Source organism: Musa acuminata, chromosome BXJ1-5 (assembly GCF_036884655.1).
Source record: "Musa acuminata AAA Group cultivar baxijiao chromosome BXJ1-5, Cavendish_Baxijiao_AAA, whole genome shotgun sequence".
NCBI lineage: Eukaryota > Viridiplantae > Streptophyta > Magnoliopsida > Zingiberales > Musaceae > Musa > Musa acuminata.
The window spans coordinates 20,118,340-20,262,518 of record NC_088331.1 but is presented as its reverse complement, the minus strand read 5'-3'; the positions used below and the strand labels follow the sequence as shown (position 1 = coordinate 20,262,518).

At 37.8% G+C, this 144,179-nt stretch overlaps 3 protein-coding genes across 6 annotated transcripts; 1 reads left to right on the top strand and 2 right to left on the bottom strand.

Annotated features, from left to right (window-relative positions):
• Positions 1-9,860: 9,860 nt before the first annotated feature.
• On the bottom strand, positions 9,861-11,229 carry LOC135675015 (nuclear transcription factor Y subunit B-4-like). Its single transcript, XM_065185279.1, has one exon. It carries the CDS (start codon positions 10,718-10,720, stop codon positions 10,235-10,237), a length of 486 nt encoding a protein of 161 aa, XP_065041351.1. The 5' UTR covers positions 10,721-11,229; the 3' UTR covers positions 9,861-10,234.
• A 16,960-nt stretch (positions 11,230-28,189) lies between these two features.
• Positions 28,190-59,496, top strand: LOC135674048 (uncharacterized). The gene is made up of 4 exons (XM_065183473.1): positions 28,190-28,322; positions 28,953-29,015; positions 29,123-30,013; positions 56,885-59,496. Exons 3-4 carry the CDS (start codon positions 29,123-29,125, stop codon positions 58,754-58,756), a joined length of 2,763 nt encoding a protein of 920 aa, XP_065039545.1. The 5' UTR covers positions 28,190-28,322; positions 28,953-29,015; the 3' UTR covers positions 58,757-59,496.
• Positions 59,497-60,700: 1,204 nt separating this feature from the next.
• LOC103985244 (metal tolerance protein 2) lies at positions 60,701-132,696 on the bottom strand. Of its 4 annotated transcripts, none has more exons than XM_065183471.1 (12): positions 132,153-132,688; positions 131,940-132,009; positions 96,539-96,636; positions 96,127-96,278; positions 90,083-90,198; positions 69,688-69,784; positions 67,171-67,255; positions 64,187-64,249; positions 63,338-63,452; positions 62,752-62,891; positions 61,369-61,460; positions 60,701-61,203 (listed from the first exon to the last, which is right to left on the bottom strand). In XM_065183471.1, the coding sequence occupies exons 1-12, from the start codon at positions 132,489-132,491 to the stop codon at positions 61,047-61,049; spliced, it is 1,524 nt and encodes a 507-aa protein (XP_065039543.1). In that variant the 5' UTR covers positions 132,492-132,688; the 3' UTR covers positions 60,701-61,046. The 4 variants fall into 4 exon arrangements, with proteins under 4 accessions (XP_065039543.1, XP_009401163.2, XP_065039544.1 ...); XM_009402888.3 differs by having other exon boundaries at positions 63,338-63,443; positions 132,153-132,678; XM_065183472.1 differs by lacking the exon at positions 61,369-61,460 and having other exon boundaries at positions 132,153-132,696.
• Between the last annotated feature and the right edge of the window lie 11,483 nt (positions 132,697-144,179).

Genomic DNA, 144,179 nt, shown 5'->3' with positions numbered 1-144,179 from the left:
CTTGAGAGGATGCATTGCGAGATCAAGTGGGGGAGCAACCCAAAGCAACACAAATGAAGGCACACTTGGAGTCGATATGGAGATCGGACTCAAGGGAGGGCTGACCCGTGGAATGGTGGGCGCGAAGGCCACCATCAACTCAAGGAGAGGAGCAACTTGGGTGCAACTTGGCGAAGCACCTAAGCCATATAAAGGGAGCCAACATAAAAGTTGAAACATGGAGCAGAGGCACAATGCTTTCCTTGGATAAAGGTCAAGGATATGAACTCTTATAGAGATAAGAGCAGGATCATGTTGTTCCATGGGTCCTTCATTCTGATGGAGCGAACTCATCTTGCATGGTGCCAAAGACGAAGGGAGCTTCTGGGCACATGCACCTTATCTCAGAAAAGTATTTGATGGAGGAACTAAGGCAACTTAATTTGCGGAGGCAAAGTTGGGTTTAGAAGGCCTTGGCATGGGGCAAGAGGATGCGGAGGCATGTACTCTTAAAGAATATGCCATAGTGTTGCCGTTCAAGTTGTTAGGTAGGAAACGGTGCACAGCGGAGATTGTGCTGGTAGGGGCAGAGGCCCAGGATCCAGACAATGGTGCACTAATTACAGCGAAGTCAGTGGACTTCGGGAGCTACTAGGCGACGGATTGTCCTAGAGCGGTGCTTCATCTAGGTGTGACCCAAGAGTGGGTGGATGAAGGTTGATTCCCAAATGAGCGAACAAAATCGAAGGTGGAAGAGACCCTGCGATGTATTGGCAGAGGCCACATATGGAGGGATCACAATTCGAGTTCATCCCACAAGGATCAGAATGCAATGGAGATGTCACCAGGAGGTGACATGGTGCAGCGGATCGTGGTGGAATAGTTCGTGGCAATGCGATACACACGACATAGTCCCGTGAGGGACTAGATCATACGGAAGTATGATCGGGAGCTACTGGAAGCTCCACTTCGGTGAACAACACGACAACAAGAAGGGCTATGGATTCAAGCAGTGAAGGCCATGGTACCGCAGAGGCGGGTCTTCCGTGCGTGCATCAAATTTTGCATCGGATGAAAGCCTTGGTCATCAGCATATGGGGGCTGTGTTCCACCAAGGGAAAAAGTTCGAATGCAAGTACTAGTGAGTCCCATGGGAGGGACTTGATCATGCAGAGGTATGATTGAAGCAATTGGAGAGTTGGACTACTCCAGAGCTCATATTCGCTTAAGGGAGCCCGGCAAGTCAGAGGATAAGGTCGAGTAAGCGAACGTTGCTCCTAAGGAAGCTAAGGAGAACAAAATCGATGCAAACCCTATAATGTGATGGCAGAGGCTATGCATGAGAGTTGTAATCTGTCTTTCCATCGATCAAAGGGAGCTGCTTGGAGAACATAGAGGTGTTGAAGTAGGGGGTCGAAAGGGGCGAGGAAGCGACGACAAGTTCAAAGGGACTTAGCTACCCAAAATCAAGCATAAGTTAGAATGGAGGTGGACTCGGAGGAGTGCCATAGAGACATATCTACTGATCGTGAAGAAAAGGGATGCAGATATAAGGCGACGGATAGTAGGGCCATGGGCTTGGTAGCGCCATGGTATTGCAGATGCGGGACTTCCGTGAAAATCATTGATCCTTTACTCTCATGGAGGGAGAGCGCTTGGTCGTAAAAGGGGCCAAGGAGGTGGAACATGTAGAGGCAAACTCCAAGTATCGAGACAAGACTGAAGGGCAGAGGCCAAGGAACTTCGTAAGACTGGTGTCAACGAGCTTCTCATCAAGATAGCCGAAAGTGAAGGACTTTGGGTCAGACAAAAGTGCATGACCAAGAAATGAAGCAGGCAGTACGCAGTGCTGTACCTTTGCTACTTAGTGGAGTAGGCGGCAGGGTTGATGGAGAAGACGGTACAATCCCAGAGGCGACCAAACCTATGAGAGAATCACTCCAAGTTGGGGTGAAAACTTCCTGCATTCCAGAAGTTTGATGGCATTGAGAAGGTGAATCACAGTAACTAACTCAACGCAAGGAGTGCAAACACTTCAATTGCTTCAAAAGTGTGAGCAAAGAGCAGGCGAAGGCTAGTAACCAGCTCGATACATGAAGTACAACCTCGAGGAGGCGGACGAAGTCAAGTAACCTTTTCCTTCTCAACCCTTAAGAGAATGGGTGAAACCGAGTACCCCAATTCTCTTATCTATCTAATAGAGGAGCTCTGCACAAGTTCAAAGACCCTTCGAAGATAATGAAAGACAATAGTTGTCAAATCCTCACCAACGGTGATCAGTGCTACTGAGAGTAAATTGTCCGCTTCATTTCCCAACGAAATACCAATCGAAAGCGGAAGTGATGCGAACCTACATGGATGTGACAACTAAGTGAAAGAAGAGTCAATGAGCAAATTTTATAGAGGAATGATCCAAAACTTCAGAAGTTTGCTAGACAATGCTCGTTAAAGCTCCAACAAGTATCCACCTAGTTCAAGCAGCATAAGGCATTTGAGAGACTAGCGCAGTAAGGATGGTCTTTTCCTTCATCTAGAGGATCCGCAGGAACTAATAGGGATCAACATAACTCAGCCAACCCCATACTAGAGTCAGAGTCATTGGCGAGTTGAAGCAGCATAGCGGATCAAAGGTTCGACTACTCAAAAACAGCAACGGAGAGCAGTTGGGAGCTAGGAGGCGCATTGCAGCTGAAACAGAAGATTGAAGACTCAGCAAAGGCAAGGAGTTGTAGTGTCGGCAAAGGCTTCGACGAGGACGTTGAAGAAATAAGTGGGGGAGAATGTCACGGACAAACTTCTAAATAAGATGTTTGATGTAATGCTTATGTATGTCCGTGTCTTTTGATATATTTATGCTTTGTACTGCATGTAGAGGGACGACCGAAGGCTTAATAGTCCCATTTTAGTTGAGTTGGTGGCCGCTTTAGGCTTGTAAATAAAAATTATGTCATGTGGACATGTGTGAGAGATTTTTGGTCTATAATGAACCATTTTACCCTTTGTTATGGAACTATTCAAAGCTTGTAAAGTCTGTTTGTAATTTGCATTGTCTATAAAGTGTTTTCGGAAATGTTTGCTTGTGGATCCCGAATGAGGCGTTTTCTCTAACACGTTCTCTCTTTTGTGGGTCCTAAGGGATATGGGAGGCTTCGGGGAGGTTGACCTTTGCGGACGGATATGCAAGGGTGCCGCACGACTTAGGCAAAACCAACTAAGTCAGTGACACCATGGTGGGCTTTATCAGCCCACAGCCCACACCCCCTCTTAACCTAACCCTAAATCAATATAAGGGGGAGTGTGGTGGCTGCGTTTTTTGGGCAGAAAAGGGCAACAACGTGGTGATCTTCGCAGTAGCAAAGAGGAGAAGAAAAAGATAGAAAAACAAGAGAAAGAAATGGAAGAAAACAAGGATAACACAAAGAGACTATTCTCAATCATCTTGCAGTATTCTCATCTCAAGTTAGATCAAATCTACAGTAGACTCTTGCTGTGATTACTTAGGGAGGTTTTAGATATCGTGGACAGTAACGTAATCCTTATATCCTAGTTATTCTCTTGTGATTGTTGCTAAGGTTTAGGGCAAGAGATTAAGATTTATATATTCATTATTCTCATAGTGGATTATCTCTAGTTTGCCCCGTGGTTTTTACCCTTCACATTGGAGGGGTTTTCCACGTATATTTTGGTGTTATATTTGATTGTGATTTCATTTAATTCCGTTGTATATCATGACCTACTAGTATTTGTTCATATACAAAGATTATTCCGCTTTATATTCTCATCACTAATATCATTCCTCCTACGAGTGTGATCGTGGAGATATTTGATTAAGCTTTTTTCAATAAACTATGCAGCTAAACAAAATCAAACAACACAATTGAAAATCAAAATAATAAAAAAATTATTTTTTTACATATATCGGGGTTGCTTATGACTCTAGTTATAGAGCTTAAAAGTGCAAACCTTGGAAAGGTACTATTCAAAGATGTATAGATGCACCATTATAACTAATTAAAATTGATAAACTTCAACGATAAGGAAGTAGTATACCTTTACAAAATGTAATATACAATACAACAGGAAAGAGGAAAGGGAAAATTAGATATCCCGCATAGGAAAGTCATAATAGACACCTTATATTTATCATATATATATATATATATATATATATATATATATATATATATATATATATATATATATACAAGAAAGGAAAAAATATTTCATCTAGATTCTACTTATAAAGACGCCTTCAGAAAATTTCATGTAAAGTATGGTTATAAATGACACCTTCAAAATAGTTCTCACACCAAAAATGTCATTAGCCTACATATGGTAAGACAAAAAGAAAAGAAAGAGTAATTCGGTTGAGTAACGATTTAAACCATTACTCCAAACGTGTAAAAGCTAAAGATAGATCGATAATATGATAAAATTAAGCATACATTTAATAATGATAATGCCAAGTACGAGTGTTAGTTATGAACGACGAAGTCGATCCAAACGAACCCACATCAAACATGCAGGGACGCTTCATGAGCTGACGTGAGGAAATTTAGTGGCAAGACAGTTTGACGTTGATTAGATTGCGATGCTTCGTGGCCCGACATGAGCAGCTCAGGTGGGGCGACTCATGTCCCATGTCGAGTAGTTGGCAACGTTCTACTTCAATGCATATAGTGATTTCATCGCCTACTGATGATAGCTATTGAAACTAAATATGAATGATCTAATTTGGTAAGGAGAAAGCCAAGGATTCTTTGGCCTCACCCCAACATCGGGTCCTGCTACATGAGAACTCGAGCACCTTTGATGGAATCCATGTCAGGCGAACGATCATAATCCTGATCAGGTCAAAAGCATGTGCAAGTCAGTGTCGGACTGTAGATCGAGTGGATTGCTGGGTCGATTGTCTTAATCTCCCGACGTGTGTCTTCTTTCCACCTGAGTCAGTCTGTCAAGTTCAGCATCATGCCAATAGTGCAGTAGTGCTCCTTTGGGGCTCGCGTCCTTCGGCAACAAGAGTACAGTACTGCTTTTGAAGGACTACAAATGAGCCAGGGTTGTTCAGGGTTCAGTTTATAATGGACTTCAATAACTCATAATCCATTTTTTTTCTTTATTTAATCTTAATTTATATTAGGAAAGTACGTGATGACTACGAAAATAGATATAAATAAGGTAGCAGGTGAGATCTTGACAGTAGCAACAACAAAAAGGAGGAGAAAAAGATAAAAATCTAGAGAGAAAGAAAAGAAATAAAACAAGGATAATATAGAGAGACTATTCTCATCATCTAGGTAGTATTCTCATCTCAGCTTAGATCAAACATATAATAAATTTTTACTGTGATTATTTAGGAAAGAATTTAGATATTGTGCACAGTGACGTAATCCTTGTATCTCAGTTATTCTCTTGTGATTGTTGCCAGGATTTTGGGCAAGAGATTGAGATTTATATATTCATTATTATTATTATAAATTATCTTTAGTTTGCCCCATGATTTTTATCCTCCATATTGGAGGAGTTTTTTATGTATATCTTAGTGTTCTATTTGATTGTGATTCCATTTAATTCTGCTGTGTGTTATGACCTACTACTATATATTCATATATAAAAATTTATTTCTATTTATATCCCATCACCAAATCCACTAAGCATCATGCCAAAAGTGCTGCTCCTATTTACACTATCCACTCCCATCATATAGCCAAAATATTTCATATGACAATCTTTAAGAGAGTTGATGAATTAGTACCGATGTAAATTTGATCATATTTGAAAGTTAATTGAAAGAAGATCAAACAAGCATAAGAGAATTGGACAATATCTTAAAGAATTGATAATAATGCTTAAATATTTTATATTGTAATCTAAAAAAAATAGATAGATGATCATAAAAAGTACAAGATCTTTCTTAAGAGGGCAGTGTATGCATTTCCTAAACTCAACCAAGAGATACACACTTAACCAAGAAATATATACTAACTAAATGGATACATGGCCGGCAAACCATAAGCTCAACCAAGAGAGAGAGATTATATATATATATATATATATATATATATATATATATATATATATATATATATATATATATATATATATATATATATACTAAATCAAACAGTTTAGTTATGAGCATCTCCTATGAAAACCATCTTGCTCATTTGTTTTTGTCCACGATGACATTTGAGAGCAGGTACGATCTCATTCACCTCTCTTCGGATATGCCAAAAAATACATGATATGTGGAACTAGTTGAGTCCATATACGAACATGATTGACCATAATTTCCTTGGTTGTCATGGGAGATTGAAAGAGGACGCATCATCTTTTCAAGCCACTGGAAGAATAAGTGGTGCACTCCGAACCTTTTTTTCTTCTTCTTCTTCTTCTTCTTCTTTTTGATGTTGGCTATGATGACGAATAGGATGCTGCTATCTCTTAGTGGTTTGAGACACTCTCAACTGATGAATCGTTGGTGGATCAAGAACTTACCACACATGAGACTAAAGTTGAGACTGCACATGTTTTTGGTTAGCATTTGATCTTGATTTCAAGCTTTTGAACATCTGTTGCATGATCTTTTAAAGATCGGGTTAGATTTTTGGGCTAGAGCTAGGTTTCAAAGTCCTCTTTTATTCAGAGGGCGGGCCTTACTCTAATTTGGGTGATTCAGATTAAGTCATGAAATTTTTTTTTTTTTTATATTTAGATATAAGATTGCATACTTAAGTTTGATGAGAGAAAAATATAAGATTTATAATATTATTTTTTGGAAGGTACGTACATAAATGACGGTGATATTATAATTTAGAATTTTGTTCTGAGTGGAAAAGAAAATTGGATCGTTTCAATCGAGTCACTAATGTGTTAGAAAAAGAAATGAGAAAGCAAAAACAAACTCTAAAAATACTTCGATAAAGTAAGTAATTTCTTGTTGGCTAAAATCATCTAAAAATAAGAAGAAGAAGAAGAAACAAAACTCTAGGGGCATAAAATTAAACTTAGCTCACATCAACGGAGAGATCATGGCATTAGTCATCCCAGTTGAGCTTATTACTGAATGGTAGACAATTGCTTTCTGACAGTGGAATTGGTGTCAGCTTCTTGTGGTGGGTGATCAAAAGAAGGGCGAGCATTAGAGATTTATAATAGCTTTTTAGTCGTGAGCTCCCCCAGTTAAAAGATGCCACCCACGGCCTCGGATACATCACCCACCATCTGCTGGCTGGCTGCAGTTCCTCATTCTTCACGTCTTCTCTCTCTCATATTATCTATCCTATGTGACGCACATCACGCACCATTCCTTCGTGAATTGCAAGGAAATGGTACCCACAAGCTTGTGTGTTGCTCAACAGAAGCTTCACTTTTTCTTGCACAAATTTACACCTATCGCTTAGTTCCTATTTTACTGGATAGCTTAATCAACACACCATCTTTTAAACCTCCAGAAGCTTTCACTAGACTTCACTAACTAATAATCTAATGAATAGGTAATTTAGTACTAACTCTCCACCAACTCAGTGGAAATTCTTTTTCTATGCAATCCCATTAACGTTCATAATTTTATTGTCGTTGATGAACTGATATCGCGCAAAGGTTATCTTTGTGTCAGAGAGGAGATATCAAGATTGAGAAGAGAGGAAGGAATGTGTGCAAACTCGGTATGGCAGACAAATAGATGAAACACCTATGACATGTTTGGAACCGTATTGCCTAGTATTTATTGATGCTTGAATCTTGATGTGATCCAATATGAGGAGGAGCATGTTAAATCAATGTCTTCAAAATCCATATGTACGTGGAAACCCTCCCTTCCAGTTTGAAGTCTTTTTGTTTGCTTGAAGAAAAAGAAAGTGTTGGACGTTTTTATGCTCCAAGAGATTTTTCAGTATCACTAAGCTTTTCTTTCGACCGTCTAATAATTCATGGTGGCTAACAATGGTGTGATAATTGAAGGAGACGACATTTTTCACTACCTGTAATATCTCAACTTCAAGATTAAGTAGCTTCTTCCGTGATGAGATTCTAGGATTCATCTTTGGTGTCAATCAAAAAGTTCTCAGTCGTTGATGGTTTCTTACACACAGCCATGCCAAAGGTTGCGGTAGCAAGGATTTGCAGATGCCCATGCGATTTATATTGTCACATGCATTTTGCTGCTCAATAATTATGACTTGCTGGTTCGTACGATTCACAGTGAAAAGTATTGTTCTTTTCTTCAGTCAATCGTAGTTGTTTTTTCTTCAGTCAACCATCGTTTATCCAATTGTTTGATGGTCCCTTATAAGTTTCTTGTTCTTTTTTGTATTTTATCTTTATAAAAATGAGAAACAAAATATCAATGTCTTTTTTTTTTTAAAGGAACAAATATTATTCTCCAAAAATTAATTAAAGTAAAAAATATATACAAAATGCAACAATGTATGAGTGTTTTCGACATCCAAAAGTGCTAATAGGTGTTTGGTGGAAGGAATCGAAATAAATCAGATAAATAAGATACAAATTGTATCATACTTATTCAAAAATCAGATGCATTAAGATATTTATACTTTCAAATTTTAAAAATTATTATTTCCCCTCCTCAAATTAATATAGCATGTATATCCCTCCAAATACTTGGCCATATGTTCCTTAAAATATTTATATTTTAATCCTTCATGCTAATTGCCATCAAGTAGGATTACCAATGAGATTTAAAAATATAAAAAAAATGAAGGATAAATAAATTTACTTATTTGTAGGAGCATACATATACGCGATATCATAATGAGTTTTAATGTTATTCTGCTAGTAATCAACCTGACGACAATAACATTTGTGTAAGATTTTAGATGATTGCATGGGAATATATGGTAAAATAATATTTAAGTTCATCGCAATGATGTTTTATAAATAACAACTCCAAATGGCATCCCATGCAATTTTTTCTTTATATTAACAATCTCGCATAATTTCTCATCATACTAACTATACCAACTAATTAGTTAACAGTTAAGATATTTTTCCCATGTTCATGTTCATCATCACCAACATATTCTAGAAAAAAGGCAGCCATTTTTTATCTTGACATATCGATATTGTGGAGTAAAAGCACAAGAACTCTCCAACAAGCACACTGAAAGGAATTTTGGAAATTAATGCAACACCTAGTTAATCTTCCATACCAACAGAAACTAAGTTGACATGAGCAAATTGCACCAATTCCAAAACGTTAACATGAGGTGATCCTAACAGGTACTTACTTGATGATATCTCATTGGCGTAAAATTGAGTTAGGTACTTGCTCGATCTATTTTGATATCTTATTGGTGTAAAAATGAAGACCAATGATTGCATAAAATGGCACCTCACATGCCTACTCAAGATTCATGCTCTCTCTCAAGAATCCTCAATATTCATACTTTTTTTTGTTGAATGAGGAAGTATTTTTGTAGATCTGTAGCAAGTATAATGAATCGATAGCATAAAACAATTCAAAAAGTATATATAGTATAGAACAGTTCAAAAAAAAAGTGAACAATTCCATCACTGTAATCCTCTCATTCATACAATCTAGTCCTTTGTCCTTTGCGACCTTTTCTTGGAGACAATGGACAGTAGACAGTCAACTCAACTTGCAAAAGCCAGTTACAGGTCTTATAATACTATAACGAGAGAAACAATTGTTTAAGCTTGGTGATGCATGCCTCAAGGACTTGAATTGACAACACCAATAAGCAATTTAAGCTCTTACGACACGAGTGGAGGAAGAAAAAGGAAAGGCAAGCTAACATGTAATTCTCACGAGTGATATTTTCCATCTCTAATATCCCTCCTCTCTCTCTCTCTCTCACTCTCTCTCTCTCTCTCTCTCTCTTATCTGAACATGTGTGTGTCCACTATTCGTTTTCTCTTCAAATTTTGGAAAGACAGAAGCACATGATATAGCATGAAAGGACATCTTACATATTGTCTCACCTACTGTTTGTACAAATAAGTTAAGACCCCCTACATTTAATTGCGATAGCTCAAGACTGCCTAACAAGTGATACTAGAATACGGGCAACTACTTGATGAAAGGCAGCGGCACTACAGCTCCCACCATATGATCAAAAGATACATAGGTGTCGAAGCTTGAACCGCAACCTTTGCTTGACAGAGAGAGTACAGAAGAAAGGGAGCAGCTTCAAGAACAAGAAAAAACTCGAGGCAGAAACATGAGATTTCTTACCCACTGACTCGACGCCATCATCATCCTCAGACCTAGCTAATACCTCCTCGATGTTGAAGGATTGTTCCTGTCCATGTCATCGAACAACGTCTGATCATCTCCGGTGCCGAAGTTGCTACTCCTGGTATTCTGACCATTGCTTGCAGATCGATCGCCTTCGACCTCACGATACTTGTGCAAGTACCGCCTCATCGGCTCCGCATAGTCGTCGAAGCCAAGCGTGCCGAGCGCCCAGCAGATGTCGTCCCCGTTCACCGTCTTGCGCTTCTCCTTGTGGCACCGGTCGGAGGCCTCGGCCGTGACGAAGCTGATGAACTCCGACACGCACTCCTGCATCGTCTCCTTGGCTTCCTTTGAGATCTTCGCGTTGGGGGGCAGCATCTGCTTCATGATCCTTCCCACGTTGGCAATTGGCAGCAACCTGTCTTGCTCCTTGATGCCGCCATCACCTGAGCCCGCTCCCGTGGACGTGCCGAGGGCCTGCCCTTGTGCTTCTTGGCTATTCCCCGAGCTATCGGCCATCAACTCCTTGGGAGCACAGACACGTTGCACCTGCGGCCTCGTATATAGATAAAAGAATATAGTCTGTATTTGTAAGCATGAAGAGAGTCCATAAGTTGGAGGTCTCTCAAAGAAGATTCATGTGTTGGCTTCTCCTGTAGACGGGCAGATCCATGTCTTCCGGGAAGATGACGCTTTGACGAGACTCGCACGTGTTGAAGCGGAGATTATAGACGGCAAGCATGCTTCCAAAGCGAATGGGCGAGGGATCATATGATGAAAAGCTTGTGCTCCACGGTGTCTGCATCGGTTTAGGTCGAAGAGGTCCCTCCCCCTTTTTATCTGGACTCCTTGTACTAGAGTGTTAGATCACGAGTGCCTATGCACGGATCCAGCCTTGTCAATGCAAACTCTACTCTTCGTTCGAGCCTCCAAATCACGAAGCTCAGACCTGCATGAGACCAGTTCTACCGTCGGTGCAAACCAATCTAGATATGTTTGGCACAAGTGATATATCATGATGATATCTGACTTTAGTTTTTTTCTTTCCTTTCCATCGTCTATATTTAATATCATGATATCTGTATAGTACATCCCGACTATTTATGATGGACGAAATGAATCTTTTCTCTAAATTAAAATTTAATTTTCTTTTGACACCATCAATCTTAATGAAATCACATCAATTCCTTAATTGATGGCATAAGTTCCCCAATATTAGGTCCACCTACATACATAAAGAAGATAGATAGGGGCTTCGATTTAACCTCATGCACACAAGCAAAACGAGACTTACATGCTCCCTCAGTGGTTCATCACAGCTATAAAGACCAATGACGACACTGTGTCCTACGCAAAAGACACCTGGATGGATATGGTCAGCGAAAGGAAGTAAAAAAAGTGACAGCCACTCGAGAGTAAGTGAAGTCATCCATATCCATTTCAAACTTAATAATTGCTCTTTAGGAATTCGAACAAAGGATCTCCAATCGATGGAGTGGTTGGTTAAACTCCCCCTGTCAAAAATATTGCTTCATGATACACACGCATCTTGTCCACTTTTCAGCTGTCCATTTTAAATGACTCCAAATCTCTCTTTCAACAAACACTTTACATTTATTATTATTATTTTCTTTTTTGTTGGCATTGGATCTTATGTTTAGTAGAGAATGACTGAGATAATGATAACCAAATTAAAAGGAAAGCTCAAGTCTGGAAACTTCTTCAGGCAGGTCTGTTAATGACAGTGCTTAAATATGTCAATTTATCAAAAATTAAAAATTTGAGGATTCCTAATCTCACCTAAAATCTTCTGTGGAGTTTTAGCTACAAAACTTTGACAGTTGGTGATAAGGGTTTACCAGTTCGAATCTTACCTTCCTCTCCTGCCATTTGTAAAATAATAATAATAATAATAATAATAATAATAATAATAATAATAATAATAATAATAATAATAATAAGATAGATGGATTAGTTATTTAAATTTGAATATCTTATCTTATAGATAAAGTTTAGTTTTTCAAAACTCTTCTGGTAAATTTTATTATAGTTTTTCTCATTCTTCTTTCTGGTTGTCCATTAACTCTTCTATATTAAAAGACCATCATCAAATGAAATTGAGGAGCACCATTTCCCAGTATAAATACTTAGCATTTTGTACAATTATCGATCATATTGAGCTCCAAATAAGTAAAAAATAAATCATCGATATTTGGGAAACTAAATCCAACTAGGTTTCTTAAAGTTGTTTTCTCAAGAAGAAGAAGAAGAAGAAGAAGAAGAAGAAGAAGAAGAAGAAGAAAAAAGAAGAATTTTGCCACTTCAGAAAATCGAGCTTTATACAATATATGCGAACCATTCTGTAAGTTAGCAAAAACATATTTATTTTTTTAGTGATAAATAATAAAAACATAATTTAACTTCAGGATCTTATGATAAACTATGATTAATAAATTTTTTTAACTATAGCAATTTATAACGGAGGAGGAACATTGAGAATTCATAGACAAAATAGTAATTGTGCAGTTTGATGAGAAAAGAGATCCTTAATTAGGAAGATAATGTGGTATTGAAATAAAAGTTATTTATGCTTAAGCATCGAAATAAATACAAGTCATCAATCAGCGAAAATGACTGACTTGCTGCGTTCTTCTTATGTGATGTAATTCTCTTTTAGCTATGAAAGTTATACTTCGCCAAAATGATGCTTGCCTTTTTTTTTTTTTTAATACCATGATGTATACTCTTGTATTTGGGGCTAATTATAGATTAGCTCTTGTATTTGGACTCTCTTAATATTATGAATCATGTACTTCAAAAATTTATATTGGGAGTCTCACGGTTATAAAAGTCAAATATTTCATCCCTTTTTTTCTAATATTATTGGTTTTATTGAGATGGATTGACATGAGGCCGATGAGCAAAAGATAATTTCAATAGTAATAGAGCGATGGTCGCCCCGTCAATGCTGCTATCACGATCGCTGTGGCGTCGAAGCCTCTATAAGTAAGTGTCTTGGGCACTCCTTTGTAGGCAGTCGCTATCCTTATGGCTAAGTGATGGAGCGTTGAAAGCAATAGGAATACTTGACCTCTTCAGGGAAATGAGGAGGCCCGGAGGATGCATCGGAGACCATGGACAGGTCATGCTCCTCCTCTTCTTTAAAGGAACCACCTTTGCCGTAGACAAGAGGCTGAGAGCACTCACCCAAGGATTGGTTTAAGTAGTTGGTCCAACCAGATGGCATTCGCTGCTGCAATCTGAGCTTATATGTTCCTCTTCTATTAGGAGAATACTCGTTCTCATTCTCATTCCCGTTGTCGACAGGCAAAGGATTGCCTGATGACAACAGAGTGCCTAAGGCCCTCGTCAACGACAGGCTCCGATACCACAGCGATAGTGATGCCGACAGGGTGATCGTCATCGTAGAAGCAACGACACATCACCGTTGAAATTACTTTTATATTATTTGATTTTAAGTCAGTCCTACACATGATATTATCATGTGTCGTGCTGTATCTTTCGTTAACGTGACTAATGACTAACATGTAAAGTAGAAAAAAAAAAAAAGAGAGAAAATTATTTTATTGTTATTATTATAAAAATTTTAATATAATTGTTTTAAGTATAGAGACACTGATTCAAGTATAAAAGATAATATATAATTAGCGTAGAATATGTGCGATCTTCATGTGCACCCTTGACTTAGCATCCACCTTTGGTAAAGAATTATAATGAATTTATAAGATTTCTGACTCATAATGAAAATGAATTAGTACTTTATACATATGCCATAAACCACTAACAAGAGAATATATGCCGGAAATGATGGGCCACAAAGTTAGTTTTAGCATATATGTATCATTCAACTTATTCTAATAATAACAGTTTGGGATTGATGGCTAAGTTCAACAAGCTGAGGTCTTGTTATTCTCCACTAAGAAGAGATGAGTCACTCTTAGAGAAAATGTTGGCACTCTATGGTGATTGTCGTGGCAGTCAAGCGAATTGGGACCAGAACTTGTGGATGCAGAAGAGACAACATCAATCGAAATGATTGTGGTGAGTTGCAACATGTAGGGTAGATGGGATGTGGTCCATCTGGCCAATAAAACAAATTAGGCAAAACTCCCAAAGGTCATGGAAAAGCCAACACAGAAGATAGACATCTGGACTTGCTCTCAGACTATGTTCTGGGGACCATGGTATGCCACTAAAGCTTTTCCCTCATGTCTCCTGGACTTCCATCAGTATACGTAAACTATAGCATGCAAGCTGGCCATCGACCAGCAACCTCTGCAAGCACCAGAAATAACTAGAAAACCTTGGTTAGGAACCTGTAGATCTCGAGATGCCTTCCAATCCCTCGTGCATTGATCTGCATCATGCATTCCCAAAGTTTGCTGATTAAAAACATTTTGAATTCGCTTCTTTGCTAAATCATCTAGTCCTTTAATTGCCTCAAACATTGATTTTATTATTATTATTTTAATAGAAGCTTAAGAAGATGTGATGATAATAATAATAATAATAATAATAATAATAATATTATTATTATTATTATTATTATTATTTAAAAATAAAGGATGATTGAAATATCTTGTACTTGGTGAGGTGTCGCAAGTGGATCACCACACAAGATATAATCTTCCTTGATTAATAGATTTGTAAAGGTAAAATTTTTATAATTAATATTTATAATATTCGAGTTATTGAATTAGAGTACAAATATATATATATATATATATATATATATATATATATATATATATATATATATATATATATATATATATATATGTTACCCTTAATGATTTATGATATTTATACTTCATAAATATGATAAATAACATGCTCATATTTTTAACTTTGAATATTATACATGCTTTCTAAAAATATCATTCTTATTATTTTATGAAATATTAAATGAGCATACATAAGCATTATTGTTTATATTAAGCATAGTATAACAAGCTAAAAGTATGTTAATGAACTTAGAATATGAGGTTAAGTTATGATAATAAACATGCATATAGTTACTAGAAGTTACAATTGAATTATAATCAATCTTAACTGAATCTAATGAATTTGAACATGATTAAAATAATAAAATTTAAGTTTTAAACCTCGTGTGTATATGGATGATAATAAGCTACTTAGGTATGGATAGAATAATAAAAAGTTAAATAGACATGTAAATCAAGGATAAGTATTATACTAAAATGTTGAGATACATAAGTGAGATTAAAGGATGAGTTTAGATTAAAATATTATTTTTATCAAACCAAATTAAACTCAATTAAGGTTACTGCAATATTAAAATTATATTAGTAAAAAAAAACTTAAAATGCAGCCTAATGGAATTGAGCTCTAGACCTTAAGACAACCTCTTAAGTACCTCTATCTTAATTCTGTCCTCATCCTTTTTATCCAATTGATAACCCATGATCCTTTCTCTCTTTTTCAGCTATTCTCTAAGTTTCTCTCAAAGAGATCATAAAATCCTAACTCTAAGGAAGATTGAAGAAAAAGCTAAACTCTTCCCTTGCTATATCTAAGGGCTTACTTTTATAGATTATAAGCTAATTTTTTCAACTACTTATAAGTAATCTAGAATTTAAATTTATCTATAAATTTTAGATATATTTTGGATGATTCTCTTAGGGTTTTAAAACCTTTAGTATAAATTTAATTTAAGATTAGTACGTAGAGTTATTATTGTCCTAATATGAGGTGCTTAGAATCTCCTATTTTCTGAAAAGAGGTTTGGTTTTACTGAATTAACTCTATTAAAAATATGATTAGGCTATAGCCTTTTGATATATTTTAAAAGATTTTATTAAGATTATGTAAGATTTAGAATTGAGTAAATATCACCTCTATACACTAAGGGATGAAGTTTATAAGTTCAAACAATCCCAAGTTTCAACAAAACATAATGGTATTAGTAATTGAATTAGGAGGATAGTTTAACCTTCAAATAATTCTATTTTAAGCTAAAATTTGATGTATATTTAGTTTATATGTCCCTAGTTTTTTATAAAATTTTATGATAATTCAAAATCATTTGGTCAACTAGAATAGTGAAGTAAGATTGTTTTGTAAAATTATATAATGGTTTAATTGATACTAGCTAGTTTATTTGATTATAGAGTAATTTTTTTATAAAATTTGATGGTGGAATCTAGATAAATTTTCAGGTTAAGTATAGTTTATCTTACCAAAACTTTTATTAAACTTTTTCTATGGATTATTATAATGAATTATTATAAATCGATAATTCAAAGGTATAATTCTTAATTAACATATCTCATGATCTGATGCTCCCAATTTGATAGGTGTATTACTCCCTAGCACACTTGATCATTAAAAAATATGGTCTTTCCTTAGCATCTTCATTTTTTAGTTCAATCATGTAAGTATAAGTTAATTTACTATAGAATAATAATCATATAAATAAATGTATATATCATATATTTTGAAAAGTATATTTCAAATAATATAATCATAGTTAAATATGAATATATATATTTTACAAGTATAAAAATCTATAAACTATGATGAAATTATATACTATACATACGTATATGATGACATATGGTGTGCTGAGTACAGATATATTATGATATCTGTACTCAGCACACCATGCCTGTACGGGTGTTTGATCGGAAGTCAACCGCAGATTCAATCCCATGCCTGTACGGGTGTCAGTTTCTAGTATCTATCGAGGAATTTGCGAAGCCGATCAACTGGACTTGGAATCTCGTTTTCTCTTTGTTTAAAGTGATTAGCCCTTCATCATCTTGTCCTATTCATCCAAACATGAAGAGGAGAGCCGTCCTTGCGGTGTTTTCAAAGCCCACAAATAGAAACATCTTCGCTTCAACAAATGCGGTCGCTACTGTGTGGATATATATATATATATATATATATATGTTGGTGCTGATGAGATCTCCGACGACATAACAAAACCTACTTATGAGACTGTCCTCCCTCGCCACAATGAAAAGCTTAATTAATAGGAATAGGAGATCAAAGCAAAAGCTTAATGAGATGCAGTCTCCTGTTGATGGCACAAACTCCATGTCACTGGTTAGTAATTGTTTTCTGCGGAAGGCTTCGGCAAACATGGAGATATTGGAATTATCTGATGCACCTCTTCAATATATAAATACCTCTTAGGCTTCTTCAAACTTGAAGAGGTACGAAGGGTGGTGGTGTGAGGACTTTGATCTGAAAAGATAAGAAAACTCCTTCCATTGTCTTACACTGCTCGCTGTGTAAACGCAACTAAAAAGTTGTGTTTTATATAGAATCATCTCCCTCCAAAGAGTTTTATATAAAACATATAAAATATGTTACATTTTATATGTTACATAACATATAAAATAAAGTAGTGATTAAAAAATAATATTTTTGTATCAAAAAAGAAAATAAAAAAAAGTAAAAGTAAGAATATCTAAGCGCTATGGTTAGGCTTATTCTGTTTTCTCGTGCGATCTTGAAACGAAGAACATTACTTCAAGATACGATCGAAGTTATTCTTATGTGCACACGACGGTGAATAGATTGACTAATCTAATTTTAATACTAAAAATTATGAAGCGACAAGAAAAAGAATTGCTGGTGTTTGGCTGGATAATTTAGGGGATATTTTTTTTTCCTTGTCTCAAAGAAGAAGAACTCAAATCTGTTATATAAATAAAAGGACCTAAAATGAAACTATTTTTGGGCCACTGATGGCCCAAATGACCCGCCAAGAGTTGACCATTTTGGACTATCAATAAACCAAAAGCAGTCAAATGATTAAAAGATGAGTCAAAATAATCAATAAAGAATTGAAATATGAGAAAGTAATTATTCAAAACTAAAATGGGTCAAAAAAGACAAGCCACAGGTTAAGAATTTAAACCCATGTTTACTATCGGAAATGAAACAGTTTTGGGTCATTACCGGCCCAAATGGTTAAACCATTAATGGCCCATCAGGATTTAAATCTTTCTAGTGGAATTAATATAAATATTTTTAGGTATAAATGATTAGTTGGATAAAAGCAACATTTTTACTGGTTTTATAAAAAATATAAATGCGTTGGAAAAAAATATTAGATAAAAATTAATGTGGTTTAGTAAAATAACTTTTTATAATTAATTTTATATTTCAATTTTTATTGATATTATAGAAAGAAGATTTCTATTGATAATCAATCCCCTCTTTGCTTCTTACAATCATATTTAATTTTTTTTTGTATTTTAAAGATACTCTTATATAAAGAAATATTTTTTTCTTCTTTTTCTTTCATTCTTCTTCTCTTTGAACCAAGAGCAATATATAACGTCCAAGCAATGGGATGAGAGATGGGGGAGAAGGATAAATGGAGTGAGTAGAGAGTGGAGGAGAAGGGGGAGATAAGGAGGGGGAGAGATTGATAGAGGCAATAGAGGTACGGGTGAGGATGACGGGAGTAGGGCGAGGGGGAGGAGGAGTAGGGGGAAGGTGAAGAGGGCGGCAAAGCACCGATGAGATTGCCAATTGCAATCTCCGAAATAATGAAAGAGGGAAAAAGTAGGGAGGAGATGGAGGAGGGGGAGAAGTAGGGGATTACCGAGGGTAAGGGGAGGGGGAGAAGAGCGAGAAAGGAATAATAATAATCATCATAATAATAATAAGATTGATAATTGAGGAATTATAAATAATAAAAGTATATATTTTTATTATGTTTAGAAGATTATTAATAATAAAATATTATTAATAGCAAGCTTCTTTAACCACTCACGCCATGGAGAATTTGTACTCTTGATGCAAAAAAATTATAACCTCATAATGGATGTATAACTTGAGATTCAAGAAGAATATAACTCCAAACCATAATGCACTTTATATTATATATATATATATATATATATATATATATATATATATATATATATATATATATATATATAAGATTAATTGGTCTTATTATCGTGATTTCATCATGATCTGATTCTCATTGCATACATCCATTGACATTAGAATATATATATATATATATATATATATATATATGTATATATATATATATATGTGTAAATATATATATATATATATACATATATATATATATATATATATATATATATATATACATATATATATATATACATATATATATATATATATATACATACATATATATATATATGTATATACATATATATATGTATACATATATATATGTATATATATACATATATATATATGTATATATATACATATATATATATATATATATATATACATATATATATATATATATACATATATATATATATATATATATACATATATATATATATATATATATATACATATATATATATATATATATATACATATATATATATATATATATATATATATATATTCTAATGTCAATGGATGTATGCAATGAGAATCAGATCATGATGAAATCACGATAATGAGACCAATTAATATACATATATATATATACATATACATATATATATATATACATATATATATATATATACATATATATATATATACATATATATATATATATATATATATATATATATATATATATATATACATATATATATTTACACACACATATATATATATATATATATATACATATATATATATATATTCTAATGTCAATGGATGTATGCAATGAGAATCAGATCATGATGAAATCACGATAATAAGACCAATTAATCTTTAAACACAGATCCTAAATAATCCCGGTTATGGGTTACTCGAGAGGGAAATCGAGATAACCGGATAGACTGGTGTGCTGTATATCCGTCCATATGATGGATGTAAGCTGCTCGTTTGGGGACACTAGGGATATAGTACAGGTGCTCATTGAAGAATGAGTTAACTGATTGATCCACTTACGAAATGTTAGATGATTGATGATACCTTATTTTCAGACAGCGATTCCGTAGTCCTAGTAGTGTATCTAGTCCTTAGACTTGAGATACCAAGAATGTCTTCTGTGAGTATTTCATTCTTTAATACTAGACTTATAAGTCTAAAGGTTCCAAATCTAATATAGTCGGTCATTGAGAGTGGTAGCCAGCCTTACGAGGACTATTGAGTATCGATAGAGGATCATCCACTTTTAGTGTCATGAGAGGAATATCTCATATGTTTTTTCTCAGGCAAATTGCTAGCTAAGGTCATTCGGATTGAGAAAGAAAGAATTCTTCAAGAGAATCCGATTAGATCGAGACTCGAGCAGAAACCGTATGAGTTTGACAGCACTATACCCGATATATAGTCTCTGGGATATTAGAAGGATGAGGGACTATATGTACACGACAATTGATGATAGACATATCTAATAGATTGGATTCCCCTGTATCGTCTGGGGACTGCAACGTAGTGGCCTAATACATCCATAGTCGATTAGTCGAGTGAATTATTATGAAGATAATAATTCACTGAGCCAGAAGGAGTTCTGATAGGTATGACTCACCACCAGCTTGATATTAGGCCTAGAGGGTCACACATATATGGTAGGTGTTACGATGAGTAGATGTTCGGATATGAGATATCCGATGGAGCTCCTATTTTATTGGATATCCAATAAGCCCCTAAATTATTGGATCCTATGGATGAGATCTAATAAGAGACAATAAGAGATTATTGGATAAAGATCCACTAATCTAAGAGGCTTGGGTAGTTGGATTGAGATCCAATACCCAATAGGGCTGGATCCATTAGGGTTATGTTGATAGGGGATCTCTATAAATAGGAGAGAACCAATGGTTCATAGGGTAGAGCCTCTCTTGGTTGCCACCTCCTATTCTCTTCTCCCCCTTATCCTCTTCAAATAGCAGGCATGAAGTTTTGAGGAGCATCGACGCAGCCCTGTTGTGTGGATCACCGCTAGAGAGGAGGATGCTTGACCTCCTTCACCCTCTCCTAGAGATCTATAGGGATTCAGGGATATACGATCTCCCTAGGTAACATAATCTTTCATATACGTAGTTTTGAGTTTCGTGATTTTTGCACATCAATCTTCGCATGACAATAAACACATATTTAGAAAATTAGGGATTTTGTTTTTAATGTTCTTTGGCTGCACATGAGATGTCGGCCCCTAGATTTCCCAACACTAATGACATTTGGCAAAGAGGTATGTAACTCAAACAAATCTTTTTTATCTTATGATGAATTACTCAATACATTTCATGACTTGTTTGATTAATTTAAATTAATTAGTAAAAATATAAATTATTAAAAAATGATCATACTTCTCTTTCTAATAAATTTAAAAATTTTAAAAATAAGTATGATAAATACTTGTTAACCCCTTGTATTATGTGTGAAGAATTAGATTCATTTAAGAAAGAAAATATAGCATTATAACAAACTTTAAAAAAATTTGAAATTGGAAACAAATTTTTAAACATGATACTTGCTAACAAAGGTTATATACATAGAAAAGTAGAAATTGATTTTGTGAGTAGCAACACTCAACAAAAACTAACTTTATTTATTAAAAGATCTACATTGCATGTTTCCCCTAAGGTTAAGTATAATTTTTGTAGTAGATATAGTCATTTTACTTATAAATGTTCATTTAAAAATTATAGCTCACATAAATTAGTTTGAGTTCCTTAAGGAATCATGAATGACTTAATGCCAAAAATTAAGATAGATAGATCTAACCAGGATCCAAAGTTAAATGGATACCTAGAACAAACCTATCTTTCTTGTAAATATGTCTATAATCGAAAGCTAGGAGCAAAATATAAAATTTTGATAATGGATGCTAAAGGCATATGACTGGAGATCCAAAACACTTCATAAAGCTCACTAGCCAAAGCAAAAATAATTAAGAAAAGATCATTTGAATTAAAATTATTGATAATAAATCTTTTGATTGAAGATGTCTTATAATTGATCTTGATGATTTTTATGATGAAGATTATTTTTCGGTTTTAAATGATGATATATGACTTTGGCATAGAAAACTAGGGCATGCTAATGTGAATCTATTTATATTTTTTTTTATGAATCTCTTGAACTATGAAAGTGGTTTTGATTATTTGACGAATTGAATTTGAATGAGTTTTATCCAAATCTTTCACTTGATACTTGAGATTTATTCTAAATGAATCAAGATCTTTTATTATTTGTTCGTGAATGATTCTTTCATTAAAAAGAAGATTTATCCTAATGAATCATATTCTTTCTTTTGATTCCTCGATATTTATAACTTGAGATTTATTCTATATGAATCAAGATTTTTTATTCACCTATGTTTCATTTTTCTATTTACCAAAGAAAATATTTATCCAAATGAATCATGATTTTTCTCTTGATTTCTTAAAATTATAACTTCAAATTTTTTATGAATCAAGATATCTTATTATGTGTTCTCGTATCATTCTTCCCTTTTACGAAAGAAGAGAGATTTGTCAAAATAAGTCTTGATCTTTCAATATTCATAATTTGAAATTTGTTTTATGACTCCTTTGTGTTTATGATATTTATACCCCATTATCAAATTGATTACTCTTGATATAAATTTATCTTTGATTTTAATATTTGTCATGATTCGAAAATTGATGTAAAGAGAAAAGAATTACAACATTATATTATTCCCTTCTTTTTGACAATGACAAAGGGGGAGAAAGAATTGCTTGCTTGCTACTTCAAGAAGAAGCAAAAATTGCTAAACTTGCACGTCTCAAAAGAGAAGCAATAATTGCTAACTTGCACATCTAAAAAGAGAAGCAAAAAGTATTATCTTGCCTATTTCAAGAAGCAAAAAGTGCTAGCTTGCCCATCTCAAGAAGTAAAAATTGCTATCTTGCACATCTCATAAATTTTACTAATTTTCATATCTAAAAAATTTTGCTAACTTTCATATTCTAAAGTGATGTAAAACTTACTAATATTAATAGCTTGCATGTCTCAAAAATTTGTTAGTTGCATTTTTTTTTCCTTTTTGTTAATGATAAAGGGGAAGAAGTAATAATATTTTAAAAATATTAAATGTTTTGGTATTACGCTTGATGATTTTATATTTAAAAATTATGCATGATGATTATGATGATGATGCAAGTAATATTTATGTTGATATAATATGTTGAATATGATTCATGATTAAAATCATTTCGACTTGAATTATAAGGTTATCATTTTTTTCAAGTTTATTTTATTTCAATATGACATATTGATAGGGAGAGTTTAGTTAAATTTCGTCATCAATTTGTTGTCATCATAAAAAAGGGAGAGATTGTTGAATCTCGACTTTTGATGATAAAATCAATTGATGAAATTATGATCTAATGTGCTTTAAGAAAAGTAATGTAGGACTAACTTCGATCATGAAAAGTGAAACAATTAAAGTAGTAGAATTAGACGTTAGGTCGAAATCAAAGATCGAACATTGGGCTAGAAGAATCAAACACTACGGGAGTCAATATGCCAATAGATTGGGCGACACACTGAAGATTCAGATGATGCGTCGGAAGTTTGTCGGGAGTTCGAATGAACCAATGATATGTTGGACAACTTAGATTCTTGTCTTGTAATTGTTTAGGACTTAATTGTTACAGTTAGGTCATAAATTGAGTTGGTTTTAAGTGTAAAACTACTAACTCAATTATGGACCCATTGGGCCTGATCTAGGGTTGAATTGGGTTCATTGGAAGGCTCATTTAGTGACCCAAGGTTAGGTTAAGTGGTGGCACCGTCAGACCAAGGGTGGAACCGCCTATGAGCCAGAAAAGTATGAAATATACTTCTTCGAAAGACTCGACGATGGTACTGTCGGTGTTAGGCGGTGGTACCACCCAGACATAGTCTCTTAGACTGTGTCAGGTGGCACCATTGGTGTCAAGCGGTAGTAACGTCAGTACACACGGTCTCCCATTGTCAAGCGATTTGGGCAATAGTACTGTCAATTGTCAAGGGTGCAGGCGATAGTACCATCCAGTATTGATGGTAGTATTGCTTAGTATTGCCGATAGTACCGCTAGTACCCCTAAAACCGGGTATGTGATACTTTTTGTCTCCATTTTTGAAGTAATTCGGGTCCTATAAATATCTCACTCTTTCTTGCTTGAGGTAGCAAGAAAAGGGAATGAAAATTTATGTTTTAGAGCATAAAAACTCTGTTAGAAAGTTGAGTCCCTCCTCCTTGAGCTTAGAGGTTATTCTAAGGGAGGTTGAGAAGATTTCCTTGTAAAAGAGGGCCGTAAAGGTTTTCTTGTGAACCTGACAAAAGGAGAAAGAGTTGTAAGAGGATAGTTGATCTTCGCCCGTTGAAAGAAGATTGATAGTGAAAACTGATGGTCTCGACGGAAGAGGAATTGAAAATGAACGTAGATCGAAATGATCGAATCACTATAAAATCAATTTACATTCCTATTTGTGCTTTTCATTCATATTGCTTATTGATTTACTTGGTCACTACTTCTACACATGTTGTAAGTTTTACACATGTTGTAAGTTAAACATCTTTGATTTGATCAAACTATATTTTATATGTTGTAAGTTACAAATGGCTTTCAAGGCACAAAAGGCTGCTTATCACCTGCAAGAGTTTGCATAACCATGTAGTGTTTTCAGAGGTCGAAAATGGTACATAACTCAAAACACACACATAGTTGAAAACGTACGAACTAAAAGATCAGCCACGGTCTCAATTTTCACTGGCTTCAACTTTCCTTCGTAATAGAGAATATTATTCAAATCAGTCAAACTTTTAGTGCTCAAATTGAAATTTGATACATAGAACCTAAGTGAGTGAGTGACTAATCGAAACTTGATAAATTATAGTCTAGTCGACCATGAAAATATGGTTAGTTAGTGAGAGACAGATTTGGTTCTATATAATTAATTATAACCCAATCAATTTATTTTTAAAAATGTTTTTCTAATTTAATCATCAGAGGGATGTTAAGTACGTCACTTTTTTATTTGATTGAATATTAGATGTGAAAAGAGCCCATCATCAAAGTAGTGAAATATTAAGGAGCAGTTTTCGGAATGGATTAAAAGGGCATGCATTCTCAATCGTGGCACATTATTTTAAAAAGAGTTAATGATAGGTACAACCACTTATATGTATGATCTTCTTGGCTTTTGACTCGAGGCTCATATGCTATACTATAAACAGAGAAAAGGAACAATGAACTCATTGTCACTGAAGTCTTGTAGTGCCCATGACAGGAAATGGGGGTGAGAAACTTGCCATTTCACCTATAGATAAGAACAATCAAATTGGTGAATTGAGGTGCATTTGGCTCATGAACATTTCTGTGTCAAGACACAGATGATGTTATATATATATATATATATATATATATATATATATATATATATATCCTTGTATCACAAAGTATATAAGATCATCTGAATCATTTAAGATCATCTGTGTCTTGGAAGGAAACAGAATACAATGATAAGTGATCATATAACTTAAGCTCTTGATCACACTTTATATATATAGTGTGATCAAGAGCTTAAGTTATATGGTTCAAGTCAATTTAGAGAGATCGTTGCCCTAAAATAAAAAGAGACTTATGTAAGATTGGAACTCATAAGTTATTCTGATATAAAAAGCTTAGACTACTAGAAAAGTGTTCATATCATAACAAACATAATGTATATTAATTTCTAATATTATAAAGGGTGAATAGCCGGAAACAATTCATTGGTTTTTATATGTTTTGTGGAAGTGTCTTATTTTCACTTTTTCCATAGAGCATCTTTTTAACTTTCTATTTTTCCTCTCAAAAAAGGTGAGGGGTCTTTTCTGCCTTTTTAACTTAACTTGATTTGATTCAATTTAGGCTTGGTTTTATATATTCTAAATCGGTTTGTATAAATTCGAATCATCTCAAAATATTTAATTAGAGAAGTTAAAAATTATTAAAAAGATAATTTTTAATAATATTTAAATTTTGATATAAAATTATTTAAAATGTTGAATAATTTAAAACATTTTTGTGTATGAAGATAAATTTTGATTTTTATATTTTCTAGAAAATATTCTAATACAATATTATAGTAAAGTATTTTTCTTTAATAAAACTAAAAAAATTCTTAATATTGATATATACATAAATATTATTTAAAATAAAATTTTGGAATGTATATTTTTTAGAATATTTCTTAAAGAATATATTTTCATAGTATTTTAATTTTTTAATCATTATATCTTTATAATTAGTTTGATTATATTTAAGGGTAAATTTGCCCCAAGTTTTTATTTTTTTTCCCATTCTCATTTTTAGTTTATTCTCATAAAACACTTTTTATTCTCATAAAACACTTTTTACCTCGTTTCCTCATCGATGCTCGTTGTCTTGGCCTTGTCGATCTTATTTACCTAATCGTCTTCGGCCTCCATTTTTATTCTTATTTGCTTCTTGTTGTACTATCTTTGAGGAAGGCATCCCTAACCTCTTTCACACTCTCTTTTTGTCTTCTAGATTCTAGACCCTTTGATCTAAAGAAGTATATCTTTACTTTTTTTTCGTCTCTTATCACTCTTAGATTGGGGACGCAACTCGAGATGTCGAGATGCCTCGTGTGAAGAGTATGAAAGAAAAGTCATTTATTGTTTCCTTTTGAAAACAAGCAAACAGGGCAAGAGGGATAAAAACGACGATGAGAGATAAAGGTGATAGACGTCGTAATAGAGGTCATGAATAATTTTATCTTTTTTTTAAAAAAAAAGTACTCTATCAGAATAAAAATAAAGAATATGATAAAAACTAAAAATTTAGATATTTTTAGAAAATTATCTAGATTAAATTCATTTGACGGAATCTTAATGCAATAAATCGGATCAAGCAAAAAGGGAGGGATAACGAAACTGGATCAGTTAAGAATGTGATGGTAACGAGGGGAACAATAAATGAAAATGACCCGTTCTTTACGGAAAAAGAAAAAGAAAAAGTAAAAACCGATAACCTTTTTCGTAATTTCCTCCTGTTACAAACACAAAATTGCATCACACTATTCAGAGGACGAAATATTTATTATCTGTTACATGGAGGACGATGTCACATTTTATAGCGAAATGATTCCCAATAAACTTTTAATCATCAAACGAGTCACTGCACCGATAACTCGGAGCATCTAATGATGAGCCAAGTTTTGGTCCTATCCCCCACCATAAACCCTTTTCTTTATCCTGTCGCAATCTCTCCGCTTACACGGATACAACACGAAACAAAAAGGATTATCCGTCAATGAACTACCACGTGACGCATCCGCTACTTATACTCGAGAATTTTCTTGGCTTCTAACCGCTTCGGGTGTCCATGTCTTTGCACCCGATCCTCCTGCGTACTCGATTGGCCGTTCCTCGCTCTCCCAACCGAAACACCACACAGCCGCCCGTCTCAACGTGCATGCTATTTATTTTATTACTACGCTTTACGGGAGTAGACGATATCATAATTCCAATTTCGAGCACGAATATTGATGCATGCACGTCGAGATATGAACCATTGGAGTGGAAATCTGTGGTCATGCTCTTTCGTCTCCAATAAGGTTTCAGCTGACCCAACTCCCAATCCACTTTGAAGACCAAAAAATGAAAATATTATTGCATCAAGATGAGTGCTTCTTAGGACGATGGGCGGTATATTGGTGATTCTTATAGGAAACTTTATGTGGATTAGAATGTTGTTAGATCACCCCGTTCCCTTTCTTGATTATTGTCATATGGGAGGAGCCATTTTTAACTGTATCCTTCTGCAGCAATGCCCTTTCCATCTCTGCTCTGTCATGAAACGAAGCGAAGAGGCTTCTCCGGGACCCAGCGTGGACCTAAGGTTGCCCCCAATCATTTTACAGGTACATGTCAGGTTTTGCTACAACTAGGTGGACAAAATTATTTTTTATTCTTGGAGATCCCTCCCTTTCGAACAGACCGAGAGAAGAAAAAAAAAATATATATAACACATATGTTTCCATAAACTTTATAGAAGGGAAGAGAACGACTCCCCTGTTATTTCTCACTATTCCTCACCTTCGCCTCCTCTCTCTCTCTCTCCCCCTTCTTTCTATCGATCGATTTGTTCGTCATATTGCGGAGGTCGTAGCAATCGATACCAACTCCGCGAAGCGGCCGGTACGCCCATTTCCTTCACGACTTTCTTCTCAATCTCGTACTCGATTTCTGTTTGTGCTTTCCTGTTTGTAAGCTTTCTTGAGCGCGCCCACTACTTTTTCCTCGACTGCGTGCTTGCCCTGGTTGTTATTGACGTGACGATGACCACAATTTGATACATCAGCATGGAAATCGTCGTCAACGACTGCTATCTCTTGGGAATGTGCATCGCGCAGTCCGGGGGTTGATGATTTTGTTCGTAGCTCTGTTGGGACCAGCATGGTTCGTTTGATTGTTACGGGATCTTATTGTTGATTGATAATTGGATGAGCTCGTCGTTGGGCCGAAATTTTTGTGTCTTGTCAGGAAGGGTTTCATGTGTTGGTGTGTTGTTTTCGCGACGCCAAGGGTCGTGGGGATGTGGTTCCTGTTGTCCGGTTAGAGTTGGTTATTCATACGTGATTGTCCACTCCCAAAAATTTTACTTTGATTGGTCTCTCGTGTTTTCCTGCTTACTTGTATAAGGTTTCAGATAATGAAGAATAAGAAAAATGACATTGTTTTAACTATTTACAAGGTCAAATAACTTTGTATTTAGCTCACATTTATGGGTTCTCATTCTTTCTACTTGGAACACATGTCTATCTCCAGGAAACTTTTGCACATAGATTATATTACTCTTGTACGCATCGGGAAGAGAGGTCTAAATCTAAGGTGATCTAAACAATTTTCCTGAGTTTATGTCAATATTTGGCCTCTTTTTCTTGTAATTTGTGACGGAATGATAGGTTTCTATTTTTTCCTATTCAATGTGTTGACAGATGGGTACTGCTGGAATGAACTATATCGAAGACCATGCTGCTGCTGAGGTGCTTTCTGATCAGTTACATTCACCAGATTCCCCTTGCAGAAATGGTATTTATGATGAACCACTGATACGTCCTCGCCTAGGAGATGAGCACCAAGTGCAGATTCCAGAACTAGCAACACAGTCATGCCTGATTAGTACCAGAAAAATGCTTACTGTTGACTATCATGTCGGAGTAGGATCAGCCATTCCAATTATGTGGATGCACCATGTAGGTGATGTTACCGAAGATGAACAGAAAGAATTTTCTTGTTCTGACATTAGTTCCATTAAGGGTGGGTCAGTGGCGCATACAAACACTGGAAAAAACCAAGCTGATCCTGGATATAAGACTATGAGTCAATTTCCAGCAGAAAGTTCAAGCGGCCATTCTACGTATCTTCTAAGTCTTGCTTGCACAGATGAATGCACTGACTTAGCAAATTGTTGCGGGTCTGATGGATCTACAACAACGAAAAGCATTCCCTTAGAGAATAAGATACATAGTGGTGCTCCTCTGCTGCAGCATAATGAAGCCAAAGGTTACAATCCATTGCCTGGCATGCCATCTTCCTCTTGGAGTGAGGATGAGTCACAAAGTTTTCTTCTTGGTCTTTATATTTTTGGAAAGAATCTTGTTCAAGTGAAAAATTTTGTTGGGTGTAAGAAGATGGGAGACATACTGTCTTACTATTATGGAAAGTTCTACAGATCTGATGCATATCGTAGATGGTCAGAGTGTAGAAAGGTAAGAAGCAGGAGGTGCATTCTTGGACACCGTATCTTTACTGGATGGAGACAACAGGAAATCTTGTCACGTGTACTATCTAAAATACCAAAAGAAGTCCAAGATTCTTTGTTGGAGGTATACTTTTACTGTTTCTATGTTCATTGCTGACAAATTGATTGTTACTTTTAGATTTTTAATGTGTCAAGGGTTTATAGTTGAGAAAGTGCATTAGCTAAACTGATGTCCATATGTAGCAGCAAAATATTATATATCCTCAGTTCTTATTCCTTTCTGCATTATCCAAGGAGGTTTTATAGTGTTAGATGCAAAGAAAGTTCTTGTTGGTATTTGTGTTTCTGGAGTATAAAGAAAATCCTTCCTGAAATTTGTGTGCTAGAGTATAAAGGAAGTTCTATAAATGGCTAAATTCTGTTAACATCAATGTCCTTGTGTAGTTTTGTGCTTATCTGGAAACTTCATGCCCATATCCACTGGGAGACTAGAGAATCAGAAAATGAAAAACACTGAAATTCTGGTACCTCTATTATAACAATTAGATTTTGGAAAGATTGGCTATTAGAATATAAGCTATCAAGGAGGTACTTGCTAAAATATATGAACACTACATTATGGATTTTACAACCAAATATGAACCAGTTGGGTTCATGAAAGCTAGTTAAGCTACTATTGGCATAGATTAATTTTCCTAATTCCATCTACTTCACTGATCCATATTTCTCAGTCATGATTTTGCTCTTGAGTGATGATTATTTTAAGCATGACTGATTGTGCAGAATCTTAACAAAAGGTACTAATATTAAAACAGGATAAAAACATATTAAATTATTAGTGAGACAACAGCTTATGCAAAACATAAGGAGAAATAGATAGTTACATAATAAACTCTGGCACATTAAGAATGTAGGCATAAAAGGAACTTTTTTAGTTCTGTTAAGAATTAGCACTTTTTCCAATCAAGTGGAAGCAAATTTTAACCATTGGATCCACATGTTGGTGCCTTGATAATGTTGATGGTGGTGAGTCAGGATTGGAAGCGATTGAGCTAAATTTGAGTTTTGAGATTGGATTGTTTCTTATTTTAGAATTGAGATTTCATTAGATTATGTTAGTTTGATTTTCAATTTTTGTTTAGGAGTCTATTCCTATTTTGATTGACTAACCTGGTAAATAAGTCTAAATTCTTAATTTCTTTTTGTAGAAGAAAGCTATAAACTATAACTTTTAAACCTAAGTTGTTTATTTCTGACAAAGCTGTGAACTGGCACTTGGAATAGCTAGAAAACGTTTCATTTCTATTCTTGCCAAACAGGCCTTTTCCCATAAAAGATGATCCTCTGTTGTTTCTAGCTTCTCTTTCCACCTCATATCCACAATTCCTTGATTTGAGAACTTTGTCCCACCCACCAACTCTCTCCAGTTATCTAATATTTTCCTCTTATCTCCACCATAAAAGTCAGAAAGCAAGCCAGAATCGAAGTGAAGTGAACTGATACAAGTTATTGAATAATTCTTGTTGGTGAAGTGAACTGATACAATTTAAGATTTATCAGGCTTGGGATATCAAGGTAGTTTTAGAAGTTTTTGCCTCTTTTGGTCATGAATCAGCACACAGACAGCTCGTAAGTATATATTGATCCCAGCGAAAATCAGCACATGGATCATCCAATTTCATGCGGTCCATGTGTGATACTACGCTTATCGCATGGTGAGCCTTGTGAACTAGAAGGGAAACTCACTTTCTTTTTTATAATATTGTTTTTAAACCCACTTGCTGTTTACATTGATAGCGGGCATATCATCATGTTGCATGTTGTATTGTCATGTACTTATATAATATTGCCTAAGCCAGGTGGCATCCTTGCCTTGTATAGGATCAACCTCCCCATAATCTTCTTATGGTCATGTAGGACCTACACCACTAAAAAAATAAGTTAGTGACAAGCGAATGTACTAGTGATTCACCATTGCTTTGTCAAAGCATGTCACACAAGCATAACTAGACCTAACACTTTATTAATAATAGAAAGTGTATGCCTTCACTCACTTAGAATGGACATGTGATAAAGGTTCCAAGCCTAGTCGGTTACGTGCAAGGTTCCCATGGACAAGTGCCCACACGACACCCTGCTGCAAGGCATGCTACTATCCAATTGTTGACACTGCCTTAGAGCCCCATCCAACCCCATGCCACATGGAAATTCCTGAAGCTCTCTACAAAGTTGAGATGGCTGAAGTTTCACTCACCATCTTTGTGCGTAAAAATACTAGCTTGGAGGCTTTTCGTTTTTGGGTAGTTTTACTCTTGCATGACAATTGCTAGTAAGCTTTGCTTATAAGCCAAAACAGCTACACAGTTTAATCAAAATGGGGTTGGAAAGGCTACTCTCATTAAAAGCTACCTATGCTAGGAGCGAAAAAGGGACTGGTAAGCATACTCCTATTACATGCTGCCTAAGCCAGGAACAAACCAAAAAGGTGGGCGATTGCACCAATAAGTTTTTGCACCTTGTGGACAATTTGTGACACTTTTGTACTTGTTTCTTTGACATCCTTATCGAAGTCTTTGGGAATTCTGTATCTTTTCATATGCTGCATCTTCAATCCTCTATCTGCTGCAACACACCCTCTGACTCCTAATTGGTCTCTCAACACTATTGTAAGTAGTCAAACTTTGATCCTTTAATGATGCTTTAACTTATCGATGACTCTGGTGGTGTGCGGTTGTTCATGTTGTGCTGAAATTTGTGGATCCTTTAGTGAAGGAAAATGGCCTTCATGATTGCGTGCTAGTCCCTTGTACGTCTTGCATGGATTGAACAAGGTGAATGCTTATTGGAGCTTTATTAGCATGGCTTCATGTTTTGGGGCCTTCTCTACAAAATTTGCTCAATGATTTCTCCTTCACTTATTCATCATGTCTAAGTAGGTGTGTATCACCTTCACTTTTTTGTCACTGTATTGCGAGATGAAGCAAACAAGTAGCTTTGGTAGAATTGATCACCAACTGATGAGCATTTGATGACCACTTTCTTTTAACTACAAACGGACTTTCATTTATTGTAGAGCTTCTTTGCGAATAACTAATAGACATGGGTTTCTTAACTTCGCCCTGTCTCATGGTTTGTGGAGATCAGAGTTGCATTACTTGACCCCGACCCTTGATGCGCAGTCCATGGCTTAAACTAGGTTAGTTGACTTTGCAAACTCTTTGCGTTGCACTCTTAGAGTGCAAGAAGTGTTGTTGTTGAAAGAGCAAAATTTTGTCCTCACTCAAAAGAGTTTCTGATTGATTTTGTCATTCCTTTGGGGTTGTCCTCACTCAAAAGAGTTCACTGCCTACTCCTTTAAGAAGATCAGGAAACGCCGTTGCATATTGCTTGTTCCCTGGTTGACCACCCTCACATTGATTGAATTCCATTACTTTTGACTATCTCGATTAAAACCCCTTCTACATATGCCTCATGAAGTCATTTGTTGTCCACATTCTATAGCATTGGCCCTAATTTTTGACCAGTGCACTCTCTCCCTTGAGAGCAAGGATAGGTGACTATCCATAAGTCTTGCCTTGGTAGTATCGTGGACCTACGTCAGGCTCACGACCCTCCTATGTATTGCTATGGATCCCATCACTTTGTTTTGCCATCGAGAGATAACACTTTTGTGTTCTCAAAGTAATTCCCTTCTAATTGATAGAATAGAACAACAAATTGTACTCCCACACATAGCCTTTGCCATCATGTTGTCGGGCACATATCAACTCTATGCTCCGCTATGTTATCACTTGCTCAACCTTTTCCTCTAATAGAGCTAGGGCTCCCATAAACAAATGTGAGCTCTAGAATAGTCCATTCAATAGCTTCAAACATACCTCTATATTATCAAGTCCCTCTTGGAACTTTTGGCATATACTTAGAAGATTTACCTCTATGGTACCCTACCCTCAATGTTCACGACCTTCATCCAATGCAAATTCTTTGCATGCATGGAAGACCCGGTGGTACCATGGACTCACTCTGAGTCATAGTCTTTCTTGCTGTCATGGTGCCCACCAATAGCTCCCAGAAGCCCCCAACCATCCCTTTGTTTAAGTAAATCCCTCACGGGATTTTTGGTATGCATTGCCTCCAAGTGACGTGTGGATTTTTGGTGTGAAGTTTAGGGGTTTTGTCACTTACACTTTTTGTTCGCTTCCTTAGCAATCAACACTCATTCATTAATCTATCGTTATAGCATCTTGACCGCCTACGATCGAAGTTCAACTTTGGGTTAGTCCATCATCCATCAGCTCTTGAAGCTCCTCTAAACTTTGATGGATCAGTGTGCACTTGTCTCGATCCTAGGCCTTTGGCCTAGCACAATCTTTGTTGTGCACCATTTCCATGTGGAAATCCCTTTATGATAACTCGAATGGAAGCACTATGGTGTATTTTTCACAAGTAAGTCAAGTCTTCATGCCTTTGTTCCTTTATCAATCACATTGTTGAGTTTAGGTGTATGTACTTGGAAGCTCCTTTCTACCATGGTACCATGCAAGTTGAATTATCCCTCATTAGAAAGAGGGAATAAAGGAATGACATGGTTTTGCTCTTGCCTTTACAAGGGTTTATGTTCTTGATCTTCAACCAAGGGAAGTGTCAAGTTGGTACTTCCGCCCCATGTTTTGCCTTTTAAGTAGACTCCTTTATGTTGCTCGGTTTCTTGACCAAGTCTAATGTAAGTTGTTTTACCTCTTGATTTGGATTTAAATAATGATGTCTTGAAATATACATCATTGCACGAGTTAGCTCGACATAGGAGTTTCCCAAAACTCTGAATCAAGAGAAGTCAAGGTAGTCACACTAGTTTCTTAGCTTTCCAATAAATCAGAAGTCTAATACTCTCTCCTTAATTTTGAGATGAATTTCGAGACATTTCTGACATGAATTATACACCATTGGAAATATAATTTGATTTGAAGTTTTTTAGATAAAGTTATGCTCAATTCTCTCTGCAAAGGTCATGATGATTGCTCTTCAAGATTGGAAGAAAGTTTTTCTTATCTTTTAGAGTTCCTAGATGGCTTTTGGTTATTTATAAGTCTTAAATTAGTTTTCATTTATTTTAAATTTTAAAAAAGGTGAAGAATTAATCACCCATACTTAGAGGGTTGTTCCAAGCCTATCACTATTTGTATATCTCATGTCTAAGCGTTGGAGACACATAGTGTTCTAAATACAAGTCTTGGGTCTTGAGAAGTGTTTTTCTCATATAGCTTTGTATGATTCCTTAGAGTGGTGAGTTTCTAAGCCTTGTATTCCTAGTTAGACTCCTTTTGGTTGGTGTTATCTTTGGTAGTGAGCACCCTTTAATATATTTCACTTATTTTCTCTTCATCCTGACATCAAATTGGTATTAGAGCAAAGGTTATGTTGTTGCCAATGTGCTCCCAATGTCGAAGAACATTATGCTTGTGAAAGAAATCATCAAGATATTAAAATCAATTAATTAGGAAGGCATATACAACTCCAACAATATTTCGATCAATATGTGATATAGCATTCCAAGCCATATTTCTTCCAAAGTTGAAGCAGAGTATGTTAATCCATTCCACCAAGTCAACCTTGATTTCATTTTCTTATGTCTGAGGAAATCATGATTTTGATCGTGACTTCAATCTTAAAGTTGATATTCCTGAGTTTGAATGATGAATAGAACTTGATTGGTTTCAATTGTTGAAAGAGTTTTTGATTTTAAAGATGTTCCTCACCCTACACAGCCATGCTTGTTGTCATAAAGTTGAAGAAACATGTCTCTTTATGTCGGAAAAATCTTAAAAAGAAAAAGAAGAGATTGTGGATGTAAAAGAAAGATTGAGAAAATAAAGAGAGAACTAAATAAGAAATATCTTCCTGACAACTACTAGCAAGACATTTGTCTTGAGCTTTATAACTTCAAACAAAAGGATCTTTCTGTGGAAGAGTACTCAGTAGAACTTGATCTTCTTATAATGAAATACGATCATAGTTTCAAGAGGAGCAAACTATAGCAAGATATCTTGATGGTCTAAGACCTGAGATTGGTAATGTTGTCCAAGTAAAACCTTATTGGAGTTATGATAATGTTTGTAAACTTACTTTCAAGGTCGAGAAACAACAAAAAGAAGCTCGAGGGAATGGTTTTCGATATATAGCCCATGTGCCTCGTTTGCTCGAGGAAATGTCTTAACTTCATAGTCTATCTCACATACAAATATCAAATCTACATCAAGCTCTTTGTTGAGCTCAATGTCCATACATGAGCTCATTACGTGCCTTTGTCTTTGATATTGGCATCGATAGTTATGCCACTTGACCTCGCATGTATCCACCAACGCATTAGTATGTGCTAGGATCATGTGATGACCCCTCTTATTCGATTTTGGTTCTCTTCAAGCTTGTGGAGCCTATGTTTGCCTTTGGCCTCTGCGATGATTTCACTCCAACCTACCCTTTAATGATCCTTGGCACAATCTTCATGCAAGGTCCTTGTGATGATTCTTTATCGCTACTTGCAAGGTTCGTCATCTCGTGCTGACAGGTACTGTTGGTCCAGGCCCACACTGGTACGCACAGGTCAATAACGACATACCATATGTTAGTACATCAATATTACTGGTTTTCGAGAAATTTGATAAAAATGGTCAGAAAGTACCTAAAAAATGGAAAAAACCCTATTTTAATCCCTTTTAATTATAATTTAATGCAATGTCAATTCAAATTGAATAATAATAAAGTGCAAATAGGGATGAAATAATGAATTTATTTTTTTAATGTTGAGGAGAGATTTTGTCATATGTTCCTCTGTTTTTTCTGTTGATTTTGAATCATCTACAAAGATACGATTTGAGATGTTAGATTACGTGTCAGAACTTTAAGATTTCAGCAACCTAAGTAATAAACGAAAGGAAATTGTATATGCATGTTTCCACCATCAAAATGAATGACAGGACTCTACAGTTGGTGGATTAGGATCCTTGATGTTATGAATTTGTATATCAATCTGGTGCATCTGTCAGGCCCAATCTTGAAATTCCTCTCATGACATAGTATACTTGTAAACTATATCCCATTGATGAATAAGCATGGTAATGGTCATTACATGATCATCATGAACGATAAGTGTCCGAGGGGCATCTCGAGACAAGTATAATTGTGGCATGTATGGGCGGGGGGATTGGAGTGCATTGGAACTTCTGCTGTCGCCATTGATCTACTGCTCTATATCATAAGAATGATCAGCCTCAAAAGCAAGAAAAAAAGATCAACTATCACCATACAATGGTCAAATTGATCATTGGAGCAAGAATGATCCAAGCCATTGATCCAACACGGTTGAAGTCTGACCATTACTGACTCATACAAGTCAGTAATGGTTGAGTTTTGATTGTTTTGTACTGATTGATACATCCTCCACCTAGTATATCGAATGAACTGGTACATATTGCTCGTATCATATTGTATCGAGCGATATAGCATTCCGAGTGGCCTAAACAATTGTGACCTTTCAAGCTGGTTGTGCTTTCAACTTTGGGTTCCTTGTTCTTTGGTTTGGAAGAATATGACAAGGTTTAAGAGTGCCTATATCTCAAGGGCTCCCCTTGTGATGTATGGTTGGTTGGGCATGAAGTATCCATGAAAACCGAAGAATTCCACTTGCAAACTTAATATGTTGAAGTAATTTTCCTCTTCATATCTTTCTTTTTGGAAGTATCAAAGATCACTTCACCAAGGATGCTCAGTCTTCTTCGTATGTTTCATGGAGTTCAAATTTTTTGGATCATTTCACCATTAGAGTTGCATTTGCTATGTCATGCACTCTCTGCTGATGCAGCCCTTTGCTGCACAACCAAGGCCTATCACAAGAGCTCAAAACATCCACACAACTGGGTTGCATCTAAATATTTGTTCCTTGTCAAAGAATAATGTCTTTTCCTCCATGGTGCATCGAGCTTCCCTCTCTCGATCACCTCAGGATGGCCACATGCATCCCTTAGCCTGCATACACTTTTGCACGAGTACGAAAATTCTTTGAGTTGTCAATTTCCTCACCTTTGCAAGTTCTTATTAGTTCTTTTGGTTGTTAAGCTACTATTCTTCGACTTGCTTGACCTCTTTCCTTGACAACTGCTCATTCTTGCATAATACTTGATCAAGTTTCAACTCATAGCTCAAATTCAGCCATCTCAAGATTTACACGCATACATGTACTTCATTGCTTGCATTTTGCATAGTGCTTCTCACACGAGAGGTTGGCTATTTCTCTTACACCAATCTAGATACTTGCTCCTCTAAGCAACTTTCTCCACTTCTGTCTCTACGTTTGTTTCCATAGGGGTTGCATGTGCGGATTGCCCTTTGTGCAGTCCCCACTATGCCCTCTATGCAGTTTTTCAAGTGTTTGTCATTTTATGGTTCTTGCTCTGATACTATTTGTCATTGATGCAGTTAGTTTTGTCTAAGTTGTATTGCACCCTTGTGATGTTTGCTTGCAAAGAGTTAGTTTCGTAGGATTTGCACCAAAAGAAAATTGGTTAGTGACAAGTGAATGTGGGGGAAAACTGTTGTCATTCGCTCTGCCAAAGCATAACTCATGATCGTAAAAAAGCGAATAAAACACTTCATTAGCAATAGAAAATTAAGGATCTTAGGAAAGTAGATTGGGAGATATAGACATTTATCTAATCCACTTGATGCCTTCCAACAAGTGGATCCACTAAAAACTGTCGAGGCATCAACCATCCAGTCTGTACAAGACCTATACTGGTTTGGCCAACGACCGCCTGGAATTTTTTGTAAATTGTCAAAATAGTAGGCCTAACAATAATTTCATCAACATCGCTCAATGATAGGAAGGGTTCCATGTAGCCAACCACAAATTACTTGGGAACTATGTTTTCTCGTTGTTATATCCTAGTGCTCCTTTGTGTTGCCTTGCTTCCAAAGATAAAGAGGGAGAAAGAATGCTTTTTTAATTTTGTAGTGATATCTTTGGAGCTGGTATATTAGTTTATTTGTGTTGTGATGATGGCAGTCACTGTTGTGTGAGGGAAAGTAATGATTGTTTTAATAGGAAACTATGGTGCCAGTGGTTCTAGTTCTCTACTACCTTAATTGATTTTGGAGCAATATAGGTGGGATAAAGTAGGGAGGGGGAACCTGCCATGATGGTGGTGGTCAAGGTAATGGGCGTTGGTGGAGGAAGGATGGAGTTGGAGGTTACTGGACCTTGCCATTCAGATTTTAAACAAGTCTTTCATTATACCCGTAGTAAAAAAAAGCTACGATGTCCTCTGATAGAGAGAGAGTACTTTACTGTGGATGGTGTTTATATGTTTTATGTTTTGTCTTGAGCACTATTGTCTAATACCTTCTATTCTAGATGGATTTATATACATTGCTTTTAGTCTTGCAATCCAATTATTTGTTGGTTTAGTGAACCTTTGATATTTTAGTCATGATGCTAGGATATATAGTTGGTTGACTTTGACTCTAGTGGAAAATATGCTGGAAAATTTCCATTCTAAATAAACCAATAATTGTTTGATATTTGCAGAACTAGCCTTTAGGCGGTGAAACATTCCACGAAAACTTGGAGATCAGGTTCCAATGGCTCACAAACAAATAGGCTTTCATAGGATGTCCATTAGGAAAAGAAGCACCAAACGAAAGAGTCAATCGTCAAAGGCGAAGCAACTTTGACGACGTTCGTACAATGAAATCGTTTTCGATGAAAACCGTTTCGGAAAGTTCTTCAATTTAAGAGTAAAAGGAAGCATAGTTGACATAAAGCAACGGAGGCAGTTTGCAGTTAAGGAGCAGAATGTAAATGCAAACCGAGATTTAGAGTGGTTCGGTCAATCTTGACCTATATCCACTTTTGGCTTCCTCCTCCGATGAGGTAATCGACGTCCACTAGAGGCCTTCCTTCAATAGGCGAAGGCCAACCATCCTTTTACAGCTTTACTCCTTTTGACGGGCTTAGAAGACAACCCCTATAGATTTCCACTCCTCTCTTGAATGATCAAAACTTAGAAGAAAAGAGGGAGAAGAACTTTTAGCCTTTTACAACACTTTTAAGCTCTCAAATTCTCAGAATAAATGCAAGCTTTCGGTGCCCTTTCATGTAGGAAAGGGTGGGGTTTATATAGGCCCAAATTAGTTTGAATTTGGAGTTCAAAAGTGTCCATTCTCGGATTTTCGGGGTCCTGGCGGTACCACCGCCAGAACTGGGCGGTACTACCGCCTGACACTGCTCGGAGACCGAGCTCAGGCGGTACCACCGCCTGACAGGGGCGGTACCATTGCCTGACTTCGCTCGGAGACCGAGCTTAGGTGGTACCACCGCTTGACAGGGGCGGTACCATCGCCTGAATTCGCTCATAGACTGAGCTTCTGGGCGGTGCCATCGCCGGCCAGGAAATCTGGGTCCGAATGGGCTGATCCATTCAGCCCAATTTGGGTCTGTCAACGGCCCAATTTGCCCCAGATTAAGTTAATGGGATCACCTCCCATTCCTAACTTAATCTTCATGCTGACTATGACATTTAAGACATTAATACTGCAACTCGTGTTCCGGTGCGTCAATCGCTTCTTCCGGCGAGCTTCCGGCGAACATTCGACGAACCCTCAGCGATGCTCCGACGGACTTCCGGCAAACTCCTGGACTTGCGACGATCCTCTTGGCGAGTTTCAACGAGCTTCTTTGGCAAGCTCTTTGACTTCTCGGATTTGTTCCCGTAGAACCTCCGACGACCGTCCGGACTTCCGTCGAACTCTCGAACTCCCAACGTGATCTTGGTCTTGACTCCGGCGCAACACCTGCTGCATGTCTTACTGCCATCGTAGTTAATCCTGCATATATAAAACAAACTTCGATCTAGACAATTAATACTAAGCATTAATCAAGTTCTCCGGCATGCCATTGGTCCCTCGACGTTTCGTCCGATTCTTCGGCGCATCGTCCTCTCTTGCGGCCTATTGTCCAATCGGCCAGTTGACTCCGCAACTCCGATATCCTTAGCGCAATACCCGCTCTTCTTGGCCCGATGCCCGAATCCACGGCCCGAAACCTTCTGTCGATACGTCGATTGATCCACCGGCCCGATGTCTAATCTTCTGACATGTTCCTCCGGCCCAACATGATTTTTCCTGCTTTAATTGTCTTATCCTGATCGAAGCATCTTGCGTCACTTAAAACGCAGATTAAAACATAAACATAATTATCAATTGGTTTCATAATCAAAATACGAGATTTAACAATCTCCCCCTTTTTGATGATGACAATCAATTAATGACGGAGTTAAACTTAACTCCCGGAGTTTAAACAAACTCCCCATATCAATATGCTATATTGATAGAAAGTTAGAAACTCTTGGATTTAAAAATCCAAGCAACATGTCATGATAAAATCATGACATATAATCAACATACTTCTTCCCCTTTGTCATCAACAAAAAAGAGAAGTACCGCAATCAAGTGTTTGTGATATAAGTTCAACTCATTGCATGAAAAACATAATATCCATTTTTACCATCATGCAAGTTTTCTATCATCAAAATACAAGTTAGCAAAAAAAGTTTTCAACATTTTAAAACACGCAAGCTAGCAATTTTGAGATGTTCAAGAAAGCAACTCTTGCTTCTTGAAATATAAGTTTTGCTAGATGTGCAAGTTAACTTTTTGCTTCTTGAGATAGGTAAGATAGCACTCCTTGGTGATGTTCAAGATAGCAAGTTCTACATCATGCAAGCTAGTGAATCTTACAATATTTTAGAACATGCATAATCACCAAAGCATCATAAATTTTAATGATGTGCAAAATTATAAATTTTGCATGTTTGCATTTGTGCGTCTTGAGATTTGCAAAATAGCACTTTCTTGGTGATGTTTAAGATAGCAATTTCTTCTCTTTTGAGAAGTGCAATTTTTGCTTTCTTCTTGAATTGTGCAAACTATCAAATTAGCTTTCTAGCATATTTTACTCCCCTTTTGTCATTGTCAAAAAGAAAGGAAGACCTTTTACGTTAATTTCTAAATTATGACAAAGGCAAATAGCATAGATGAAAATTCAAGTCATGAATGTCAAAACAATTATTTTATCATGAATATTTTATCATTGCATGCATCATTATCATAAGTTAAAGTATCGCATGCATAATTCCAAATCATCATGTATATAAAATCATCATTACATGCGTGATTCCAAATTATCATTTATTTCACATCATGATGGTATCAATTTTGTCAAATTACATCCTACCATGTATGATCGAAACTTCTTATTTGTATACATCAAAACAAATTAATGAATATTTCATGTATTCATATCATCACATAAGGAATATCAAGAAGAATTATTGGGTAATAAGATAAATATTTTATGAAAACAAGGAATTGCATAAAAATCATATCATGAAAAGATAAAATCATGTGAATACCAAAAGACATGATTCATTTTGACACATCTCCTCTTTTAAAAAAAATGAAAGGAATTCTTAGGAGATAATGATATAGATAAAATTCATTCAATCTTGTAGGAGAACAAGATATTAATTCAAGCATATAAAATTTCTCAATTCATTATGAATCATAAAAAAAATTGTGGTTCCGAAAAATCATGATTCATTTAGGAAAATTTTCTTTTTAGTATACGACAAGAAGAAATATAGCAATGATACCAATCATGATTCATTTGGATGGTAGATGGCAAAAAGAAACATCGAGGATAAAAGATCTCGATTTTTATAGAGTAAATCCAGTGATTTAAAAAGCGCTAGGCGCCAAGGTCCAAAAATGCCCGAGGCGCTAAGCGCTCACCCAACCGCTCGCCCGAGCGAAGTGAGGCGCTAAAATATAAAAATATATAATATAATTAATAAATATAATTATTTAAAATTTTAAATAAAAATATGCTATTAAATTAAGAAAATCTATTAACAGTATTGAAAATTAATCATTTCAAATAAACTTAATATTAACAGTATACTGTATACTGAGCCTGCTGACTGAGAAATGAGGAAGCAGCAGCGAGCGGCAGTGGCGAGCGGCGACAGTGGCAGCGGCGAGCAACGGCAACGGGAAAGGGAGAGACGAGCAGCGGGAGGTGCGAGCGGCGATAGCGACAGTGTTTGCGAGCAACGGCAGCAGGAGCAAGAGCCGCGAGCAGCGGGAGGTGCGAGCGGCGATAGAGGCAGCGGGAGCAGGAGCCGCGAGCAGCGGGAGGTGCGAGCGGCGATAGAGGTAGTGGGAGGCGCGAGTGGCGACAAAGGCAGCGTTTACGAGCAGCGACGAGCAGCGGGAGGCGCGAGCGACGACAGAGGCAGCGTTTGCGAGCAGCGACAGCGGCGAGATCGAGATCGGGATCGGGAGTGGCAGCGGCAGCGGGTTAGGGTTGGGTAAGGGTTATATCAGTTTAGTTGGTTCGATTGAACTAACTAACCAACCGAACTAGGACCGAACCAGACCTAAAATCTTGGTTCGATCGCCTTGGTTTACCTAGGCGCTCGCCCGAAGCGCCCAACGCCTGGGCTTGGGCGAGCGCCCAGGTGGCGCCTGTTTGAAGCGCGCCGCCTGGGAGATTAGCGAGGCGCTCGGGCCTCGCCTCGCCTCGACCGAGCGCCTAGGCGAGCACCCGAGCGCCTTTTTCAATCACTGAGTAAGTCTCAAGTTATAAACCTCGAAAAATCAAGATAAAGTATATTCAAATTCAAATCATAAAATCAAAATCATTTTCAAGAGATTCATAAAAAGATGATAAAATAGATTCATCAAAGTCAATAAGATAGAGAAAAAGAATTTTCAAGAAAAATGCTTTTCTCTATTTAGTTGTTTCATACAAGCATGCCTTTGTCCTTTTTGTGTAAAAAAAAATATATATCATCAATCGTTTAGGATCGAAAAATAAATTTCGTCATAAAAACCATCAAGATCAATAAACCACAAAAATCATTATGTATAACTTTAAAATCTTATGCATAAAATCGTCAAATCATGGTATCAAAATTTCAATATTTTCATTACAACTTTATGCATCATAAGTATACAATCGTCATCACACTTACACTATTTTATATAAGCTTGCCTATTTTATTTATGTCAAATCAATACATGCATCAATTTTTTAAACCGAAAAAGCCACTTTTATTATCGTGAAAATTGATAATCCATAAATCACAAAAATCATTATGCATCATTTCGAAAGAAAACTCATTAAGCATGATAATTATGCATTACTTCAAATCAAATATGATTTTATTTATTTTCAAAATATTCATCATGATAGGACATACAAGGCAAAGAAATCATTAAACATAAAGCATATTCATCAATTATAGTTTCATTGAGCATAAGGTATTTTCAACCAAAATCATTTTGTTATTTGTTGTAGTCATGCATTTTTCTTTTTAGGTGAATCTATCTTTTCATGCTTAGTTTTCCATACAAAAGCCATGCATCATCATTAAGCATGATATTAAACTTCTTAATATTTTCATTAAAACATCAAGCATGGTTTCAATCAAAATCGGCAATCATCAAGATACACATTTTTTCTTCTTAAGAAAAACATACATATGATCATTAGATTTAAATCTAACATTTTATTTCATTAACATAAAACATGTAATTTTCATTATTATTTTTAAAATTATGAGCATGATCATATTCTTGCATTTTTAATTTTTTTAAACATGCAATTTTCAAGAAAATTAATTATTCAAAAAAGGAAAATGCATTATGGAAAACATCAAGTAATTTCAAAATAAATTAAGGGGGTTTAGATTACCTCATTGTTGATTGTCGTTAAGGCGTAGTTTGCCACCTCACCTTTCTTGATTTTCTCCTCGTCTTCGGAGGAGCTTGATTCATCCCAATTTTTGTTCTTCTTCTTGCGTTCAAAACAAGTAGTTTCGTTTTTTTTGTTATTTAATTTTTGTTTCATTAACTTTTTAAATTTCTTAGTGAGTAGTTCTTGTTCACCATCACTTGAGCTTATGCTCGAGTGGTCTTCAAATGTTCTATGTCCCAAATCCTTCATGTTCTTTGGAAGGTGGTTTTGTTTATCATGTTCATAAAGTGCATTGTGCACCATTTTATATGTCATCAATGTACCGATAAGTTCTTTAAGTGGAAAAATATTTAAATCTTTTGTTTCTTGTAAAGCTGTTACTTTTGAATCCCACTTCTTAGAAAGAGAACGCAAAATCTTGTTCACGAGTTCAAAGTTCGAAAAATTTTTACGAAGTGCTTTTAGACTATTGACGACATCCGTAAAACGGGTGTACATGTCTCAAATAGTTTTTCTTTGTTCCATATAAAACATCTCAAAATCGTGCATCAAAAGATTTACTTTAGAATTTTTTACACTACTTGTGCCTTCGTGTGTGATTTCAAGAGTGCGCCAAATATCGAAAGCCGTTTCGCACAAAGAAACCTAATTAAATTCGTTTTTGTCTAAGGCACAAAATAAGACATTCATAACCTTTGCATTTAAAGAAAACGTCTTCTTCTCCAAATCATTTCAATGGTTCATTGGAAGAGAAGACATTTCAAGTCCGTTTTCAACTATGTGCCATAAATTCAAATCCAAAGAAAGTAAGAAAATTCTCATTCGAGTTTTTCATTAAGTATAGTCCGTCCCATTGAAAAAGGAAGGACGAATGAGAGAGTAACCCTCTTGAAAGCCGAAATGAGCCATTTCTCTTGGGTGTTAAACCAACTGAGAAATAACAAGGCTCTGATACCAATTGTTGGGATCAAAAGCACTAAGAGGGGGGGGGGAGGGGGTGAATTAGTATAGCGGAAAACTTTCGTCGATTAAAACGATGTTCGTATGATGAAATCGTTTTCGATTAAAACCGTTTCGGAAAGTTCTTCAACTTAAGAGTAAACGGAAGTATAGTTGATGTAAAGCAACAGAGACAGTTTGCAGTTAAGATAAGGAGCAGAATGTAAATGCAAACCGAGATTTAGAGTGGTTCGGTCAATCTTGACCTACATCCACTTTTGGCTTCCTTCTCCGATGAGGTCACCGACGTCCACTAGAGGCCTTTCTTCAATAGGCGAAGGCTAACCACCCTTTTATAGCTTTACTCCTTTTGACGGGCTTAGGAGCTCCTCTCTTGAATGATCAAAACTTAGAAGAAAAGAGGGAGAAGAACTTCTAACCTTTTACAACACTTTTAAGTTCTCAAATTCTCAGAATAAATGCAAGCTTTCGGTGCCCTTTCATTCTGGAAAGGGTGGGGTTTATATAGGCCCCAACTGGTTTGAATTTGGAGCTCAAAAGTGTCCATCCCCGGATTTCTGGGGTCCTGGCGGTACCACCGCCAGAACTGGGCGGTACTACCACCTGACACTGCTCGAAGATCGAGCTCAGGCGGTACCACCGCCTGACTTTGCTCGGAGACCGAGCTCAGGCGTTACCATCGCCTGACAGGGGCGGTACCACCGCCTGACTTCGTTCAGAGACTGAGCTTCTGGATGGTGCCATTGCCGGCCCTGGCGGTGCCACCGTCGGCCAGGAAATCTGGGTCCGAATGGGCTGATCCATTCGGCCCAATTTGGGTCTGTCAAGGGCCCAATTGGCCCCAGATTAAGTTAATGGGATCACCTCCCATTTGTAAATCTTCATGCTAACTACGACATTTAAGACATTAATACTGCAACTCGTGTTCCGGTGCGTCAATTGCTTCTTCCGGCGAGTTTCCGGCGAACTCCGGCGAACATCCGACGAACCCTCGGCGATGCTCCGGTAGACTTCCGACAAACTCCTAGACTTGCGACGATCCTCTTGGCGAGTTCTGACGAGCTTCTTTGGCAAGCTCCTGGACTTCTCGGATTTGTTCCTACAGAACCTCTGACGACCGTCCGGACTTCCGTCGAACTCTCGAACTCCCAACGTGATCTTGGTCTTGACTCTGGCGTAACACCTGCTGTATGTCTTATTGCCATCGTAGTTAATCCTGCACATGTAAAACAAACTTCGATCTAGACAATTAATACTAAGCATTAATCAAGTTGCTTGGCATGTCATTAGTCCCTTGACGCTTCGTCCGATTCTTCAGCGCATCGTCCTCTCTTGTGGCCTATTGCTCAATCGGCTAGTTGACTTCGCAACTCCGATATCCTTGGTGCAATACTCGTTCTTCTTGGCCCGATGCCCGAATCCACGGCCCGAAACCTTCTGTCGATACGTCGACCAATCCACCGGCCCGACGTCTAATCTTCTGACATGTTCCTCCGACCCAACATGATTTTTCCTGCTTTAATTGTCTCATCCTGATCGAAGCATCTTGCGTCACTTAAAACGCAGATTAAAACATAAACACAATTATAAATTGGTTTCATCATCAAAATACGAGATTCAACAAAGTTAACAACATAATAACATACATTATGAGGATTTAACTTGTATATGACTAGTAGACCTAATGTCAAAAGCAGACCTAACCTTGTATTCATTATGAGTTCATCACCAATGTGAAAAGAAGACCTAATGTGAATCCTTGATATAATCCTGAAACTATAGGAAATAGTCCTTATTGACTGTGCTTGTCATACATATCCTTTATCACATCAATATAAATCTCTATGACTCTATCACATACTTCTATGTAAATACAACTCATGCAAATCTCTTTTTCTGTTTGTAATTTTTCCATTAATTTCCTCTATAAATAAATTTTCTTTTATGATTGATATTCCGGACACCAACCAAATTAGTTCTTGGAAAGTATCCATGCCACATCTTATTTTTTATAAGATATCTTTCTTTTAATGGTTTTGGTACAGAAAGTTCATGGTCATGGTCATTCCATTGCTCAATGTTCACAACTTAGCATATTGGTTTTTTCTAAATTTTTGTATGATTGTATTTCCAAATTAATGGTAGATTATTGAAGCTCAAATTGCTAACTTGAGGATGCATATAAAACCAAATTATTACGTGTAGTACTAGAAATACTCATCCTATTCTTTTGTGCATAGATAAATGAACCAAGGAACTTGATTTTGCCTAGACCAGTTTGTACTACCTGGTACTTTGTCCATGCATGAAATGGTTGCTCCTTTTCAGGTAGTCCAATACTCCAATTTAATTTTTATCTTCTAAAATCCTCACACTTAGGGTTAATTAGGCTTGAGTTTGGTAGGTGGCATATTGTAAAAGAACGATCAAAACAGAATGATTTTCTGAAACAAGTCTAAGGCTAGAGTAACCATGAACAATTGTTTATGTAAGAATGTTCAAGCTAGGTAAGTATCGATACAAAATCAGGTGTCCAATCTGGTGTTTTACACCTAGGTATACTTGGCAGTTAGCATGCCACCTGTTACTTGGACCCAAGCCCCTTCTCCCACCCATTTAAATCCATGAGTAGCCAGTCCTATTTTCCCTTTTCTTCACTTTACATAAAAGAATAAGCAGTCATGGATGATTGATTTATATCAAGTGTAAGGCTAGAGTTACAAATGGCAGTTGCTTATATAAGAATGTCCAACCTAGGTAGATTATGGTTACAGTATCAGGTGTTCTTGGCAGTTAGCATAAAGCCTGGTACCTACACCCAATTACCTTCTCCCACCTATTTAAAACCCATGAGGAGTCCTTTGTTTCCTTTGTTCACTTTACACTCAATCTCTCACTCTCCAAACTTGTTTTTCTAATCCAAGGTTGATTTGATGTGAATCGAGCTTCTATCATAGAAAAATGTAGGTTCTTTTATACAAAACAAGGTAAATTCAAAGCTAAAATTTGAACCTTTTGCTTAGTTCTTTTCTTTTCTTGAATGCCTCCAATGAAGCTTTGATTTTATGTTTGCTTATTTTTTGCTCATGACTTCTTACTTCATTCTTGGCTTATGTAGCACTATGCATCAATATACCTTTAAGAAACTAATTTCTAGTTTAATTGAGCTTGAATCTATGTAGATCTAGCATTGATCTACTTTAGTTCAAGTCAGATCTGAGCTATGTGTTAATTTAGTATTAGGAAACTAATGTCTTCTTTAGTGAGTTTATATCTATGAAAATCTGGCATTGTCTACTTTAGTTAAAGCTAGACTTGAGCTATGCATCAAATTAGTTTTAAGAAATAACTTCTTGTTCAAATGAAGTCAAATGTATGAAAATCTAATTTAGATTCTCTTGAGTTTAAGTCGGATCCATCTAATTCAGGACTGAATCCAATTTAATCCTGCCAAGATCCCCTGGAATCTGCAAACTGGATCCCTTTGGATTCGACCAACGTTCATGTGGATCTGGCCTAGAACACTGTGGATCTATGGTAAATTTGGTATGGATTTAAGGTAGACTATACTAGTTTGGTCTAGAGCCAGGTAAATTTAGATTATATCTATGTAGATCCGGCCTAAATCAACACAATTTTGATTTATGTATGTGTAGATGTAGATTAGATTTACCTTGATCTATACTATATCTGCACGAATCTGACTTAGATCAATATATTGTTAGGATCAAGAGCACTAAGAGGGGGGGGGGTGAATTAGTGCAGCGGAAATATTTTAACTATTAAAATCGAAAGCTGCGTTCGTTCGATAAAAAACGATTTCGATGTAAAAGCCGATTCTAAGATTACTTTAACTTAAGATTAATCGAGATGACGTTAAAGTAAATCTATGAAGGCAGTTTGCAGTTTATGATGGAAATCAGAATGCAAGCGCAAACTGAAATGCGACGTTCGTACGATAAAACCGGTTTACGTCTAAAAGCCGATTCTGAAGATACTGAACTTTGAGATACGTTTTATAAATGAGCATAAGGCAGTTTGCAGTTATGATAGAAATCAAAATGTAAACGTAAACTGAAATATGATGATCGTACGAAAAAGTCGATTTACGTCTAAACGCAGATTCGGAAAGCTTTGAACTTAGAAACTCGTTCGTAAAAGCGCAGAAGACAGTAAGCTATTGAGGAGGTTTGCAGTAAAGATAAAATGCTCAAAGTAAATGCAAACGGAGATTTAGAGTGGTTCGGTCAATCTTGACCTACTCCACTTTTGGCTTCCTCCACCGACGAGGTTACCGACGTCAACTAGAGGCCTTCCTTCAATAGGCGAAGGCCAACCACCCTTTTACAGTTTCACTCCTTTTGACGGGCTTAGGAGACAACCCTTACAGAATTTTCTCTCCTCTCTTTACAACTCAGAACTTGGAAGAAAAGAGGGAGAAGAACTTTTGGCCTTTACAACAATTTTAAGCTCTAAGAATCACAGAAAAAGATCAAGATTTCGGTGTATGTCTGTGCTCTTTCAGTGCTGAATGGGTGGGGTATTTATAGGCCCCAACCCAGTTCAAATTTGGAGCTCAAAACTGTCAATTCTCGGAATTCCGGGATCAGGCGGTTGCACCGCCTGGCAGAGCTCGAAGACTGGGCCTCTGGGCGGTGCCACCTCTATCAGGGGTGGTTGCACCTTTTTGATGATGACAACTACTTGATGACGGAGTTAAACTTAACTCCCGGAGTTTAAACAAACTCCCCCTATCAATATGCCATATTGATAGAATTTTGAATTCAAACTGAATTCAAGTCATTGCAATATTCATCATGAATACTTGCAACACGTCATCATGAACTTATGCATAACATGTCATGTCATCAACATACTTCTCCCCCTTTGTCATCAACAAAAAGGAGAAGTACCACAATCAAGTGTTTGTGATATTGGTTCAACTCATTGCATGAAAAACATAATATCAAGTTTTATCATTATGTAGTTTTGAAGCCAGAAAATTTAGCAAATGTTACATCATGCTTAGAATATTCAAGCTATCAAGTTTTAGGTATGCAAGTTTTACAGCATACAAGATAACACTTTTAGAACATGCAAGCTAGCAATGTTACAACATTTTAGAACTTGCAAGCTAGCAATTTAGAGATGTTCAAGAAGGCAACTCTTGCTTCTTGAAATATGCAAGTTGCAAGCTAGCAATTTTTTGCTTCCTTTGCAATGTTAGCTTTTGATATCGTAACGCAACCATTTCAAGTGTTTATCAATTGTAGCATTTCATCATATGGCATGATATCAATAAGTAAAGTTGCGATCCTAGTTCTTGATATATTACTATAATGCAACCATGGCATAGAGCAAATATGACAATCATAGCATCAATTCATATATTTCTCCCCCTTTGTCGTCAACAAAAAGGAGAACGATATAAGCAAATTTTAAATATAAGTGCGATGCCATGAGCAGGTTCATGTCATTTTTCAACAAAGAGTGATAAGATACCAAATATTCAAACATCTCAAGGAAAACATGACATGGAGATAGCTTTGAAAACTTCTTCCATTTTATTTGTTATTTTCTTTTTGCATGAAGAAGGAAAGCTATTTCTGAGCTTACTCGAATGAAGTTAAAATCGATAAGATATTAAAGCACGCTTCATTTTTACAAGTATCAAGATATGTATGTGAATCAAATCCTTGTACGTAAAAATGACTTCCTTTTTCAAGAAGGAATTTATAGGCAGGAATCATTTCATCAAATCCATTTCTCAAAACAAAAATATTGTTCACATGATAAGTGTATGAGAGACGTATTTGCTAGTTGATTACATATGTCAAAAATCAATGATATGAACTTAACTTGATATGACATATGCTTGTTAAGTTCGGAAGAGAGTAATGTATCGAGAAAATCTGATTGTTAGGATCAAGAAAATCCGAAAATGAAATTTGACTCTTTCTTGCATTCGGACAAGGTTTTGCTATAGATATTCAATTACAATCATGAAGGTAAAGCATGCTCATCATCATGGTAGTACGATGGCAAGTTTAAAATTTTAAGACATGCAAGCTAGTAATTTTGAGATGTTCAAGAAAGCAACTCTTGTTTCTTGAAATATAAGTTTTGCTAGATGTGCAAGTTAACTTTTTGCTTCTGCAAGATATCATTCTTCGGTGATGTTCAATATAGCAAGTTCTACATCATGCAAGCTAGTGAATCTTATAACATTTTAGAACATACATAATCACCAAAGCATCATAAATTTTAATGATGTGCAAAATTACAAATTTTGCATGTTTGCATTTGTGCATCTTGAGATTTGCAAGATAGCACTTCTTGGTGATGTTCAAGATAGCAATTCCTTTTCTTTTGAGAAGTGTAATTATTTTCTTTCTCCTTTTTTTTTTGAATTATATGAGCTAGCAAATTAGCTTTCAAGCATGTTTGGTCCCTCTTTGTTATTATCAAAAAGAAGGGAAAACCCTTTACTTTAATTTCTAAATTATGACAAAGGTAAATAGCATTGATGAAAATTCAAGTCTTGAATGTCAAAACAATTATTTTATTATGAATATTTCATCATCATTGCATGCATCTTGCCAAATCATAAAATATACAATCATCATTAATGCATGATTCCTAATCATCATTTATTTTGCAACATGATGGTACCATATTTGTCAAATTACATCCTACCATACATGATCATAACTTCTCATTTATATACATCAAAATAAATTAATGAATATTTCATGTATTCATATCATCACATAAGGAATATCAGGAAGAAAATAATTGGGTGATGAGATAAACCTTTCATGAATACAAAGAATTGCATAAAAATCATATCATGAATACAGGGAATACAGGTCACAATCATTCAAGAGAAAAATCATTATTCATTTTCAATTCATTCAATTTGACAAATCATAATCATGATTTTGATAAAACTCATTTCAAATTTAAATCATCAAAATCATTTTTATGGCTCACAAAATTTATAACATAAATAGATTCATGATTTTATTGATAATATATTTTTTCCCCTTTTTTAAGTGTTTCATCTTAAGTGATCGATTTGATGTAAGCATGCCTTTTCATTTATGTCAAATGAAAATATGCATCAACGTTTAGGATCGTAAAATGAATTTCATCATAAAACCATCAAGACCAATAAGTCACAAAAATCATCATGTATAACTTTAAAATCTCATGCATAAAATCATAAATCATGGTATCCAAACATTTAGTGTTTTTATTACATCATTATGCATCATTGAGTATACAATCGTCAAGCATGACACTTACACTTTTTCATATAACCATGCCTATTTCATTTATGTCAAACATGCATCAGTTTTTAAAGTCGCTGTTATTATCATGAAAATCGATAATCCATAATCATCATACATAATTTCAAAAATATATACTCATTAATCATAACTTCAAATTAAACATGATTTAATATACTTAAAATCGAGAAATAACAATAGACATCACCATGATACACATTATTACTTTTTAACCATGATTTCATAGTTTCAATCAAAATCATTTTGTCTGTTTATTATAAAATATGTAATATTATCATTTTCGAAATTACTAGCATGATCATAATTTTTTTTTTCTTTAAACATTAATTCTAAACTAAAAAAGAAAATACATCATGAGAGCATCAAGTAATTTCAAAATAATTCAAGAGAGTTGAGTTACTTACCTTGCAGTCGAAGCCCGTCAAAGCCCAATTCGCCGTTTCACCTTTGGAAGTTCTTGATTCATCCTTGGTTGCCTTCCTCTTCTTTGGCCTCTTCCTTCGTTCAAGTTCATTGTCTATTTTAGATTTTTGTTTAATAAACTTATTAAGATTTAGTGTTCGAAGTTCAAGTTCATCATTGTCCTCATCACTTGAGTCATCGCTCAAGTGGTATTCATTTGTCCGGAGTTCCAAATCCTTCCTGTTCTTTGGAAGGTGACTTTGTTCATCATGTTCATCATGTGCATTGTGCACTATTTCATATGTCATCAACGAACCAATTAGTTCTTCAAGTGGTAAGTTGTTTAGGTTTTTAGCTTCTTGTATTGCAGTTACTTTTGAATCCCACTTCTTAGAAAGAGAACGCAAAATCTTGTTTACGAGTTCAAAATCCGAAAAACATTTTCCAAGAGCTCTTAAACTATTGACGACATCCATAAAACGGGTGTACATGTCGCCTATAGTCTCGCTTGGTTGCATTCGAAAAAGCTCAAAATCATGCAATAAAATGTTAACTTTCGAGTCTTTGACTCTACTAGTTCCCTCGTGCGTGATTTCAAGTGTTCGCCAAATGTCAAAAGCCGTTTCGCACGTAGAAATCCGATTGAACTCATTTTTGTCCAAAGCGCAAAATAAGCCATTCATAGCCTTTGCGTTTAAAGAAAAATATTTCTTCTCCAAATCCGACCATTCGTTCATCGGTTTAGAGGGAAGTTGAAAATCGTTTTCAATGATATTCCATAAATCCAAATTCATAGAAATCAAGAAAACTCTCATTCGAGTTTTCCAATAAGTGTAGTCCAATCCGTTAAACGGTGGACGAAAGATCGATAAGCCCTCTTGAAAGCCATGAAGAGCCATTTCTCTCGGGTGTAAATCCGAAATGAGAAAGACCGGGCTCTGATACCAATTGTTAGGATCAAGAGCACTAAGAGGGGGGGGGGTGAATTAGTGCAGCGGAAATCTTTCAACTATTAAAATCGAAAGCTGCATTCGTTCGATAAAAAACGATTTCGATGTAAAAGCCGATTTTAAGATTACTTTAACTTAAGATTAAGCGAGATGACGTTAAAGTAAATCTATGAAGGCAGTTTGCAGTTTATGAGGGAAATCAGAATGCAAGCGCAAACTGAAATGCAACGTTCGTACGATAAAACCGGTTTACGTCTAAAAGCCGATTCTGAAGATACTGAACTTTGAGATACGTTTTATAAATGAGCATAAGGCAGTTTGCAGTTATGATAGAAATCAAAATGTAAACGTAAACTGAAATACGATGATCGTACGAAAAAGTCGATTTACGTCTAAACGCAGATTCGGAAAGCTCTGAACTTAGAAACTCGTTCGTAAAAGCGCAGAAGGCAGTAAGCTATTGAGGAGGTTTGCAGTAAAGATAAAATGCTCAAAGTAAATGCAAACCGAAATTTAGAGTGGTTCGGTCAATCTTGACCTACTCCACTTTTGGCTTCCTCCACCGATGAGGTTACCGACGTCAACTAGAGGCCTTCCTTCAATAGGCGAAGGCCAACCACCCTTTTACAGTTTCACTCCTTTTGACGGGCTTAGGAGACAACCCTTACAGAATTTTCTCTCCTCTCTTTACAACTCAGAACTTGGAAGAAAAGAGGGAGAAGAACTTTTGGCCTTTACAACAATTTTGAGCTTTAAGAATCACAGAAAAAGATCAAGATTTCGGTGTATGTCTGTGCTCTTTCAGTGCTGAATGGGTGGGGTATTTATAGGCCCCAACCCAGTTCAAATTTGGAGCTCAAAACTGTCAATTCTCGGAATTCCGGGATCAGGCGGTTGCACCTCCTGACTGGAGCGGTTGCACCGCCTGGCAGAGCTCGAAGACTGAGCCTCTGGGCGGTGCCACCTCTGTCAGGGGCGGTTGCACCTCTCTGCTAGAGCTCGAAGACTGAGCTCAGGCGGTTGCACCTCCTGACTGGGGCGGTTGCACCGCCTGCCAGAGCTCGAAGACCGAGCTCAGGCGGTGCTACCTCCTGTGAGGGGAGGTTGCACCGCCCAGTCTCGCTCGGAGACTGAGCCCAAGCGGTGCCACCTCCTGGCTGGGGCGGTTGCACCGCCCAGTCTCCCTGGGAGACTTAGCCCAGGCGGTGCTACCTCCTGGCTTGGGCGGTTGCACCTCCCACAGCAATCAGGGTCCGAATGGGTAGATCCATTCGGCCCAATTTGGGTTTTTCAAGGGCCCAATTGCCCCAAGATTAAGCTAATGGGATCACCTCCCATTTCCAACTTAATCGTTGTGCTAACTACGATAAATCCTAAGACAATTTCTGCAGCTTGCTCCGGTGCGTCAATCGCTTCTTCCGGCGAGTTTCCGGCGAACTTCCGTCGATCATCCGATGAACCCTCGGTGATGCTCCTGCGGACTTCCGACAAACTCCTGCTGCATGTCTAACTTTCATCGTAGTTAATCCTGCACACTTAAAACAAAACTTCGATCGAGACAATTAATCCTAAGCAATTAACCAAGTTGTCCGGAATGTCATTGGTCCCTCGACGCTTCGTCTGATTCTTCGGCGCATCGTCCTCTCCTGTAGCCTATTGCCCAATCGGCCAGTTGACTCCGCAACACCGATATCCTTGGCACAATACCTGCTCTTCTTGGCCCGATGCCCGAGTCCACGGCCCGAAGCCTTCTGTCGATACGTCGACCGATCCACTGGCCCGACGTCCAATCTTCTGACATGTTCCTCCGGCACAACATGATTTTCATGCTTTAATTGTCTCATCCTGATCGAAGCATCCTGCGTCACTCAAAACGCAGATTAAATCATAAACATATATCAAGTGGTTTCATCATCAAAATACGAGATTCAACATATATATCTTGGCTAGATCCACATGGGTCTAACTTATATCCATGTAGATATCTATTGTAGATCTAGACAGTATTTATGCTTCTTAATTTTAAAACTCTAAATTATCTATATGAATCTATTTCTTAATGGTTGTGATATATTCAGCCAACGACCGGTATCGGTGCTGATTTTTTTCCTTGCCTTAATATATAATTATGCAAGATTTACATTGCTTGATTTGGAAATGACTATAGAAAATACTTGAGACCAACTCTTAATTAAATAATCAATAAACTGGCAATTGTTTTCTTCCTTTTAATGGTGTAAGGTGATTGGCTGTTAAAACTTTTTAGAGTATCCTTTTCATATTTTTAGTTTTTTTCTTTGGTAAGTAAAAGATATTTTTAGTTTTTAGCTTGTTCCTGTTGCTACTTGGAGCTAAACATTGCAACATTGCTATGTCCAGCTCTCGTCTAGAGTATTTTTATTTCTGTTGTTTCATGCTGGTGTTAATTTATTGCATGTTGATTTTCTATATGTTGAAAAAAATGGATTTGTTTATCGTCAGAGACAAGCTTTCGATATTCACACGTTATTTTTATATTTAGATATTTTCTGTTTAAGGTTGCAACTCATTTTTTTCAGGCTGCAAATATATTTAATGAGGACAGAACTTCTTTGGAGGAATTTGTTTGCACTTTAAAGACAACAGTTGGTATGCAAAATCTGGTTGAAGCCATTGGAATTGGTAAAGAAAAGAATGACCTTACTGGCATAATTTTGGATCCAGTTAGATCAAATCAATCATTGTCTAGTCGCCCCGAGATACCTGTTGGCAAAGCATGTTCTTCTCTTACTTCTGGAGACATCATAAAGTTTTTAACAGGTGATTTCAGGTTAAGCAAGGCAAAGTCAAATGATCTCTTTTGGGAAGCAGTTTGGCCTCGTCTATTAGCCAGGGGTTGGCATTCAGAGCAACCAAAAGACATTAATTCTGTTGCATCCAAGCATTCATTAGTGTTTCTTATCCCTGGTGTAAAGAAATTTTCGAGAAAAAAGCTTCTCAAAGGCAATCACTACTTTGATTCTGTTAGTGATGTCCTAAGCAAAGTAGCATCAGACCCCAGGCTTCTGGAGTTGGACACTGAAGGAGCCACAGGATGCAGCACAGCAAAGGATGAAAATGAGTGTGCCCCGAGTACTAATTTAGACCAAAATGGTCTGCTTGATCGCAAACATCACTGCTATCTCCGTCCGAAGGTTCCCATTTGCAATTCTGAATTTATGAAGTTCACTATTGTGGATACTAGTTTGGTCCAAGGTGAAGGACCTTTCAAGGTGAGAGAACTCAAGACTCTACCCATTGATGCCATTAGCAATCTTGGCCCTTTAACTGATACAGGAGTGATAGTCAGTGATAGTTCAGAAGATTCAAATGGTAGCTCATCAAATGATCGGGGAGATACTGATCCAGACTCATCTGACAATAAGAAGCCTAATGTAAGCCGAAAGTGCATCATTGGCAAGGCAGTCCACCCTGATTCACGTGAGAATGTGATTACTTTTTCAAGCACAAAACTACCAACAAATGGGCATATTTTGATGAATCAATGCGTTGAGCAGTTAAATGAAAAACTGCCAGTAAAAGATATTAAGTGTCAGTTCAGTCGCAGGGCAAAATCTGGTGAACAATCTTGTTTAGCACCTAATGCAAAACGAAGAAAGTTGACTGCCTGCAAGTATGAACGAACTGGTCGTCGTGCTTACTCTTTTCCAAAAAGTCATCAACTAATGGGGGAAGGTGCTGAACCCGAGTTGGAAGCACAGGAAGCAAGCGGCAACACTATTACACAGGGGAAGATCTCTTCTGGCTTTCCAATTAATATTAGTCTAGATGAGGTAGACAGCAAGTGTGATTCCGAGGAACAATCCTGTTGTGATGCTGCTACATTTGATGTCTCTAGTGAAATGCCTAGATCACGAACTCTGATCGATCTAAATCTACTACCAAATGTTCCACTGGATTATGAAACTGGTGAGCATTCCAACTCAGAGGTGGGTGGTAGTAAGCATGATTTGAATTTTGAGGAAGCTGTGAAGTTGTCAGAGACAAAGGAGCAGCATGATGGTTCTGGAGCAATGGAGAATCTTGTTGGAGCAATTGGTGATCGACAACCTTCTGTCAACACTCGGAGGCATAGCACCAGGAGCCGTCCTCCAACCACCAAAGCTTTAGAAGCTCTTGCATGTGGGTTTCTTGGGAACAAGCGGAGGGGAAGGGACTCAAGGGACATACTGTCAGGTAACATGCCCAACAAGTCCTCTCGTCGTGTCCGTAAGACTGTTGAAGCCAAACCTCAAACTCCATCAACTAGTATTAACAGTTCCGAATATGGACTTTCAAATGGCACAATCGATGACTGGTACAGCGGCAACACTCACCATATAGGTGCGTTAAGTGACTCCTGTGTCCAGCCTGAGGGTAACAGTACTCATGAATTGCTTGGGATTCCTTAGCATGACTATAGTTCCAGTCTTAAAAAAGAACAACAATTAGGATAACTAAGAGATACTTTATGTGTCCAAGAGTCAGCGACACGGCAGTTTGGTTCTTCACAACTCTGACAATGGAGCAGCTGATGTTGAAACATAACCAAAACATGTCAAGAGGGGGAGCCCTTTGATACATGTACTTGAAAATGTGTTCTTAGGATGTCAAAGTTTCTGGTCATCTAGCATTCTCTAGTACATTTACTTATTCGACAATCTAAGTCGACCAGATTGGATGAGAATAAGGGGATCCTGAAGGTGTCACACCTCCATAGACTTGGAATCTTCATCATATTGTTCATGTAACAATTGTTCATATTGGTTTTTGTCATCAGGAGATTAGTATATGAAATTTTGGAGCAGCAACAACCAGAATATAAACAGAAACTGCAAGAACTTCGAATCGGCAAATTTGATTTCATGATGCCGTGTGCATTGGGGCTACAGAGTTGTACATCTGTGATGGGTATAATATTTCTTTAGGTGGTAGTCTGGGGTATGATGCTTCCTTTCAGCATAAAATAAATTCCTTTCTTTATCTACAAAGGTCCTTTTCATCAATTACAGGGTTGATTTAATGATAATATCTGCATTAAAACTAGAGACTTACATACTATGGACTGTGGTGTGTATGAATGTATCTTTGTGCGACCCGTTACCACACTTTCTCTAAAATATTAACCTTTTCATAGGATTCGACATTTTCACCAATTTGTGTGATCTCGTGATTTCTTAACAGAGGTTTCATGTTTCTGTCCCTACAGCTAAGCTCCTTATTCAATTCATGCGTGTTTTGTATTTCAATAATATTCTTATCAAATGAGAGATGTGGGCGGGAGGTGGATGTTCTGTTTTCATTTTTTTGTTTTTTGTTTTTTTTTTTCTGTGCGACTCAACTAAAGAATTCCACGATGGATGGATCTATTAATTTTGAATCGTAGGATCAAATTTGTGAGGAATGTTGATTGATCCGTTGGTGCAGATGAATTATATAATGATCAGTTTACATCAATTGGAAATGGAAGCGGATAAGTATTTGAATAAGGGATCTGTACAGGTCTGTTATGTATTGGTGGTGTATACGTATCCGATGGTGTATCCGATGGATGGTGTATACGTAGTAAAAAACCATTATAGCAGCCTGATTGCTGCTATCGGTCGCCACTTAACTCTCCTTTTTTTGGCTTTTGCTGCTATGGGCATGAAAATCCAACTTGTGGGGGATTATATCTTTAGTTATAATATTATTCCGTACCGATTAATCCAATACTAGAAGTTAACTGTAATGATTAATGTGATAAATAATCTTCAACCGAATGTGTTAAAATTGATGGGAACTAATCCATTTATTGAGTAATCATGTTTGGATGAGGTGAAAATATCAAGTGGGGGATGGAGAGAGAATTTCTCTGAGTCAAGAAAAAAAAAAAAAAAAAATCCACAACATATTTTAGATAATAGAGTCTCTTTGTTGCGAGCTAAAAGAGAGAGCCTATTATTAGGGAGTTTTTGAGTGTTCAGCATCACTTTAATCAGTTTGAAACTTATAAGAACACTTGAATCGCTTCCAAACTAGAACGTATCCAAAACTATTGTTAATTACAGAAGATAATGTTCGGTTGACGTATTATAATCAAGTCCTGATTTAACGAGCTTTGATTAGACTTCGTGTACAAGTCTTACATGTACAACAACAATTAGTAACTTATCGATCAGTAGCTTAAGACCAATTTTGAGCCACGTGATTTGATGATGCTTTTTCCCCTTTCATATCAACTAGCAAACATTGGTATTGCATCTAATCCAACACGAGAGCGCTTTGACAACAAAATTTCAAGTAATCCTTTGTTGATGCCGCAGCTCCCAACCAAATGCCAATATGCATCTGTTTGAACCCACACACAAAAAAAAGAAGAAGAAAAACAAGGCCAAAACACGCCCTTTCTATTACCTCTGTGATTTATTATATGGTTTACAAACATATTCCTTAACTTCAGGAATTCCTTTTCTGCATAGTATTCTGTAAATTTTGACTTGGAAGTATAAAGTAAAATGTGTATAATATGATGCTCCATCGCCATGCATGAGCATGCCATCAGTGTAGTGTAGTTCCAACTGTTTCGTAACTTGTGGATTTATGAACCATCCTATTTGACTGTGCTTAAAGTGCGTGCACCTCTCTGTAATCGAATATTTCTCGGCAGTTCTTGTAAAGTTACAACGAGTCTTGCGGACCAGCTAACAGCAAAATGGTGCATTAAGTTTGAGAGTGCCCTATTTCTTCTTTTCTGTCAACTGGTTCATGACGTTTTGATATCGGTCTGCCCAGTCTCAGTTGAATGCTGACTTGGTTGATACTGGATGTAGCTGCCAGGATCTCCTTTTCTGCATGTGCTGCTATCTCCATAGCATCCCTTTCAGGAAAAATTATAGAAGACAGAATTATGAATGGAGTTTTATGACCAAAAAAGAATAACTCATTTTAGATGACACAATCTCATAAAACTTAATTTTTTTAAAACAAGAAAACTAATATCAAGTTTCAGGTTACCTACAAATGAGTGTCTTAAATGGATTACCGTATTAGAAACTCTGCAGGCATTGAGACTTGAGCCTGAACTAACAACTTCCCTTGCAAGGAGTGGAGTGTAATGCATTCAAGGGACATTTGCTGAAACGATTCCCGATATTATGCATTTGAAATTCTAGAATAAGAGTTGCAAAACACAAGCCAAATAGAAGAAACTCTACCAGTTGCAGGTGAAAAACAATTGTAATTCTGCCATGACAATTTTTTCAACATGACAATTAGTGATCAGCAATAAATAAATGCCTTCAATAAATTTACTGCCATTTTGTTTAGTATTTGCTTATAATTGAAAAGAAAATTCATAAATAATTTTAAATAAATGAATTCAAGCAATGAAACAATGACCCCTAATGATTTAAGTGAAGGAACAAGCTAACTAAATAAATGACCATACACAAGATATGCAAGAACAGGAACAGTGCCCATAGGAGTTACATTCAAAAGCCAGCAAATGATTTGAGGCAACCCCCTAAACAATGATGTACCTTAAGGCTGCCAAAAATTGTGACTTATAGCCCTGTGAAACTTCCACTAAGAATTTCATGGATTCTTGGGTAGTTGAATCCTCATAAATGCTCCAGCAACTAGGTTAAACCAATGATTAGGCTTCATCAACTTTAGCTTATGATAATTTCTGAATAATTAGATCTTTTAGAATGCATAGGATATTTTTTTGGTATAGATAACTGTTATTGTTTATTATCATTAATTTATTTTTTTGGTTGACTGCTAAATTACATTTTGATGAATCCTGATCCAGTTATCCACTCAATCATTCATCAATTTTGATCTTGATCTTGATCCATATACTACAGATTTTGTCCTTTGATTTGTTCCTTTAAAATATTCTAAATATTTACTACCACATCTGCTGACCCCTGATGCCCCCTCTCCTCCTACCACCACCTACTCTGGTTGCTTTGCCCTTCTCCTGACTCCCACTGCTCCCTCCTCCCATCACCATCTTCTCCTCTAATTGCCACACCTCATCTACACCATGAACTCTTCTCCCTGCTCCCTCCTCTCTCCCCAACCACCTCTCACCACTAACAGCTCCACCTCTACCAGAATTTAAAAGGTCAATCTAAACAAGGCACTTTAACAAAACAAATATTAGTACAAGGATGACCAAAATTTAGAATAAAATTTGTTAGTATATGATCAAAAAACAAGATGATTGAGATGGGATCCATTGAAGAAAATTTACCATAGACATTTTTATATCCCATGTGCAATATATATTTCATCTTGTTTCACTAAAATGGTTATAAACAGGCATAATCATGTGTTTGAGCATGAATTCAGATATAATTCAGAATATATAGGGAGAAACACTTTATATCTCAAAATGATCTTTTTGAGCAATAAATACCTCTGAGAATTGCATTGACAGTACATCAGAAACAATGGCTTTAGCTTCTTGTTGTCTGGAAAGAGTGATGGGATTTTGACCTTCTAAGCCTTTCACAATCTTTCGTGGTTCCGAAATAGAGGAGTGTGAATATGATGGATCTGAAGTTCCAATTTTTAGATATCAATAAAGATTGACACATGATGCAAGAATAGACAAGTTGAAAAGTACCTGCCCAAACTAATAGATCAGTATGTGTTAAACTAGTAGATGTCAACATGAGAAATCACTCCAACAGCGACACCATAACCAAGAGTGGACTGTTTCTCATGGAGGTCATTCCATTGTTGCCACATGTTCTTCAATTAATAGGTACAACATGATAACAACAGGTAACTTTACACAACAAAAGTTCTTATATGCATCTCATCTGACAATAAGCCTTAACCCCGAAAACAAGTGAATAGATGTAAAACTAGTTAATTTTCTTCAGAATGCTCACTCATCATCTTGGTTTGTTAACAAACACTTCTATGAAAAACCATGCTTTAAAATCTGTCATACATTCATCACAATAAATCTGGAAAAAGGAGGTAGAGTTAATCACCAATATGAATGAAAACTTCAGCAACTTGATTATGCCACCTGTGTATCTGATGACGAACACTCTCACCAATATCATGAGCAAAACTCACACTCAAGAAAGGATCTACCTGTAAAACCTAATTCAAGATTACTATCTCTGGATAAGTAAAATAGTAGCTTCTGCCTAATTATCAAGTAAGAAAACCAAGAGTCCAGAAAGTGTTGTAAAAAGAAAGGAAGATCAGATCATAAACAGTTGGAGTGATTATAACAACAAAAAATTCATAAAATAAAAAATCAGTCATGACAGAGTATCATACACCATTATGGGTGTATCAAATATGGAAGCTTCCAAAATGAAAAAGATATATTTACTTTTTCTATCACTGATTTTAAACCTAAATCCAAAAATTTAAATCTTAGTTGAACCAGTATAGTACCAGTATATCAGGTGACATAACAACCTGTACTGACCGATATACCATAAGAAAAAACAAATATTGACCAGTAACAAGCTATAGAGCCTGATACCAATCCTTGGACCAATAAATAATGGTCTGCACATACCGACCAGACTGGTATTTATAACTGTACCTAAATTTTTGTGCTGCCCATTACCTTGTTGGTCATGCAATAAAAAATACAAACTTTAATTCATTTGCATCACGATCAAAAGTTAAGTTCTTCTAGAAAACATTAATGAGACTTTAGGCCCTTAATCAATAAAAAATGCCACTCCTGAATGAAAAATGAGTGCCCACATATTAAATAGGTTTGATGTTCCAAGTTCAACATCCTTCATAACTCCAGCCTCAATAAATATAGGTAAGTCCTTCAAAACGACTATGAATTGTCTTATGAACTGACATACCTCAATGTGTACATCAAGATATATGAATGACCCAGCCTTTCTTCCTCTCAAGCGGTGGCATCCCTATATCACCAGCATGATAAATTTCACATCAAGCAATATGCAGCAGCAACCTCTAGGAGCATTATTATCTTGTGACAAATACACAAGTGCAATTTATAGCTCCAAAGAAAAGTCAGTAAAGCATTAAAGCAAATATGAGTAGAATAGGGATGAGAAATCTTATATATGAGGCTTATCAATGAACAAGCAGTTCAAAAAATGTGAAGTATGAAAACTGCAAAATTTTGTTAATATAATTCATCTCATATCAAAAGAAATATGAGCTATCATACCAAATTTTAATCCATTGATGAAATGTATGTGTTACATATATTTGGATATATTTACATATTACTCTATATGTCTATCTGAGCATCTATGTTGTCCACATAGAAGTGAGAATCTGAATCCTTCAACCTGAGACTAATAAGTTGGCATCTAAAAATAGCTGCCGAAATGCCAACAGACCAAGAAAAAGTTTAACAAAAAGAAAAGCAAAGAACAACTTCCAAATAAATATGCTTAACAATAGGAACAACCCAATCTGAGGTTTCTCTACAAATATGCACAAAAAGGGAGTGGGGGCAATTGAGAAACCAAATTTACTAATATGCTAATGCTTCTGAAATGTGAAAGAAAACTTACATTTTCACATCCACAAAGACCAAGAAACCTACACAAACTCAGATATGTTACTCCAGAATTTACCAATATTATGTATCTGCTCTCAAATTATGTTTAAATACTTCTTTGATGCATTATTTTAATATGTTCAACAACTGTAGATTGTTCTTTTGATGCAACATTCAACAAGATAATATTATTAATGCATTTGCTTGTTACTCTACATGGAGAAGTCATATGGAAGTTAAGATGGATGAAGAATTATCACTCAAATCCTATTGCATTCATGGTTGAATTGCTATCCACACATTTCAGTTTTCTTCTTATGTTAACTACAACAACAACAACAAAACGCTTTAATGTCCCAAGTATTTGGGGTTAGTTACATGGATCTTTTGTCGCAACTACTTTCTTGTTATGTTCACTCATCATCAATATTTATGGATAAGCTCAGTAAGAGAAATCATTTAGCTCCATATACTAGTCAAATTGCTTTCTAAAATTGCCCTTCTATTTAGTTACATGCTTGAATTTTTTTTCTTTTTGTGGCTGTAACACCAATGGTTTAAGTCTTTAAGAAATAAGATGATGCCTTTTCTACTCATTTCGTTTCAGGATGTGTGACATATTTTCCAATTGACAGGCAAATGGATCATATAAGGGGAGAAAGGGAAAATTATCACAGACAACAGGGAAGCAAATACAAATTCAGATACCTAGGGAACCCAAGTTTTTGTTGTAAAATTTCATGATAAAGTTCAAACCCAAAATATGAAAATCAAAATCCTAGCAGACAGCTTCAAATATTCAGTAATATTGGGCATTATAACGGTAATTCAGAATTTTTTTTTAAGTAAGGGGAAGGAGAATAAGACTTGTAACTGCTATCTTATTCACTTCAAATTTTTTCACAGAAAATCAGTATACACAAGAATGCTAGATCCCAACTTATTCTAGTAATATGCTTCATGCATTAGATCTTTATCACAATGTTTATTTTAGATTGTAATTCAATTTATTGTTCAAACAACATTGTCATGATGTTGCTTTTGATTGGACATATTATTCAATATCACATGTAGTGCTATAATGACCTGAAAATTCAAAATATATACCTTTACACAAGTAGTTACTTTTTTTATGAATATGATTCACAAGATCAGAATACAGGACCACAATTGACTAGCGAGGATGTAACCAGGATTAGCATAATTGTTCAGATCGGATCAGTTCAGTTGAGAAGATAATTTTATGTTAGATAATACTATAAAATATATAAAACTAAAGATGATATATGCTGAAATTTTCTTATACCTTCATGTACCATATAACTCCCTAGAGATACATCTGAAATTGAAATATAAAAGAAAAAATTGAATAAAAGACAAAATAGAAGTAACAGAAATTAAAATAATTGGAAAATTTATTATACACTTAATTGAAAAATAAAAATTAATCATATAAGTTTTCAAGATAATGATGGGTATCATTATAGACTCAAAGCTTCTCTAATCATCATTCCAGTAGATGTTAGGCAATACAAAGAGATTAAAAAAAGATATTTGAAAAAGGTGCCAGCTAACTTTATGATACTTATGAATCCCATGTCATTTACCTTCTCTTTATGGTATATATTTTTCTTGAAGAGGTTAAGAGTGGATGATCAACATTACAACAATAATGGCAGATGTGAGTAAGATAGTTGCAGCAGAATTTCCTTTTGTTTCACAATCATAATTTTAGGTTGTTTTTTTGTCCTTTTTTTAACCAAGCCATCACTTTTCATTTCCTTCCCTTGCACTTCTCTCTTATTCTTTTTCTTCTTTAATAGAGACTTAACAAATTATATAAATTTGGCCAAAATTAGCTAACTTAAATTGAGATTAATTACTTCTAAAATCTAATTAATTTTGACTAATTTTTCATTGTAAGATTGATAAATCAGCTAAGTTTTCTATTGGTATTAGATGCGACCAATACAGGAAAGGAATATCATATCAGCTGATTCAACAAACTATGCTTATGAAAAAGGATTGAAAATAAGTACAAACAAAAATAGTTTATCATAACACATCTTGGAGAATCTTTCAAAATACTAACCATTAAAGAGTCCAGAAAATAGATGGCATGCTAATAACACTATTGGCATTAAGACAAGAAAATAAACACTAAGTTCTGGCATTAAGACAATGTTGTTGCTAATAACATTATTGATATTGACATGACTATAGCACAGCACCACATTTGAAGATGCAAAAAAAAAGTCTGGTCCTTGCACTTATCAAGTTTGAAAGTTTGGAGAAAAACCTGAAGTCTACCTTGACTCCTTCAACTTGATTTATTGTCTGCTTGATGGGCACTAACAGAGATTGATCAACAGCAGCATCAACAAGTTCCATGACACTAAACCAAAAAAAGAAAAAAAATTATCGTCAGTGTCGTCAACTGCATAGTGGTAATAACTGAAAAGAAGCAGCAAATTCTTTTATTTCTACTGCAAAATGTTTCCCAGTCATGATTAAACCAATTTTATGCTCATATGCATGGTCTGCCATACCGAAGCGTACCGCCCGTACCGGGCGGTATGTACCGGTCCGATGGGTTTTCGGTACACGGACCGCCCGTTACCGGGCGGTACGCCCCAAAAACCCCCGAATCGGGCAATACGGGGAAAAATCGGGCGGTAACGGTCGAAATTTCGACCGTTACCGTCCGGCACCACTCGGTACCACTCGGTAACGGTCGAAATCGACCGTTACTGCACTGTAGCAGTGCTACAGTGTTCCACGGTCAAGTTTATGCGCGGAAGAGGAAGGCAGTGGATGAATATGAACAAATACGACAGAGCATACATGATATAGATACAGAAAGAGACTCATCATATTATGGAGAATCATACGGGCAACAACAATATGGTGATAGTTGGTCATCCTTCTCTGAGCAACAACATTATGCAGAACATCACCAATATATGCCTCAAGAGCTGCCTCGGACAAATATGATTCATGACGATCAGTCTACGATCAGCACCACATTGATGCATCAATGGCACACAGTGTATCAATACACTATGTCATGGGATCAATTTCATGATTGGCTCCAACAAACGTATCATATTGATATGTATCGAATCGAGGACCCCGATCCACCACCCGTGGAAGCCCGTCGTTCGTTTTGGTGGTAGAACAACAATCAGGTATATCTAGATATGTGATAATTTATTTCATTTGAATTTTAGAGTTTATATTGTAACAAAATAGTCTAACAATTCAACTGATTTTTCTGTAGATATTTCAATCTATAACGGGCTGAAATACGAACCTCGAACAAGACTACCTCAAAGCCTGAAAAAGATATGTGATACTATTTTTACCTAATTTACATTGATTTTGCTAAACTTATACTATTATTATATTTATTTGTAACTTGAAAACCCTATCCTAACTTTTTTTTTCTAATTTTCAGGTATTTTGGAGGGATAAATTGGTAAAATCGGGTGTACCGCTCGGTACACCTCGGTATACCGGTCGGTACACCCGTACCGTACCGAGCCCGGGTCGAAACTCCGGTACAATACGGTATGACGGACCTTGCTCATATGTGCAAGTTATTGGATATAAAGGCTTAAAGTTCCATGAAATAAAGCATCAGATCTTGGCAAAAATATCTTATGGGTCATATCTCATATCTATGGTCCCATTCTTGAACGTCAGAATGAATCACTTCAAGACATTTCTTTAAATCAAAAGGTCCACAAAAGGCTTAATTTTATACTAAGATCAAGTGAACAATCTGTATTTGGAGAGTTATTGAATTTCTGATGCAGAATCAGCAAAGACATTTATTTGGAAGGGAAACTTCACAATTCATATTATGCTTGGTTTCATCAAAAAAGCGACCAACTTATTATTTTTTGGAAATTCCTTGATTTACGATTATATCTAACAAATTCATTTTCTCAGCAGAATGATGCAAACCAAAGTCTCTTAATTATGATAAGATAAAAACATGCTACTGACAAAGATTCTCAGTTTCTTGTATAACATGTGTTCTTATTTTCATCATAATAAGTATATACTATGTTAAAAAGTGCAAGCCAGCATGGAACTGCAAAATGCAATGTAATTGCTTATAAAGGTCATATGATAGTGCAACCTTTACCATATGATATTGGCCCTTGCTTCTGTTTTAAAACACTATGATGTAGTAGTGTAATCCAGACGCTGAAATGTATATTTAGGTTAGAACCTCAAACCTGAATATATACTAAATTCAATCACCAATTAGAGAATATTGAACATTGAACTGAATCACTGATAACAGCATCATAAACATCTTGCTTCAGATGTCACTGATTCTAATTAGTGTCACTACTCCAGAAGAGAGGCATATACATTTATTGAGCTTAACACGAGTCATATCATCACCAATTCCATGGAATGTTACTGGAAGTCTGGAACCTTCATGTTTGTGATACTAGACTTCAGATAACAACATGAAGCTGTTGTCCCGACCATTTGGAATCAGAAATCATCTATATGGTTACTGTTATGCCATTGAGCCATAATTTGAATGACACCATACATTAATTCAAGGGCCAAAATAACTAAATATATGAACATTTAGCCCATGAAGTACTTCAAATTACTATTACTAACTATACTGTTTGAGGAGACAATTTATCAATTCACATGACAGAAAAATCAAACTTGACCACCACACAGTTCACTAGTCCACAAAATACTATGTAATTAATATGTGGACAAAATGCTTGAGTTAAATATTTGAGGAAAAAAAGTACATATAAAATGATAAAATGGGAAAAAGACAGTTACCTCTGGTAACCTGTCTCATATCCAGCTTTCAAAATCATGCCAGATACAAGAAGCCCAGCAAGTGGATCTAAGAAAGGTAATCCCATCACTGTACCACCTGCAAGGAGGACCAATCCAAATGCCTTAAAAGTATCAAAAAGAAAGTGTCCAAATTTGCTATCATATTTAAAGGGGCTGCAAATGGCACACTTTTTCATGAGCTAATGAACAAACTCATACTTGTTCTTTTACCTTGGGCTCAACTCTCAAGTCTCAAGAACAAAACCCAGACCCAATCTTTTTCACAAGTTCGAACTAAACATGCTCTAATTCTTGTTTCTAGGTCCAAGAATCAAATCTTACACTCTTTTCATAACTTGTCTGTTTTGCACACTGAGAAGCAACATTAGAAGATCCCAGAAAAGGTACCATAGCTACAAACTGGAGCTCACAAGAACATTTGAGTATATAAATCAACCTAGACCCATAAACTCACTATGAATGAACCTAACTTGACAGGGTATCTTATTCTTTTCATTCGAGAGGATATGCAAGTGCTAGTCAAGTATTGGCAGTTGACACTCACTCTTTTTTAATTTTCTCTTCTCATAGAATATACGCAGGCTATACTCAAATGACATAATTAATATTCTTGGAGGTGATCTATATTCTATAATAATAAGATATTCAAATTGAATTTCAAATTCTTATTTTGCCCTTCAACATATACTGACATCTGGTGAAAAACATCTTTAGAAATCTTAACCAAATCCAAGAAAATTTGATTGGCTGCAGGATTCTGTCGGGCTTCTTGGCAGCGGGGCACTGGCAGGGCTGATGGTGCCACAGACTGCAGCCAATTTTGTGTGTTATTGTCACACAGTGGGTCAGCTCAGACAAATGGTTCTACCGTTATCAGTGCCTATAGTGATGGTACCACTTTAGCCATTAGCACTACCACTTCTCTAAATCTTTATCCAATTAGCCCAACCCAAGATTTTGATGAAATTGTTCTTTTAGCAGTTGTACAGCTGGCTAGAGGTGATCCTGCTGCCGAATATTCCAGGAGTCCATTTTGAATTGGCAAAATTTTTTATATGAGCCAAACAATTATGCTTCATGTACATGTTTGCTGAATACTTTATATGGGTCCCATTATCCAACTTCAGCAAATAACCTTGATAAATTTGAGTTGGCTTTAGCACCTTTAAATTGATTCAAATATGTTATAACCAAACAAAGTTGTTTCAGTTCTGAAAGGTTGTAGTTCACATCTTATTCTTTGAATGTGGATTTCCACTTTATGCAATCATGAGTTGTGTCTTGATCAATTTAAGATGTCGATAACTTATATAATGAAACTTTCAGCTTTTTAAGTTCTTGTAGGATGTGAACGATTTGCAAATGGACCGCACATGTTGAGGAAGGGTACCTCAAGACAACAGCTCAATAAAGCTCAACGAATCGAGTGAGCGACGAGTCGTTGCATGATTTTGCACGAGGTAATGTGTTGGTGGATGCATTGCGAAATCAAGTGGGGGGACAACCTAAGGAAACACCAAACAAAAACACACTTGGAGTCGATGTGGAGATCAAACTTAACAAAAAGCTGGCCCGTGGAATGGTGAGCACGAGGGCCATCATTAACTCAATGCAAACCGAGGAGCGAAGCAACTTGGACAGAACTTGATGAAGTGCCCAAGCCACATGAAGAGAGTTGACATAGAAGATTGAAATGGAGTGAAGGCATAAAGCTTCCTTGGATAGAGGCCAAGGACATGAACTCTTGCAGAGGCAAGAGCGAATTCATGTCGTTCCATGGATCCCTCGTTTTGATGGAGCGAACTCATCTTGTATAGTGCCAAAGTCGAAGGGAGCTTCGAGGCACATGCATCTTATCTCGGCGAAGCATTTGACGGAGGAACTAAGGTGACTCAACTTGTGGAGGTGAAGTTGGGGTCAAAAGACCTTGGCATAAAGCCAAAGGGAGTAGATACGAGTACTCAGTGATTTAAAAAGCGCTAGGTGCCAAAAGGCGCTAAGGTCCAAAAACGCCCGAGGCACTAGACACTCGCTTGAGCAAATTGAGGTGCTAAAATATAAAAATATATAATATAATGAATAAATATAATTATTTAAAATTTTAAATAAAAATATACTATTAAATTAAGAAAATCTAAGGTACAAAATCACAATGTCACATTAACAAAAAAGTCTCAAAATTCAAAAAAATAAAATTTTACATCAAAGTCATTCATCATAATAAATATTATCGTCATTTTCACACAAATCATCTTAATTGAATTCGTCCTCTTCCCCTTGTCTAGGTGACTCAACTTGTGGAGGTGAAGTTGGGGTCAAAAGACCTTGGCATAAAGCCAAAGGACGTAGATACAAGTACTCAGTGATTTAAAAAGCGCTAGGTGCCAAAAGGCGCTAAGATCCAAAAACGCCCGAGGCGCTAGACACTCGCTCGAGCAAAGTGAGGCGCTAAAATATAAAAATATATAATCTAATTAATAAATATAATTATTTAAAATTTTAAATTAAAATATGCTATTAAATTAAGAAAATCTAAGGTACAAAATCATAATGTCACATTAACAAAAAGTCTCAAAATTCAAAAAAATAAAATTTTATATCAAAGTCATTCATCATAATCAATATTATCGTCATTTTCACACAAATCATCTTAATTGAATTCATCCTCTTCCCCTTGTCCTTCATCTTCATCAAAATATGTTTCATTCTCTATATCTTCAATAATAGTAGGAGCCGAACTTGATGCTTTTGCACTCAATTTTCTCTTTGTCATCTGTCTTGTATATGTTTGTAATTCTCCAGCACCTGAAGCTCTTGTCACATCTCCCTATGTCAATCTATCATCTTCAAATACAAGCTCGTCTTCGGCATCTTCAAGTTGGCACCCGTTTCTACCACCAACCACTCATTTGAATCATCAATATCTTGCAATGAGATTGAATCAATTCTATTTTGCAAATCATAACGAGCCTTCAAAACTTGATTATACTTTATGTAAACAAGATCATGTAATCGTTGATGTTCCAACCGATTTCTTCTCTTTGAGTGAATCTATCATGTCATATAATTTAAAATAATATATTAATACATATATCTAAATTAATTAATTAATTAAAATAAAAATATTTAGTGATCCTTACATGCTCAAAGACATTCTAGTTTCGCTCATAACCCGAAGTACTACATGTCAAACTAAGTACTTTGATAGCAAATTGCTGTAAGTTCGGGGTGGAATTTCCAAATAGACTCCACCACTCAGCTGCAAAATTTATGTTATTATTAGCAATAACATAGTAACATACCATAGACATTAATTATATCAAATTATTAATACCTAGAGACGTAGTTGTCCTAGATCGAACGACCATTGGAATTCCAAAAAGACCTTCGGCATTTTTATATAAAGATAATTCACGAATAATCTTATCTTGCACCTCAAAGCTTGGAACTAATCTTGCAATGCACTGATATCACCCATCCAAAACTTCTGCATTAAACCCAACAGATTTAATCTTATAAAAGAATTCAGGATTCAAATAATATCTTGCTGCATGTAAGGGATGATGAAGTCGACAATTCCATCTTTCGTCAATGATTGTAAAATTTTCTCATATTTTTCTTCATTTTTATTAAAAGATATTTTAATCGTCTGCTTTGCTCTATCCATAACCTCATAAATATATCCCAATGCAGGTTTATTTTCATTATCCACCAACCGAAGGACTTGAACCAGAGGGCCCATTACTTTTAATATATAAACTACATGATTCTAAAAGGATGACATTAAGATGATATCAGTAGCCCTTTTGCCTTTTGTTTCTTTTGCTTATTTGCTTGTCACCCATTTCTCAGATGTAAACATATTTCGCATATTATGTTTTTGACGATGCACGCTCTGTAATGTCAAGAATGGAGTAGCAAATTGGGTAACACCATATCTCACTAATTCTTTGTTCTCTGTGAATTCTCTTATCATATTCAGATCCCCAATATGATTATAAAGAAATCCAACAACAAAAATTACCCTTTCTAAGGTTTTCTTGATGTCTAAGATCTTTCCAATATCCTCCAACATTAAATCAATACAATGTGCTGCACATAGAGTCTAATATAAGTGTTTGTCTTTTTGTTTCTAGCAATTTACCTGAGACAAAGGATAACAAAAATGATAAGACTTAAGAGTTTAACATGTTTAATTGAAGATAAAATAGTTAAAAAATTAAAAAATTCAAAAGATGAATATTACCAACTAAAACATAGTTGCTTCCATTGTCGGTTATGATTTGAACGACATTTTGTTCTCCAATTTCTTCCACGAACTTTTCAAGTAAATCATATATCTTGTCTCCAGATTTTACAAAAAAATAAAGCATCTATTGACTTCACAAACATAGTCCCTAAAGAATAGTTAACCATAAAATTAATTATACTCTTGCGCCTCCTGTCAGTCCAAACATCTGACATAATAGAGCAACTATGTGTTTCCCATGATTTTTTATGACCCTTTAGTAGTTATTTGTATAATTCAACTCTTTTTGCAACAATGGAACTCGCATCTCATAATAACTTGGAGGTTTTAATCCCGCACCATATCTTCCAATAGCTTCAATCTTTTCCTTAAAATTGTCTAAACGAGTTGTACTAAGGGGAAGACCAACCTGATAGAAGAAGCGAGCAATGTGCTGAATTGTTCTTCCTCTTAATTCTTTATCACAAGCATCACTGATATTTGTTTGTCTAAATTTTGAGCCTCCTGTTTGCCCTTGTTGCTTTTGTGATCCTTAACTTCTTTTCCTTTTTTGTCGTATACTTTTTTCCCACTTGGGTTAATGCTCATAGAATAATCTTCTTCTTCATCCCTAAGATGTTCAACATTGTATTATGGTAAATTCCTGTAAGATTAATTCTTTTGCGTCTTCTTTTCATTCATATAACTCAGCAACTCTTCTTTTATCTCAGGTAGACACTTTTTGCAAGCTGCTGCGTTCTTGAAATTTCCTACTAGATGTTGTTTTGCACGAAAAATACCACCTCTAGTAGTCTTATCGCAAAACATGCAAGTCACTGCATTATGATCTTTCGGATCATTTAGATAATTATACTTCCATGCAGGATCTTTTTTTGATGCCGTTGGAGAATCTATTGAATTGCTCTATACACTTGCCATTTATCCTTAAACCTAACAATAATTTCAAATAAATAAAAATTAATAGTATTAAAATCAAAATATTATAATATTAATCTAATAAATACAAATACTGTTACTAGTATATAGTTAACAATATACTATCGAAAAAGAAGAGAAGAGTGTAAGGGAAGACCGAGGGTGTTGATTGAGAAAAGCGGGAGCGATAACGGTAACGGTAGCGACAGCGGCAGTAGTAGTAGTGGGAGCGAGAGCGGGAGCAGCGACAGTGGCAGCGGTAGCAGCGATAGCGGGAGCAGCAAGCGACGATAGTCGCAGCAGCAGGAGCGGGAGCGACGAGTAGAGACAGTGGCAACGGTAGCAGTGGGAGCGGCGAGCAGTGATAGTGGTAGTGGCGAGCAGCGGGAGCAGGAGAGGCGAGCGACGATAGCGACAGCGAGCAATGGGAGCGGCAGCGTGAACGACGAGCAAGGTTAGGGTTGGGGAAGTCGCACTGATATTGGTGCTTTAGCTGGTTCGATTGAACCAACTAAAGCATCGGAGACCGAACCAGACCTAAAACGATGGTTCGGTCGCTTGGTTTAACCCAGACGCTTACCCGAAGTGCCTGGCGCCTGGGCTCGGGCGAGTGCTCAGGTGACGTGTCTATGAAGCGCGCTGCCTGGAAATGAAGCGAGGCGCTCAAGCCTCGCCTCGCCTCGCTTCGCTTCGCCCGAGCGCCTATTGAAATCACTGCGTATAATGTATGTTATTATGTTGTTAACTTATGGTACTATATTTATTGATAAAGTTATAACTAAGACTAATGTATTCTAGAGATAAACCTTAAAAGTTAAAGGTATTATATTAAGCAGGAATAAGACTGACCATAAGAAATGTAATTTTATAAGACTAAAAGATGTGATATTTGATGTTTTGACCAAGGTTTTACTTACCGAATCGTACCGCCCGTACCGGGCGGTACGTACCGGTCCGAGAGGCGACCGGTACGCGGACCGCCCCCTACCGGGCGGTACACGCAAAAAATATCCCGTATCGGCCGTTACGGGTAATATCGGGCGGTAACGGTCGAAATTTCGACCGTTACCGCCCGGTACCATTCGGTAACGGGCGGTAACGCAGCGCCTTTTCGGCGACGTCGCCGAGGCGACACGACGTCGCCTTTTTCGGCGACGTCGCTATATATATATATATATATATATATATATAATTTAAATAAACGTCGCCTCGGCGACGTCGCCCCGTGTGGGGAAGGAAAAAGCGACGTCGCCGAGGCGATGCGACGTCGGCCATTAAAATATATATATATATAATATATATATATACATATATCACTCGGTATACCGCTCGGTATACCGAGCGGTATACCGTTCCGTACCGTACCGAGAGATCGTCGAAACTCCGGTACGGTACGAAATTTCAAACCTTGGTTTTGACAAAGGATCAATACCGAACCATATAGCTCAGTACTTCTCCATATTTATTTTCTTATTGTATTTCAATGTAGAAAACCATCCAGGTCGATATACTTTCCCAAAATGCACATACTGCATGAAAGACCATTGGTGCAGTTAAGATGGATTTAAGATGGATAGATAAAACATTCTTGTATAGAAGTTTTGTGTATTAAATTATTAATTAATAGAAAGGAGAAATCGATGATATTCATAGTTTAAAAATTGGACAGTTAAAGTAGAGAGGGATATCGAAGGCTTTGGGTGATCATTTGATGCCTCTTAGATTAACAAAAATGTTTACTGGACAATTGTTAGGCATTACATACTTTATGGATTGGACTGTAGAACAATTAAAAAACATGTATAAAAAGTTAATGTAGCTGAGATAAGAACATTGAGATGTACGTGCAGAGTTACTCGAAATGAAAAGAAATAGGAAGTGTTTATCCATAAACAATTAGATGTAACATGACAGAAAATAAAATGAGAAAAAATCATCCAAGATAGTGTTCCATAAGACCTGTAAATGCGACAGTTAGAGTAGTTTAATTACGACTAGTGGGGATATGATAGAGGAAAATCTAATAAAACTGTATTGTTTTCTAAGAAAAAAGACTTGAATGCCCTTAATTTAATTAGAGATGTTGGGTTAGGTAGAGCTAAATAGCAGGAAAAGATCCATGGAGTCATTCCTAAATAATTGAGACATTACAATTTTCCTTTTTTATTTATTGTATAATTTCAAATATGTTTGAAAATATATAAAAAAACCCAAATTGAGATCAAATAGCAATTAAAAAGGGGAAAGAACTAGTCCAACACTTATACCAGTCCAGTTGGTTCCAATCCATAATAACACAAGAAACATGTTGTACCTGTACATACTGGTCAGATATCTAACAGATATAAAATCTTGCATGGATTGTCTAAGTAAATCTGACGAATCAATTATGGGTTTTATTATTATTTTCAATAAAAAAGTAAAGTAACAATCTCATTGCTTTGTTTGGAAAATCAAAGAACAAATGAAAACCTTGAATCTGTAAGTGCCCATATTAGCAAGTCCATGAATAAATTAAAACCTTGAAGCCTCCATATCAGGACATGTTGAGCATAATTGTTAACCCAGAAGATTGATTTCTTTAATTATATTGTAAGAAATGAGTAAATCATGATAAGAAAACAACAGTGCTCCACGAAGTGATTCAGATTGTCAAGGGTACAGTTACCTATAAAGAAGAGTTAATGGAAGAGAGAACCAAACATTTGAAGTGGCTGTGTTAGTAGTACAACTAAAATTTCCATTCAATGGCAGGAACAATGTCCTTTATAAAGACTGCTATGACTTGGTGAAAATAATCACAAAAACTGATAACATGGTTGGTGACAGGTGCTGAACTAACCAAACTAAAATTGCTAAAAATTTCAATAAGTATTGCATTGTCTATCAGTAAATTATAGGAAGTGCAAGTGCTTAAAGCGCTGCTTTGAATTGGCCACAATGAAAAGATAGAATCTGTACGACAGTCTTCACTCTTAGTAATATACGGTGACCATGACTAGAGGTTGGAAGAATTCTTTGGTCAAAAGCGGGTGTGAAAGAAAGATGTTGAAGAGGCATAGGACGGGGAGCAGTCCCAAGACCCACTAATAGATCACGTACACTAGAGTTCCCATATGTCTCTGCTCTGAATTTTATGAATGAACAAAGAACTCTTTCTTTGGGTTTGTAATTGGGCTGGAGTAGATGGAGCCAGGAAAGCCCACTAACCGAAAAACAGAAGCCTACTACAAGATATCCCTTCACAGCTTCGCCTTTGATGATTGACTCTTTTGTTTGGTGCTTCTTTTCCTAATGGACATCGTATGAAAGCCTATTTGTTTGTGAGCCATTGGAACCTGATCACCTAGTTTTCATGGAATGTTTCACCGTCTAAAGGCTAGTTCTGCAAATATCAAACAGTTATTGGTTTATTTAGAATGGAAATTTTCCAGCATATTTTCCACCAGAGTCAAAGTCAACAAACTATATATCCTAGCATCATGACTAAAATATCAAAGGTTCACTAAACCAACAAATAATTGGATTGCAAGAGTAAAAGCAATGTATATAAATTCCATCTAGAATAGAAGGTATTAGACAATAGTGCTCAAGACAAAACATAAAACATATAAACACCATCCACAGTAAAGTACTCTCTCTCTATCAGTGGACATCGTAGCTTTTTTTTTACTACGGGTATAATGAAAGACTTGTTTAAAATCTGAATGGCAAGGTCCAGCAACCTCCAATTCCATCCTTCCTCCACTAACGTGTTAGGATCTCTTTATTTTCTAAGCTTTTGAATAAAGTTTATTGAGTCTGTTTAGTTCAGTTAGAATCAGATAAATGTTTATTTAATATTTATTTATTATTAAGAGTCCAAGTCCTGGTGGACTCTAGGTGAAACTCTATAAATAGTAATGTAACCCTTTCTTTTCGAAAATCAATCAATCAGACAATGAGATATTATTCCAGGCTGTGGACAAATCCTAGGAGGTCGATCCCCTCGAAGTGATCGAGGCTGATCCCCTCGAAGTGATCGAGGCTGATCCCCTCGAAGTGATCAAGGAGGCCAATCCCCTCAAAGTGATCAAGGAGGCCGATTCCCTCGAAGTGATCAAAGGAGGCCGATCCCCTCGAAGTGATCATCCCCTTTTCTCTTCTTTCTTTTACGATAAGACCTTAGGGTCTTATAATTTGGTATCAGAGCAGCGATCCTCGGCGTTCTCGCTGCAGTTATCATTCAAAAAGAGAGAGAGAGAGAGAGAGAGAGAGAGAGAGAGAGAGAGAAGAAGAAGAAGAAGAAGAAGAAGAAGAAGTCGTTTCCGCGGTCTCGGCGGCGCCGCCCCGTCCCTTCCATCTCCCAATCCAATCTAAATTCCCGTCTCCTCTTTCTCCCTCAGATCGTTGGTGATGCTGCTCCCAGCCGTGCCACCACCGTTGTTTCCTTCTCCACCGCCGCCCGCCTCCCCTTGGGTCACAGCCGCAGCCGCTTGACCTCCCCTTCTCGCGACGACCAAAACAACGACACCCTCTGTTGCTGCAGCCCCGCCGCCCGTCGCCTCCCAACTGAGCAACCACCACTACCAGGAGACGACACCCCATCCCGCCGCAGCCTCGCTCCCCGGCCAGAGGCGACCGTTGCCCGTCTTCTCCCACCCGAGCCACCACCGTTGCCAGCCTTCTCCTCAACCGCTCGCGATCCTTCGACATCGCCAATGGCTCCTACTGTGGTACGATAGAAACATAGCACCCATGTTTCCCCTCTCCACCGGCCAGCGATGACCGCCGCCCACCTTCCAGCCGTGACCCTCGCTGCCTCCTTCTCCATCGCCAGCCACCCGCCCCCCTTGGGTCGCAGCCGTAGCTGCCCGACCTCCCCTCCTCGCAGCGACCAAAACAAGGCAACCTTGTATCTTCTGCTGCAGCCACCGATCACCGCAGTTCCCGGCCAGCAACCATCGCCGCCACTGCTCCCGGCCAGCGCCTCCCAGCCATGACCCTCGTTGCCTCCTTCTCCACCGTCGCCCGCTTCCCCTTAGGTCACAACTGTAGCCGCTCAACCTCCCCTCCTCGCGGCGACCAAAATAGAGAAACCTTGCATCTTCTACCACAACCACCGATCACCGCAGTTCCCGGCCAACAACCACCGCCACTGCTGCTCCCGGCCAACGACCAAACCCTCGTTCCGTCACAGCCGCCCTCTAGCAGTGCACGCAGCAAGTTCTTGCAATGCCCTGCCTCAACCCCAACAACGCACGCACCGATTCCTCTTCTCAACCCCGGCCACTTCAACGTTGCCTCTCCGTTGCTCTGCATCCTCTGCCGTAGCCGCCGGTTGCCATCACCGCAGCCTTAACTCCGGCTGCTCGGCGATCGCTCCCTTGGGTCGTAGCTGTAGTCGCTAGACCATCCCTCCTTGTGGCAATCAAAACAAGGCAACCACGACCGCCGTAGCCACCGCCGTTTCCTCAACCGTACGCGATCCCTCGGTGTCACCAGCGCCTCCTTCCGCAGTGCGACAGAGACAAAGCAACACTACCTTCCATCCGCGCCGTCGCAGCCACCGCAACGGCGAGCCCTCCACGCAGCCACCGTAACAAGCATCGCTGCCTCCCACGCAACGACCAGAGCTACATCCCCGCATCCTCGCAGCAACCCTTCATTCCCACAGTGCTGCCATCGACTACGTCACAACAGTAGCACCGAATAGGGCAGTGATTAATGCTCGAGTCCCGACACCAGAAATATGAGTTGAGATTACAGATTTGCAGTGTTACGCAATGACCACCGATAACACAGTGAAAGCACAAATGGAAGCATTGAGAATCAGAATTGAGAATCGACTGCAAGAAACACTTAATGATTTCAAAAAGAGCCTACTGGAGAGCCTCAACAAATTTCAACAAGATGGGGGCTCAAGTTCTATGTTGCACAGATCTGGAAATACAGGCGTCAAAATTTGTCAGACATGTACAGTGTTATAATATCAAAACATATTTGAACGATTATCAAATCAAGCCAGAGATTGGTTTGAACAACTGGTGAGTACAGTTATTGAAGGGCTTAATCCAGATATCCGGTGTGAAGTTAAAGCTCATCAACCCCGCACTATGATTGTTGCGATATCATTTGCATATTTACATGAGGAAAAAATCAACAGGGAAAATCATGAAAATAGAAGTGACAACAACCAAATGATTAGCAAGCCACCTGCCCCATCTATTCCCAACCAAAACCCTGACACTCGAAGACTAACCCAAGAAGAACTCAAGGAAAGATCAGCAAAGGGTTTGTACTATGATAAAAAGTGGAGTATGGAGCACCGATGTAAACAAGGGCAACTTCTGATGATTGAGCCAATTAGAGAGGAACTAGAAGCTAAGAATGTGGACTCCAATCATGAAGGTATAGAAGATGTTGGACCTACCATATATACAATGTATGCATTAACCGACTAATTTAACCTGCAAACTATGAAAGTTGGTGAAACTCTAGAACATCAGCATATTATAGTTTTGATTGATACCAATAGCACTAACAATTTTATGGACAGTGAGACTGTTGACCGATTAGACCACTACATTAAAGGTTGTGACAGATTCAAAGTAAAGATCGTTGATGGATGGATTTTAACTTATGATAGCAAATGTTCAAAGATAAAATTGATTATACAGGGCTAGAAGTTTCTTACAATGATTATTACACTGAAAGACAAACTTATTTATTACACTATTAAAAAGTGGAGACCATACTTACTTGATCAACGGGTTGTGATGCGTTGCAGATAGCCTATGACTGAAGTGCTAAAAGAGAAGCTCCCCGAGTTTGATGCTGCTTAGCATTGAGGACAAGGCTGATTTGAAGAGGGAGGAATTGTTAGGATCCCTTTGTTCTAAGCTTTTGAATAAAGTTTATTGAGTATGTTTAATTCAGTTAGAGTTGGATAAAGATTTATTTAATATTTATTTACTATTAAGAGTCCAAGTCTTGGTGGACTCAAGGTGGAACTCTATAAATAGTGATGTAATACTTTCTTTTCGGAAATCAATCAATCAGACAATGAAATATTATTCCAAGCTATGGACAAACCCTAGGAGGCCGATCCCCTCGAAGTGATCAAGGAGGCTGATCCCCTCGAAGTAATCATTCCCTTTTCTCTTCTTTCTTTTACAATAAGACCTTAGGGTCTTATCACAACGACTATTACCTTGACCACCACCATCATGGCAAGTTCCCCCTCCCTACTTTATCCCACCTATATTGCTCCAAAATCAATTAAGGTAGTAGAGAACTAGAACCACTGGCACCATAGTTTCCTATTAAAACAATCATTACTTTCCCTCACACAATAGTGACTGCCATCATCACAACACGAATAAACTAATATACCAACTTTAAAGATATCACTACAAAATTAAAAAAGCGTTCTTTCTCCCTCTTTATCTTTGAAAGCAAGGCAACATAAAGGGGCACTAGGATATAACAACGAGAAAACATAGTTCCCAAGTAATTTGTGGTTGGCTACATGGAACCCTTCCTATAATTGAACGATGTTGATGAAATTATTGTTAGGCCTACTATTTTGACAATTTACAAAAAATTCCTGGCGATCGTTGGCCAAACCAATATATGTCTTGTACGGACTGGCATACTGAAACATAGTATGCTAGTTATATACTATGGTACCAAAAGAAGGTGAGGAAAAGAAGAGAGGAGCGGACTACCACAAGTATGCCGCCACAAATAGCTGCAACACTCTCATAATGCCCACGATTTGGCTATGCAAGCAGTCTATTATTTTGTCTATTTATTCTTGTGTACTGCTGTAAGTAATGTGGTATGTGGTTAGCTACGCAACCTCTTTTGGTTTGTAATTTTACGATCTACATTAGTATAAATACCTTTTTAATTGTTTCATAGATCTCTAGATGTACAAAAACAAAACTGGGCAAAAATAGCCCCGCAATGAAAATTCTAGAGGAGCTCCAGTATAAAATGTCACATTTCAACATCCTAGAACTCCCAAAGTATGGGGTGCTGGTATTCTAGGATGGTTGATGCCTCGACAGTGTTTAGTGGATCCACTTGTTGGAAGGCATCAAGTGGATTAGAAAAATGTCTATATCTCCCATTCTACTTTCCTAAGATCCTTAATTTTCTATTGCTAATGAAGTGTTTTATTTGCTTTTTTATAATCATGAGTTATGCTTTGGCAGAGCGAATGACAACAATTTTCCCCCACGTTCACTTGTCACTAACCAATTTTCTTTTGGTGCAAATCCTAAGAAACTAACTCTTTGCAAGCAAACATCACAAGGGTGTGATACGACTTAGGCAAAACTAACTGCATCAATAACAAATGGTATCAGAGCAAGAACCATAAAATGACAAACACTTGAAAAACTACATGGGCGGCAGCGAGAGCGGCGAGCGGTGACAATGGCAGCAGCAGCAGCGGGAGCGGTGACAGCAGGAGAGGTAGCGTGAACGACGAGCAGGGTTAGGGTTGGGGAAGTTGCGCTGATATCGGTGCTTTAGTTGGTTCGATTGAACTAACTAAAGCACCGGAGACCGAACCAAACCTAAAACGCTGGTTCGATTGCATGGTTTAACCAAGGCACTCGCCCGAAGCGGTTGGGCTCGAGCGAGTGCCCAAGCGACGCCTCTTTGAAGCGAGGCGCTCGGGCCTCGCCTCGCCTCGCCCGAGCGCCTAGGCGAGCGCCCGAGCGCCTATTGAAATCACTATGAGTACTCTTGAATAATATACTGTAGTGTTGCCATTCGAGTTGCCACAAAGTTGTGCGTAGTGGAGATTGTGCTAGGGGCAGGGGCCTAAGATTTAGATAATGGTGCACCAATTTCAACGAAGTTGATGGACTTTGGGAGCTGCTAAACAACGGACTATCCTAGAGCTGCGCTTTGTCCGCATGTGACCCAAGAGCGGGTGGATAAAGGTCGATTGGCAAAGGAGCGAACATAATCGAGGTGGCGAAGGCCCTGCGATGTGTTGGCAAAGGCCACACATGGAGAGATCGCGGTCCGAGTTCATCCCACAAAGATCAAGTTGTAATTGAGATGTCATTGGGAGGCGACGTGATGCAATGGATCATAGTGGAATAGTTTGAGACAATACGACACATATAGGAGAAGTCCTGTGAGGGACTTGATCATACAAAGGTATGATCAGAAGCTACTAGGAGCTCCACTTCGATGAACAACAGGGCAACAAGAAGGGCTATGGATTCAAGGAGTGAATGACATTATACCGCAGAGACGGGTCTTCCGTGCATGCATCGAATTTTGCATTGGATGAAAGCCTTGATCATCAGCATATGAGGGCTGTGTACCATCGAGGGGGATTCCGAGTATAAGCACCAATAAGTCCCATAGGGGGACTTGATCATATATAGGTATGATCGGAGCGGCTCGAGAGTCGGACTGCTCCATAACTCATATTCGCTTAAGGGAGCTCGACAAGTCAAAGGACAAGATCGAGTGAGCAAATGTTGCTACCAAGGATGCAAAGGAGAATAGAATTAGCTCGAGCCCTGTAATATGATGGCAAAGGCTATACGTGGGAGTTGTTTATTTTTCCGTCGACCAAGGAGAACTACTTGGAGTACATAGAAGTGTTGAAGCAGGTGGTTGAAAGGGGCGAGAAAGCGACGATGAGTCCAGAAGGACTTAGCTACCCAAAACCAAGCATTGGTTATAATGGAGAGGGACTCGAAGGAGTGTCATAGTGACATAGAGGTGAATCTATCAATTGGGAAGAAATGGACATAGATGCGAAGCATTAGATAGATGGGAATTCCATGGAGTTATCGATCCCTTGCTCTTATGGAGGGAAGCATATAGTCATGAATGGGGCCAAGGAGGTGGAGAATATAGAGGCAAACTCTAAGTACAGAGACAAGGTTGAAGGGCAGAGGCCAAGAAACTTTGTAAGACCAATGTCGACAAGCTTCTCATCAAAATAGTCGAAAATAGGAGACTTCGGATCGATACATGGGTGCTTGACCAAAGAACGAAGTAGGTCGTACATGGTGTTGTACCTTTTCTACTCAGAGGAGTAGGCGATAAAATGATGGAGAAGATGGTACAATCCCAAAGGTGACCAAAACTATTAAGGACTTGCTTCAAGTCGGGATAAAATTTTGTTTTTTTTTGGACAAAACTTTTTTGTATTCCAGAAGTTCGATAGCAATGAGGAGGCGAATTGCAATAGCTAACTCAACGCAAGAAGTGCAAACATTTCAGGTGCTTTAGAAGTGTAGGCAAAGAATAGGCAAAAGTTAGTAACTAACTTGATGCATTAAGTAAAACCCTCAAGGAGGTAAACAAAGTCAAGTAAACTTTGCTTTCTCAACTCTTAAGAGAATGGGCGAAACTGAGTGCCCAAGTTCTCTTATTTATCTAGCAAAGGAGCTCTGTACATGTTCAAAGACTCTTCGAAGAAACTTAGTGGAAAGACAACAGTTGTCAAATCCTCACCCATGGTGACCTGTTCCACTGAGAGTAAATTGTCTGCCTTATTTCCCAATAGAATGCTGATAAAAAACTGAAGTGATGTGAATCTACTTGGAGGAGACAACTAACTAGATGAGAAATCGATAGGCAAATTTTGTAGAAGACCTAAAAAACTTCAAAGTTTGTGAGGCGATGCTTGTTAAAGCTCCAACAAGCATCCACCCAATTCAAGTGGCATAAGACATTTAAAAGATTGGCGCACAACAAGGAAGGTCTTTTCCTTCATCTGAAGGATCCGCAAGAACCAACAAAAATCAGAACTCGACCGACCCCACACTAGAGTCAAAGTTATTGGTAAGTTGAAGCAGTATAACAGATCAAATTTCGACTACTCAATAACAACGATGGGGAGCAAATGGGAGCCAAGAGGCACATTGTAATTGGAGCAGAACATTGCAATTAAGCCAAGGTTTGATGTACCAAAGCATACCGCTCGGTATGGGTGGTACGTACCGATCTAACAAAATACTAATATGAGCGGTACATCAGTACACCCCAATGTATCGTGTGTTGGTATGCTCGGTACAGCTCGGTACGTATCGTATCAATAGCTAGTCGGTACACTGGTATGGACCGATAATGCGAACCATGGATTTAGTAAAGGTGAGGAGATGCAGCATCCGCAAAGGCTTCAATGAGGACATCGAAAGAATAAGTAGGGGAGAATGTTACGGACAAAGCTATAAACAGGGTGTTCGATATAATATTAATGTATGTCCGTGTCTTTCGATCTTGTTCATACTTTGGATAGCATGTAGAGGGCTTGCAGTAGGCTTGGCAACCTTATTTTCATCGACTTTTATGGCTGTTTTAATCTTGTAAACGCAGGTTGTGTGCAGTCATAGCATAGAGCCTATAGCGAACCACCTTGGACCCTTTGTCACGTGACCGTTTAGAGCTTACGAAGTCTATGTTTGTAATTCGCATTGCCTATCAAGTGTTTGCTGAAATAACTGCTTGTAGGATCTTGAGTTAAATGCTTCCTCTAACCTGTCTTCTCTCTTGCAGGTCCTTAAGGGACTATAAGAGGCTTTAGGGAGACTAACCCTTTAGAGACGGACACGTAAGGGTGCCACATGACTTAGGCAAAACCAGCTAAGTTTATGACAGTTTGTTGATGGAGAGGAAGATGATCGTTGTTCGCCAAGGAAAATGCTGCAGTCACTAGAGAAGAAGACCTACTACACGATTAGGGCGTATTACACAGGTGGGTCCTGGTTTAGGGAGGGAGGGATCAGTGTGTTGACACTATTTCATTTTAGTTCAATCGAACCAAAATCACTTACAATTGACTTGATCCAGGTTGATTTAAATCAAGCGGGCGCTTAGCTAACACAACACCTAGGCCATGCCCGATTGAAGTCACTCTCCTAGTTCACTTATTGGGTGCTCAAGCCTCACCTTGTTTCGTGTGGGTGCCTAGGTGAGCATCTCATGACCTCACTGTACTCTTCCTCCTATCATCTTTTTCATCTCTTCTTCTTCCTTCGTTCATCCTCCTCCCTCCTTCTAGTGGTATGTACCAGCATATCTTATGATGGTATGCTAGTAGAAGTCAAACTTGATAGTCTGATGACGGATTAGTATGAGTGTGGTATACGAAATCAGAATAGACCAAAATTGAAAGTTGAAACCATAAGTGATAGAATCATCAATTGTGTAGATCATCATCAAAATCAAAGTTCAACATTAGATATATGGATACTTCATATTCAAAAAAATAGAATACATCGGTGTGGTATACAAAATCGGATAGTCCGATGACGGACTGGTATGAGTGTGATATACGAAATTGGAATAGACCTAAATTGAAAGTTGAAACCATAAGTGATAGAATCATCAATTGTGTAGATCATTATCAAAATCAAAGTTCAACAACAGATACATTGATACTTCATATTTAAAAACATAGAATACATGTGACTCAAATACGATAATAAAAAAATATATCTTTACAACAACAATAAAGTCGTAAGTCCCAACTATTTAGGTCGACTGCATGGATTTTTTGCTACCATTTAAATCTATAAAAAGCTTTTTTTTAGTTAAATTTAAAATATTTAAATCTTTATTTATAATTTCTATTAGAGTCGTTTTAGGTTTTCCACTACCTCTCCTCGTATCAATAACACTAATCATTTCAACTCTTCTATCGTCTATAAGTCTCCTAAGCACATTTCTATATCATCTTAAACGATTCTCTTTCATCTTATCCTCTATCAAAGCAACACCTAATTATTCACAAATAAAAATATTTTTTTTCTTATCTTTCCTAGTAACTATATATCCATTTCAATATTCTTATCTTAACCATGGTATGTAGTATCGAATGGTACCGCCCGGTACGGGCGGTATGTATCGGTCCGACGGCATACCGGTACGCGGACCGCCCGGTATTGCTACAGTACTACAGTAATAAAGAAAATATATATAATTATTCGGTACACCAGGGTGTACCGCTCGGTACGCCCTAGTGTATCGCTCGGTACACCGGTACCGTACCGTACCGAGCCAACCTCGAAACACCGATACGGTATGGTATTGCATACCTTGATCTTAACAACATAAACTTTTTGCATATATTGTTGATAGTCTAGCAACACCGCCAATATCGATCCTAAACCTGGATAAAAAAGGTAGAGGTTGTGTTAGGTCACTGACACTAGCGTAAAACTGTCAGATCTCACAAACATGAATCGTAACTGAATAAAAAATATTTCTAAATTATAATATAATATATGACAAAGCTTGCTATTTATTTATAGTGTTAGGATCTTAGAGTATTTATTTATGTACCATGATAAATAATACAAGTAATTAGCTGGCATTTTAACCCATTCATTATGAAAAATATTTAGTAACATCTTACTTCAAAATCTATGAAGATAAGAAATAAATATTAACATGAAAGCGGTGAGATAATTACTTTAATTCACTATTGCTAATGCTTAATATAAACAATCAGTGATTTAAAAAGCGTTAGGCGCCAAAAGGCGCCAAGATCCAAAAACGCCCGAGGCGCTCGCCCGAGTGAAGCGAGACGATAAAATATAAAAAATATATAATATAATTAATATAATTATTTAAATAAAAAATATGCTATTAAATTAAGAAAATCGAGTACAAAATCACAATGTCATATTAATAAAAAGTCTCAAAAATCAAAACAATAAAATTTTACATCAAATCTATTGAGTTGCTCTGTACACTTGTCATTTATTCTGAAACCTAACAATAATTTTAAATAAATAAAAATTAATAGTATTAAAATCAAAATAATATATTATTAATCTAATAAATAAAAAAACTATTATTAGTATACAGTTAGCAGGATACTGTTAATATACTGTTAACAGTATAGTGAGAAGAGTGTGAGAAGACCGAGGCTGCTGAGGCAACAACAGCGGTAGCGGGAGTGGGAGCGAGAGTTGCAAGCGGCAGCGGGAGTGGGAGTGGGAGTGGGAGTGCGAGCGGGAGCGGGAGTTGCGAGTGGAGAGCGACGACAATAGCGATGAGCGACGATTGTGGCAGCAGCGAGAAGTAGGCGAGCAGAGATTGTGGCAACGGCGAGTAGCGATAGTGGCAGCGGCAGCAGAGAGCAATGACAGCAGAGAAGAAATCTCGACGGCAAAATCGCGAGTGTTAGGGTTGGGGAAGTCGGGGAAATCGTGAGAGAGAGCTTATCGGTGATTTAGTTGGTTCGATTGAACCAACTAAAGCACCGGAGACTGAACCAGATGTAAAACACTGGTTCGGTCGCTTGGTTTAACTCGGGCGCTCGACGCCTGGGCTCGGGCGAGCGCCTAGGCAGCGCCTCGTTGAAGCGAGGTGCTTGGACATGAAGCGAGGTGCTCGGGCCTCGCCTCGCCTCGCCCGAGCGCTTAGGCGAGCGCTTGAGCACCTATTGAAATCACTGTAAACAATATATCAACAACTTATCTAATCTCATTTAATAAGTGTGTAGATGTTAAAAACAAATGATGAAAACAAAAGTCAACATCCAAACGGAGATCCAAAAGAAATATCTCCTAGGTATCCTAAAGTATATTGTATTTTCAATAACTTTAAGAAATCATATAATTCATGGAGGTATACATATTCAAGAAGCATCCTACAAGTGTTGCATGAGACACCCCTTAACCAGCTCAGCACTAATCGACTTTCTTAGATCCACCTCAGTCTTAACCCCACATTTGCTTGATATATATAATGATCTAAATTGGACCACTTCATCCCCACATGTTTAGAGCACTGCCCATTTGTCTTCAACATGGATTTGATCTTTGTATTCAACTTTGAACCTCTTCCCAACAACCCTAAACCGGGTTGACTTCCTTCTGACATAAAGCAACCTTTCCTGCGGTCTAAAAGGCAAAATAAGAGTCAATCTAGCTAAGGACCACTTCATAGAAAAATGTCTCACCGGATACGGAGGTAAGACCATGCACATTTGACTGTCCCTAAACCCTATAATAGCAGGAGACTTGTGCAATGGCCCACCCTTTTTTATCTATACAACTGAGATGTATGTCACCATATATTTTTCAAAGATGGCTGCTAATTGTAAAACTCGAGTTCATTGGAATGATCTGTAAAGTAAAATGATCAAAGATCAATAATCAAGAACTATAGCAAGGAAATGACAGAAAAACTTAATTCTATTTCAATATTATGAAATTGTTAAAAGATTCTCACCAACCCCAACAAGAGCAACAACAGATGATACAGCATCAGAACGGTGGTGCCATGCATTTGCCTTCAACAGTTCACTTCCTTCCTTTTCCCCAGCTCTTTTAGTTATCCAATAGAGTCTATTGTCGCCAACAAAAAAAGACTGGTGGTAAGAATATGTCTGAATATTTAGCAAATTTCCACAGGTGTATCACAATACGAAAATCATATTCTCATATACCTAGAACAATTTCTGACAGACTGCATCACAGTTATTGGTTTAAGAAAAGAATAAAAAAGAAGACATCCAACCAAGACATTATCCTGATTTTCAAGCAAAAAAACTCCTTGAAAGTTACTTATTTTACTCATCTGTAATGAATAAGAAAATGCAACCATAAACCAACAGCTAAACATTACTAATAAACAAAAGATTTGTCTTATTCCTTTGGCCCAAGAAATTCAGTGACATTGCACCAACTAACATTCCACTTTCCAAGGCTATATGGCAAGGAAAGGCTAGATGATGGTGCTCAATTTGACCATTGGAGCACTGTTACCGAGCGGTAACGATCGAAATTTCGATTGTTACTACCCGATATAACCCCGTATCATCTGATACGGGGCGATGTTAAGCGTTCTGCCCGGTAGCAGGTGGTCTGCGTACTTGTATACTATCGGACTGGTACGTACCGCTCGGTATTCGAAACTATATACCTTGGGACTAACGCATGAAAATAATCTTAAATCTTAATCATGTTAAATCTTTGTAAATATGCATTAAAATACCTTCAAATTGGAGAGAAATTCCACTAGATCTTGAGTTTCAATCCCTCTTTTATCCAAATCAATAACTTCAATCATAAATAAGAATACAAGAAAGAGTGAGAAAGAGAGGGAGAATAGGAGAGTAAATGAGAGTGAGTAAGAGAGTGAAAGAGGGAGAAAGGGGATTTAAAGCTCCAATTGTTAATTTGACCAATAGGATCAATTTGACTTGACTTAGATCGATATTGATCAATTTCTGGCTAGTACTATCTAGTATCAGCCGATACAATGAATTTCGACCGTATCAGTCGATTCAACGAGTTTCGACCACATCAGTCGATACATCACCTATACCAACTGAAACCTGACTATTTTCCTACTTGTCGTCCGAAACGAAGGTCCATATACCGATTAGCTAGTGGACCGATACATACCACTCAGATAGTACCATTAAGAGCGGTACATCACCCATTCGTTAGATAGTTATATAGAATATGACCATAAATAATACTATTGGCAAATTCAGCTCTAGGTAGCATGAATCCCATTGTTTGCTATTTTTTGTAGCAAAATGATCGTAGTAGATTTCATAAGGTTCTATTAACAACTTTAGTTTAACAATCTCTTTGAGGATAGTAAACACAACTATAATATAAGTTGGTCTCAGTTTTCTTCTATAAACTTCTTTAAAAGTAACTAAGAAATTTGGTGTCTCTATCTAGTGTGATATTTAAAAATTTCATAAAGTTTAACCATCTCATTGAAATAAAGATGAACAAATATAATATGCATCGATGGTCCTTTTGCATATGAATGAAATGTGTCATTCCAAAACAATAAAAATAGAATTTCTACCTCTAGGTTTTTGACAATCCAACTGAAAATACATGTCAATATCTTCTCATAGAGAATTACGAATTGGTAATGGATATACAGTAAGAATTTGAGCTTGTTCTTTACCAATTTGGCATGGCCGGCATCGCTTCACATAATGAGCATCATAAGGAATTATAGGCCAAAAATATTTATTTTAATGAGATTCACGGCGTGTACTTAGATGAGGAGGTGGCAGAAATAAAGGATTGGATCAAATCCTTCAAGAGGCAATGGGAAGAATATGGGGTAACATTGATGTGTGACAGTTGGACATGACCAACAAGAATGAGTATCATCAACTTTCTTGTTTATTGCAATAGAAGAGTGGTGTTTCATAAGTCCGTTAATGCTTCTGAAAAGATCCAAGATGCAAACTACATTGAGAGCTTGATGGACACTATGGTAGAGGAGATTGGACTACAGTATGTTGTACAAATAATAACCGACAATGGAGCGAATTTCAAAAAGGCCGGTTTGCAATTGATGGAAAAAAGAAAAACTTTGTTTTGGACTCCATGTGCAGCTCATTGCATAGATCTAATGTTGAAGGATATTGGTGAGTTGGATGCGGTCAAAAAATGTGTAGCTCGAGCACAATCAATTACCAAATTTATATATAATCATCATTGGGTCCACGCATTAATGCAAAAGTATGTAAATGGTGAGGTACTTCGACCTGGAATTACTCGGTTTGCTACCAATTTTATTGCATTAAAGTCATTACAGCAAAAAAGGCAAGGCTTGAAGGCAATGGCTAGCTCACAAGAGTGGTCTGAATCCAGATATTCAAAATTGAGTGATGGAAAGAAGATAGAAAAGGCCATTCTTTCCTCTAGATTTTGGGATACTATAGCAGAAATCATAAAAGGTGTGGAACCACTTTATATTGTCCTCCGTAAGGTCGATATGGACAAGCGTCCACAAATGCCGTATCTTAAATATATGTTGATTTCAGCAAGAGAGGAGGTCAGGAAAGCATTCAAAGATGATTTTAAGGCCGACCAATATGTACGAATCATTGATCGTCGGACCGATGTTCATATGGATCAAGATATCCATAATGCAGGTAAATTCATATTCAGAATAATTTAATTTATTATTATTTAGATAATAAAAAATCATACTAACAAAATTATGTTTTGCAGCGTATTATCTAAACCCAGCAATTCAATATCGATATGCTCTCGGAACGCAAAATAATTTCCTAACGACACTACGAAATGTTATATATCGGCTCTTGCCAAACACTACCGAGGCAACCGATGCTCTTATGGAGGGTCGATTATTTCGAGAAACAATTGGTTCATTCTCCGACGTTGTAGCTGTATCGTGCCATTACACTATGGAACCTGGTGAGAAAAAGTTATGCATATTGATTATCAATTATATTTAATGTTGATTATTTGTTATGCTAATAAAATCTTATTTATATCTTTTTGCAGTCGAGTGGTGGCTACAATTTGGAGGCGATGCACCACATTTAAGGAAGGTTGCCATTCGTATACTTTCACAGACAACAACATCTAGTGGTTGCGAACGTAATTGGTCAACGTTTGCATTGATTCATACGAAGGTCCGCAATAGACTCTCCTACAGACGGTTAGAGAAACTAGTATATGTCCATTATAACATGCGGCTAAAATTACGATGTGCTGAGTTGGATAAGGAGCCAGAGGAACCAGATATTGATCCCATTGACCTCCAATTCTACAACGAAGATTCAGAGCCAATGTTAGATTGGGTTGAAGCAGCAGAGAACCAAGAGGATCCTCTACTTGATGAGGCGGGAGATCCTCAACGTCCTTCGCGTTTTATCACCGAGGCAATAGAAGAAGAAGAAGAAGCACAACCCCAACAGGTGGAAAATCTCCCTCGATTACAACATGGTATGAGTCAAACTGCTCGAGGAACTACCGATACCCAACGGTCACACTCGTCCGCCCAACGTGCAAAGGCAAAGGGGAAGGCAGTAGCATCAGTTGCATCGTTGGAAAGAATCGAGTTGGGCGACGAGACACCTTCACAATCACATTCTCTTTCTCGCTCGGTCCAGAGACATGATAGCAACACGGACAGCAGTGCCTCAACAGATGATGGCGGTGATACCGGGCAGTCGTTGGTCTCGTCTGCACAACTTGAGGGTGGTGAATGGACTGAGGAGCAATATTTTACACATGCCACTCAAGATTCAGATCATGGAACTCGACAAGGTACTGGTCAAGTTTATGCGCGGAAGGGAAAGGAGAAGGGGAAGGCAGTGGATGAATATGAACAAATGCGACAGAGCATACATGATATAGACACAGAAAGAGACTCATCGTATTCACAGCAATCGTATTATGGAGAATCATATGGGCAACAACAGTATGGTGATAGTTGGTCATCCTTCTCTGAGCAACAGCATGATACAGAACAACATCAATATATGCCTCAAGAGCTGCCTCGAACAAATATGATTCATGACGATCAATCTACGATCAGCACCACATTGATGCATCAATGGCATACGGTGTATCAATACACTATGTCATGGGATCAATTTCATGATTGGGTCCAACAAACGTATCATATTGATATGTATCGGATCGAGGACCCTGATCCACCACCCGTGGAGGCCCGTCGTTCGTTTTGGTGGTAGAATTAACAATCAGGTATATCTAGATATATGATTATTTAATTCATTTGAATTTTAGAGTTTATATTGTAACAAAATCGTACCGCCCGAAAAAGATACGTGATGCTATTCTTATCTAATTTACATTGATTTTGTCAAACTTATACTATTACTATATTTATTTGTAACTTGAAAACCTTATCCTAACTTTTTTTTTTATTTTCAGGTATTTTCGGAGGGTTAAATCGGTGAAATCGGGTGTACCGCTCGGTACACCTCGGTATACCGGTCGGTACACCCGTACCATACCGTACCGAGTGTGGGTTGAAACGCCGGTACGGTACGGTACGGCGAACCTTGGTTCTAATAACCTTTGACGCACTAGCATATTATAATAAGATTCTTCTTTAGAAGAGGAACATAAACAAACATTAGCACACCCTTTTACTCTATTTCTACCTAAATTTGCTCCAACATTCAATGCCAATTGATAAGCATAGACAACCACCATAACTGATCCATCTCCACTTTGTCACAAATCATTACTCTTAATCGTCCAATATATCATGCCACAAGTTGTTCCTCCATCTATTGAGTTATATTTCGACCATCAACCTCTAGAATTATTCTATAGTTGAAAATGGATTTGAATCCTTGTTCAAGATTGTTGAGTTGTGAAAATAGAGTTTTAGCAAAATATGATGGTAGGAAATTTTCACATAGTTGAGTTTTCATCTTCTCCTAAGATGATATCTTAAGTTTTCCTTTTCAAAAGCAATTCTTTTGCACCTTGTCCAACCAAATTGAACCATAACCTCGTAAGTCTTATAGCAATCAATTGTACTATTCAATTATTGAGTATCTACTTGTATCCATTCTCAAAAACACTAAGCCAACTGAGAAACTCTTCAAGTCGAGGTCGATCATAGATGATAGAACCCTAACAAATTGATTCTGATATTGTCATTTACACAAAGAAATCTCTTTGTGGTGGACTCTCTCATAGCTTTGTAGGATGCAAAAGGATTGGCCTTTTTTTTTATTCATCACTTGCATAATCATAGCTTAAACTTCTTGAGGTTCAAGGCGCATGGTAAACTCTTCAACTTGTCTTCTTAAAGTATAAACTTTTTTATCCCTTTCATGTCTATCCATGATTCCTCTCGTGTTGCCCTTTACCCTTCTATTTGCCATAAGAGAGTAATGTAGACCAAGAGCGTAGCAAGGTTCAGCAACTTACTAAATGATACCAAACAACGAGAAGAGGGTGAGAGAGTCGTTGAGATAAGGGAAAAGAGTCTCTCTTTCCTTTCTTGCAACAACTAAGAGCTAAAAGCTAAATTACAAAAAGTCAGATGATTAATTCAAGATTGCCCCCAAAGCTCCCCTCCCCTTTTTCTTTTATAGATGATTTGTACATCAAGTATTCAACCATCACCTACCTAATCAAGTACTTCAACTCTCAACAACTCCAATTAATGACCTCAATTTACAAGGGCACTTGTTATAAAACGCTTCAGTACATGGTGCCTTGAAACTCAGTTGGAACTTCATAACTTGGTTTTAGAACTTGATATATTGCTTTGGGACTTGATAGCTCAGACTTAGAATTTGGTGACTTGCCTTGGAACTAGATGTCTTAAAGTTTGATGAGTTGAAAGTTGAAACCTGAGATTATTATTTTATTATCCTGCTGTCATTACATTCTCTAATACTACTATTTATCAAATCAAGTAGTCAGTTATTTGTTGACGTAGCTATGACTTCCTATCTATGTCTAAATAACTATTATGTATAATATCATACATACCCTTCTTTGACAGATATTGATATGATTGTCATACTCAATGCTAAAAATGGATGCTCCAAGTCTACTCCATGATGATGGCCCCCACTACCTTGAATGTGATGGTCATGATTCAGACACAGAGAGGTCATATCGGGGGTTGACATTAGAAGCCCCTGAAATTGATAAGGGAATCTGTATGAGCAATATGTGGATGATAATTGTCAATTTAAGGTAAAAAAGAACATGATTTCTGTTTCTAAACATAAAAACACCTAGTGTATAAATTCAATAATATTTAAGAGCAACACAAGCTAGTCTCTGTGAAGCACTGCTTTAGTGAAAGTGTTTTACTTGTCAATTCCTTTTTAGTGGTGCAAATGAAATCATATATTCGGATCTGACAGACACTACTGTGACAGCAAAGAGCAGATACCTGAAGAACATCAATGGCATGCCAGCCAATCCCACCTGCAGTAACCATAAGCATACCAGAAATCCCAAGCGTTCCCATAGTCTCAAACTTCCCATGTCCTAGGAAAAAGGAATAAAGAAAAGTTCAAAACAACACTTACAAGAAAGTTTTAGACAAATGTACAATTAAATTTTATGCAGAATTTGTATTTGTTTGGAAAACTGAGAACAGTGTTGACTTCTGCAAATTTGCCAGACCAAATAAACATAGCTACTTAGCTAGCTAAGCAAAGATCAAAATAACATAGACACACAATGCATCTCCATATAGTTCATTTTAAAACATAAAGTTCCTCCAAATAGCCAAGGTTAACATTCTAGAAACCCAAAACTAGTCACAGATATCATATTTAGATAGAGAATGAAACAGAATAACATAAAGGATGATTCCACTCATGGCTCATGCATAGTTGTATGTACTAGTAGCTTCTCTGATAAATCACTATGCTTCCTTAAGCAGTGAAAGCATGAACCTGCATCGCCATGATCTGAAAACAATAATTGATCATGTTTTGAGGAAGATATGTAGCGATAGACGGAGGAAACAAGGAGACAGTACTGACACAGTGGGCCAAATGAGTTACAAATGGCAAGACAGAGGAACAAAGATGATGGTGGCAATGTGATGGGGAAGAGGAGAAGACGGCAGTGGATGGGAGAAAGAAAGCGCATATAAGAAAAATAAAGAGAGGGAGAGAGCATGAGAATGAGAGAAAAGAAACAAAAATCAAAGGAAAACAAAGACTCATTCACATTTCACAATTGTTAAAAAAAACTTTTTAAAAAATTATTAGAGGTACAGGCAAAAAGTTCAATGCCAGTATAATTCAGTGTCAGGCTATGTACCATAGTAAGTCCAGTATGGTGAGCTTACCAGACGATGCAACCTATAGTAGTCTGGACCAGGTGAAATATCTTGGTTCATGTCCCATTTGGCTGTTAGACTGAAAAATATCGATATTTAAAACCTTGGGCTGGATAATCTTTGAGCCCACTTAAATATCCAATCAATCATGTGAGTTTCGACGAACAAAAGATTCAATTTTCTCTTTCCTGCACTGACCAAGAACAGGGAATTCCTGTTTTTAATGGCCAAACACTACTGTTTCAAATCAGGCTAAAAGTCACTTCTCTTATCTATAATTAGGGATGCAGAAAAAGCAATGTTGGAGGGTTGGCACTGCAAATTGCATGAGATGTGATGCATCTCGGGTTTACTTCACATGCTGATATGGTTATCATGGAGAGCAAAGCAGATGCTGTGATGTTTTGCATACAAAAATTGGATGCAAGTTAATTCTGGGGATCACATCTCGGATGGGACATGGCCATGGTGATTTTATTAGCCAAGTGCAGGTCAAGGTTAAGTCAGTTCATGCGATCTGGGGGTTAACGAACTAGTTGTTTTGTCATACATGATGATGCATATCAAAAATTGAAAAAAGAAACAGGTGCACTTGTGAAACCTGAACCATCTAATCCATGAGAAAAAAGGCAACAGGAAACGCTTGTTAAAGATATTGTTCCATTAGAATTCCTAGTAAAAGATAGAATGACCCACAGTAAAATTCTTGCCAAAAGAACTTCAACAAATGATTTTCATGATCAAAGGTGATAGCAATGCAAGCATAGCAAAGAAAAATGACACTTTGTCTGGGATCAAAGATTTTAAGGACTACACAAAAATATATTACTTAGCTAAATTTTAAAGTTAAATGAGCAATGATATACATTCCCTTCATGTCTTCTTTTTCTCTTTTTATTTTAGCAATATATTAGCAATCATGGAAAGATTATAAGATAAGCAGAAAACATTTTAGCTTAAAAAACGATGGTTGCTGCTAGCAATAAAATTGAAGGATTCTGATTTTCAACATGCATGAGTAAGTTGGGTGTGCAACCCTACTGAGTCAAATTAATCCTTCTATCTCTTATTACCTCCTCTTTTGTTGAATTATTTTGATGCATGGCTTTTATTAGTTGCTACTTTCTAGTGCCTGCTATCATAAAGTCTAGCCTGCTGAAGAGAATATTTCTTGCTCTCAAAATAAACATAATCAGAATCCCATTCTCTAGCATTGATGTGATAATTTTTAACAGCATTCAATCCATGAAACTTACTATCACATCTTTCTCAAGCCAACATTTCCAATTAGATCTCGATCCCCACTAGAGATACGCCGGAGGTCTCCGATTCACATACCAGAGGGTGTTGTGTGTTTTGCGAGAAAAATAGAGGGAGTAGATTGAGATAGAAGTCCTTATCTTGATTGTTTATCTTTATGCAAAATCTGCATGTTATTTATTTCTGCTATATCTTTTGTTTGTCCAAAACATATCTCTTTCAAATCCCTTACGTGGCATACTTGATTCAACTGCCTCACTGGTCCAAACTACATGGATTGGCATCGCAACCTAAGAATCGTTCTCACGGGGGAGAAAATCGTGTATGTCCTTGACACAATGATACCCACGCTCAAGGAAGGCGCAAGTGAGGATGAGATCGCTCACTACGTAAAATACATAGATGATTTCACTCTTGCTCACTATTACATGTTGGACTCCATGACTCCTGAGTTATAGAGGTAGCATGAAAAGATGGATGCTAGATCCATTCTCCTACATCTTCGCAAATTTTTTGAGGAATAGGAAAGAACTCAATGATATAAAATATCCAAGAGTCTCTTTCGTGCTAGGATGACTGAGGAGACACCGATTCAGAACCATGTCCTTAAGATGATTAAGTGGATAAAGAAATTCATAGGTCTAGGAATGGTCTTAGAGGATAACCTGTGTGTGGATCTTGTGTTTCAATCCCTACCAGACTCCTTTTCTCAATTCATTATGAATTTTAACATGAACAAACTTGATGTGACACTCCTTGAGCTCCTCAATATGTTGAGGGAGGCTGAGAGCAAGGTTCGCCGTACCGTACCGTACCGGCGTTTCGACCCGGGCTCGATACGGTACAGTATCAGTGTATCGAACGGTACACCAAGGCGTACCGAGCGGTACACCCTAGTGTACCGAACAATTTTATTTTATTTTATATTATTGTAGCACTGTAGCAGTGCTACAGTATAATGCTGTAGCGGTACCGGGCGGTCCGCGTACCAGTATGCCGTCGGACCAGTACGTACCGCTCGGTACTACACACCTTGGCTGAGAGCACCATCAAGAAAGAAAAGTCAATCCTCTATGCTAGTGAAACCAGAAATAAAAGAAAGATAGAGAAGTCTCTTACGAAGGGCAAGGACAAGGGCAAACCGGGCAAACCAAAGGTTGCCAAGGACCCAAGAAAGGATAAAGACCAGTGCTTCCACTACGGCAAAGACGGTGTTAGGACTCTAACTAGAAGAGTCCTAATTGAGAGGGGCATTCATGTAAAACCTACCTAAGCCGACTCCTATTAAAGAGGTAAAGAGGCCAGCTAGGGTTTTGAGGTTATTTCTTATAGAAGAATTAGAAATTGTAAAGGAATAGGAGTCTTAAGTAGGAGTCCTATTAGGAGTCTTGAGTAGGAGTCCTATTATGAGTTAGGGTTTAGAAACCCTATAAATAGCCATGTATTCATCCTCTTTTAATAGATAATAGATAAATCTTTTCTGCAGCCTTTAAGCAGCAACTTGGAGGAACCCCTATAGTGTTCCAAGGAGGCCGATCCCCTAAAGAGATCAACCCCAAGCTTAGAATCTGCAAGGGTTCTAACACCTGGTATCAGAGCAGCGTTCTTGGCATCTCGCTGCCCTTCCACAGTCATCCATCAGCCCTCCACAGCCGCTCAAAGCAATTCCCACAATTGCTTAAAAGATAGTCGCCAAATTCCGTCGTCATCTCCACCACCGCGGATCATCCTTTGATCTCCCCGTGAATTGCAACAGGTTCTAGTTTTCTACCTTACTGCTGCTGTAATTTAGTTATCCTTATTCGAAAATCAAAAAAAAAAATTGTTCCAAAATTGCTGCATAAACTTTTCGTCGCAAAGTTTTCATCTCTACGACGAAAGATACATTGTAAAATTCCAACCGCATAGCATAGATTGTTTGATCTTGCTATTACGTTTTTTCTATCCAAATCTCTACGAAATTTTTATGACAGCTTTGACACTTCCTAACATCAGATTTCACTTTGGTTTTGTCAAAAGATTCTCAATATAAACCATTGATCTTTTATGTCTAAACTACTATACTTGAAAATCTGCACTGTAAAATTCCAGCCGTATAGCACAGTTTGTTTGATCTTGCTACTACGTTTTTTCTATCCAAATCTCTACGAAATTTTTATGACAGCTTTAACACTTCCTAAAAGCATATTTCCCTTTGGTTTTGTGAAAAAATTCTCAATATAGACCATTGATCTTTTACGTCTAAACTGCTATACGTGAAAATCTGCATTGTAAAATTCCAGCCGCATAGTACAGTTTGTTTTATCTTGCTACTATGTTTATTCTGTCCAAATCTCTATGAAATTTTTAAGATAGCTTTGACACTTACTATAGTGGATTTCCCTTTGGTTTCGTCGAAAAATTCTTAATATAAACCACTGATCTTTTACGTCCAATCTGCTACACTTGAAAATCTATGCTGCAGAAAATTTCAGCCGCATATTGTTGCCTTAACCCATCTATTTGCAATCTTTTTTGAATGAAATTTCTTATACACTTCATAGATCATCTTGGCTTCCATCTAAGATTGATCTATTGATGAATTCATCTCTAGAAATGATTTTGTGTTGCTACAATTTTTCGTAGCAAACCGCTGAAATTTTTCGACGAGAATTCTACTATCGCAACTTGCACCAATTTCCTTGCTATTATACTGTCGAAATTTTCTTGATTAAATTGGATATCCTTGCTGTCATATAAGCTAAGATTTTGCTGTTAATTCTCTCCTCAAATTTCTCAAGTTTTTGATGGAAATTTCATCGAGAAACCGCTGTTTCTTCGACAACAATTCTGCTCTTACAAGACAACACATATCTGCAGCAACTTCCATTGATTTCTATCAAACCTTTGCTGCCATCTACCACAGATCTAAAACTTTCATCCACAGCCCTAAAACTCTACCAAACCACACCCTCAAACTGCACCCAAAACAGCCACAAAACAAGCCTAAACCGCAGCCTACATCCACCAATCCACCAACCCTTTCGACCATCACTTCTCTCAACCTATACATGCCTTTAACCCGACAACAAAAGAGAGATCTTAACATCACAGATTTGGAGGCATATACTTTGGCATCTAAGGAGGCAATCAATGCTAAATTCGAAGCCTTCGAGGCGCGAATGGAAGATAAGATTCGGACTCTCTTTACCGAACTCAATTTTGGCCGACCACCAAGCCCGAAGAAATCACATCAAGGGGAGAGCTCTAACCAATTGCACCAAGCCAGAAGAGATGACTTTCAAGAGAGGGGGAGGTTCTATGATCAATCCCAACTATCCATGCATGAGGGTGGAATTCCCTAGATGGGAAGAAAGAGACCCGATTGGTTAGATCTCACGCGCGGGGCGATATTTTCGATACCACAAAACTGCAGATGCATCTATGGTGAAAATTGCGGCTATACATCTTGAAGGGGATGCCATACAGTGGTTTGACTGGTTTGAACACACTCATGGAATCCTCTCATGGCAACAATTCAATGAAGGACTGCTGATCCGCTTCGGACCAACCAATTATGAGAACATTGACGGACAACTAGCAAAGATCCGACAAACCTCCACCATTCAGGAGTACCAAACCAGGTTTAAAAGATTATCTAATCAAACTCGTGATTGGTCTCAAAAACAGCTATTGGGGACCTTCATTGAGGGCTTGAAGCCGGAGATCCGGAGAGAAGTTAAAGCGTGACAACCGTACACGCTTATGGCAGTCATCTCTTTCACACGACTTCAAGAGGAGCGATTAAACTATAAAGCCTGAAGGACTAGGGTCACTCCCCGACTAGCAATACTGAAGCCCTCAGCCCCCTCTACTGTCAACTGAGTCCCTGCACCAAAACGGTTGACAAGAGAAGAGCTTCAGGAGCGATCTGCAAAGGGGCTATGTTGGCACTGCGATGAGTCGTGGAGCCTTGAGCATTGTTGTAGTAAAGGGAGACTTCTTATGATTGAACCAGTAGAAGAAGAGGGCATTGAACATCCAGAAGAGAGCCTTGAACATGAAGAAGAAGATGCGGAAGAAGAGCCACAACCGACCGACGTTACGGTATACGCACTAGCTGGCTACTCAAACCCGTAAACGATGAAAGTTGGAGGCTTTCTCAAACAACAACCGATCACTGTTCTCATCGACATGGGTAGCATTAATAACTTCCTAAATAGTAAGGTTGCAGCTCGGATGACACTCCACATAGAAGGTTGCAGCAAGTCCGATGTAAAGGTCGCCGACGGCAGAACCCTAAAGTGCGACCAAAGATGCCCGTGGGCAAAACTATTGCTGCAGGACCAAGAGATAATTGTATATTTCTTCCTTCTCCCTCTTGATGATCATGAGGCCATGCTCAGAATTAAATGGTTGATGACGTTAGGTGATGTTTCTTGGAATTTTATGAAACTAATTATGAAATTTTATAGTAAGGAAAAACAGGTGATACTGTACGGGAAATGTTGGGGCGACGTAACAATGATTTGCACACAACAAATAGAGAAGGTTTTACATAAAGCATGCAGCAGCTTTTTGGTACAACTTGAGCAGCAAACTAAGAGAGAGTCAACAAAATTTGAAGATCTAAATCTACTTCCTTTGCCTGCTGAATTTTCAGATATATTTGATGAACTACGCAACCTACCTCTTACCCGTCGGCATGATCATTGTATAACGATTCTTCCAGGTAAATCTCCAGCAAATACTCAGCCATATCAGTATCCACATCTCCAGAAGGATGAAATAAAAAGGATTATAAAAGAGATGCTCGAAACAGGAGTTATTCGGCCAAGTTGCAGCCCTACTCTTCACCGGTGCTCCTCGTACAAAAGAAGGACGGAACATGACGATTGTGTGTTGATTACCGAGCTCTCAACGGTATAACCGTCAACGACAAATACCCTACTCCAATAGTAGATGAATTGCTAGATGAAAGGGAGCACAAATCTTCATAAAGTTGGACCTTTAATCCGAGTATCATCAAATACGAGGGTGCAAAGAAGACATACCGAAAACCACCTTTTGAACACACAACGACCACTACGAATTTTTACTTTCTTCAACAGAATATGGAATATCTTAGGCATATCATATTAGAGGAAGGTGTAGCAGTGGACCCCTCCAAAATTGGAGCAATACAGAACTGGCCGACCTCGAGGAACATAAAATTGCTACGTGGCTTTCTCGGTTTAATAGGCTACTACCACAAGTTCGTAAATAATGATGGATAGATCAATGCACCACTTACTTCCTTGCTGAAAAAAGATGCTTTTCAATGGTTGGACAAAGCCACCACCGTCTTCGACAAACTTAAAGCCGCAATGACGACAACGCTCATACTAGCGCTACTCAACTTCGACAAGACTTTCATTATTGAAGTCGATGCCTCCGGAGTCGGAATTGGTGTTGTACTAATGCAAGATGGCCGCCCTCTCGCGTATACCAGTAAGGTATTATCTCCTTCCCATCTCAAAATGACTATTTATGACAAGGAGATGCTCACGATTGTGCATGCGGTGGCCAAATGGAGATCGTACTTGATCGAGCGACGCTTTCAAATCAAGACCAACCATAAAAGCCTAAAATATTTCTTGGAGCAGAAGATATCTTCCCCCGAATAGCAAAAATAGTTAACAAAGCTTCTTGGATATGATTATGAAATAACTTACAAAAAGGGGAAAGAGAATATTGTTGCAAATGCGCTTTCACAACTACCCAAGCAAGCTAAATTTTCGGTCATTTCACTTTCGACTAGCAACATCCCTGAGAATATTAAGAGGGAATGGCAGGAAGATCAGGAGACCAGTAAGATCAAAAAATAAAAATTGGAGGAAGCACCAAGCTCCGTGGCTCATTACAATTGGGACTCAAAAGAATTACGCTATAAAGGCACTAAATTGAAAAGGAGTATGGCATATCACCCGCAAACCGACGGCCAGACGGAAGTGGTAAACAAGTGCTTGGAGACAGCCCAAAGCCACCCACCAAATATAACTACCTAAGGAGAACTCCATACCCTATCGAGTGTCATTATTGATCGACGAATTGTGACTCGACGACGACGACCCACTACTGAAGTGCTAATACAGTGGGCGAACTTACCAGCAGAATGTGCCACTTGGGAGAACTATGACGACTTGAAGATCAAATTCTCATAATTCATGGATTGTCAGCCTCGAGGACAAGGCTAATTTGAAACCTACCTAAGCCGACCCCTATTAAAGAGGTGAAGAGGCCAACTAAGGTTTGGAGGTTATTTCTTATAGAAGAATTAGAAGTTATAAAGGAATAGGAGTCTTGAGTACGAGTCTTAATTGAGTAGGAGTCATATTAGGAGTTAGGGTTTAGAAACCCTATAAATAGTCATGTATTCATCCTTTTTTGATAGACAATAGATGAATCTTTTCTGCAGCCTTTGAGCAGTAACTTAGAGGAAGAAATCCCTATAGAGTTCCAAGGAAGCCGATCCCCTAAAGAGATCAACCCCAAGCTTAGAATCTGCAAGGGTTCTAACAGACAGGCACTAAAAAAGAAACTACAAAGACCTTGCAGAGAAGGCAAAATAGAAGCTTGGATGACACGGGAGTGTCTAATTTGCTACAATTTGTTCATATGGACCATGCTGATAATATGATATTTTTCTTCAGCCAATAATATTGCCACATAATCTACCAGCCTACTCAGATAAGATAGCTCATCAGCATATTCCCTGCACAAAGGAATACATTAACAGAGTTGGTTGGCAGTTGTAAAGCTATATCACGGTGCTTTTCTTCATGGCTAAGGAATACATTAATGGAGTTGGTTGGTAGCTGTAAAGCACTTAATTTCGAAATTCCCAATGCATGAAGGGTTGTTTCATGCACTAGTATTTATTTTGAGGTTTAGGTCTTAGAAAGCACTTTAGAAACTGAGGATATTAACAGAAGCTCTCTTGGAGTGCTCTTTGGAACTCTGTATCTCTTGGATGCGTCCTTGAGTGGTGAGTCTTTTGCTTTCAGTTCAGTATCCTTGTTTATTATTATTAGGGTGGTGATCTTCTATATCCCTTTTCATTTTCTCCCATGTAACGATCTTACTTTTCCCCTCACGTTCTCTTTGTTTCTTTAGATTTTCCCACCAAAAAGATGCATTCCGCCTGAGTTTGAGTGCCACAAGTTTGACCTTCTTTTGTTCTGGTGGTTCATGAAAATCGAAAATTCTTTCTACTGTATTAAGTCAATCGAGAAAGTCATCAACATTTATTTTACCTTGAAATTCTGGAATATCAAATCTGGGGTTATATTTATTCTGTCACTCGTCTTGGACTTCATTTCTTCTTCGACATCTTCTCGACTCCCTTGGAAGAGGTGTATCATCATCAGAAGTAAACTCTCGAGCGTCATTTTCATGTTGGTTATATCTACCTTGAAGTTCGTCGATTATTTCATTGTTTTCTTGTAGGCTACGCAGCAATTTTCGTAGCTGCAGCCTCAACGACTCAGCATCATCTTTATGGTCGCTACCTTCACCAACTACATCTTTTCCATTCCGCCTTGCCATGATCTCTAGCCTTTAGCTCTGATACCAAACTGATACCGGGGAGGGTAAAAATGCAGAATGGATTTCGAATGAACACCGATAGAACATTTGTTCAGATAGAGAATGTCACAAAAGGCTATGAACGAACTCTTGAAGAAACTTCGGTAAAACGAAATATAGCTCACCACCAAGTTTAAAAATCAAAAGGGATACAGAAGATCACCACCCTAATGATAATAAACAAGGATACAGAACTAAAAGCAAAAGACTCACCACTCAAGGATGCATCCAAGAGATACAGAGTTCCAAAGAGCACTCCAAGAGAGCTTCTGTCAATATCCTCAGTTTCTAAAGTGCTTTCTAAGACCTAAACCTCAAAATAAATACTAGTGCATGAAACAACCCTTCATACATAGGGAATTTCGAAATTAAGTGCTTTACAGCTGCCAACCAACTCCATTAATGTATTCCTTAGCCATGAAGAAAAGCACCATGATACAGCTTTACAACTGCCAACCAACTCCATTAATGTATTCCTTTGTGCAGGGAATATGCTGATGAGCTGTCAAAGATGGAATCATGATGGATCAAAGTAAGGTAGAGGCTATTCTCAGTTGGCCAACACCTGCTTCATTGCATGATGTGAGGAGTTTCCATGGCTTAACTTCATTTTACAGAAGATTTATCAAAGGTTTCAGCTCTATTGTCGCTCCAGTCACCGAATGTCTGAAATGTGATAAATTCAAATGGACTAGTGAAGCTAATGATGCTTTTGAGCTTTTGAAAAGAAAAGTGACTGAAGCTCCTATATTAGTTCTACCAAATTTTGATAATGTGTTTGAAGTTGAATGTGATGCATCTAATGTGGGAATTGGTGCTGTTTTGAGCCAAGACGGAAAGCCCAGTGCATTTTTTAGTGAAAAGCTGAATGATACGAGAAAGAAATACTCTACTTACGATAAGGAGTTTTATGCAATTTATCGAGCTTTGTCTCATTGGAGTCAATACCTTCTTGCCAAGCCATTTGTTCTATATTATGATCATGAGGCATTAAAGTTCATTAATCACTAGCACAAGCTAAACAAGAGGCATGCAGCTTGGGTGAAGTTTTTACAATCTTACAACTTTACAATCAAGCACAAATCTGGTGTTCAAAATGTAGTTGCTGACGCCAGTGTCTGCCGTACCGAAGCGTACCGGCCGTACCGGGCGGTACATACCGGTCCGCCAGGTACTCGGTACGCGGACCACCCTGTACCGCTACAGTGCTACAGTGTAGTACTGTAGCACTGCTACAGTACGGTACACCAGGGTGTACCGCTCAATACGCCCTGGTGTACCGCCCGATACACCGGTACCGTACCGTACCGAGCCCGGGTCGAAACTCCGGTACGGTACGGTATGGCGGACCTTGGCTGACGCATTGAGCAGAAAGCGTTCTTTATTATTAGCAATGAAAGTCAATGTGGTTGGATTTGAAACATTCAAAGATCTATATGAGAACGATGTGGATTTCGGCTCGATATGGTAGAATTGTAAAACAGGTTTCTTTCAACAATTTTTTATCTTTGATGGTTTTCTTTTTCGAGCTAATGCTTTGTATGTTCCATCTTGTTCTTTCAGACAAGTAATTCTAGCTGAAGCTCATGGTGGTGTTTTGGGAGGACATTTCGGTAGGGACAAGACTCTAGCTCTTGTTCAATCAAATTTCTACTGGCCTAAAATGTTCAAAGATGTGGATAGACATGTGAAGCAATGCCGATTGTGTCATTTGGCAAAAACAAGAAGTCAAAATTCTGGTTTGTACACTCTATTGCTAGTGCCAAATGCTCCATGGGAGGATGTGAGTCTTGATTTCGTTTTGGGACTGCCAAGAACTCAAAGGAACAAGGATTCTATCATGGTTGTTGTTGACAGATTCTCAAAAATGTCTCACTTTGTTCCATACAATAAATCAAATGATACATCTCATATTGCTGATTTATATTTTAAGGAGATTGTTAAATTGCATGGTATTCCAAGAACTATGGTGTCTAATCGAGATTCAAAATTTGTTAGTCATTTTTGGAGAACTCTTTGGAGGAAGCTCGGTACTTCTTTGAATTTCAGCAGCTCGCATCATCCACAAACCGATGGGCAAACTGAGGTAACAAACCCTTGGGAAATTTGCTTAGAAGCTACGTTGGCAAGAATATTAAGCAATGGGATGTCTTTCTTCCACAAATTAAGTTTGCCTACAATCGTTCTATGCATCATAGTATTGGTAAGAGTCCTTTTGAGGTAGTTTATGGTGCTAATCCTGCTGGTCCTTTGGACTTAATCCCTCATTCTACAACAAAACAATTTAGTGGAGATGCTGATGAAAGAGCTAAGCAGATAAGGAAGCTACATGAGGGTGTGAAAGCAACTATTGAGAAACAAAATGAGAGGTACATGAAAGCTGCTAACAAACGCAGAAAACATGTGGAATTTAATGCAAGTGATTTGGTCTGGATTCATTTAAGGAAGGAGAGGTTTCCGCCGGGCAAATTTGGAAAACTGAAACCAAAGGCTGATGGTCCATTCAAGGTGCTTAAGAAAATTGGCAAAAATGATTATGAGATTGAGCTACCTAAAGATTACGGAGTATCCCCAACATTTAACGTGGCTGATTTAAGTCCTTTTTATATCTAGAGAGATTATATATTCTTGTAAAATCCCAGATCTGTAAGAGTGGATGAAGGAGGTTAATTGTCCTTCTCTCCAGCGGTAATCCACACGATAAATACGGTAAAGATGCTCTTTAAATCACTACATGATCTTCCACTCCATACAGACCATGTGATCAAGAAAGGGTCGACCTTTCTTGCTGTCCATATGCCTCAAACTAGGGCTGTCGGCTAAGGAGAGGGAGGGAGGAGAATAGGAGGTAGCAGTCAAAAAGGGTCTAGCCTATGCCTCTTTAGTTCCCTCTTATTTATAAAGGTCCCTATCAACTTAACTCTAATAGATCTTACCTTATTGGGTACTGGATCTCCATCCAACTACTAAAGCCTCTTGGATTAGTGGATTTCTACCCAATAATCTCTCAATAACTCTTATTGGTATTAAAAAACTTGGATAGAGCATCACATGCATAGCGGAAGAAAAGAAAAACAAATCCCAAATTTCCTAAAAGGAAAAGGTTTCGTCGTCGTGCAAAGATTGGTGCACGAAACAAAATGCAAAACTGAAAACCGCGCACGTCATGACAGATTTGTTACCTAGGGATATCATATATCCTTGCAAAATCCCAGATTTATAGGAGTGGATGAAGGAGGTCAACTGTCCTCTCTAATGGTGATCCACACGGTAGATGTGACAAAGACGCTCCTTAAATCACTGCATAGAGAATAGGAGGTGGTAGCCAAAAAAGGTCCAACCTATGCCCTTTCGGTTCCCTCCTATTTATAGAGTTCCATTTCAACTTAACCTTAATAAATCTTGCCATATTAGGTACCTTTTATTTGCTCTCTATGCAGTAATCTTTTATTGGCTCTTCCTAGAACTTATCCATAAGATCCAATAATTCAGGGGCTTACTAGATATCCAATAAAATAGGAGCTGCAACAGATATCTCATATCCGAACCTTTACTCGTCGTAACACCTACCATATATGTCACGCCCCTCAAAATATCGACAATATTTAAAATTTTCATCATAACTAACCCAGGATCCAAACACACATTTGAGGTCACTAAGAAAACATTCAGATCAAAATTTCACCTCTATAGTCTACAAATTCATAACCCTGTGCAATTCATAAACATACCACATATCACTCGATAATTCATACAATCTGAACTCAACTCATCAAAATAATAACCACAACATAAATTCACAAGTGGGGAAGTCTATGCAGTCATGAAACCAACGATTACCATAAGATCATATCATTATATGAATTTAACTTAACATTCCAAAATCCTATACATGAGGGATCCTTTATCTTACACAAAATCCACAGGTTTAGATTCATCGTCACATTTCATAAGATGCAGAGTATCTTATACAACAAATACACATATGCTAACAAAGATCTGCCCAAAATCTTCTAAACTTTCCACCGCCTCAGCCCAATCTTAACATTTAAGCAAGCAATACGCTATCCTGAAAAATTTATCAACAAACGGGGTGAGCATAAAGAGCTCAGCAAGTGACTAACATATCCATATCAAAATAGTACAATTTCCAAAGAGATACAGTTTCAAAATACAAGGTAGAATATACGATTTCGTAGACATAATATCATTAGGAGCAGAAACACAATTGTCCTTTCAATCTTACATATTTGGTTCCTGACAGATGGGGCATAGAGTAATTGGAGCATATCAGTAACAAAGGAAACATATCGGAGCTTATCAATGGCATATAAAATGTTCCGAAGCATATCAACGGCATATGGAACATTTCGAAGCAAAATCATCAGTGAATGAAGCATTTCAGAGCATATCAAAAACAAATATCGTACAGAAGCTCAAACGTCGTCCTTGACGTTGCAATCATATCATTCTTATCCAGAGCATGAACAGAAACAACTCACCAAAACTCTGGATGTCATATCAAACATATAGAAGGTGTAGTGGGATCTCAGTCAGAATGTGATTCATCCATTTCTGAATGACCACCTGACAAAAGTCTCCCACGTCTGGGAGCTCCATCCACCCACGTCTAGGTGAAGTCAGGGGGGCCGGCAGAGCATCGCAGGCTCTAAGCACATACCCTTTACCATTTCTGGCAAAGGTCCAGAATATCCCACAGAGCGGGCAATAAGCACATACCCTTTACCATTTCTGGCAAAGGTCCAGACAATCCCACACACCAGAGTACAAGAGGGCAGTTTTAACAATAAGTAGCATATATCGGAAGCACACGCGGAACAACAAAACGTACATGTGCCTTTTCAAGACAATATGATGCAAGGAACAAATCTCTCACAAATGTATTCATATTAGGAATGAAATGGAAGCAAGAGTATACAGGGAATCCAAGCAATCATATTTAGCTCAATTCAAATAAGAAGGTTAGAAGAATTCAATATCCAAAGGAATGAAACAGAATACGCGAAATCGACCAAAGCTCGATTTCTGACAGAATTTCAATGGCACATAGAACAAATACTTCAGATTATCAATTATGCTCCAATACCCTTAATAAAGCTGTCATTGAAAGATATATCAGCCTATTTTCTGTTGAAACAAGTTTCGTACGAATCAGAGTTTCCAACAAGGAGTTACCTTTGATTTGGTAACCCAAGGTCAAAACACAATCACTGTTTTGCAGAATACATAGGGTCGGATTCAACAGATACTAGGGTAGGCATTTGGATTCTAAAATTTTCAAACTATATGTCAAAAGAAAGATTTTCAAGTCTAGTTTCAAATAAAATCAGTTTGGTACAAATCAGAATTTCCAACAGGGAGTTATAGGCATTTCAGTATCAAAAGGTCATAAATCTTAATCCCTGATTTGCAGCGTTCATAGACTCATTTGCAACAGACGTTTGGGTAAGTATTCGGTATTCAAAATCTTCAAAATTTGTGTCAAAAGAAAGATATAAGAGTCTAATTTCAAACAAACTAGGTCCTGTTCAAATCTGCATTTCGTACTAAAAATTATAGCTGGAATCGTATATAGGGGTCAGTTTACCGAAAAATTTCAGAATCGATGGTTCTTTGCCCAAGGAGAGAACATATCGGTTTCTAAATAGAAATCCTTCAGTTTATTTTGAATCAACATAAAACAGAGACTAAAAATTCTATAGGATGGGGTTAGAACACTTGCCTTTGAGAATTTTGACCCCCAATTGAGAAGATTGAGTAAGAAACCTCAAAGCCCCAATTTTTCTTCTTCTTCTTCCCCCTTTCTTTTCTCTTCTTCTTTCTTTCTTTCTCTGTTCTTCCACACAGCAGCTGCCTTCTCTGGTTCCTTAAGAACGAAGGCAGAGAGGCTTAGGCGGTGGGATTTGTTATTTTGTGCATTTTGCAGTTTAGTCCTTGTTTTTATTATATTCACGATTAGGTCCTTAGGGTTTACATATAGGTCCTCAGGGTTTACATATAGGTCCTCAGATTCTTTTTTGAACAAATCTCCCAAATCTTAAAAATAAGTTACCTCTAATTCATACTCTATTTCTTTTGTAAATTTAAAATAGATGCTTACATTATCACTAGAAATTTATACGAACATTCGGAAACGAGGGATGTTACACTCTCCCCCCCTTAAAAGAAAAATTTAGTCCTCTAAATTTATCGTACCTCTATCGGTGAAAAGACGGGGGTACGCCTTTTTCATTTCCTCCTCTAGCTCCCAAGTTATCTCCTCTCCAGAATGATGTCTCCAAATTACTTGAACCAGTGGGATGACCCGATTCCTTAGGACTTTTTCTTTCTTATCAACAATCTGAATAGACTCTTCCACATAAGATAAATCTTTATCGATCTCTAACAGCTCATACTTAATGATGTGAGAAGGGTCATATATATACTTCCTAATCATCGAGACATAAAATATATCATGGACATGGCACAATGCTGGTGGCAAGGCAATCCTATAAGCGACAGAACCAACCCTCTCAAGAACCTCAAAAGGTCCAATAAATCTTGGGTTTAATTTTCCTTTCTTCCCAAACCTTATAATGCCTTTGGAAGGGGAGACTTTTAAGAATACAAAATCTCCGATTTCAAACTCAATATCTCGTCTTCTATTGTCGGCATAACTTTTTTGACGACTCTGAGCAGTTTTTAACCTTTTCCTTATTACTTGAATTTTCTCGGTAGTTTCTTGCACCTTGTCCGGTGCTAACAGCTTTCTGTCACCAACTTCCTCCCAACATATAGGTGTTGTGCACTTTCGCCCATATAAAGCTTCATAAGGAGCCATCTGAATACTTGAATGATAACTATTATTATAAGTGAACTCAACAAGTGAAATATCCTTATCCCATTCACCTTTCCAATCCATAACATAGGCTCTAAGCAGATCCTCAAGTGTTTGAATTGTTCTTTCTGACTGACCATCAGTCTGAGGATGATATGCAGTACTAAACTTAACTTTAGTGCCCATCGACTCCTGCAATCTTCTCCAGAGTCTAGAGAGAAATCTGGAGTCTCTATCAGAGATGATCTCCTTTGGAATACCATGAAGTCTTACTATTTCATTAACATATAAATCTGCAAGTCTATCAAGCGAATAAGTCATATTAATCGGTAGGAAATGCGCAGATTTTGTTAACCTATCAATGATAACCCAAATAGCATCATGCTTCCTCGAGGTTCTGGGTAGTCCCGAAACAAAATCCATAGTAATACATTCCCATTTCCATTCAGGAATAACTAAAGGTTGCAACAACCCTCCAAGTCTTTGGTGTTCTACTTTGATTTGCTGACAAGTCAAACATTTTGAAACATACATTGCAATTTCCTTCTTCATGCCTTCCCACCAATAATGACTTTGAAGATCTCTATACATCTTAGTGCTCCCAGGGTGTAGGGTGTACTTTGAAGTATGACTTTCATTTAGGATTTGATTCTTGATATCTGGTTCATTTGGTACACATACTCTCTCCCCAAATCTCAATAGGCCATCCTTTGAAACTTGAAATTGTGGCTTCAATTCCTTTTCTACTTCACTCCTCAAGTAGATTAAATGTGGATCTCGTAATTGTCCTTCCTTAATTTGTTGAATAAGATCAGATTGCACTTGAATGAAGGCCATCAATATCATCGAGTCTTGCTCTTTCCTCAAAGCTTTCAAATCAAAATTTTCTTCTAATAACTTCTATTGCTTCACGACCAGACTAGCCATAAAACTTGTAGATTTCCTACTAAGTGCATCAGCTACAACATTGGCTTTGCCCAGGTGATAACGGATGACACAATCATAATCCTTCAGAAGTTCTATCCATCTTCGCTGCCTCATGTTTAACTCTTTCTGAGTGAAAATATATTTTAAACTCTTGTGATCAGTGAAGATTTCAAACTGTCGACCATACAAATAATGTCTCCAAATCTTTAGAGCAAAAATAATTGCTGCTAATTCCAAATCATGAGTTGGATAATTCAATTCATAACCTTTAAGTTGCCTAGAAGCATAAGCAATTACTCTCCCTTCCTGCATCAAAACACATCCTAGGCCCTTTCTTGAAGCATCAGTATAAACTACAAATCCCTCACTACCACTTGGAATAGTGAGAATAGGGGCACTAGTCAATCTTCTTTTTAACTCTTGAAAACTTTGCTCACAATCATCACCCCATACAAATTTCGTATTCTTCTTAGTGAGTTTGGTGAGAGGTTGAGCGATTCGAGAAAATCCCTCCACAAATCTCCTGTAATAACCTGCCATGCCCAAAAATCTTCTAACTTCTGTTACATTTGTTGGTACTTCCCATTCAACTACAGCTTCTATCCTCCTTGGATCAACAGATATACCCTTCCCTGAAATCACATGGCCTAAGAAAGCAACTTCATTCAACCAAAATTCACATTTGCTGAACTTTGCATACAACTTCATTTCTCTTAGTATGGACAATACATTTCTCAAGTGTTCCTCATGCTCCTGATTACTCCTTGAATACACCAATATGTCATCAATAAATACAATTACACAGATATCCAAGAGCGGTTGAAATATCCTATTCATTAGTTCCATAAAAGCTGCAGGGGCAATTGTCAAACCAAAAGGCATCACCAAGAATTCATAGTGACCATATCGAGTTCTAAAAGCTGTTTTTGAAATATCCTCCTCCTTGATCTTCAACTGATAGTAACCTGACCTCAGGTCAATCTTAGAGAATACTTGTGCACCCTGCAGTTGATCAAACAAATCATCAATTCTAGGTATGGGATACTTGTTTTTGATGGTCACCTGATTCAACTGTCTATAATCAATACAAAGCCTCAATGTTCCATCCTTCTTCTTCACTAATAGTACCGGAGCACCCCATGGGGATACACTGGGTCGTATGAAACCCTTATCTAATAATTCTTGTATTTGCTTCTTTAATTCCTCTAGCTCGAGTGGTGCCATTCTGTAGGGAGGCTTAGATATTGGGGTTGTACAGGAGACCAGATCAATAGCAAATTCACCCTCTCTATCTAGAGGTAAACCAGGCAAGTCATCTGGGAATACATCAGGGAATTCTTTGACCACTACAATTTCATCTAGGTGGGTTTCTTGATTTGAATGCTCCTTTACACACACCATATAACAAAAACAACCTTTCTGCATAAGACGATAAACTTGAAGTGCTGATATCAAGCAAGGAGGCAAATCATGCCTAATGCCCTCAAAGAAAAATATAGGCTGATCTGGTATGCAGAAAGTAATTATTTTTTTGTAACAATCAATACTAGCGTGGTGAGAAGATAACCAATCCATGCCAAGTATAATATCAAAGCCCTGGATCTCTAGGAGAATCAAATCAGCAAGGAGTTCGTGGTCTCCGATAGAGATCAAACAAGATGGGTAGACCAAGTTTGTTGCCAATGAATCTCCAACAGCAGTTGTTACATATAACATATAATCCAGGGGTTTAGGTAGAATATCCAAGTGACAAGCAAAGTATTGTGAAACAAACGATAAGTTGGAGCCGGGATCAAACAAAACTTTTGCATTTCTTTTAGAAACATGAAGAATACCTTCCACCACTGATTTAGAAGCTTTAGAATCTTGTTCAGTGATAGCGTACACTCTAGCATGGGCTGAGGGTCTAGGAAACAGTGGCTCTTTCTTCTTCCTCAAAGAGAAATCTTTTATTTGATGATCCAACTTTCCACAACCAAAACATGCTCCAGTCACCCGAAAACACTGACTTGTTTCATGATTTAATCCACATTTTGCACATGACTGAGTCCTCCGCAGTGGTTTCCATTTCTCAAATCTAGATGTCTTAAACCTCTTGTTACTAGCTTCATATTCATTTTCTCTCGTGCTTTTGCTAGTAAATTTGTCCCTTTTGTTCTTGCCAATGATTTCTTGAATTTCCTCCGTGTCTCTTTCAATTTTCAAAGATCTTTCTACCGTATCTGCATATGTTTGTAGTTTTAAAGCTGACATTCGGCTTCTTATTTCTGGCCGTAATCCCCTTTCAAACCTTCTTGCTTTTCTAGATTCATCATTAGTCATATGTGTGGCAAACCTGGGGAGCTCAGTAAATTTAGATTCATACTTTGTAACCGTCATACTTCCCTGGATAAGATTCAAGAACTCCAATTCTTTTTGCTCTCTCATACAATCTGAAAAATATTTATCGTTAAACTTTTCTTGGAATAACTTCCATGTCATTGGCTCATGTTTGATTTCAGACATCCTCTTAATCATTCTCCACTAGTGTTCAGCTTCTCCTTCCAGCATAAAGGTGGCAAGAAAAACCTTTCGATCATCAGGGTAATTTAAAGCATCAAATATTTTCTCTATCTGCATCATCCATCGTTCTGCCACCATTGGATCAGACTCACCACTAAAACTGGGAGGACTAAGCTTCTTAAACTGTTCAATTCCCAACCCCGTCTGGTTTGATGTCCCTTTTCCATCATTTCTTCCTTGTAGGACAGGTTGTTGTTGTTGTTGCATCACTTGTGCCATAGTCTCCAAAGTCCGCATGATACCACTCAATTGATCAGCAGTAGATGCAACAGGAGAACCAGATGATCTCGTCATCCTTGCTTCCTTAAACATCAAAGGAAATTTTCTTTGATCAATCTCTAAATGAATAGTCAATAAACCTCAAAATATATATATATATATTTTTTTCATCAAGTACACAAAAAAAGAAAAAAAAATATTCTTAGTGATTCTCAAATCATGCTCTGATACCACCTCTGTCACGCCCCTCAAAATATCGACAATATTTAAAATTTTCATCATAACTAACCCAGGATCCAAACACACATTTGAGGTCACTAAGAAAACATTCAGATCAAAATTTCACCTCTATAGTCTACAAATTCATAACCCTGTACAATTCATAAACATACCACATATCACTCGATAATTCATACAATCTGAACTCAACTCATCAAAATAATAACCACAACATAAATTCACAAGTGGGGAAGTCTATGCAGTCACCAAACCAACGATTACCATAAGATCATATCATTACATGAATTTAACTTAACATTCCAAAATCCTATACATGAGGGATCCTTTATCTTACACAAAATCCACAGGTTTAGATTCATCGTCACATTTCATAAGATGCAAAGTATCTTATACAACAAATACACATATGCTAACAAAGATCTACCCAAAATCTTCTAAACTTTCCACCGCCTCAGCCCAATCTTAACATTTAAGCAAGCAATACGCTATCCTGAAAAATTTATCAACAAACGGGGTGAGCATAAAGAGCTCAGCAAGTAACTAACATATCCATATCAAAATAGTACAATTTCCAAAGAGATACAGTTTCAAAATACAAGGCAGAATATACGATTTCGTAGACATAATATCATTAGGAGCAGAAACACAATTGTCCTTTCAATCTTACATATTTGGTTCCTAACAGATGGGGCATAGAGTAATTGGAGCATATCAGTAACAAAGGAAACATATCGGAGCTTATCAATGACATATAAAATGTTCCGAAGCATATCAACGGCATATGGAACATTTCGAAGCAAAATCATCAGTGAATGAAGCATTTCAGAGCATATCAAAAACAAATATCGTATAGAAGCTCAAACGTCGTCCTTGACATTGCAATCATATCATTCTTATCCAGAGCATGAACAGAAACAACTCACCAAAACTCTGAATGTCATATCAAACATATAGAAGGTGTAGTGGGATCTCAGTCAGAATGTGATTCATCCATTTCTGAATGACCACCTGACAAAAGTCTCCCACGTCTGGGAGCTCCATCCACCCACGTCTAGGTGAAGTCAGAGGGGGCTGGCAGAGCATCGCAGGGTTTACGTCTAGGTGTAGTGGGATCTCAGTCAGAATGTGATTCATCCATTTTGCAGTTTAGTACTTGTTTTTATTATATTCACGATTAGGTCCTCAGGGTTTACATATAGGTCCTCAGATTCTTTTTTGAACAAATCTCCCAAATCTTAAAAATAAGTTACCTCTAATTCATACTCTATTTCTTTTGTCAATTTAAAATAGATGCTTACATTATCACTAGAAATTTATACGAACATTCGGAAACGAGGGATGTTACAATATATGTGTGTTTCTCTAGGCCTATGTTAGGACTCTAGCTAGGAGAGTCCTAATTGAGAGGGACATTCTGTTATGACTCTATTTATGAGAGTCCTAATTGAGAGGGACATTCTGTTAGGACTCTAGCTAGGAGAGTCCTAATTGAGAGGGACATTCATGTAAGAGGTTTTTTCTTAGAGAAGAATTAGGAGTTGTAAGGGAATATGAGTCTTGAATAAGAGTCCTATTAGGAGTTGTAAGGGAATAGGAGTCTTGAGTAGGAGTCCTATTAGGAGTTAGGGTTTAGAAGCCCTATAAATAGCCATGTATTCCTCCTCTTTTCATAAGCAATAGATGAATCTTTTCTGCAGCCTTTGAGCAGCAACTTGGAGGGAGGAAACTCTATAGAGTTCCAAGGAGACCGATCCCCTAAAGAGATCAACCCCAAGTTTAGAATCTGCAAGGGTTCTAGCACCTGGTATCAGAGCAGCGTTCTTGGCATCTCGCTGCCCTTCCACTGCCATCCATCAACCCTCCATAACCGCCAAAAGCAATTCCCACAATTGCTTAAAAGATCGTCGCCAAATTCCACCGTCATCTCCACTACCGCAGATCATCTTTTGATCTCCCTGTGAATTGCAACAGGTTCTGGTTTCCTACCTTACTACTGCTGCAATTTAGTTATCCCTATTCGAAAATCAAAAAAAAAAAAAAAAAAATTTCGTTCCTATATTGCTGTAAATTTCATCGTAAGTTGCTGAAATTTTTCGACGAGAATTCTGCTATCGCAACTTACACCAATTTTCTTGCTGTTACTGCCGAAATTTTCTTGATTAAATTGGACATCCTTGCTGTCATATAAATTGAGATATTGCTGTCAATTCCCTCCTCAAATCTCTCAAATTTTTTATGGAGATTTCGTCGAGAAACCGCTGTTTCTTCGACGATAATTCTGCCCTTACAAGACAACACAATTCTGCAGCAAACTTTCACTGATTTCTATCAAACCTATACATGCCTTTAACCCGTCAACAAAAGAGAGATCTTAACATCACAGATTTGGAGTCATATACTATGACATCTAAGGAGGCAATCAATGCTAAATTTGAAGCCTTTGAGGCACGAATGAAGGATAAGATTCGGACTCTCCTTACCGAATTTAGTTTGGGCCGACCACCAAGCCCGAAGAAATCACATCATGGAGAGAGCTCTAACCAATCAAATCATGCCCAAAGAGATGACTTCCAAGAGAGGGGAGTTTCTATGACCGATCCCAACTATTCGCGCATGAGAGTGGACTTCCCTAGATGGGAAGGAGACCCAATTGGTTGGATCTCGCGCGCAGAGCGATATTTTCGGTACCATAAAACTGCGGAGGCATCCATGGTGGAAATTGCAGCTATACATCTTGAAGGGGATGCCATACAATGGTTTGACTGGTTTGAACACACTTATGGAGCCCTTTCATGGCGACAATTCAAAGAAGGACTACTGATCCGCTTCGGACCAACTTATTACGAGAACATTGACGGACAACTAGCAAAGATCCGACAAACCTCCACCATTCAGGAGTACCAAACCAGGTTTGGAAGATTATCTAATCAAACTCGTGATTGGTCTGAAAAACAACTATTGGGGACCTTTATTGAGGGCTTAAAGCCGGAGATCCGGGGAGAAGTTAAGGCGCGACAACCATACACGCTTATGGCAGCCATCTCTTTCGTACGACTTCAAGAGGAGCGATTGAACCATGAAGCCCGGAGGACTAGGATCACTCCACGACCTACAATACTAAAGCCCTCAGCCCCCCCTACTATCAACTGAGTCCCTGCACCGAAAAGGTTAACAAGAGAAGAACTTCGGGAGCGATCTGCGAAGGGGTTATGTTGGCATTGCGACGAGCCGTGGAGCCACGAGCATCGCTGTAAAAAAGGTAGACTTCTTATGATTGAACCAGTAGAAGAAGAGGTCATTGAACATCTAGAAGAAAGCCTTGAACATGAAGAAGAAGATATGGAAGAAGAGTCACAACCGACCAACATTACGGTACACGCACTAGCCGGCTACTCAAATCCGCAAACGATGAAAGTTGGAGGCCTTCTCAAACAACAGCCGATCACTGTTCTCATCGACACGGGTAGCACTAATAACTTCCTGAATAGTAAGGTTGCTGCTCGGATGGCACTGCATATTGAAGGTTGCAGCAAGTTCGATGTAAAGGTTGCCAACGGCAGAATCCTAAAGTGCGACCAAAGATGCCCGCAGGTGAAACTATTACTACAAGACCAAGAAATTATCACCGATTTCTTCCTCCTACCAATCGATGACTATGAGGCAGTGCTTGGTATAGAATGGCTGACTACACTAGGTGATGTCTCTTGGAATTTTTCTAAATTAATTATGAAATTCTACTGTAAGGGCAAACAGATCATCCTACGCGGGAAGCGCGGAAGCAACGTTACCACTGTTCCGACCCAACGAATGGAGAAAGTTTTACACAAGGTAAATGGTGGATTTTTGATGCACCTGTAACAACAACCAGAGGGGAAGAAAATAGAAATTGAAGATCAAAATCTTGCCCAATTGCTTATTGAATTTGCCTACATATTTGCTGAACCGCGCGGTCTTCCTCCTTCTCGGCAACATGACCATCGAATTCCAATCCTTCCGGGCAAGCCACCAGCGAACACTCGACCGTACCGATATCCTCACCTCCAAAAAGATGAAATTGAAAAGATCGTAAAGGAGATGCTTGAAACAGGGGTGATTCGGCCAAGTTGCAGCCCCTATTCCTCACCGGTGCTACTTGTACGCAAGAAGGACGGAACTTGGCGGATGTGCATCGACTACCGAGCTTTAAATGACATCACCGTCAAGGACAAGTACCCAATACCAGTGGTGGATGAACTTCTTGATGAATTGAAAGGAGCTCGAGTCTTCACGAAGTTGGACCTCCGATCCGGTTACCACCAAATTCGGGTATGTGATGATGACATTCCAAAAACTGCATTTCGCACACATGATGGCCATTATGAATTCTTGATAATGCCTTTTGGACTCACTAATGCTCCTTCAACCTTTCAAAGTCTCATGAACGATATTTTTCGGAGCTTTCTTCGTAAATTTGTGCTGGTATTTTTCGATGATATTCTCGTTTACAACCCTTCTCTTGAGACTCACTTTCAGCATTTACGGATTGTTTTGACGATCCTTCGGGAGAATACTCTTTTTGTTAAGCAACCAAAGTGCAGCTTTCTCCAGCAAAAAGTAGAGTACCTTGCGCATATAATATCAGAAGGAGTGGCGGTAGACCCAACAAAAATTTAGGCAATGCAAGGCTGGCCGAAACCTACAAACGTGAAATTACTACGGGGGTTCCTTGGACTAACGGGCTACTACCGAAAATTTGTTAAGGACTATGGGAAGATCAGTGCACCACTCACTTCTTTACTGAAAAAAGATACTTTCCAATGGTCGGACAAAGCCTCTGTTGCCTTCGACAAACTTAAAGCAGCCATGACAACGACGCCGGTGCTTGCGCTACCAGATTTCAATAGACCCTTCATCATTGAGGCCGATGCATCTGGAGTCGGAATTGGAGCCGTTCTCATGCAAAATGGTCGACCACTCGCATACACTAGCAAGGCATTATCTCCCTCCCATCAAAACATATCAGTATATGATAAGGAGATGCTTGCCATTGTACACGCAGTAACGAGGTAGAGACCCTACCTGATCGGCCGGCGATTTCAAATTAAAACTAACCATAAAAGCCTCAAGTACTTTTTGGAGCAAAAGATATCATCCTCTGAGCAGCAAAAATGGGTAACCAAACTTCTTGGATTTGATTATGAAATTATTTACAAAAAGGGGAAAGAAAACGTTATTGCAGATGCACTCTCACGGCTACCTGAACAAGCTAAGGTTTCAGCCATCTCCCTTCCTACCACCGGTCTCCTCGAGGACATTAGGGAAGAATGGAAGAAGGATCCAGAGATCAGCAAGATCATAAAAAAATTGGAGGAGGATCCAAGTGCAATAGCCCATTACACCTGGGATTCGAGGGATCTACGCTACAAAGGTCGCATTGTGCTTATACCTGACTCCCCTTGCATCGCAATCATCTTGCATGAAATGCACTCCATACCTTCAGCAGGGCACTCTGGATTCCTAAGAACCTACAAAAGAGTGAAGCAAAATTTTTATTGGAGAGGGATGAAAAAAATTATTGCTGAATATGTGGCACAATGTGATGTATGTCAACAGCACAAGGGTGAAACTGTGGCAAATCCAGGGAAGCTACAACCACTACCCATACCAGACTCAGTGTGGACTGACATCTCCATGGACTTCATTGAAGGGCTGCCATCTTCCAAAGGTAAAAGCACGATTCTCGTGGTGGTTGATTGACTTACGAAATATGCTCATTTTTGTGCTGTGAGAAATCCCTACACTACTACTAGTATTGCCCAGATTTTCATAGAAAATATTGTTAAACTGCATGGGATGCCAAGGTCCATCGTAAGTGATCGTGACAGGATCTTCACTAGTAAATTTTGGACCGAGTTATTTCAGTTACAAGGCACCAAACTCAAGATGAGCACAGCGTATCATCCACAAACTGACGACCAAACAGAGGTGGTAAATAGGTGCTTAGAGACGTACCTCCGGTGTTTCGCTAGCGACCGACCAAAAGAGTGGGCGAAATGGCTTCCCTGGGCCGAATGGTGGTATAATACTACATATCATTCATCTACAAAATGTGCCCCTTACGAAGCATTGTATGGTCGACCAGCACATGTAATTCCAAAGTATGTAATTGGCTCGGCCAAGGTAGATCAGGTTGACCAAGAATTGATTGATAGGGACAAACTCTTACAACTGTTAAAAGATAATCTCTCTACCGCTCAAGCCAGAATGAAGCAGCAAGCCGACACACGACGAAGTGAAAGAGAATTTTCAGTGGGAGATTGGGTTTATCTTCGCCTACAACCATACAAGCAACTCTCTATCAATACTCGAGCCTCCATGAAGCTATCCCCACGTTTTTATGGGCCCTATCAGATCACAGAGCGTATTGGAGCCGTGACATACAGACTTAAATTACCTGAGGATGCCAAAATTCACCCTGTCTTCCACGTATCATGCCTAAAGCCCAAGTTGGGAGAACACGAGTCACCCCAAATCCAACTGCCCAACACAACTGAGGATGGATTTATTCAAGCCCAACCACAAGCCATCCTCGATCGCAGGATCGTGATGCGTCGCCGACATCCCTCTACTGAAGTACTAGTGCATTGGAATAATCTACCACTTGAAGACGCCACATGGGAACCATATGAGGAGCTGAAGACCCGGTTCCCCGAGTTCATGGAATCTCAGCCTTGAGGACAAGGCTGATTTGAAGAGGGCGGGTCTGTTAGGACTCTAGCTAGGAGAGTCCTAATTGAGAGGGACATTATGTTAGGACTCTAGCTAGGAGAGTCCTAATTGAGAGGGACATTCATGTAAGAGGTTTTTTCTTAGAGAAGAATTAGGAGTTGTAAGGGAATAGGAGTCTTGAGTAGGAGTCATATTAGGAGTTGGTTAGAAGTAAGAGTTTTAAGTAGGAGTCCTATTAGGAGTTAGTGTTTAGAAGCCCTATAAATAGCCATGTATTCCTCCTCTTTTCATAAACAATAGATGAATCTTTTCTGCAGCCTTTGAGCAGCAACTTGGAGGGAGGAACCCCTATAGAGTTCCAAGGAGGCCGATCCCCTAAAGAGATCAACCCCAAGTTTAGAATCTGCAAGGGTTCTAGCAGCCTAATATCGAGCTGGCTGTAAGTCATACTTGTCAGAACTCCTTCTGACTCGATGAATTAACATCTCTCATAATAATTCACTCAACTCATCGACGATGGATATATTAGGCCACTACGTTGCAGTTCCCAAACGATACAAGGGAATCTAATCCATTGGACCTATCTATCCTCAGTTACTGTGTATCTATTGTTCCTCATCCATCTAATATCTCAAAGACCGTATACCGGGTATGGTGCTATCAGACCCATACGGAATCTACTCGACTTTCGCTCTAATCGGATTCTCCCGGAGAACTCTTTCTCTCTCAATCCGAATGATCCTGGCTAGGGATTTGCCTAAGCAAGAACACATAGGATATTCCTCTTATGACACCAAGAGTAGATAATCCTCTATTGATATTCAATTATTTTCGTAAAGTTGGCTACCACTCTCGATGATCGACTGTGCTAGATCTGGAACCTCTAGATCTATAAGTCCGGTATCAAAGAGCGAAGTACTCATAAAAGACATCCTTAGTGTCTCAAGTCTAAGGACCAAACACACAACTAGGACCACAAAATTGCTGGTTGATAATGAGGTATCATTAACTATCTAGCATTTCGTGAGCGGATCAATCAGTGAACTCATTCTTTAGTGAGCACCTGCATTGTATCCTTGGTGTCCCAACACGAGCAGTTATGAGACTAGTTACCTCTATCATATGAATGGGTATACAACGTATCAGTCTGTCCGGTTATCTCGATATCCCTCTTGAGTAACCTATGATCGGGATTATTTAGGGTTTGTGTTTAAAGGCGAATTGGTCTTATTATCATGATTTCATTACAATCTGATTCCCATTACACATATCCATGGATATCACAATATATGCAATAGACAATATAAAGTGAGAAATACCAATAAATAATAATAAGCAAAAAGACTACGTAGTGTGTCACACGTGCCATAACTCATATGATTGGATTGTAGGGCACATATGACTAGCAATCTCCCACTTGACCTAAAGCTAATCACCTATTTGTTTGATCCCTATCAGACTCTTATAACGCTCAAAGACAATCTGAGACGACTTCGTTAGTGGATTTGCGATGTTATCCTCGGATGGAACTCTTTCCACTACTACCCACGGGCCACGATCTCTCTAATCAGGTGGAACCTCATCAGAACGTGTTTGGACTTTTGATGAGACGTGATTCCTTCGCTTGAGGAATCGCCTCGTTGTTGTCGTCACAAAATAAGGGAATCGACTCCTCGTTGCTTGGCACGACTCCTAGATCTATGATGAACTTTTTCATTCAGACTCCCTCCTTTATTGCTTTTGTCGCAACAATGTATTCCGCCTCTATGGTCGAGTCAATAATAGTATCTTGCTTGGAACTCTTCCAGCATACTAGTCCTCCATTCAGGGTAAACATATACCCTGAGTTAGACTTGCTATCATCGACATTGGACTAGAAACTCGAGTCCATGTAGCCCTCAACCTTGAGGCTACCTCCTCCATATACTAGTAAAAGATCCTTAGTCCTTCTCAACACTTAGAGCATGCATTATATCAGGCCTGGTACATAACATAGCATACATGATAGATCCTATCGCTGAGGTATATGGTATCCTATCATTGTCTGCCATTTCTACAGGAGTCTTTGGGAACATACTTCTAGAGAGTAATATTCCATGTCTCATCGTAATGAGACATCTCTTGGAATTTTTCATGCCAAACCTTTTAACAATGGTGTCTATTTACCTAGACTGGGACAAGCCAAGCATCCTTTTAGATCTATCTCTATAGATCCGAATCCCCAAGATATAGGATGTTTCTCCTAAGTCCTTTATGGAGAAATAATAGATAGCCAAGCCTTTACCATGGAGAGCATTCCTATATCATTTCCAATGATCAGGATGTCATCTACATATAACACCAAGAAGGTGATAGTGCTCCCACTTATCTTCCTATACACACAAGACTCATCTTCATTCTTAATGAAGTTATAAGATCTGATTGCCTTATCAAATCTTATGTTTCAACTTCGGGAAGCTTGCTTTAGTCCATAGATAGACCTAAGCAATTTGCACACTTGGACACGAATCCCTCAAGCTGTATCATATATACCTCCTCCTCGAGGTTGTTATTGAGGAACGTCGTTTTCACATCCATTTGCCAGATCTTATAGTCATAGTGTGCTATAATAGCCAATAGAATTCGGATGGATTTCAGCATGGCTATAGGTGAGAAGGTTTCGTCATAGTCAACACCTTGCTTTTGATAATACCCCTTAGCCACTAGCCTTGCCTTATAGGTCTCCACCCTTTCATCTACTTTGATTTTCTTCTTGAAGATCCACTTACAACTAATGAGTACAATACTCTTAGGTGCATCAACTAGGTTCCAAACCTTGTTGGAGTACATGAAATCTATCTCGAAATTCATGGCTTCTTATCACTTCTCAGAGTCTATACTCGTAATAGCCTCCTTGTAGGTTTGATGATCAATATCCTTAACATCATCTCTTCTGATATGTCCCAAATATCTCTTAGGAGGATGGGGTACTCTTTTGGACCTATGTAAAGTCGAAACTTGTGTGCTAGGTACCTGAACAGAATTGGACTGCGAAATTGTGCTTGAGCTAGGTTCTCTAACCTTGCTCAACTCTATCACTCTCCCACTGTCTCCACCAAGAATATATTCCTTCTCAAGGAATATCGCCCTCTTGGCTATAAAGACCTTTTGGTCCTCGGGGTGATAGAAACAATATCAAGTTTCCTTAGGGTATCTCACGAACTTTCATCGTTCCATCTTGGATTCCAACTTGTTGAGGTTATGTCTCTTAACATGGGCAGGACAGTCCCAAATCTTAACAACCTTAAGATCAGATTTCTTCCCTTTCCATATCTCATATAGTGTAGACACTACTGACTTAGTTGGAACTCTGTTCAGAAGGTAAGTTGCGAACTCTATGGCGTATCCCAAGAGTGAGACGGGTAAGTCGGTGAAACTCATCATGAACCGTACCATGTCTAACAATGTACGATTTCTTATTTTTGATACTCCATTGTGCTGAGATATATAAAGAGGTGTTCATTGAGATAGAATCTCATGGTCCTTGAGAAATTGGGTGAACTCTATACTCAAGTTCTTACCTCCTCGATCTGATCGAAGAGTCTTGATACTTTTTCTAGTCTGGTTTTCTATATCATTCTTATATTCCCTGAATTTCTTAAAGGCCTCGGACTTATACTTCATCAAATACACATGTTCATATTTAGATAAGTCATTAGTGAATGTAATAAAGTAAGAATAACCTCCTATAGCCTAAGTTGACATGGGACCACATATATTACTATGTATTAGTTCTAGTAACTCAGTGACTCTCTTTCCAAGCCCACTAAACAAAGAGTTGGTCAATTTTCCACGAAGGCAAGACTCGCAAATCGCATATGACTCATAGTCGAATCAATCTAGGTATCCATCCTCTAGAACTTTTGGATTCTTCCTTCGTAGATGTGACCTAGCCTACAATACCACAGGTATGCACTATTCACCTCATCTTATTTCCTCTTGGACACATTTACATTCATGATATGTAGAGCAATATCTAACATAAATAAACTATTATGCAATGTTCCTCTAGTGATGATCTTATCATCCAATATTATTGAACAACCATTGTTCTCAAAAATTAATTTTTATCCTCTAACTATCAAATATAAAATGGAAATAATGTTTTTAATAATAGAAGGAACGAAATAACATGCATTCAATTCAATAGTAGCTCTACTAGGCAGATGTAGGGTGACCTCGCCAATAGCCACTACAACAACTTTTGCTCCATTACTCATCTTGAGGTTTATCTTGCCTCTCGATAATCTTTTAGGACTTGCCAGAATCTGTAACGAATTACAGATGTGATAAGCACTGCCGATATCCAATACCTATGTGTTATCATAAAAATCTGACAAATGAAGACCGATCATGAATGTACCTGAAGCTTCTCCAATGATACCGGGGAGGGTAAAAATACAGAATGGATTTCGAATGAACACCGATAGAACAGTTGTTCAGATAGAGAATGTCACAAAAGGCAAGGAACGAACTCTTGAAGAAACTTCGATAAAACGAAATATAGCTCACCACCAAGTTTAAAAATCAAAAGGGATACAGAAGATCACCACCCTAATGATAATAAACAAGGATACAGAACTGAAAGCAAAAGATTCACCACCACTCAAGGACGCATCCAAGAGATACAGAGTTCCAAAGAGCACTCCAAGAGAGCTTCTGTCAATATCCTCAGTTTCTAAAGTGCTTTCTAAGACCTAAACCTCAAAATAAATACTAGTGCATGAAACAACCCTTCATACATAGAGAATTTCGAAATTAAGTGCTTTACAGCTGCCAACCAACTCCATTAATGTATTCCTTAGCCATGAAGAAAAGCACCATGATACAGCTTTACAACTGCCAACCAACTCCATTAATGTATTCCTTTGTGCAGGGAATATGCTGATGAGCTGTCTTATCTGAGTAGACTGGAAGATTATGTGGCAATATTATTGGCTGAAGAAAAATATCATATTATCAGCATGGTCCATATGAACAGATTGTAGCAAATTAGACACTCCCGTGTCAATCTCCCCTGGTTGAAAAAGACTTGTCCTCAAGTCCGTGTTTGTTTCGTCATCATGATAACAAATCTCACTTGATATGTACAGTTTTGATTTTGCATTTTGTTTTGCGCACCAATCTTCACACAACGACAAGAACCATTTCTTTTGGGAAATCTGGGATTTTATTTTTCTGTTCTTCCGCTGCACATGTGATACTTTGTCCAAGTTTCCCAACATAGCCTTCCTATGCTAGATTCCTGCACACAGGCCGAAGTCGGGAGGGGGGGTTCCTAGCTCGGCCCCTCCAAAGCTTAAGTCAGTGTAAGGTGGAGTTTTAGGGTGTTATTTTGTGTTCGAGCTTCCCCCCGGTGCCGGCCAAGGGGTTGGCTTTTATACTTGTTGCTAGGGCTGATCATACGTGGTTCGTTAATAGCCGCCAATGTCTCGGGCAATCGACCCATTGATCCGTGCTGCGCGGGTCGGTATGCACGATTCGATGCTGTGTGCCGTCGTCCGTGCGTCCCCGGTGATGCGGGAATCATCTACTCCGCGCATGTACATCCTGTCTACTCCGAGGTGCCACATCGGGCCGAAGCGCCATGTCAGCTCCGAGGCGCCACGTTCGCTCTGAGGTGTCTGCTAGTTGTTGTTGCGTCAAAGGTGCCAGAATGTTCCCTATCAGTACTGAGCAATACCTAGCGTACTGACACATGATACATGCGGGGGGAGCATACCGATATACCACCCATACCGGTCTCCTATCGGACCAGTATGTACTGGCCATACCAAGCGATACGTCACGATATGATGAACCTTAGTTCTTGAAACAAAAAATCAAACATATGATAAGATGTTCTTAAAGATTGTTGATTAAAATTAGCAAAATAAGATATGTTTTAGACAAAAGAAGGGACCTCAACTTTTTCTCTCCTTTGTGACCTTTGGTACTGGAGAATGGAAACCTTAAGATGAATGTTGTTCTATTTAACCTAGGAGTCCACCCTAGTTTTGCTTTTTTATCTTGGTCCCCCTTTACCCTTCTTTTTACCTACTTAGTAGGCTATGGAACCAAGTTCTACTAGACTTGGTCAAGTACCAAGTAGTTTAAACTAACCAACAATTGTTTCACATGAAGCTGTGATGGTTTGCACATTCAATAAGCATGTAAACCTTAATCCTTATTGATTTCCAACTCCTCATAGAGACAAGCAAGAACATTTTAGAGCATATCATACATTATTGCTACTTATTCGCTTGCCTTCCTTTATTCTTAAGAATCATAAATTGACGAATTAAAATTGCAATACCCTTGCTATATATCATGACCATCTAGTTGCCTACAATTACACCAGTAACAAAGATCACTGAACACTACAGTGGTAAGATTGAACAAAAATAATCAACTAACCAATTATGTTTGTAACATCTACCACACACCAACCTTTTCAATGGCTTAGTTCTTTTTATGATCGAGGTATATGGATCCATGTGTCTATATAGATCTAACAATGCTACTTATTTTTAATTAACGTGGATATATATGTTCTTTAGGTGGGCTTTGTACATCATTTATTTCCTTATTATCATTCTAAACATTCTCCAAAGAAAAGAGTACAAGCTAAGATGAGTAATCTAATACCACAGACATTTGCAAGTAAAGGGAAGCCTATCTCCAAAGCCTAAAAATAGTTTTAGTATGGAATTCTAAATAAAGGTTCTAAAAAATTCCAACAGACAGGAATATCATTCAAAGCAAAAAAGTAAAAGAAAATTGAATGGAAAAGGCAGAGCAAAGTGAAAAACAAAGTCTCCTTTACTAACTCCTGAAAAGAAAATAACCTCAAGCAAGTTCAATAGAACAGGTTAGTAGAAAAGAAAATACCTACCATATGTGTGTAACCATAGTGGCACTAAGAGAAAAGATACTTGGAACATCTTCAAGAGCAAAAGTCAAAAACATGTCAGGATCTACCATATGAAGCTGAACCAATGAGGCAATTCAAGTGCATATATATGCTTCTATCCCATTAGAAAAAAATTAGTCCAGCAGAAATCCTTTCAAATTAATAATGATAAAAAAATAATGCAGAAAGAACAACTATCATTGGATGAAATCACATTTAATGGTTGAAGGTTATTTCAGGACAAACAACATCAAACGGTGGCAATAGCTATATGTTTTCGAAAATCACCTTCAACCAATGGTCAAAAGCTGTATGGCTTCATCAATTATGCTAATAAGATTTCAAAACCATGTTTTGCAGCATACCATGAATATAATAATAAGCTAGCTAACGAAGATCGATAACATATATTAGAGCTCAATGAAAAGTTGAATTGTTTTAAAAAGAAGAGGCACTAACGGATGTTGGAAACAATAAATAAGTTGATAGTCTATAACTATGTGGGATGCAGTAGATGAGGCCACCCAAAAGGATAAAAAGGGTCTGTACGGTGCAGGAGGCTCCCACCACTATGAGGAGGGTTTTTTCACAGCCTTACCTTTAAATATAGATATTTAAAGAGGCCACCAAAGGGATAAGGATACTAATTAACTGCATTCAAATGTCATCCTTCAGTTTAGCACCCATGTGTTGGATGCTAATGCATGACTACCAGTAGAACAGGTGTCGAAAATGTAAACTCCCTTGTTCACTCCCTTGCAAACTGCAACTTGATTATTACTGCTTCATGTGCATGTGCCAAAAAATGAAACCAAGGCTCCATTCATTAAACCATCAGACTACAGGAGAACACAAATGTATGCTCAACATCCTCAATATTTGCAAGAAATTGCATAATATGGTACATTTCGTAGTACACTACCTCAATGGGCTTAAGCAAATACAGAAGTAATTAAATTAAGTGGTTACTTCAATTGATAAATCTAGTAGTTCCTAGCACGTTTTACTCCGTCAGATTCTCATAAATATAAATTATCGTCAACCAAATTGTTTATCAAATCAAACTATATCGTTTATCAAATAAAAAGAATACAGCAGAAAAATACTTCAGTCGTTAGTAGCAACTCAGAGACTTAATGGTCTGAAGTAACAAATTCTCAAAAACAGGTAGATGATGACTTATTTAATTACATGGGGAAAAGACCAACCATAAGGATGTTCTTCGTCCTTGGGTACCTTCGCCGCTCTGTACGACCACCAAGCTACACCACTAAGAACCTATACCAGCAGAACCACAAAGGAAACCCCGATTAAGCTCTAATCTAGAACGTCACCAAAGATCACGTGATCAATTAACAGAAACGAACTGGATCCACTCAAAGAGAGAAGAGAATCAAGGATTCCAAGCGGGAGCGGCGTACGATGTCAGAGACCGAATGGGCGGCGTCAGCGACGATAGCTGTGCTGCCGGTGAAGTAGCCCGTGAAGGCCTTCCCGGCGGCGAGGGCGATGTCAGCGCCAAGACCCAGCCGGAATATTCCCTCGGAACCCTTCCCCTTGTCGCCGCTGTGGTGGTGGTGGGAGTGGGAGTGGCCACCAACATGCCACCTTACAGCGATCCGGGAGTGGTTCGGGGTCTCCGCCGCGGCCGGAGAGGACGGGAAGAGAGCAGCAGTGAGCTGGCCGGAAAGCGGGAGGAGGTGACCACAAGGGCGGTCGGACCGGCGGAAGGCAGCGACATGGGAGAACCGGAAGCCCATGATTGTCGGATGTCAGCGATCACCAAATTCGCCTTTCCTTGTACCGGTCTCTTGCGCACGTGTAACGCACACGGAAACTTCAAGGGAACGTATTCTTCTTTCTCGAATCTCCAGCATCATTCAACATATATTTTTGAATTGCCCCTTAGTTGTCCCTTTTTGGAAACTTAATGGTTTAAACTTAATATTTTTTTTCTTAAAAAGAAAAAAAGTTTAAAATATTAGAAATTTTATATCCCTCGCAAAAAAAAAAAAAAAAAAACAACTGATTGATCTCTCCTACCATCCTACTACTATTACAAAGTAAGTCTGTGAGGCCAGAGAGATTAACCTCGCTGGAGATAAACAGAAAATTGGTCATACTACACTAATCTTCGTCGTTAGGAATGGAACTTCGCAGACCTCTAATTGTTCTCTATACACTCTCTTTAGGCCTCCAATTTTAATATAAAATTATGTTGCTTTTATTTATTAATACAAATAAGATAGTTTCGTTCAAAAATATTATAAGGGGATCACTAGTTTTCCAAAGTTTCTTAGAAATCTTTTCAGTAACATCCACGTTATTCGAAGGAGAGCCACAGTTGTACAGTTTTGTTACTTTGTTTAATAATGTCACTCGTAGACTTGCTAATTCGGGAAGATCACAGTGTTCTTCTTCCTTTCGGACTGTAGCTGACCCACAAGCTGCAAAATTTCGAATCAAAGTTTGGTTGGAATGAAAGATTATAATTTTAAAAAATAGATAGTTAAAACTCTTTTTATTTGGAGAGCCTTACATTATATAAAATAAAAATTCAAATTAGATCTAATTAGCATGATATTATCACGCATCAATGATATAAAGTTTTTTTAAAACCTATACCAATTAATTAAAAGATAAATGAAGGTTATGTTTTTTTCTTTTAACTAGGAAGGACAGCGTATTCGATGCTTAACTATTTGGGAACATAAGACAACATTACACAATGAACTAAGCACTATGATGTCTCAACAAAAACGATCCTAATCTAATAATAACAATAAATATATAACTATTTGGGATAAACTATATAAGTCATTTATCATCATTGAATTTTATGCTAAATAATTGTTAGATTTTATTTTCAAAAATATAAATCTTCAAAAAAAAAAACATATTTTTTTTATTTTTTTAATTATTTAATTATATTTATTATTAATTATTTATTCAATATTTAAAATAATATTTATTGACTATGAGTACACATCAACTCTTCATTATGAAGAGAATATGTCTCTTGGTTTGAGACAATGGAAAATGTTATCTTCTCAATTATTAGATTTTTCATGCTAAGATAAATTCTTTCAAGATTTTCACAACATCTTTCTTAATTCTATTGCTCAACCTTAAATGGTGCCCGCAAAAAAGGCACGCATGTCTTATACTTGGGAATGGTTTCTTAGGACAGCGTATAATACGATTCCGGGTGAATTATAAACTTAAAATTTTATTTTATTAACTAAATCAAATTTAGTTTTTGTTGTTGAGCCTTTACTCCCAGCAATCTGAGAAACGTCGAATCCGATACTTAACTCCTAAGAATCTTGGATCTGCACTGAGAAGAGGTGAATCTTGATGTTGTTAGGTGATCATGAAGGGAGTTTTGGCCCTAATAATGGACATAGCCACGGTGTTAGCACTCGTGAAAATTTTCTTGTGGAGGAATCGTTTATAAGTTACACACCTGATACGAGTTATCTATATTCTGAATATGATTGTAACATAGCCAATGTGTAATGAAAGAAAATACTCATTGCAGAGTCCATTGACAATCACGAAACCTGCTGACATATCATGGTGTCTAATGTTACATGACTTATGTTAATATGCTTTATTATTATTAATGCTTGCATGGATTCTATGCGAAGGGAAGTTATGATGAACAGGATTTCTTTTTTAACTTGTTAAATAATTACAAAAATAAATTTTGAATTGATTACTGTCACACTTCGGGGAAATAATTACAAAATGATTTTCCCATTTTGTGTTTATACTGAAATGTATTTTATGCAAAGCTATATATTTTGTGGGAAGAATTAAACACTATGTTCATCCGGATGGCATGTATAAGAGTCATATCCCTATCTAATTCTAAAACTTGTTAGTTTTCAAGTACATAACCTTTTATTTAATAAAAGGGACATGTAGTGATATAATTATATATATATATATATATATATATATATATATATATATATATATATATATATTAAAAAAACCTCTTCTTTAATCATGTTTAGATTGCCTCCTCCCAGCGCATACAAACATTTCATTGGAACACGTTCCTCGTTAGAAACTTGGTTAAGTGCTCATCAAAAGTGCATATCTTAAAATCTGCTTAACGTAAATAAATGAACTGTGAAAAAAAAAAAGTGATACTTTGGTTTGCATACATCAATCTGCAAAGAAATTTTAAGTTTAGATAAGGCATGATGATTGGGTAGAGATGGAAACTGCGACTGAGTATATTGCTGATTGGAGGATTTCTTTTTTTCACAAGAGATAACGGTGTTTAAATATATTTCTTTTAAAAAACAATTTAGTTTAACTTATGTAAAATATTCGTTTCCGTATTTGCTTTGTCCCAATTGGTTATATGCTCACTGAAATGGGGCTGAAAATTTTAACAATTAGTTATATTCTTGTTGATGAATACCATATACTTATCTGTCGAGTTAGCAGCTTCCTTTCCTTCGATGATCTTGATTTGTTGAGATTCTTGTTGGACATAAGCGGCTGTAATAAGAAGCTATGACGTTTTAAAAAATGATGAAGGTTCGGTCACGTTTAAATTAATGATGTTGTGGTGTGTACAGCGCGTTTGGTATAGGATATATTTGTAGATTGACATCTTTGTGTTGTGAAAACAATTACAACTTCTAGTGTTACACTTATTTATTTTATATTTTACTTAAAAAATTATTATTAAATTTTCATGAATTAACTTTCTTATTTTGGACATTTACTAGTCAATTTCATATATTTTTGATAATATTATATGTTAACTAAGATTTGTTAAATCTTAAATTTTGATAATGACATTAATTGATGAATTAATGATCTAATCCATGTGTTGAGATAAGTGATGCAGGACTAATGACGATCGTGAGAAAGGTAAAACGATTAAAGAAGAATCGAAGTTGGGCTAGAGTCAATGATCGGACATAGGGTTGGATGAATCGGGAGATACATTGAAGGATCATATGATTCAGTGAAAGCTCGCTAGAGGTTCGCCGAAAGCTCACCGGAAGATTGCTGGGAGTTTGTTGGAAGTTTACTGAGAGTTTGGTTGAACCATTAACGTACATGACAACTTAGATTGCAAGTAGACTTTGATTTGTGTTAGTTTTGGGAGAAATCCTACTAACTCAATTAGGGGCCAATTGGGCTAAAAAACAGGGCTAAATTGGGCCAATTGGATAGCCCATTCAACCACTTAGTATCACGTCAAGCGGTGGCATCGCTAGAGCTGGCGATGGAACCGCTTGAGGCTCAACCTCCTAGGTGGTTTAGGTAGTGCTACCACTCAGACTAGGCGATAGTACCATCGATAGTTATTGCTACCAGGCGATGGTACCGCCCTATCAAGCCAGAGCCATCTCCGAGATTGTTAGGTGGTGGTATCGCCCAATAATGATGATAGTATCGTCAGTACCCTGAAAAACGGAGATGAGACACTTTTTGGCTCCATTTTTGAAGCCATTGGGGCCTATCAATACCTCACTCTTTCCTGCATGAAAGAGCACGAAAGTGTAAACAAAAGTCTTGAGATTTTGGGGTGTGAAAGTGTTAAAAAACTGCTATGTGTCATCCTCTTCTTTCTTTACCTTTGTGATCAATCTAAGAGAGGTGTGAGACTTGTAAACGGTTGTCTCCTAAACCTATAAAAACGAGAAAATAGTTATAAGAGGATAGTCAATTTTTACCCATTTAATGAAGACCATTAGTGTGTTAGGATCGAGAGCACTAAGAGGGGGGGTGAATTAGTGCAGCAGAAATCTTACAGCAATTTGAAACTGAAAGGTGCGTTCGTTCGATAAAATCTATTATGATGCAAAAGCCGATTCACAGTTTGTATTTAATCGCAGTTTGCGACTAAGCGCAGATTGCGTCCAAGTTCAGTTTACGTCTAAACTCAGTTTTACGTCTAAACACAGTTTTACATCTAAACGTAGTTTTACGTCTAAACGCAGTTTTACGTCTAAACGCAGTTTTGCGTCTGAACGCAGTTTTACGTCTAAACTCAGTTTTACGTCTAAACGCAGTTTTACGTCTAAACGCAGTTTTACGTCTAAACGCAATTTTGCGTCTGAACGCAGTATTACGTCTAAACGTAGTTTTACGTCTAAACGCAGTTTTACGTCTAAACGCAGTTTTACGTCTAAACGCAGTTTTGCGTCTGAATGCAGTTTTACGTCTAAACGCAGTTTTACGTCTAAACGCAGTTTTGCGTCTAAACATAGTTTTACGTCTAAACGCAGATACTGAACTTTGAAAAGAATTTTATGAATGCGCAGAAAGCAGTTTGCAGTTATAAATGGAATCAATACGTTAACGTAAACTGCAATGTAAAGATCGTACGAAAACACCGATTTACGTCTTAATGCAGATTCGGAAAGATCTGAACTTAGAGAATCGTTCGTAAAAGCGCAGAGGGCAGTAGCTATGTAGGAGGTTTGCAGTAATGGTAAAGTGCTCAAAATAAACGCAAACCAGAGATTTAGAGTGGTTCGGTCAGCCTTGACCTACTCCACTTTTGGCTTCCTCCACTGATGAGGTTGCCGACGTCAACTAGAGGCCTTCCTTCAATAGGCGAAGGCCAACTGCCCTTTTACAGTTTCTCTCCTTTTGACAGGCTCAGGAGACAACCCTTACAGATCCTTTCTCTCCTCTCTTTACAACTCAAGACTTGAAGAACAGAAGAGAAGAGAACTTTTGGACTTTACACAAGTTTGAGCTCTTAGAATCACTGAAAAGATCAAGAATTCGGTGTGGATCTGTATCCTTTCAGTGTTGAATGGGTGGGGTATTTATAGGCCCCAACCCAATTCAAATTTGGAGCTCAAAACGATCAAATCCCGGAATTTCGGGATCAGGCGGTTGCACCTCTTGACTGGAGAGGTTGCACCGCCTGGCAGAGCTCGAAGACCGAGCTCAGGCGATTGCACCTCTCTGCCAGAGCTCAAAGACTGAGCTCGATGGTTGCACCGCCTGGCAGAGCTCGAAGACTGAGCTCGGTGGTTGCACCGCCTGGCAGAGCTCGAAGTCTGAGCTCGGTGGTTGCATCACCTAGTAGAGCTCGAAACTGAGCTCAGGCTGATGCACCTCTCTGCCAGAGCTCGAAGATTGAGCTCGGTGGTTGCACCGCCTGGCAGAGCTCGAAGACTGAGCTCGGTGGTTGCACCGCCTGGTAGAGCTCGAAGTCTGAGCTCGGTGGTTGCTCCGCCTGGCAGAGCTCGAAACTTGAGCTCTGGTGGTGCTACCTCTTGACAGAGGAGGTTGCACCGCCCAGTCTCGCTTGGAGACTAAGCCCTGGGCGGTTGCATCTCTTGGCTAGGGCAGTTGCACCGCCCAGTCTCGCTGGGAGACTTAGCCTGGGCGGTGCTACCTCCCTGCCTGGGCGGTTGCACCTCCTGGTGCAATCAGGGTCCGAATGGTTAGCTCCATTCGGCCCAATTTCAATCTTTTCAGGGGCCCAATTGCCCCAAGATTAAGCTAATGGGATCACCTCCCATTTTCCAACTTAATCAACGTGCTAACTACGATTAAATCTAAGACAATTTCTGCAGCTTTGCTCCGATGCGTCAATCGCTTCTTCCGGCGAGTTTCCGGCGAACTTCCGTCGATCATCCGATGATCCCTCGGTGATTCTTCTGAGGACTTCCGGCAAACTCCTGGACTTTGCGACGATCCACTTGGCGAGTTCCGACGAGCTTCGCTTGGCAAGCTTCTGGACTTCTCGGATCTGTTCTCGCAGAACCTTCGACGACCGTCCGAACTTCCGTCGAACTCTCGAACTCCTAACGTGATCATGAACTTGACTCCGGCGTAACTCCTGTTGCTTGTCTAACTTTCATCGTAGTTAATCCTGCACACTTAAAACAAAACTTCGATCGAGACAATTAATCCTAAGCAATTTAACCAAGTTGTCCGGCATGTCATTGGTCCCTCGACGCTTCGTCCGATTCTTCGACGCATCGTCCTCTCCTGCAGCCTATTGCCCAATCGGCCAGTTGACTCCGTAACTCCGATATCCTTGGCACAATACCCGCTCTTCATGGCCCGATGCCCGAGTCCACGGCCCGAAGCCTTCTGTCGATACGTCGACCGATCCACCGGCCCGACATCCAATCTTCTGACATGTTCCTTCGGCACAACATGATTTTCCTGCTTTAATTGTCTCATCCTGATCGAAGCATCCTGCGTCACTCAAAACGCAGATTAAATCATAAACATATATCAAGTAGTTTCATCATCAAAATACGAGATTCAACATAGTGGACGTCGGTGGCCTCCACAGAGGAGGAATCGGGAGTGAATGTAGGTCATGATGACTGAACCACTATAAATCCAATGTACTTTCTTTCTATGTCGTTTCTTTCATTCTTTTCATTCTCATTAATCACTAATTTATTTCTTCATTGCCCTCACTCACTTGCCAACATTTTCAAGTTTAAACACTTTCATAATACTGGTTTAATCAAAACAAAGTTTTTCAAATCAATGTCGATTTTATCGAAAGCACTAATTCACCCCCTCCCCCCCTCTTAGTGCCAATTGTTGGAAAATGTTGGGATGACATCACATGTGTAATGGAAGAATAAGAAAAAAAAATTCTTAATTTCTCAAAAAGATATTCGTTGTCATGCAAAGATTGGGACGCAAAAATTCGTGAAACAAACTGCGTATAGAATAGATTGTGTTACCTAAGGAGATCGTATATTCTTATTTCCTTGCATATCTCTAGGAGAGGGTGAAGGAGGTCAAGCATCCTCATTTATAGCGGTGATCCATACAACAGGGCTACGACGACGCTCCTCAAAACTTTAGGCCTACTCTGAGGTGGAGAGAGGGAGGAGAATAGGAGAGGCAAGCAAAGGCTCTAGCTTATGAACCACCAAATCCCTCCAATTTATAGAGGTCCCCTATCAAACCCTAATGGATCCTCTCCTATTGGGCATTAGATCTGCATCCAACTACCCAAGCCTTTTAGATTAGTGGATCTCTATAAAATAATTGTTGAATCTCGTATTTTGATGATGAAATCACTTGATATGTGTTTATAATTTAAACTACATTTTGAGTGATGCAGGTCTACTCGATCAGGATTAGATAGTTAACGCAGGAGGAATTGACGTTGTACCGGAAGAGATCACGTCAGGATATTGGATGGCTGAACGCTTCGGACGTCGGGCATTGCGCTAAGGAGAGCGAAATTGCGCCAAGGATATCGGGATTGCGGAGGTCAACCGCCGATTGGGCAATAAGCCGCAAGAGAGGACGATGCACCGAAGAATCGGACGAAGCGCCAACCAATGACGTGCCGGGCAACAGAATGTCAATTCGCGTTGTAATAATTGTCTAGATCGGAGTTGAGTTTTGGTTTGTGTGTGCAGGATTAACTACGATAACGATGAAGACATAAAGCGAAATAAAGTGCCGGAGTCAAGCGCAAAGGACTCGTTGGGAGTTCGAGAGTTCGACGGAAGTCCGAAGGTTTGTCGGGAATGCTGCCGGAACTAGCCGAGAATGAGTAGGGAGCTTGCCGAAGGGTTTTTCGGAAGCTCGCCAGAAGGTTCGTTGGAAGTTCGCGGAGCTCACCGAGAAAGATCGGAGCTTACCGAAGAAGCTCGTTGGAACTCGCCAAGATCAAATCGTGAAGTCTAGGAGCTTGCCGGGAGTCCGCAGAATGGTTTCCGAGAGTTTATCGGAAGACCGTCGGAAGTTCGCCGGAAGCTCGCCGGAAGAAGTCTTGACTTACAAACTTTGTAATAGCTTAGAAAATGTCTTTAAATTCATAGTTAGCACGTTAATTAGGGTTAGGATTAGGTGTTAATCCTATAACCCAAGTAGGGGCCAATTGGGCCCGAGTTCGGACTGGTTTGGGCCAAGTTTGGAGCCCAACCAATGAGCTGAATTGGCCTAGGCGGTGGCACCGCCTAGACTGGGTGGTGGCACCGCCCAGCACCCGAGAGTTGGGCGGTGGCACCGCTTGGCTGGGCGGTGGCACCGCCAGTCCACTATCAGTGTTAGACACTGATAGGCGGTGGCACCGCCACTAACAAGCGGTGGCACTAGCGGTGGCACCGCCACTGACAGGCGGTGGCACCGCCGACCTCGGAAACCAAAGAGAATTCAAATTTTGGAGCCCAAATTTGAATCCTCTTGAGGCCTATAAATATCCCTCATTTCTCAGCAGAGAATACAACCTTTTGAGAAGCTAGAAGTTGAGAAAAGCCTTAGGAAAAGTCTTGTTTTCAATAGCTTGAGTGTTCACCTCCTTTCTATTCATTGAAATCTTTGTAAAATGGTGAACCACTTGTAAGAGGTTGTAAGAGGGGTGTAAGAAGGAGGTTGATCTTCGTCTAGTAAAGGAAGATCGTTAGTGGATGCCAGTGGCCTCGACGGAAGAGGAATCGGAGGAGTGGATGTAGGTCACGATTGACCGAACCACTATAAACTACCGTCTTCTCTGGTTTGCATTTACTTCCTGCTATTACCTTACTGCAAACCCCTTCATTAGCTTACTGCCTTCAAGTTAAAATGCAATCAAAATGGTTCTAAACGAAATGCTGCTTTTATCGTACGAAGTTTCCGAAAGTGTTTAAATCGTCAAAAGTTTATCGTACTTTACCGCTGCACTAATTCACCCCCCCTCTTAGTGCCGCTCCGATCCTAACATTTGGTATCAGAGCCACATTTTTCTACCTTGGTTTAACACCCAAATAGAAATGGCTCTTTATGGCTTTCAAGAGGGTCACTCTCTCATTTGTCCTCCCTTTTTCAATGGGACGGACTATACTTGTTAGAAAACTCGAATGAGAGTTTTCTTACTTTCTTTGGATTTGAATTTATGGCACATAGTCGAAAATGGATTTGAAATGTCTTCTCTTCCAATGAACTATTGGAATGATTTGGAGAAGAAGATGTTTTCTTTAAACGCAAAGGCTATGAATGTCTTATTTTGCGCTTTGGATAAAAATGAGTTCAATCGGGTTTCTTTGTGCGAAACGGCTTTCGACATATGGCACACTCTTGAAATCACACACGAAGGCACTTCTAGAGTCAAAGATTCGAAAATCAACATTTTAATGCATGATTTCGAGCTTTTTCGAATGAAGCCGAGCGAAACTATTGTTGACATGTACACCCGTTTTACGGATGTCGTCAATGGTTTACAAGCTCTTGGCAAATGCTTCTTGAATTTTGAACTTGTTAGTAAAGTTTTACGATCACTTTCTAAAGCTTGGGAATCAAAAGTAACGGCAATACAAGAAACAAAAGATTTAAATATTTTTCCACTTGAAGAACTTATCGGCTCATTGATGACATATGAAATGGTGCGCAATGCACATGATGAACACAATGAACACTTGAACCACCTTTCAAAGAATAGGAAGGATTTGGAACTCCGGACAAATGAATACCACTTGAGCGATGACTCAAGTGATGAGGACAATGATCAACTTGAACTTCGAACACTAACTCTTAATAAGTTCATTAAACAAAAATCTAAAATAAACAATGAACTTGAACAGAGGAAGAGGCCAAAGAAGAGGAAGGCAACCAAGGATGAATCAAAAACTTCCAAAGGTGAAACAACAAATTGGGCTTTGATGGGCTTCGACTACAAGGTAAGTAACTCAACTCTCTTGAATTATTTTGAAATTACTTGAAGTGTTTCATGAGTGCTTAATTTAGAATAGGAAATAAAAAATTATTTTTCAAAAATTATATCATGTTTTTCTTTTTAGCATCTTTGAAAAATTAAAAAATTTGATCATGAAAAGTATATTGCTAAGGTTTCATGCATGTTATGTTTTTGAAATATTGAATGATGTATGCAACATTATGGATGATAGTTATATGATATGTGATAATACTCAGGATTAATCCATGCATTTGTATTTTGATGATTTTATGTCATGCATGAGTTTTTGAAGTAAATATTGATTTGATACTCTCATTTTGGATTAACATGTTTTTCGTTTAATCATGTTTATGACGAATTAAGATGACATTCTCATGACATATTAAGATGACATAGTGCATGTACATATATGTATGAATTTCTTGATAGTCTTTTGATGATAGATGTGATATCATGATGTTTTATTTTTGATGTGTTTGGTCTTGACGGCTTTATGACGAAACTTATGTTTTGATTTTAAATGATGATACATGTTTTCACAAAAAGACTTGAACACTCTCACATGAAATCAATTATATGAAATGGAAATGAATTTTATATCCTATTGAGATTAATGAATTTAGTTTACCAATCTTGTGAATCTCATGAAAATAAACATGATGAATATTTTGAAAATAAATGAGTGTATCATGCATTTGGTCTTAATGATTTCTCTTGAATATACTTTTTGAAATCATACTTGATGATGAATATCAAGATATTAAAAGGATGTTATCATGGAATCATGCTTGATAATTTATTTTATGAAATTTATCTTTCTATCTTGAATGTTGACATTTTTTTTAAAAGCAAAGACATGCTCGTAAGAAGCAAATCACATGAATAGAAATTTATAAAAATGAAATGTAATCCTCTATCTTATTGATTTTTCAATAAATCTATGCTTGTCATATATGAATTTATTGAATGTAATTTTGAGGATGATTTCAGATTTGACAAATGCTTGATTCGTATTTACGACATAAGATACATTTTAAATATGAATCATGCTTCAATCATGTTAAATGCTTCAATCATTTTCTATCTCTAGAGTTCTCGATTTTGATGAAATACAAGTGATAAATTCATTTATGATATCTTGTAAATCACTTAAATTATGAATGAGTTTTTTTTATGATGTGTTAAAAGAATCACTTAAAAAAAAAAATGCTTTTCCCATCTTATCGAGATTAATGATTTCATGATATTGTGTGAATCTCGAAATTGATTTTGATGAAATAGTAATAACATGTTATGAATCTCAAAAATGATAATTTGATTATGATTTTTTTTTTTGTAACTTGTCTTTTGATTTCTCAGAATTCAATGAAGTGTCATATTGATATCTTAATACTTGGAATATTTTAAAATATGATCTTGATAAGAATGTTTCAAGTTGCTCTTTGTGCTATATCTTTTCAAATGAATCTTGATCGTGAACTTGTTAAGAAGAATTTTAATGAACCATGAATCATATCTTTGGTATTCACGAATTGATCCTTATTGATATCTTTCATGAATTCTTTGCATATTTGGCTTGTTGAATGGTTGAAATTTTTAGCCATTGAGTTCTCCCTTCTTTTCGATAATGATAAAGGGGGAGTTAGTTTACTAGCCTGCATATTTCAAAGGAAGAAAAATTTGCTAGCTCGATCATTTCGTTGAAAGAACTTGCTATCATGAACACTACCAATGAATTACAAATCATGCAATATAAAGAGAAGCAAAGAATTGCTATTTCGAAAGAAGCAAAAAA

Coding starts and splice junctions, on each gene's coding strand:
- LOC135675015 (XM_065185279.1), bottom strand. CDS start 10,720: ATGGCCGATAGCTCGGGGAATAGCCAAGAAGCACAAGGGCAGGCCCTC.
- LOC103985244 (XM_065183469.1), bottom strand. CDS start 116,588: ATGATTAAGAGGATGTCTGAAATCAAACATGAGCCAATGACATGGAAG.
- LOC135674048 (XM_065183473.1), top strand. CDS start 29,123: ATGGGTACTGCTGGAATGAACTATATCGAAGACCATGCTGCTGCTGAG. Junction 30,014..56,884: donor TCCAAGATTCTTTGTTGGAG/GTATACTTTTAC, acceptor CATTTTTTTCAG/GCTGCAAATATATTTAATGA.